Source organism: Bombus vancouverensis, chromosome 5 (genome assembly GCF_051014615.1).
Source record: "Bombus vancouverensis nearcticus chromosome 5, iyBomVanc1_principal, whole genome shotgun sequence".
Lineage (NCBI taxonomy): Eukaryota > Metazoa > Arthropoda > Insecta > Hymenoptera > Apidae > Bombus > Bombus vancouverensis.
In genome coordinates, this window is record NC_134915.1 from 4,438,420 (window position 1) to 4,567,594 (window position 129,175).

A 129,175-nucleotide genomic window follows, 5' to 3' on the forward strand; every position below is an offset into this window, starting at 1 on the left:
TGGAAAGGAGAGTGAGAGAGTGCGTTTCGTCCCGGGACTACCGGTGGACTCGTCAGTAAGGCTATGCCCGGTAGTCCCTGCCTTAGACGTAGAGGGAGTCTCGCTAGGTGCGGTATTTCTATCAATCGCTCGTATATTCAACCCGCTAGCGAGTTAGACAGACAGACTCGTTGTCGTCGTAGCCCTCTAGTGTTGGCGGTTGGTACCTGCGGATCGCCCGGGAGGTGTTGCGCCACGTTGATGCCTCGACCTGTCGGCGTCCTGTTGATACCAATCCGCCACACTAGTTTGTTTTTCTCTGTGAAATCAACGGATAGTAAGGTCAGTATGTTATTGAATATTATTATGCTTAATAAAAAAAAATTAAATAGTATTATAATACGTAAATGTATGTTCATGTATTCTATTTATTAAATGTCTTTTATTAAAGAAATATATGAATAATACGATATTATATTGTTAAATAACACCAATGTTTAATAGTTTAGTACTTTTATTTATCTTATAGAACCTTTTCTAATACGAAATATAATATAATAATATTAAAATATCTGTTTTACAATATGTGTTCCATAAGAACCATGTTTAAAGAAGTTCTAAATGCGGATAAAAAATTATTTCTATAATGATTACAGGAAAAGCCGAATTTCGTACTCACTTTGTATGTATTGCTTCGAACTAGTATTTTAGCTTCAGGTTTGTACTAATAGATGGGTCTTGTCCACAGTCGTATATAAAGGTCTGAAAACTCCGGTGGTGGTGATAAGGCTCTTAAATATCGGGTGTTGTGTTTTACAAATCGGCTACTATGGCGCCTGAATCTTTACTTTCTTATTCAATGAGGACGTTAAGGGAAGATTTATACAACTGTATAATTAATATAATTAATATAGTTATATAAATTACTCTTTCTATTTATGAGAGAATTCAGAAATATTTAGACTACAAATAGAACTTACAAGTTGATTTGCAATTTACGAATTTACAATTATCGGATATAAGATCAACTAAGGTGAATTAATATTTAAATATATAAGTATTTACTAGGTCGAGGATATACGGAAACCCCAGAACCAACTCTCAGGGAAGGACGCTTACCGATTGGGCAGCGGGTCTCGGGCTCCTGCTGGCAAACAGCGTGGCTCGGCGAGCACCTGCGTGGCGTGGAGAGGATCCTCCGTAGTCGACGTCACGTGGACTACCCCGGAGCTGTTCAGGCGAATCCACGACTGGAGAGTGGCCGAAGGGGTGGAAACCCCTCTATCCGACCACCTCTACACATACTGATGGAGGAGGCCGAAGACAACGCCCGGCGACGACAAGGAGAGAACCGTTGCCGCCCACCACCGAGATGGCGTCTCACGGAGAAGGACAAGGACATGCTACGGGCGGCGGCCATCGTTTCCGCCTGGAACTGGGACGCCCGACGGACAATCACGCAGGGAAGCGTCGACGAGGAGGCGGACGAGCTCCGAAGATACATGAGCGCGGCGTGCGACGCCTCGATGCCGCGCTCCGTTCCGGGGGGTAGACGCGAACGCGGAGAGTCCTGGTGGACTCCGGAGATCGCGGAAATGCGAGAGAGCTGCATTCGAGCCCGCAGAAAATTCCTGAGGGCTCGTCGTCGCAAGCTGACACGCGACGAAGAGGAGATCTCCAGCTGCTACGAGGCGTACAGAGAGTCGAGACGCACTCTCCAGCGGGAGATCAAGATCGCGAAAACTCGGTCCTCGACGGAGCTGATCGAAGCGAACATGGATCCGCTGTTGCTGGCCAACGTCATCGGGACCCTGTTCCCGCCGGAAGACGGGGACGCGAGGCAATCAGCGCCATTCTCGTCCTCCTCCGACGACGAGGAGGCGGTGACGACGACGACGACGGGATGGAGCGAGGAGCTGCGAGTCACCGAAGAGGAGCTCTTCGAAGCTACAAGGAGGATGGCATCCCGCGACGTGGCACCGGGAATCCCAGGCCGAGTTTGGATGGAGTCAATCGACATCATGGCTCCCCGCCTGCGACATCTGTTCACCAGATGCCTAGAGGAGGGCGTCTACCCCCGGTCATGGCGGACGGCGAGATTGGTCCTGTTGGGGAAAGAGGGTCGTCCGCCGAACTCGCCGTCCGCGTACAGGCTGATATGCCTGCTCGACGAGGTGGGCAAGTTATTCGAAAGGATTATCGCCGCCCGGCTGCAGGCCCATATGACGGAGAGGATGACCGGATGGCACGACAGCCAGTACGGATTTCGCCGAGGCCGCTCGACGGTGGACGCGGTGAGAAGGCTGAGGACCATGGCCGAAGACACGGTCTCCCGAGAAGGAGTGGCGTTGGCGGTATCTCTGAACGTCACGAACGCCTTCAACTCCGTCCCCTGGGCCAGGATCGTGGAGGCCCTGCGACACTTCGAGGTCCCGGCGTACCTCGTCGGGGTCATCCGGGCGTACCTGACCGACAGGTGGATCGTCTACACCGGGAAGAACGAAGAAGAGAGAAGACGGGTCGAGCGCGGCGTTCCGCAGGATTCGGTACAGGGACCCATACTATCGATCACGGCCTACGACTCCGTCCTCCGATGTTCTATGCCCCCGGGCGCAGGCATGGTGTGTTGCGCCGACGATACTCTGGTTCTGGCCGGGGGACAGTGGCGGCACGAGACGGTGAATCTTACGGAGGACGCTGTGGTACGCGCCATTCGGAGGCTCAGCCTGAGTGTCACAGGCCAAATCCGAGGCCCTTTGGTTCTTCGACCACCGCCGCAGAGGAACACCTCCTCCCGAAATATCCGCGACCATCAGCGAAGAAGAGGAGAAGAGAGAGGTGAGACGCCAAATGAAGTACCTGGGTCTCACTATCGACAGCAGATGGACGTTCGGACCACACTTCGAGCTCCTGGTCCCGAGGGTGACGGCCGCAGCCAACGCCTTGTGCGGCCTCCTAGCGAACATCGGCGAAGCAGGATCGGGAGTCCGCCGACTCTACGAGGGAGTGGTCCGGTCCCAAGTTCTGTACGGGGCTCTCGTTTGGGCCTAAAACCTGATGGCTAGTCGCCGCAGTCTCATCCTGCTGCGGAGGCTGCAGAGGACGACCGCCGTCCGCATAGCGAGAGGATACAGGACGACATCCTACGCGTCGGCGACCGTGCTGGCGGCGTCCCCCCCGTTCGAGCTGTAAGCCCTCGCGTTCCGACGGGTGTACGAACACCTGAGGGGCCCGAGCTCGGACGGACGTACGACGACGCCATCGTCCGCCAGCCAGTCGGCCCTAAACGTCCGGGAGGAGGCGAAGATGGAGATAAGGGAGCGATGGCGCTCTCAGCTGATCGAGGAAGACGCTGTGCGGCCACATCGGGCTGTTCGCGCCGTGCTTCTCAACTAGGAAGCCTGGAGAGATCGAGGCGGGGTGCCGCTGACCTTCAGGATGACGCAGGTGCTCACCGGTCACGGAGTTTTCGGCGAGTATCTACTCAGGATTCGGAGAGAGGTGACGTCCATCTGTCACCACTGCGAGGAAGAGGAGGACACGGCGCAACACACGCTGGAGTTTTGCCCAGCGTGGGCAGAACCGCGGCACGTCCTACGGCTAGACATCGGCGAGAGCTTAGCCCCCGAAGCGGTCGTCGAGGCCATGCTCAGAGGGCGCCAGAAGCTCGTCGCCGTCCGCTCCTACTGCGAGCAAGTGATGCTAGCGAAGGAGCGGGCGGAAAGAAATCGGGAACGAACGCGCGATCCGTCAAGGACGTCGCAGCATCAGAGGAACACCACACGTCACAGGGGCGCGGCGCCGCCGCCGCTGCCGCCGCCGCTGCCGCCGCCGCCGCCACCTTAGGAGCGTTACACACCAGGAACGCGGCGTTAGGGCGTGTGGTCCCCCCTAACGGCCCAACCAAGACTAAGACGCCTCCCTTCAAGAACGACAGGGAGATAGACGACAGGGGACACCCCGGTAGTAATTCGCAAGAGAGTCCGGGTGCACCTCTACCAAAGCGGTGGTCAGGACAGACCACCGTGGAGTTTTAGTCGGTAAGAGTCCGACACTACCCGCCAGCTGTGCTGACAGCGACGGGTGTCCATGAGGATTTCTCCACGTAAAAAAAAAAAAAGAAAAAAAAAGGTCGAGGATATACGGAACAGAGATTAGGACAAAAGATCGATTTGAAAGAACGGGAAGTGGCGAGGACGAGCAACCGAATAGGAAAAGCGGATCAATGTGAATGATATTAAGTTGACAAACATGTAAATATATGGATAGTGTAGAAATAAATAAATAAGTATAAATAGCTTTTAGAACATTTAACACGTCTCTCCTTTTACATCCTTAGGATAATAATACTCTCAATATCTTATTTCTACAGTAATAAGAAAAAAATTATATTAAAATAATGTAAATTATGGCAATTCGAAGTTATAAAAAAGTACTTTTATTTACTCCGAAATACAGAAAGAGATCGGATTCAAATAAGTATTATCCAATGTTTTATGTGTCTAAAAGTAATTAAGATCAGTTAAATTAAAAAAGAATGAAATAGGGTCAGAATATGTCTAACATGTATGATATGATTCTTTTATTTAAACAATATTTAACTTTTTCAGCAAAGTACAAGTGATTTTCATATATCTTCGCACCAACAAATATTTTTCCAAATAAAATACAATGTCTATGCGTCCTTGTGGTCATATCTTATATGTTTTATGTATATTGTTTCAATTAATCAATAATACTGTTACAAAGATTTTTTCTCAATATAAAAATGGAACATTTGCATTTTGAACATTGTTGAAAATTTAGGAAATACCATCAAGCATTGGAAGTTATAAAAATTTGTTAATAACTAGAAATGCATATTCTTCTACCATGTTTTTACTCGCTTGGACATGTCGAAAAGAAAAATTATAACACCATGAAAATATTAACATGATATGCATCGTTAAATTAATTTTCCATAACCTCATGAAAGTATATAATAATATTTACATATGTAAAATGATGTCATTAAATTTTATGTCAGTTCAAATATTTGATATAGCAATTTACATATTAAGTAATAATATGCGGAAATACATTAAAGATGATTTTATATTCATTACCTTCATAAGGAATATGAAAATCATTTAATGATCCACGTTAGGGTTATTCGTGGACTTTTCATGTCAATAAACACAATAAACAAAATACTGTAGTTTTAAATATACATAGTTGTATTTAAGTACATTACAGACATATGTATGTATATAGAAAAAATTTTTGTTTTGCAATCCAATAGTTTTATAAATCTTACAAGAAAACGAAAAACCCCAACGTAAATAAAAAATCATTTTACAAATGTTTTTTGGAATGTTTCAAGAGTAGCTTTCTCACCAAACGTTTAACGACAAAAATATCCAGACGAGTTATTATGAAAATGGTATTTGTCTGTCTTTGAACTTTAGAGCGTTACATTGTACAAAATATGTATGTAGTTATTGCCATGTACATTCGACTTGTTTTGAGAGTACAAATACACGACGACTATAAAATCCTTTGCTTCAATTTTCATTTAATATTGTTTCAATAATAATAACGCTACTAGATTGTAAATATTAATAATATTTATAATATAATATAATAATACAATAATAATAATAATATAACACTACTAATTTGTAAATTGTAGCATTAAATATTATCAAAAAATATCTATTGTTATTTTTCCTGTACTTTTCCTTTCGTGTTTACTGCAACATGTAATGATAATGCACAAAAGTATGAATTCCGATACAATGATCAGCTTTTAAACTTTCCCATCATTTTTCCTACTTCGTTATTGCAAAAAGTGTGTCACTTCACAACATTGCTCTTTGTTTGCATTCCGTCAAAAAATTGGCAGCATTTATAGGCTATATTTTCCCTCATTACAGTTTAATTAAATTTCATTGTCGCACCATATAATTTTCTTTAAAAAGAGAATTGTTTTAAAATTTCTATGTGGCGTACCAGACAGCCACATATTATAGTTCTCCTATCATCCAACCTTTCGTACGTATTATTTTTTATTATAACACTCTCGCTCACATTCACTCTTTCATACTTTCAAGAATCTTGATAACTATCCTTTTTATAGGAACCGCGCAATTACCTTATGTTGAAGGTATGCAATACAAAGAGACGCGCGATATTCCTACATTTGTATATATTATATTACTGATTATTAATATCTAGTATTTCAATATACGTATATCAATAAAGGCCACGAGTGTGTTCAATATAAAATTACTAAACAGTAGTTGAAATTCGTTCGTACTAAAATAGTATGTATAATTTTGCAAAGTTTATATGACGTGCTTACATGTCTATATTTATTGTGAAGACGGATATCGTTGATTTCGTGTTACATAAATTAAGCGGTCGCTTGTACATTACAAACCTATTTCAGGTTAATATTTAGAGATTACTTATAACTCACTAAAAAATAATGGTGACTCTTCCACACTGTTTTAAAATATTAATTCATCTACTCGGATTATATTCGTTACTGTAAATAGCAAAATGATACATCGGAATAAAACTGGAACCGATATGTATACATCAGTGTATAGCGACCGCTATTGACAAAAGTAATCTTAATTCATCAGCAAAAATAAGTGATGACGCAAATAAAAATACAATGTATTTCTCGGGCAAATCCTTATCAAGGACGGATAAAACGCAACATGATAAGAACCGCGACAAGAAAGTAATCAGTGAAAAGAAGTCACATATGTGGCGTTACGCTTAGTGACCGACAGTAATACTTGGAAAAAAAATACTGATGCGCCGGCACTCAAAATCTTGTGTATAATGCTTGGACAAAAAATAAAACAGTATTCACAAATTATGTAACACATTTTCTTGATATTTTAGCAAAAAGAGATATCGTTAGAAAAAAAACAACATTAGCTAATAATATAGCTAAAATAACAAAGTTAGTATGAATTAACGTTAAATATTTTATAGCTAAAACAGCAAGAAAATCTATACTTATTATGAAAAAATATATAAACATTTTGCTTTACGAAAAACTGCTTAACAGTGATCAACGTGGAAGCATACATGGAAGACGGCGCAAGTTGGTCGCTCGTCGCGTTCCTTGCCAATTGTGAGCTTTTTATTTTCTTTTGTCTTGAATTAACTGTACTCAGAGTATAGAATCGACTTTGAAAAATAGTAATACATATCATAAACTTTAGATCGCTAGAAATTGGGAGCGACTTATACCTCGAAACATCTCCAAAAAAATATTATAAAATAATATATTTGAAGTTTTACAAATTGTCTTTGTATAGATCAATCAGAGAACCTGTGTACGCTTCTCATATACATATGTAAAAGACGTGATTACTGAGTGTTCCATGTGTACACGATATTGAAAGAGAATTCAAAGGCAGGGTGAAATGGGCAGGCAAATAGGCAAATGCATATATAATTTACATGTTCTCAAATTGATCAACACGACGTTTAGTATTGCCTTTACGAATTTCACGAAGCGTTTTGTATTTATCGCGACCTTGTTTGACGTTTTCCCTATGGATTTTATCCATAACAGTTTCTTTTGACTCGTCGCGTGACTGTGCAAGATCTTGTTTCAATGCCTGAAATATATAATCATTATTCAAATAGGTCCACAAAAATTACTCGGGGTGCAAAAAATTTATATACAAGCAGAGATCACTACCTTAAGTTGATCATGAAGGCGTTCGTTTCTTTCTGCCAAGGTACGTCGCTCCTCAACAGGATCAATTATCGATTCATCAGTTGCAAGATCTTTAGTAACATCACCATGAGAAACTTCGTCTTCTCCTTCCTCTTCACCTTCTTCATTTTCTTCAACATGATGATGATGCGGTGTTGTACTAGCTTGATATGCTCGATCGGCTTCTTCCTGCCTTAATCTATAGATACAGGTGTAGAATAGAATAGAGTTGACTTTTTTCTCATATTTTAAATAGCGAACAGTTGTATAACAAAAATTACATACTTAGCAGCTTCAAATACTTCTTCTAGCCTCCTTGCTTCAGCATCCTTCGCCACTACCTCAGATTGTATACGTTGTATTTCTTCTTGCTTAGCTCGTATTTCTTGCTCAAGTTTAGCACGCTCAGCTGCTTCCATCTCATGTGAAAGTTCAAGTTTTTCCATCATAGCCGTAAGTTCCTTCATATAAAAATAAAACACATAGAGACATATATTGTAGGAAAATTATATTTTATACTAAACTACGTACTTTCTGACGATCCTCTAATTCCTCCTTCGCAGCTTGTAACTGTCTAAGATGTTCTTCTAAACGTCGGATCATTTCTTGAGCTTCGTTTAATTCAGCTTGCCGCCTGTCCATTTCTTCTGCCATATTTCGAAGTCGTTCTTCATATTCTTGTTGTTTTCTCTCAGCACGTTCTCTTGCAGCTATTTCTAACTGTAACTTTTCTCTCTGTTGTTGTTTTGCAATTTTCTCTTCCCTTGCTTGCGCCTTTAAATTATAAATGTTTAATTTGTGATTATAAACCCAATTCATTATCTATGAGATGATTAATTTTAAGATTCAGAAATAGCAAGGAAAATAAGCATTAAAAATGCATTATAAGCGAATACTTGCACAGAAACATACCTTCATTTGCTGTACATCAATTGTATCTGGTTTACGTCTACGCATGTAGAGTTCGTGATTGCCCATACACAGTGCTAAAATTCGTTTATTGATCTTAACCCTAGTTGCAAAAAAGACGAAATCGGGTGCCTTCTTATCAATTGGTTTAATTATAAATTTCTTCTCGTTAAATGAGATATTTCTTATCTCAGACCATGGAAAACCAATTTTTGGTGTCAATTTGTCATCTTTTTCGTAGATGTTCAAACCCAAAGCATCAACACCGAGCCACAGGTCTGTACCTTTTTTATTACGAATTTCGAAGTAATTCACTCCGTACATCTCCAAATCCTATACAACAAAGAAACGCATATATCCAATATATTGATCAAATATTAAATTAATAAGAAGAAACTATTAAATCATTACCTGCGCGATTTTTAGGTATTCCATCATAGCATCTTCACGTAACATGCCACGATGTTCTTGCCACCAATTAGTGATGGAACTTTCCCATTCCTCCTTGCTCATTTTATGTTGATCCACGACTCGTTGTGGTAACAAGCGGTCATTTATTAAAAAGCCAGCAGTATGTGTACCTTTTTGAAAATCTCCATGTTTCGCTTGGACTGCGTAAGACGCTAACAATACAGATGTTTCTGGAGGACAGTAGATTTCATCCGTCAGAATAGCGTTCTTTACCTAAATGTAGTCCACACAATATAATAATACATATATTAGGTTCAACTTTTCAATTTCAATTGTCATGTTGTCATGTATAAATAATGCAAATATATCATATTCATATTATGATCATATAGTATTCAGTATGGTTTTTCTAAACTCTGACCAATTTTCTGATTATTTTGTCGATTAAGATCTATTTATATATCATCATTGTTGGAAGATGGAATTTTCAATATCTTTCTTGTTTGAAAAATTCTATCTTTGTATCAGATCGATGTTTAGTACAATTAAAAATCTCATTTTCATTGCAATCTTTAGTCCGATTTAAAACATATATGATAGTAATAAGCGTAAGCAGTGAGAATTCATGATAATGATAGTGATAGTGATAAATTTTAGTCAACAAAAAAGTATGGTAACTAATCAGATTTACATAGAACTATGCTGAATGTGCCCATGTATAATGCATTATATGATACGATTGCGTTCGCTTTGATCTATTTCGTAGATTATCTGAATGATAATATGCACTTATGTACTCAACCTTGTTACATTGTAATACAATTCTACTTATAATACCGAACAGTTTGCCCTCTATAACTAAAACTTGAAAGTAGTACATACACACACACTCCTATGTATACATGCGACATACATAAGTACGCACATACATACAAAGCACATTTTGTATATTTACTTGTATAAAATTCGGTTTAAGTTCTATATTAATTAAGCACTTTTTTACTTCTTTTGACGAATACTACGTTCAGCCATACCTGAAGATAAAAGAGACGCAACGTGATATCTTGAATCAATTCCTCGGCAACGTCTTCGGGATAAAACTTGGCGCGAAATTTGAATTGCAGGGGAGTCTCTTTCTTGACTTCCTGGTTCATCACCTAAAACGTTCGTGAATCAATTAGGAACAAATATAAGAAAACATTTCCACAAGAAACATAAACGTAGAAAATTCGATAAATAAATAACAAACTGAAATCACCCCATCGTTTGAAAACGTGCAATGCAGTGTGTTTCTCATCGGTATACATGATGGAATATAGTGACGTTGCATGCGACATAAAGGATGATAAAAATCCTATGATTAGAATACGGATTTTTATGCTTTTATGGGAGACTTAAAGATATAAAAATGTGTAGAAAATACAATACATAACATGTAAAAATCCATAAAATAATATAAGGTCATTCTATAAGTAATATCGTGTTTATATATAATAAAAATTTTTAAAAATGTACAAATTTTATTATATTCATTAATAAATAATGTACATATATCTACTGTTTTCTCGAACTACGTCTGACATTTTTTAATTGCTCTTTGGGAAAATTTTATGATATCGACACAAAATATTTAGTAGCTGTCTCAAAGTTAAATTTATTTATTTTGCATTGACCCGACGAAATAGAATTCTTTCCAATCGAAAAGCACATATTTAAATTCGTTAACAGTTACAATTTTCTTTTATATTGGTAATTCAAAATGAAACATAAGAAACGACGTTACTTATGGAATGGAATAAATGTTTACCCAGGTCCTTCCCTTTTATTATATTTACGAAGATATGTGTTTACATAAATATCCATAGTCTACTTATGACATAATTATAATAGATGACGAAAACGGTAACGTAATAGCACGGCAAGTGGTTGATACTATCTTTTTATCGTATTACAGGTAAGCAGTGTGACTTGTGACAAAATAATACTCTCACTTTTGAGATCGATATATTTATTTATTATGATCCGCAATAGGTAACTCTTATCCGAAATACATATGTGTATTCTCTTGTTAATTTAAAGACCTTGTATGAAGAACATATGTGATATATGTGAAATTTCTTTTTTATTACTCGTTCAAAAATACAAACGCGATAGAGATTGTTGGAGATATTTCATTAATGGAGAATGGTCATAACGTTGGCGCTTTGATTGACACGATTATCTGTAGCCGGATAGGTATGTGAATATCTTATCTCAACATGTAAAAGAAAAATAAGAATTGTACAATGAAAGGCAATGAGTAACACATATGCTTCTCGAACTGCCAACTGACATTAAATATTAACAAAAACTAGAAAATGTACAACATTGTTCGCGTGAATTTCAGTTATTCGTCCTTAACTAATCATAGAATTCGTTATTCGTATTGTTCGATTCGTTACATTTTCTGGTTCTAAGTGTTAGGCTCTGTATAAGTATTATGTTTATTTATATTTTAACTAGGGCCCATTATTTTGATTAATGTGATTAATTAATGTGCGAACATCGTAATTGTTTTAAAAATACATTCTTACTGAATATTTGCGTTATTAAAAACAAGTGAAAGTATAAGTAACAAATTTACAAAAGATACGTCAGAATAAATACCTTTAACTTTGACAAGATTCCTCACAGACTTTCAAGGTAACAAATATCATTTAATCAAAGTGTCTCCGTTACGATTTATGCTACATATGTGCATTTCTTACAATGAGTACCATTCGATTATATGTAGGTAGAACGTTTATGAAACACAATAGCATGTCTGAATAAAATAAAACAAACGCTTTTACTTTAAATTGAAGGAATGATTTAAAAAGAAAACAAACAAAATACAACGACTTTTAATTATAAGAATAAGTAACTGATGCTGTTAAATAATATATTTGAATATTTGTAGCTCATAATACAAAATATTGCAGACTTATTATAATTATGTACTTCAATATCAACTAAAATGCGAAAGAAGAAAAGAAAAGGAAATGGATAATTGTATTTAAAATGAAAAACTTAAGCACAAATTGAAAATGAGACAATCCTGTTAAAAGCGTTGTTAATGAATGTCATTTAAAATCGTTAAGTAATATTATCCACATCTTTGTATTGCCGATGAAAATCAAGTTTGATTAAAATAATTATTGTAATACTTGACAAATTCACTTTGAAGTGGGATTTATCTGTCAATAATCAATAAGCACGAAGATACTCGTTATTTAAAGTAAAGTAATTTATTTAGTAAAGCGGAAACAGTTAGCTACAATTAAAGGAAGTAATGGAACAGGTAAATCTATACCAATATTGATATTATATTAATTTTTAATAAAAATGTACATTTTAATATCAACATTAAATTCATTGTATCTACAACTTATAAAAAGGGTTGCACGTTTTAATTAAAATTAAAAAATCCAATAAATAGATACAATGATGTTAGAATATTAAAACGATTCTCATTCAATATTGTTATTTGACGTCCGTAATTTTTACAAACAAATTTTACGACGACTATACAAACATTTTATAAAGGTAAAACATTGTCGCAAACTTTAAGATCCGTTATAGATGCGATAATGTACAATTATATCTGTGATATCTATAAATCCTTTAGATATTTATATTCTACAGATACATTGCTAGTATATCTTTTCTTTTTCATTTTTATACAGAAATATTTTACTTTTTTTCGGATACATTTGATATAAAAGATATATTTATTACTCTACGTTTCCATTAAAAGATCTGTCAAATAGTGGAATCATCCACTTGTATGTCTACTTTTAACGCAAAATGTAAAAAATTGCTTCTTTGAATTTCAAAAACCAAATAAATTGAAGCTGTATTTTTGGATTTAAACAATTTTAAAGATTTAAAAAAAGAGAATAAAAATTCATGAATGTTGCGTATCTATGAAAATTTGAGTAAACCTGACAAATAATTAGGAAATTATTGAAATCTTTAAGAATTATTATATTACTTGAAACAATATCTAGTACACGTATCATATTTATTATTACACATATTATATTCCGTACATAGTTTCGTTCGAATAGAATAGAATGCACTTTACCAGTCGATCGTTAATTTTGATCTGATCGAAACATTAAAATTGTTCTATTTCGAAACTCGCATTAGTATGTAAATGAGGAATAATTATAGGAGTTGGCAGTAAAGCGAGTAAACAGACACGGTCTCCAGTCATGCTCGACTCTCGTAACTGCTCGTAACACACGCTCGAGCGTTGGGAATGCGGAACCGCATCCGCTTGGGGCTTATGTTAGACAGTTCATATACGGAAGTGTCAATCGAATCTGTAGACACGGTCGCCTTGACCGCGGCTGACGTCGCAGTTCAATGCCGGTGTAACGCGACTTTTTTATTATTATTATTAATATTGCTGCGCGGTTGCATAATTTCACGGATAGGAACAAGGAACTGGCAAACAACAGGAGGAAGAAAAAGAAACAACATGATGGACATTGAGAAGTGCGTGGAAATTGCAGGTATAAGCGTGCAGCAAACTTTGAGAGGAATTATCGATGATAACATGTTGTTAATTCTTTAAATCAGTGATGGCCCCTGCTGTGCTGATAAGAAGTAAGTAGTGAAATTGGAAATAACGGTAAAATATAAAAATAGAAAACACGAATATTAGAGTTAATATAGAGGAAACTGTATTTCGTTATATATATTAATTAATGATTTCTTATTATTGTATGGTGCACTACTATAATGCTATAAGTGTTTAACGAAATTATACCAACTGTTATACTTTTATCTTTGCCATTAGTTATTTACTTTATCGACTAATAACTGAATAGAAAATTTCTTTTCATTCCTGGCTTCATTAGGTTGGTAAAAAAGAAACGAATTAAGCCTTTCCTTACGAGGTATGACTATGGAAAATTCAATCGAATTGAAATATAAATGTAATTTTGCAAGTTTTTATTCGTTTCTACATGTTGCTACATTTTCAAACGCTTTGAGAATTTTTCGAAACGTCTTGGAAAAATTTTGTTATGAAAGTAGTGTTGTTACAACTATGTTACAATAATCGAGATTTCTATATAATTCGATAATCCAAAAATTTCTTCATACTGTGATTAGTTTATAAATTAATAGGAAAAACACGCAAGTTGCAACGTTATTATGAATATCTCTTTATGAAAGTATAAATGGAACAATGATTATAGATGCGGATACCGATTAACTATTTATTTTCCACCAACCCGATAATTACGTCTACCGTAGTTAATCATTAAATGCATTTCCTTATAATATTGTGACACATCATTTACTTCTGCACAGCTTTACCGTTGCTCTTGAAACATATGATCATAGAGTTATGGCAGTATTATATCTAGAAACTATTTATTAAAATATTTAATACTGATTTCATAACACATATATGTATTTAAAAGATATTCCTTTCTCTGTGAGAGTCGCGTGTGTATTGTTAATTTAGTAAGAACAAAGTAAGGAAAATGTAATGTAAATGTTGTGTAACGTTATTAAAAAATATAAAGATATAGTAATACAATGCTCATATAAAAAACATACATATCAAATTATTGGAACATCAGAAATGTACGAAAATATTAGATACTCTAAAATCAGCAGTAAATGAAAAACTCTACTAATTAAACAAACAAACTAAATGAAAAGAAGAAAATGTCCACGATTTAAGAAATATAGTTCATCATGGTACTGTAAATAGTTCAATTTCAACTAATTTGATAAAATTGTAGATATCTAGATGGAGAGAAAAATGCAGTGAAGAAGCATCGAACAAATTCATAGAATCCCTTTCATAACTACAATTTTACGAAGCGAATTTAATAATGCAAATTGACTGAACTAAGATTGCAAATGAAATATTACATTAACGGAGTATTGGTATCCTTGATGAACTAAGGAAATAAAAACTAGCAGAAATTTAATTTAAAAAGAGTTTCCCAATACACTCGACTTCTTCGTAATGGCAATTTAAAACTTTATAGATAATGATTATCGTTAAAAATGCATTTATTAAACACCAATATTATCATAGTCATATATTTACTTAAGTTAGAAGAAAATTCTAATTAATACAATAAATATTAAATGACGATATTAGAAAAGACATATTTAAAAAATTCACTCAAAATTTATATACATGTATACATATGTGCTGATTGTACTCTTTGAAAGATTAAAATTTACATAGCACTGTAATTTTTTCAACTATTAATATGATATGAATTGCACAATAGTTTATTCTATGGAAAATATGTAGCTAAATATTTCTTTTTTATAAATCAATGTTATTAACTACATTCTCGCTGTATTCAATGAATTCATTAGCAAAATAATCGGAACATAACTCTGCATATGTCTATAATGTTTGCAACTCTTAAGAGATGGAAATATAAGACTACAAAAATATAAAAGTAACATAATAACTATCAATGATCGTAAAAGAAACAACCATTTTTCGTTTAAGAAGAAAAGAATTCAACTACACTGATAGTTTAGTTCTAGCGATTATAAAAGATCTATGGTAATATCCTTGCAATGTGTAATGTAATAATTTTTCATTTATTGTCACATTCAGAATAACAGACGATTACTAAAACTATTTAAACTTTTTAACATACAATGAATGTAGAGCGACAAGATTAAACATTATCGGGTCCTATATCTATACATACAAGATAACTATAGTAAATGTGCAAATCATTTTGAATTGCTATAATGAAAATAAATTAATTTTGATAAAGACAAAAAATGCATTTAAAGATTAACAAAGAGTGTTAATTATTTAATAAGACTTACTAATTATATTAATTATCCCTGTTGGAATTAAATAACATAGATAGAATAAATAATAAAACTGGGCGATAATTATAATCACTCAAGATAGTTTGTTCGAATGAAAAGTAAGAAGTACGTGTTAATTCTTAAGAAAATAAACGTTCGTCGAGTAATTTGCCACAGCAATTGTCAATTGGTAGGCCATGGTCATTTAGTTTCCGTTCGATGACACTAACAAACTCTCGAAGTGAATGCGTGATGGGAAAAGCAGCAAATTGCAGTGTTTAACCTGCATTAGTATATATACACATAAGGCGTTTCTTTAAGCGCCGAGATATCGATCCTCGATCAATTATTATCAACTGTTTCTATAAATTCATATGAATCTATGAAGTAAATGTATGTGCCTGCAATTGATCAATTTGTTTCAATCCGCGATTAATTTTGTTAGTTTACCGTTGAACAAGTCTCACATACATATCGATATCGATATGTATCTCTTAACAAGGAAAAATTTACTTTTTACTTTACTCGTCATACATATATAAACTCTGTAACGTACATCATACACAAACGCAGTCTTTTATACGCGAAAAATAGGAGCAATTAAATCTTACTCGGTTAAAATAATGCGAGTACAATTTGGCAAAGCAGAGTTTGCCTCGGGGAATAAAATAAATGGATTAAATAAGCAGGGATTGTTTGTCAATATCGAGCAATCTCCCGAAAACGTGTTACACTGGAAAATCTTTTCTCCATTCCAAAATGCTAAGACGTTAATGTTTTTATGTTATTGCGTAATGCGGAAGTTTGGTGAAACAGCAGGTTATCATTTAGTTCGAGGATTTTAATCTAGGCGCTGGGACAATTATCTTTCGGTTCGCGTCTACGGGTTTAGAAAACTTTAATTGCGGTCTTACGTGCCAGAATTTTCGAAGGCCACACGGAACCACCTGCAATTATTTGCCAATATTGTCAAATACTGCTCTTGTCTTGCGATTTCGCTGACGTCGAAAATGAAATCGATAAAGGACAGTTCGAGATTGTTTGATAATTAGAACGGAATAATAAGACATCGATTTAACTTACCGTTAGTCATCCTCAATTATTATAAATAAGATATTTCCTATAGTTGCTTAATAATGTTTCTTGCTCACGTAAAATTACATATCTCGTTAATTTCAATTTTACGATTCGAATGACCTTTAATTTCAGTTTTTACAGTTTCATTTGTAGAAACACAAAGAACAAAAAACTTTCACAAATTACAATTTTACCTTCGTCCTAAATCGATTCATTATCGACAAAGTAGGTATGTATTGTCATTAGAACAACTAAAAAATTACTAAATGTTTTTTATATATAATTAACATATCAAACTTTGTGAAAAGATGTTTGCACGAGGCGTCAGGGAAACCGTCATCATTAATCAAGATACTAACTTAATCCTAGAACTATAGAGTGGCTCACACAAGTATTGCAACATCCATAGAAACCTTTGTGTGTGTTTCTATAACTAACAATAAGTGTTCAGATACTTTGGACAGCCACGTGGTATTACAATTGTAAGTATGTTTCTCCTCTATTTAGTGTTCCAACATTATATTATTATTATTCGAATCATTTAAATGTAAATCCATAATTATCTCAATGTGAATTTATAATCGTTTCAATATAAATTCATAATCATTTCAATGTGAATTCAGAATCATTTAAATGTAAATTCATAATCGTTTAAATGTAAATTCATAATCGTTCAATCTTTAATTTGAAGCAAGCTGTACGCTAACTACGAAAAGTAACTGTATAACAATGTCGTTATAAATTGTTTCGATGTACGCGTATGCTTTCCAAAACATGCCTCTCCGATCTGAAGCGAAATATGCTATTGTACGATAGACGTTAGGAACGTGCTGCAAGGACATCGATAAATCACACTAGTCATGATTTAAAAACGTTATGCTGTAGTACCGTGAAATTATAACAAAAGTACGTGTAAATAACTAATTACTCCATGTCATTACAATATACGGTAAATGACAATACGTGAATGATGCTGCTCCTCTGCAGTCGTCCTATCGAGTATAAGTGTACAAACAAATTAGAAACAACGAACGTTGTAAAGCGTAAGGGTACCGATTAAAAGCAGGAAACCGACGTTCCACTAATGATTACACTGGTTAACAGCTGGAATCTATTCTAGGTCTAGTTCTAATTTTGGCGTACCTTGTTATGTCTCTAATCGAGGAATTTAAGCGATAAACGATATAAATGTCGAAAAATAAAGAAACTCCTGTTGCTCATTTCGGACAAAATAAAACATAATTTGGAATTTTATTCTTCAAATTCAAACAAGATTTATTACACCGCAACTGCTTGAAAAATAAAAAGCTCCTTGCAAATCTGAAGCATTCAATTCATTACATGAAAAACTAACTTTCATATTCGTACATATTAGTGATGGTTTATTATTTATCTCATAGCAAAGATCACACACCTATATTTTAATTCCGTTGAATTCCGTATTTAAAGATTCCCCGATATTAATAAAAAATTGCGTCACCCAAGTATGACGCTGTGAAACAATTTTATTATTTCACTACATAGTTAAACGCGAATCGCTTGAGGACTTATCACGACGATCACGAGTAAGTAACATTTATGATTGTTCGTGCATCGTATAAGTATAAATGTAAAACGAGTGATCTTGAACTTATAATTAACAGTGCCCTCGTACGAGTATAATTCGAAAACATAATGTGCAACATGATTTATCACGCTGATTAAACTCGTGGTAACTTACCCTAGACAAGAACGGAAGTAGTCCACTCTTCCAGTTGTTAGTATTGCGGTTGGCATGCGTTCAAAGAATGAAAATACGATAAAGTTTAAGTATACGAACAAGCTGATTGAATTATCGGTCACATGCTTGTCTTTAAAATTAATGTGTAACACATATCAACCTCGTCGCATAAGTAAATGAAACAATGGTTAAACGAGTAAATAGAAGATCATAGAAGAACACATTAATTTCAAAGATTGTCCGTGCGCTTGGAATCATCCCTGTGGAGGATAAAACACCAAAGCTGCCTGCTATATATATTTATTAACCACCTAATGCACATACCCGTGATATATATGTACATACATACAGCATCGTGAGTAATTACAGACTCAAACATATTTTCTGCATTATCTCTTCAATATTTTTAGGAAACCACTAATCATGCCTAGATATGTTAAGTGAAATTGTCTTTGTAAAAGGAAAATTCAACGCTAAAGGATATACTAGGAGATGGTACATGGCAAATTATTGCCTTTCGTAACTAAAATAGAAAAAGAAAAAACAATTTTTCAACGAGACAATGCACCTATTTATACAGCCGCCGCTATAAAAATTCGGTTTCAAGATTTCGGACTAGAATTATCATCTATGGCCAGTATTGAATTCTGATCTGAATACGATCGAGAACCTATGGAGAATTCCAGCGAGAAAAGTTTACGACTAGGACAAGCTACCTCTAGAAAATATCGTGGAACTTAAAAAAAGAATAAAATCTGCGTGGGCTGATATTCAAGGCGTTACTTTAAATAAGTTAAAGGATAGAGTACTTAATAGATTAATAGAAATAATAAAAAATAAACAAAGTCCACTAAATACCGAACGAAGACGTAACAAAATTAACATTAAGTTTATATTTCTTCTCAGCTAAAAACACAGTTTTAAGAGAAAATTTCATTTTTCCCAGACTCGAGAGGAGAAATTGTTTGTTTGTTGTATCTTCAATTTACGTTTTAACATGAAAAATCTAAAAATGGAATGGAGTTTATAATTATCCACGGCACTGTACATTACGGGCATATCTCGCAAATTTGCTCATTTTAACCACTCATCTTTAGGAATTTAGACTATGACATCTTATACTAAAATATACAGCCTACTATTTTAACAATTTCTAAAGTAATAAAACTTATCCTAAATCTCCAGTTTCATCGTGTGTTCTCTATTACTCGATATCAATTAACACCTATTAAGTAAACATTCATCACCTATTAGGTAAACGTGTAACTCTTTTTCAGAACGGAATTTCTTGTAATGGAAAAGTTTCATCATGCATTTTCCATTATTTTTACAGATCCGTACATGGAATATACATAATGCTATGTTATATATCTTATGAAGATATAAATTAAATATAAGTTAAACTAAAAGAGGCTTACGTTAAGGTTAAGGAATTATGCTGAGATTCTTTGATCTTGCCATCAAATGATCAGATTTCTAGGAAAAATAATACCTCAATTATTAATGTTTCGCAAACAAAATGTTGACGAAATTAATTCGTCAATAACCTGGAAGTGAAGAAAAACAGTTTAAATTTTAGACCGCTGTTGTGTAGCACAGAGCTACTAAGCTGATATACAAGGTGGTCTAAAAATCTACACAATCCTTCAGACACTTGCGACAGTCGAGAAAAAATGTTTCGAACAAATGTTTATCAGCTTTCGATCTACTACAAATGGCAATATTATGAATTACAAAAAAAATTTCACTTCGATGAAAAATCAGGTCACCTTTATATTTGTAAATGGGACAATGCATTTCTTTATACTCCGTTCGATGCATTTTTTAATTCTCTACAGGAAGGCATTGAGGTACTTGAGTTGAAAAATGATTATTTTTAAAAATATGTTAGCTTTAATGTCGTAAAATTTGTCGTATAAAAGAGCAGGAAAACAAGTACTACTTTATCTTTCGTTGACTTTTATACGATGAGTTTTAAAACATTAAAGCTAAAATATCTTGTAAACTAATCATTTTTCAACCCAAGTATCTTAATATTTTCTTGCAGGGAATTGAAGAATAATAGTATATAAAAAGATCTATTATTCCATTAAAAAAATAGAGTTCTGGACTTCTCATGAGAGCAAAATCTTTTTTAAGTCCTTAACATTGCAATTCGTAGTCGACCGAAAGCTGATTAACTTTTGTTCGAAACATCTTTTTGCCCCATTGTTATCGGAAGAGCCTGAAAGATCGTGAGGACTGATTTTTAGAGCACCCTGTATATATATACATCTTCTTAAAACTGTACTTGAAAATGTTTTAAGTCACTGCATAAATTTAGTAATGCGTTAGGCTTCAGTTTAGTTTAATTTCCATCAAAATAATAAATTGTTTACGTATATATTTCACATGGACGTTTCATTATATACCTACTTATTATTTATAATTATATTTACGCTTTTCATGTATCTAATTTTCTTCTGCAATTCTTCATTAAGTTGACTGGCCGTGGTGAGATATAACCTCTGACGCAAATTGAAAATAAGCAAAAAGCAGAATATGCGTATCGAACAAGAAAATGTATTACTATATATCACAGGTCAGTTTTTTATTTAGAATTAAATTTTTATATATATCAACCGATTTAGTGGCTTTAATAAATTTTCAATAATCAACGTTCCTGCCAAAAGAGTGCAAACAATGAAAACAATATTTAACGAACGAATGTTTCTATAACGATGAAAAAGACTGCTGTTTTGATGTAAGTCACGACATTAAGGAATGCTGATACGATACTTTAGGGCAGGGAAGAAGATTGAAACACAAGACATGTGCATAATCTCACGTTACAGATGAGGTATATCTATTATTAAATGTGTAATAAATTTTTCTTGAAGGCATAAGACGAAACACAGAAAATATTAAGAATAATGATACAACTATAAATATCATGTCTACATGTCTAATTCTTTCTGTGATACGACTAATTCGATACTTTGACTTTTCATTTTTCGTTTGTTTCCTTTCTTTTTTTTTTTTTTTTGGCGCAATTTCGCGTCTCGACATTGCCGTACATAAATAAAACTATGACCAGCAAGTTTTATCCTTATAATTCTATACCTTTCTAGTCTCTCCTACACTGATTTTCTTTGTTCAAATAACGTTAGAGATCAACAAGATTTCGAAAACTGTTTATTCTTATGGAATTAAATAAATGAGCAGCTTGCATAAATGTCTAAGTAGATATTCCCAGTGTAATGCAATTGCGAAATACGCGACATTTTTCCCGTTGATTCATACTCTGCTCGTTGTTACTATTTATAAGAGATGAGTCAATAACAGGAACACAAAGAAAGGATATTTTCACTGGGTAAAATGAATAAAAGTGATAAAGAAGCAACATTTTCGTGGGAAATTGTAATAATTATAATAAATACATTTTATGTACGTTTTTGAAAGAATCTAGTTCGAACCTCATGTCACATATTCTAGGATATATGTATTATCTATGCATGCCTATAAAAGTAGGCAAAAAAATATTTCTGATAGATTAAATGGGAAAGAAGTTAGATTAATCGCAGTCTGTGCAAGAATATACGTATGTAATAATAGAGTGATAATACAGAATAGTCGATATGTGGAAATTCTGGACTATCAAAAATGTCCTTCCAGTGCAGACCGGTCCCACAGTATAAGTAGCAGCAAAGAAGATAAAAAAAAAGATGTATCGAAGAAACGCGAATGAGGTTGGCTGCACAGTTGCGGATGGAACAATGTTTGCCAATCTAATGGAACCTGCATCGTGTTACGTAATGATCGACAGTAAGAGAACGCGCGCACCTGTGTAGCCTTTTTGATTCGTGGCCTGTTGCGGAGCACCGGATAAAGGATAAAGTTAATTTCCACGGAATTTTTCGTCAGCAATTTGCCAGCTCTTCGAACTTTTCAAGCCTCTTGAAAAGTTTCAATCATAACATCTAGTCGAAGATTTATCATTAAAAATGAGCAGGAAGTGTCCAAAGCATATGTCATTGCGTAATTTCGTTTAAATATTTCCAAATAAAGTATGAAGTGAAATATTACAACACATTAATATTATACATATTAATTTTAATATTAATTAATATCATACATATTGTCATGATACTGATTACAATCTGCAAATACAACGATATGATCAAAACACATATTCAGAATTATTAATTGGTAAGTATTATTTAGGAAGTAATTGTAAAAAATTACACGGAATTTGAGGATAAACATTATTCAAGATACGAATCTAAGAAGTCGGGTTTAAAGGATTTTTCTTTCACCAGGTGCAATTGTAAAGCATGGAAGAAATTGTTACGTAATCACTGCAGACATGTAAATTCATATTTTCGTGGATGTAGTTGAGAAATGAAACTTTGACTATTACTTCATCTATTAAATATTCTAGAGAATACTATGTTTTGGATATTTCATATATTTTTGCAATCTACAAATTTGCTACAGCTGTACGAAAATTTGCAATCAAATAATTACTATAGGAGTCCCATATACTACGCTTCTCATGAAACGAGTATTAATAGCAATCGATTAAAAATTCACCCGAGTATTCGATTCATGACAGATAAGTTCCCAAGCTACGACTCCAAGAATGACACATTTCCACATAAATTGCAGTCGTTTGACCCAAATGATATATACCCACTATAAATCCAAGATAAATGTTTGATTGGTGGCTTAATATTTTGTTTTTTGATTATGTCGTTTTCTGTTAGAACAAAGTCTTGTAAATTTTATTCCGTAGATTCGAAACACTAAGTGAAAATATCAAGTGTTACAATGGAACATGTCATCTGTGTTCATATATTATTGACTTTAATCTTTTATTTGTTATCTATTACAAAAAATGTTCTACTTATAAATACATTTCTATCTATTATGTATATACTGTGGTAATTTATTTAAAATACCTCCGTTACATAATCGCACAACGTAATATCGTAACCACGCTAAATGTTATTTAAAGGCATATTTTAGAACTATTTAAATATTTTCATCGAATTCTTATGAAAATGAAACTTGGTCTTTTGCGGGCGAAAGAAACTGAAATTTCGTTTTCAAAACAAATATACTTAAATATGCATTTTCTGATGATAATAATTTGTTATATTCTTTACTTTATTTTTCATATGTGAATATAAAAGCTTAAAAAAGATATAGAACATTTTATATATGTATGTATAAGATACAGATGATCTTGTGCGTGTAACTTAAATAATTTTTGCTTAAATATTAATCTTTTGAAAAACATTGACATATACATTTATTTATTTAGACTTATTTGCTAATTGTTTTAACTTATTTCAAAAGAAATAAATATTATTCCATGTAAATTTCTCAAATTAGATAAAATCCTCTCATGAATAGTTGACCTTAACACTAACCTTACCAGGCCTGGTCAAATGCACGGTTTTAAAATTTAATTTAAAATTGAACATTCATTGTTATTTCTTTTGTTCATCTAACTTTATATAAATTCTTATATTATTTGATTAATCAGTTTCTCAATTTTTATTAATATAAGAATAAATTATTTCTTTCTTTATCAACGTCCCACATCATGTGTTAATGAAGCATTTTAATTAAACTGCTAAAAAGAAGCCTGATATAATACAAACAGGTCACATAATTTATTTTTAGATCCGTTATATAATTTTTCAAAATATGATGCAATTAATCATTCTCTAGAAATAATTACAAGTACTATTATGAACTATTGTCTGTAAAATAGTTTAATATTATTGTGGAAATACATATATTCTACGATTATATATTGTGGCATATATATAGAAAAATTATTTACAACTTGTTTATTAAAACATATGTATGAATTTAACACAATATCTCTGAAAAATTGCAATACTCTTTTGTTTTTTCTTCAAAAATTAAAAAATGCATTGTGCTATACGACCAAAATCACAATATTTCTCGTTCATTTCTGTGTTTTAATACACAGCTTAAATCTATAATTTACAAAAGAGAAATAGAATGAAGATAATTAAGAATACAATGTACTGAAAGTGATCCTCACATAAGTACAGTTTTATTTTAAGAATATAGCTAATGATGCCTGTTGATAAAATAAGGCATTAACATCACTCATCCCATGAAATAATACGTGCAAAGTAATTCAAATAAGAATGCCGCATGCGACGCTCATGATTCATCGTATTCTTGTCTCATGCGCATAGTTCCTATATCAAGGGGTTAACGAGAATCAGAGAGAAAGCATAGTTTGTTGCCCGTACGATGGGCAAATCTGAATGGATGGTAACAAAATGCATAGACATCACGCGAATCAACTAACCTTCAGGCTTAACGCATACTAAGCAGGAATCAAATTTGTCTTTTATTAAATTTTTTTCGAGATCCAACGTCTAACTAGTAATTTATCGTAAGATCATTTAGCGTAATTGAATCTCCGTTAGAATCTCGGAAAATCTCAAACCATTTAAACGACTGAATCTATTAAAGCAATTTTGCTAATTTTTAAAAGTTAGAATGTAGCATTAAAACAGATAAAATAAACATGTACCTATGTATGTGTGTTATCAATTTCGATTTTTGAAGAAAAATTTGAATTTATCAATATCTCAATTATTTTTACCGATAGAAAAAATGGTTTCAAAACGAAACTAATTCTTCAGAAGAACGAACATTGTGATATGGTATGTATAATTGGTTCAAAATTTCTCGAGTTCTCGCGCTTATCGATATTTTTTTAAATGTCTTTACAAGTTATTTTTACTTTTATAAAAAAAAGCTATTAAGATATTTGTGTTTGAAAACAAATAGTTTAAAACGTATTTTAATCGTATATATTTAACACGTGCCACCGAATCAATTATGTGTATAACGTGGAACTTGTTGAATATAAGAATTGGAAATTTTTAGGTGGTTTTGTAGCTCTAAGATACGATGTATTTATTTGCTAGGTGACCTGATATTTCTGCATAATACTGTACATGTATGTACAAAAAGACAGACGAGATATTTGGTGCATAGATACAAAAGTGTTAACAAAGTTGAGGAAAATTACAGCATTTACGAAACGATTGTGCGTTGGTGGACAAGCTCTTGTTTGTCCAACAAATAACCGAGAGCAGTAGCACGCTTGGCAAGGCCAAGAAATGATAAAGATGACTAGTCTCTGGGATAAAGTGAACGAGTGGACGGTTTTCTTGTTTCCTTAAATGGTGTCGACGTAATGACTCATCCATCCAGCGTTATTTTCATGCAATTGACGTAACATACTCGCGGTTGGGCCGTTTTAACAAAACCAACAGCGCGCCTCGTTCGAGCACAATGCACGCATAACCTGTGTGCGCTCTGTCCTTCTCCTTTTTCACTTTTATCACGCCTATAAAACACTAGCTGATAAGCTGGCTAAGCTACTTTGCTAAAGAACAGTCGCCGATATCTCTTCGTTTTGTAGTACAGCTCTTTGCTTTACGGAACTCTTAAGGGCAACGTCATCGATATAACGTGTCGAAACGCATAGATAACTCAAACTCTCCTGACGGACTTGCGCTTCGCCCGATAACGATCTTGCCTTCTGTATGATATATTTACGCGAAGATGATTACATCGTAGATGGCGATCGAACCGTGGCTGACTCGAGCGTAAATAAATACACCGGCTCGCGCCGGTATTCGAACGCTTGTAGACATTGACTTTTATGAGTAGTATTACCTATGTACGTTATACTTACATGTTTGAAAATTTCATTGACACTGTCAATCATTATCTTGATTATGTTGGTCAGTTGTTCGAAGTAAATCTGAAGGAATCATCCGGTTTATCATGAACCACTCAAATATTAAAAACAAAAAAAATGAATGATGCGAAAAAATGCACGACATTCTGATGGACCTATTATGCTCTTGCGTATTTGACCTTGCAGTAACCTTGAAATCTTTTATGAAAAACAGAAGATTTTTAAATAGATAACTGCATTTTTTATTGCATATCCTTGTAGCTAACAGTCTGACGTTTTCCAAGCACTACCAACTCTTACTCTTGTCACCATCCTTATAACTAACTCATACTTGTAACTTTATGATTTGACTACACTTTAAACTTCTTAATAAACTAACTTTAAAATTCAGCCTGTTGTCGGCATTAGCGTTGCCCGATGTACACTACGGGGACGTATAAAGACGTTATTCGTGATGTTACTAAGTGCTAGTGTTGATCAAAATTTTACTCGAATAACAGTAAACGAATAAAAATAAAGAATCAAATGTTATTCATCACTGATGAATAAATATCCAATCGAACAAGTACTTATCTGAATAAGAAATTAATCGTGCAGGAATTTGCCTAAATAAAAATTTGATCGAATAATTTATTCAGATAGAATTATATATTATATACATATTAATATTAATATTTTATATTATATTATTATAATTATATTATTTTCGCTATATTAATTATATATTCTTATTATTATATTATACTTTATTTTAATATAATATTTATATGGTACATCAAGGGTAGATATGGTACTGAACGTGAGAAATATTTTCAGGCTACATTGTTGTAATATTTTATAGGTTTTTGTAACTAACTTTTTTCAAATGACAGATTAGAAAGTGTATCGTTCCTTGTAAATTATTATTTGATAAATTAATAGTGAGAATTGTACCGGTACCTGTATATACTTATACACAATTAAACAGAACAATTATTCGTATTATGCGAACAATTGTGCAATCATTAATCATAATAAATATAGAAAATAATTGTTACGAGTAACAAATAATTATTCCACTGATACGAATTTATTCCATTAATTATCTTGGATAAATATTTATTCGAAACAATTCGAATAATGCCCAACTCTACTACATATTCGTATGGCATTGTAGATGGACAAGCGCGCAATTTTCTAACGTTTCCGAAGCAGTCAGTACGAACAGATACTTTTAGGTAATACCTAAGTATTCCCTAAGGAATACACAAGTTTGTATTTTCTTGGAAATATTTGACTGTCAGCTACAAAAATATGTAATACAAAATGGAGGTCTCTATTTAAAAATTATAACGTTACCTTCGTAGCAGGTTTCAAGATCATCATAAGGTCAAACACACAAGATACATAGTATATCTCCGTGGATATCGTGCAATTTTTGTCTGAAACATTTTTTTTGTATCATTCATGTTTTTCGAGACATTTAAGCGGCCCGAGATAAACCGGACACACTCTATATAGAAGTAGAAATGACGAGATATGCATGTACATATTTAGTAAAAGTATATGTACATTTCCCAGAAATCATAAAAGCGTTGAAACATATTTTTAAAGTATTTGTATTTAGAAATTAGTGCACAAGATGAAGGCGAAGAAAGGCAAATTTTTTCAGTAAATATGTAGATTACTGCAACTGCGATAGAAGATGTAAAAGAGCAATTGAAGGTGCAAAAATCCAAGTCCACCTTTTACAAAAATTTGACTCCTTGAATATATTTCTATATACTGATCGATCGACGCAAGAATCGGACAAGTCCAATGCATTCATAACAATTTTTGGACTTACACAATGTGACCTTTGGAAAGAAGAATCAGCTATGTCCTGGACTTGTCCGGCTTTTGTTCTAATATATAGCGTTAATGATGGCATTAATGTAGCGTTAATCTGTCAGCCAGTGTTTCAAACGTTTAGTAAAAATATCCTGTTAATCGCGTGTCTTTTTTCTCGTCGATTCAAAACAAAATATTTCACTTCAAATTCTCAGCATTTTGGTCCAAAAACCTAACCTAAATCTAAATGTTGAGAAAGATAGGTACATTTTCCAAAAATGTACGAAGTACCATTTCTTATATCATTTGCCATACTAATGCCTCGCTAGGTCCGAAATATTAGTGTAATAGCTTCAACAAGTTGTACTTAATTCAGTTTCATTCAAATTTTTCACAACATTAAAAATCTGCACTTGCCCGATTTTTGTACCAAGGTCTTCAATTACGAATGTCGCTACCAGAATCGTTTCGTGTCAAGGAGACGCTAAAAAAAACGAAAGTACTCTTGTATCGCGTGTCCGTAGTCCAAGAATTATTATTTCCATAAGATCTCGAACAACATGAATAATCGTGAATGACGCATTGTTTCATTTAATAATAAATAGATACATATAATCCTGCATGTACCGAGAAAATCCATATGATACTTACTGAAAGATGAGATTTTATATCAACAGAAGATTGTAGCGTGATGTGCTCTGTTTCATTAACGGTGCTAATTCTCTCATTAAGCTGTTATTTCTGACAGATTGTGAGGACTTAATTATTAAGATATGTATCATTAACGGATTTGTAAATCAACCAACAGATGTTGAATTAACAAAAGGCTATTTCCAACAAGATGAAGTAATCACACGTGCGTATCTATAGTATAAGACACGCTTCTAATAATAGAAATTGACAATTTTCTTCGTCACTTAATTTTTTTCTTTCTTTTCTTTTTTTTTTTTTTTTTTTGTAGCTCGTAAATAGTTGTTCTTTCTGAAAACGAATCCTCATACGTAAAACCATTAGTCTGCACTTTTGATTTATTTTCTCATAAACAGTTATCTTCTTATCGGTTGTATCACCATCGCTGGAATACCTTGTAATCTCCCAAAATTGCACCGTTCACCACTGAAATTTTCTTCCAATTCTTTCACTATCCAATTCTTTAAGTTTACCGTAAAATTGATAATTTCTATCGTTATATAATAACCAGTTGCTTGAACGCTATAGACGATTATTTTTAATAATTTCTTTAAAAAAAACTTGTTTCGCAAGATACAAAGTCCACACATACGTAGATGTAAATATTCAGAAATAAATATTACGAATTAGAATACATAGTTAATGAACGAATGTTCAGAATCGATAACGAGAGACTCACTCTACAGTTCAGTCTCCCACTATATAAATAATTTTTTCAAGCATTAAACATTCAAAAATGTAAAATCTTCCAATACATAAATATAAAATAAAGTTGCGACTCTTTCAAAATTTGTTATTTCTTTTGGCAACGAATTGTTTCATTACTGTATGCCTATGGTTGTTGCTTGCTTGATGCATATGAAAATATTCTAATAAATAAATATAACATGAAGTTTTTTACTTTTTCCAAGTTTCTTAATTCTTCTAGCAACGACTAGTTTCATTACTGTCTACATATGGTCATTGTACATATGAAATGATGATTATTTAAACTTTCAATTTTACGAACCATATTAGATTAACCTTTATAATTTATTAATTTTTATTTATTTCACCTATTAAACTTTATACTATCGTCGATAAAATATCATAATAAAGGAAAGGCAAGTTTGCTATAAACTAGGTATATTCGATGTTAAAAAGATTTATAACGTAGATATGAAAATCTTATTAGCTATTATGAATAATCAAAATATTCGTTTAATTTTCTTGCATGACGAAACGTGTCATGAAAGCTGTTGAAAAAATAAATTTGTCGTTTGGAAGAAGTTAGAGAAAACCTGATTAAATGTCTGATACATAGATTATTAAAACACTGTAACAATTTCGTTTGATAAATCTAGGATAATAAAACTAGTTAAATTTATTTTGTTTGAAATACATGGTGTTCTTGAAGAAACTACCTGCTATTAAAGTTTCATTTAAAAAAGACATTTTGTATACACCAACCCAACAAATGTAATTTATTCCATTTCGAAATTACCTTCTCGCAATTTGTTGGACGTCTTTTTTAAGAGCAACTTACAAAAAGACGATAATCATCAATGCTTGTCTAATATAGCAAGGAGAACCAGTCTTCTTGTTTACATAACAGTTTCTTCCATTCATTTCTCGAATAACACAGTGTATCTTAACAGAATTGCACTACTTGTACGTACGAATTCCTTGTATCTTCACAGGCTGTTATTTTTTCTTTTAGATAAATACGAAGGCATGATGAATTCCTATACCAATTTTAACGTTACTCAGACGTTTCTATGAAGAAAACAGCGAAAAGTATCAACTTAAAAAATTGGTAAAATTCCTATATATGATAATTTATGCATAAAATTCTTCCAATCTATTTCTTTCTCCTGTATCAGAATGTGGTAATATTTCGAATCAAATCTTGTACAATATATATATATATATATATATATATATATATATATATATATATACACACACACACACACACATACACGCACAAGAAGGTGTTTAGCTAAGGAAGATGTTTTATTCTATTACCACTTTTCCTGTTTAAGATAGTTTTCAACTATTTCCAGACTGCAAATTTTTATGCAAATTTATATTTTCACAATTGAAGAAACATAGAACTTAATTAGAGATTCGTTGTATCTATTAAAAATTATAATCCTTATTGTATATGTATACCTGTACATGTATGCATATATTTTTTATATAAATTTTATTATGTAAATTGTGCATTACGTGCACTCACACGTACTTACATGTATATACTTCGTTTCTGTACAATTGTATTGTATCGTACAGCGTCTAGATTTCGTAAGATACGATGGTACATGCTGTTGTATTGGTTGGACTTGACAAGGGAACCGATACATGTCGATTTCGAACTTTGCACAAGTGTTCGTTAGACGTTTCTAGAAATATAGGCATAATTCGTTCGTGCCTGTTTTTTACTTCAAAGAAATCAACCCTTTTATTCAAACCAGACCACCTCTGTAAGTGCTTCTAAGTCGTAAATGACAAAAGATATCTAAAAATGATTGAAATAAACGTTATACCGTGTCTTGGCGCGAAAAATTTGTTGAAAAAAAATCATTTCTTCTACGAAACTTCGATGAATAAGTATGGTATAGTATTGTATGTATTATATTGTGTATCTATATGTATACGTAATATAAAATAAAATTTCACTGCAAGCGTCTGTATATTACAGCTAATCTCGAGAACTACTAAACGCATTTTTATGCAGTTCTCACCATTTATCGAATAAGGTTTAGGCGTGTGAAACGTTAACATATGACAAAGGAAGTAGAAATCTAAAATATGAGTCTGAGACCAGAGATGGCGTGAACTGTTACTTGTGAATCACGACTCGATCACGTTCGTCTGCAATCAAAGGGATTTTTTACAGCAATTTGTAATTTTTCTTGATCGCTTCTCATTGATAAAGGGCATAACTGTTCTTCGCACGAATCACGTAACTTGTATATTTTATATTAACGATATCAAGCGAATATTACGATTTTAAAATAGAGAGGAAGAATTAATGTTTTATTCTTTAAGACACTAATATAAAATGAAGAAAGGAAAATTGAATTACTTTTCGTTTTTAATACTGAATAAAGTAAATTTACGATATATAAAGAAAACTTAAGGCAATTTTAAATTAACGTTATATGCAGATATCTCTATGCAAGCTATATGCAAGTATTCTGTAAAAAATAATTCAATCAGGATCGAGAATTGCGATCACCCTGAGCAAATTCATTCGAGATAGAAAAAAACTTCATTCATCATGGTCGTGAATGAAGTTAGGTCACGACCATGATTCTGATTCTACGATCACTATGATATATCTCCCGTTAGTGATCTTACACGCCATCTCTAGTGGCAATCGTTTCACGGACTATAGAATGCCTAGCAACCCAACAGAAATTCAGAAAACTGTCAACTATGTTACTAGAAAAGATTATATAATATATAATGTTGCGGGAAAAACCTGAGTATGTAAGTACCAACTAGTATTTGTACATAAATCGTGTTTATTGTATAGTTTTATACATTAATATGTTGTATAGCATGCGTATAAATGGCGAATATTTGTTACATATTCAGGAGGCTAAACAGGTTAAACGAGATCAAGTGCTTGTAACCTCATAGCGGACCCAACAAAGATTAAACATATATATATATATATATATATATATATATATATAAATTTATTAAGTTTCATTCAATTTGTGCCTTCTTACATCCTTACATTTCGCATGAATGTATAAAAATTCGCAGTCTGATTATTTCCAACACTGTACTACTTTAAATAAATATCATTTTCTTCTTCAAATCTTCTTCCACAATAAAAATGCCTTAAAAAATGAAACAATTCTAGAGGCAGTTGAAGAAGAAAGTGGAAATTTGTGGTTTATGTTTTATATAGCTTTAACCGCAAGAAGTCTTTAACGGCGCAAGCTGTTTCCTTTCAATACTGTTTTTAGCTCTCCTCTTTTTTTTTCTTTTTCTTTAAGCAACAGAATCGAAAAAATATGCATATTCGATCAATACAAATCCCAGAAAAAAATATATTCTCCGTGTAACTTCTACATACATTTTCCAATTAGTTTGAAATTTTATCCATATAACCATGGCAGTCTTATTATAGCGCTAATGAAATTTCAAAATGCTTTCCAAAAACACACACGATATGTATGTATATGTATACAGCTACGTATAAAAGTCTTCTACATTTTCTAGCGAGCCACTATAGCTATAAACAGTCTGTCATCAAACAAATTTGAGAAGCGACGACCTATTTGCCTTTCCTACCGTTTCTCTCGATCCGTACCCCCCATTTCTACACCGACGAATCTCGGAACGTGAGAAAAGCAAGTCCCTCTTCCCGTGGCTTACCAGGTCATCTTCAAACTCGTCGTCGTCCGTGTCCGAGTCGGAGCGACCTCTCAGCTTTCGAACTTTCTTTTTCACCTCTTTCTTCACCACCCTCGTTATTGCATTTTCCGGCTGCGGGCAATCGTTCATGGGTTGTTAAAAAAAAAGTCTACCAAACAACCAAACTAACCGGACATCGACTAGCTGCCTCCATACTAGGATATCACCTAGCGGTTAAGATAAGTTAGCGATACATTCGTCGTTGGTCCTTTTAGTACCCGGTATACTACTTGCCAGAAATACACAGAGCAGATAGACCGGCTTCGTTTCTATATTTTATTACATTCATTTTATTGCAATGCACTAACGTTTCCGGCCGTAGATCTAGATTCGACCTTTCACTTATATTCCAAGCTTTGTACTGCAAAAATATTAAAGAAAGATATATTTTGAAGAACTTTCCTTGGGTATTATATCAATTTTATTGATAATGAAGAGAAATCAGATTTAGAGAACTTCGATATCGAACGAAAAATTCCATTGTATGGAATGCGTACAATATAAGAATAGCGTTGAGAATGTGTTCTCGACCATTTGCTCTTCTTTCACTTTTTACAGTTAGTTTCGCCGGATCTGTGAATCGAAAAATATAACTGCTTCGTTTAAGGAAAATCGTTATCTTTGATAACTGCAGGCTTCTGCTGATTGAAAAGTAATTGTTATGCTTGGAATTGGTTAAGAAGAAGTCTATAATTTTACTTTGAAAAATCGGTTTAAAAAAGCGAAAAGAAAATTGCAAGTTTGGTCGTAAATGTCATTTAAATTTTTAATTATAAGTAATTAATAAGAAACTATGTATGTATTTTGTAATTTATTAAATTATAAGATAATTATAATTCCAATAAGATATTTATAATTCTAGTGAAATGTTTTCAGCTGAAATTTTATATTTGTAATTACAAACGATAGGATTGCTTCAGTACTCTATGCTCTGTATTTATCGAGTATTTCTGGCATTTCTTATAAATTAAAATAGAGTATTGAGCCTTAGGAGGAACAAATTCAAACATAATATTGTTTGCGAGAGATATAATCTTTAACAATACTCTTTTTGGAATACCTAATTTAGAAAACAATGAATATCTAATTTAAAAACATTTCTCCAAACGTTACTTGGAAAAAAGCGTCACACCTAAAAGATAGGTCACGAGCTTTCTCTTATGATACTGAAAACTGATGCCTAGATTTCTCATTTTCATCGTTTATTGCACGAACTTAATTATCTAAGTACATCAGTAATATTCGATGTAGATTAAGGTACTATACCATAAAGTTGTTTAAAGAATGTATTAATTTACTTGATATTGAAATAATTAATAAAATGAACTTTTTTCTCTCAAATCACGAACTGCATTTAAACATGTGTTAAAAGTAACACTTTTCAGAAATACAATTCGAGTAATAAATTAAGAAGTACTCAATTGATTAGATTAGATAAGAGGGAGAGTATTCGTTCATTGCTTTTTTAAAAAGTGACTATAAGTAAGAAAAGTATTTCAGAATTGTAGATAAACATGAATCAACCCAAATATTGAAAGTTAAGTTTAAAGAAATTTTTAACGGAAAAAATATTCACTATATCCTCAAAAATGTATCAAAATCAGTATAGAAGTTCTTATTTGGAAACTTATATAATTAACATGCACGTACTGTATTTTTTTACTATATGAATAAATTTACAATTATTTAATAATGCAGACAACGAATTTAAAATGAGATATAAAAATATTAGTGACAAATTTATAATTTGTTAGTTGTAAGTAATTTGTTAGTTATAAATAAAAGCTGATTTCACAAAACATTATCTCTTTATCAAAGCCTATTATATCTTCTTACGTTCAACTGAACTTCAACAGCAATATCTATTAAACGTACAGTAGTTGCTGAAATTTTTTAACTTTGTTCTACAATATCTTTTTAAAATGCTTTCAAAATTCTTTGCAAAATCTATATTAATGATTTATATTTACATTCCTAATACGAAAATTCCAATTAATGATGCTACCCTACAATTTTACAAGACTGTTTGCAAAATTCCACATATTATATAATCCGATAATTTTAAAGATAAAAAAGGCAAGGCCGATCCTTTAGGTATGACACAAGTTTAGTTCGCCTCAATTTTATAAAGTGAAGAAGAAATTTTCAAACAATGAATTTTAGAATTTTTCTGCAAATAATTTTCAAGAAAATCAACTTAATTACAACAGAAATGAAGTGTAACAACAGAGTACCAATACTTATTTTTGTATCTGGATCTCCTAGATTCAATTTTTCATTAATTGACACTGATTCAAATGTAAAAATGTATCGCTTCTTTCATTTTCTACGTAATGAAAATAACAGGATAATACAATCTATTATATTATGATTTCTACGAAATTTGGCCTAAAATAGCAATGCAACTTCCACTCTATTTATTGTTTAGGCCAACATACATACTACGATAAAAATACTTGTTATTATCTGCAACTGCAGATAATATAATTACGTCATCTAATTTTCACATCTGTCCTGCAGAAATAAATAGAAGCTAAACATATATCTTTACAGAAACTTCTATCCTAATTAGAGATGCCTAAGTTCTAGTAATTATTTTTAATCTCTAATTAATCGTATTAATGGAAATGTAAATACATAATTACGTGTACTTTTAAAACATTATATGCTGAAGTAGCATGCTTTACAATTTGAATAAAGTTTATAAATTTGTGATTAAAATTGTAATTTCCTTCTAGTTGCACTACGAAATAATGTAATAATTTATTAACGTTTCTTTATCAAAACATAGATATGTAACCATTAGTATTTGAACTTTAACATAAATTTATCCTTCACATAACAATAGCACGAAAATGCCGTTTTTCTTCGAAAACTCAACACTTATGTAATTACATATAATTAATCATACTTAATTAAGTCTAAAATTAGAGAATATCTTTCAAATAAAAGATTTTAGAATATTTCGATAGAACAAATGATAAATGATAATTCCATATAAGTGAAACATGTTTCAAATGGATTGTTCAATCTCGATTGCTTCCTACAAGATCATTATCCGTTGAGTTAGTTAAGTTAAGTTTTCTATATGTAGTTAAATCGAATTTCACCTGGCGATCACAAGTCGTTTTGATTTCCACGAGTTTCTCATTTTCCCCATTGGAAAATATGTTCGTGCGTCTTATTCTAAGAATGAGAACATGGAAAGGGCAAAAAAGAAACGACGACCAGATGAGCCGCAGTCGCCTAAAATTGGTCACGTTTAGTCGGCTCGCAGAAATGTTGAAACCCGTGGAAGAAAAGACGACAAGAAGACAATAAAGGTACATATACGCGAACGCGACTGTGTCAAGGTGAAGGCGCGTCTACACCAACCGCTTGGTGAAAGCAAATGGAACATCCACTTGGTCGTAACTCGTAACTGTACTTGAAATCACGCGTCGGAAGTCCGTGATTCCGGGCTGAACTCCGTTTAAAAAAAAACCCAATCGAGAATATCATGGCAAGTATATTTTTGAAAGAAATTGATTTTGATTGAACGGAATTGTTTCTCGTGATTATTTAATTTCTCCTATATTTGTCGTGTCTGCCTGTTATATTTTCAAAGCTAATAGTTAAAACGTAAATCATCAAACATGCCAGATTAAAAAAAATTGTTTCCATCTCATACCTAAAAGAATCTGAATCAAGAATATCGTGTTAAGTACGATATCTTTAAAAGAAATGATCAAAATAATCATTTTTCATGGTTATCTTCCATGCATTTTTAAAATTATCTATAATAATAATTAAGACGTAAATGGTAAAAAATTAATGATTTATAATTTCGTACAAACAGCAACGATTAGAATTGGAAAAAATTATTTCTATTTATATTAACTTAACGAATAGGCGTAATATAAATTTAATTGCAAAAAGTAATTTTGCTGTTAAAATTATTACTATATTTTGCTACTATAGTTTTTTGAACAATTGTTCATGTATAGATGCAAGATTACAAATGCATTAGAAAAGTTATTCCGAAGATGTAAATTTTAGGCAAATGAATAATTAATTAATTGTGATATGATAAATATAAATTATTTTTTAGGAAGAATAAAATGCCGGTTGAATATAAGATAAGAATGGATGCTGTAACCTGTAACTGTGAGATAAGAATCGAGCGTAAAATTGAACGTGTGGTTGATCGTTGAACGTAACGAATCTACGAAAGTCGATGACATCAGCATTCGCCGTCACATCTCTCCCTAAGTTACCTTTTTTGTCAAAATGACACATGTAAATGCCTAAATTCAATCGACCAGTCATTCATTCCAGAATAAATAATTTAATTTTAACATTTACATAATAGTATAAGTACTTTTTCACTTTTAACTCCTAAAAATTGTTAAATAATTTTATAAAGCCGTTATATTGAATGATCAGTGATAAATTATATATTACATATTTTGCTTCACGTGTCTTACAAAAATTTATCTCGTGAAAGCAATTGTTCACTATTTCTAAATTATGATAGGTAATAGTATATTATCCATATACCACTAATGTATTTTATCTATAGAAAGTAGTAAATATGTAAGTACTTAATAAATAGTTTAATATTGAGTATTGATTAAATACAGAGCTTATTTCACACCGAAGCAACTACAGAAGCTTTTAGATATTTGCAGATACATGTAGCTCAATTTCATATACGAAAAAGAGCCATCATGTACGATTAAAGGAATTATATAGCGCAATAAACAACCAGTCATCCTACCTTTTTATACAATTTTATCCACGTCAGATCGCCCTTATTGTCGGTATACTGGAGTCCGAAAAACCACACCTCACGCAACCCGATCGTTTTCACAACTTGGTCAAAGAGTTGCTTCCCGGTAGTCGTCTGCTGGATCGCGAACTCCAGTTCAGCGTCCATTGTCGTCACCCTGACATTCATCTTTACATATAAAATAAGAAACAAGAATCAAAAATAAGAAATTCATTGAAGTAAATTGAGATGTCACCCGGTAGAGGGAAGGACGCCACTTCTAACCCTTTTCCTACATGTGTATATAATCTCAGATCCTTCTCTCAAAAAAGAAGAAATAATTTATGAACACATGAAATATTACAATTCTAACCTATATCCTTCTGCTTTTGAAAATATTACTAAAGAAAGAATTTGAAAGGGACAAAATAGCTTACAGATGAACGCTTACCATTTTAGCACCGGCAACCATGGCTGTGAACTGCGATGATACGAGAACGTAAACGCGAATTCAACTGAGATCCGTTAAAACGATCAAAATTGATAAGTGACTGAGTATTGTGGCACCGAACGTGAATAATCTCAACAATACAACACTGGAAATTTGTAGATGTATTGGTCAAGACGAATGAACACTCGATACCACAAGATTTAACCGTCTGTCTGTCGAACTATCGACTTATGCCGGTCTCAAAATCTTAAGTCTCAAGTCATACAATGGGCTACTATGCTATGGGGCAAGTGCAGCCGGCAGCGTCTTTCCCCCCACTCCTTCCCTTTATAAGCTATGCATTGTTGTCCTTCTCTTTCCGAAACATAGCCAGAGCTCGTAAGAGCAAGAAAGAAGAACGAATGTGATCACGTGAGGAACACGATGCGCATAGCCAGAGCCAATCAGCGTTTAGTTAAAATACCGGGTGTACAGAAGGAAGTAATTTTTCGAGAACGGTTTACGTTTACCGACATGATCGGTCTTCTTCAAAATGAAACGTTCTAAAATAATCGAAGCATCTTTTGTGTAATAGTTACTTATATCGTGTCCTAATCATTTGTTCTTGTAAAATAGTTTCATCGCCGTAACTCGTTAAACGATGATTTCTTTGTTCAAAAATACCATAATGGAAGCATACCGTCATCACAATTTGAAGGGTACGTATGAAACTTTTGTTTCTTTTTTTTATTCTCTAAAATTATTCAAGACTAATACGAAATATGTTAAGGAATGAAGATTAGAAACTTATTAAAACTTATTAAAATTATCAATAATATCAATAGGGATAACTTGATCAATCTATCATATAACTTAAAGCTTGTTACTACTGAACTTGTTAATTATTATAATAATACTGTTTCACCTAGAATACTACTATATTGTATGTAAGAAAAATGTGCTCATTATCATTAACGTTTAATAATGTCTTTTTATTGCTAGAGACTGTACAAGAGTATACTACACATTTTTACCAATATAAAATTTAAAGTGAAGCTAATTTTAAAGAATATACTTTTTTTATAAAATATACCTACCGTTTTCGGCATTTTGGTAGCTTCCTTTGGTCGTCTTCCCGTGTCAAACAATGAAAATATCAATCTGTAACAAAAATAAATTATAATTAATAAAACATTATATTATTAATAAATTCTGTAATATCTGTATACATTAAATACTATAATACACATAAAATGAAAAAATGGAAATAAAACTTCCTCCAAATATTACAAACTATCCAGAAATGTTATGTTTAACAAGAATTCGCGAATATTATTAACATTTTTTAAATATTACTTTCAATGAGTTAGTACTTTTTCAATAATACGTTGTAATATATTCCACAATCCTATAAAAAATGCGGAAAGGTATTTAAGAAATATTTAATAATGTTATAATACTAACTAACAATAATTAATGATAATAGAAAGAAGCAACATCATTGCTAATTAATATTATTGTGTAGTGACGGATCAACTTGAAATTACTGCAAGATCATTGTTAAAAAAACAGAAGTACATGTACATAGCGTGTTCATAATCGAGAACTGCATACAAGTCTCCATATTGGAAGAAGAGACAGGTTATAATGTAAATCCGCGTGACCGACATCCGTCCGCAATAAGGAGTAAGGAGTGCCTGCGCACTGTGTCTAGCATTCCCCTTTTATCTAGGACCACTACGTCCATTGAACTGTTGGTATCTTCTAACTTTTTGTCAATGGCGGTAAAAAAGCTCAGCGGGACGTATCCGTCCAACTTTTCACGTAGCATGGAGATAGAAAGTATCTATTAATAAAGTCTCCATTTCCGACTACATACTGCGTCCGAAGTCCAAAATACTCGTCGCAAAATCTCTATGTTTACGTGAATGGCTAAAGCATGTTTTTCACGGCGTAAATTTCAAATTTTTATTTCAATTTATGGTACGATCTCACGCAAAAACGCTCAAATATATACATGTTTTAAACCTGAAATGTACTAGAAGATAAAAACAAATATTTCAAATAACGTAAATACATACAGAAGGTGTTACACGTTAGAAATTTTCACATAATCGAAGGAATGTTATGATGAAAAAGGATTCATGTTTCGAAATCTCTTCCAAGGTCATTCATTGACGCCAGATACATACATGCTATTTCAACGGTAATTTACATATCGATTATATACCTTTATTATATAATAGTACACGTTTTGCTATAATTTACGTAAAATCGAATAATATATATATATATATATATATATATATATATGTTATTATAATGTACACGTTAAACTATTTCGGATATTTTAATTACCGAAATATTCAATAAAAGAAAAAGATAATTATGGAAAAAGACGAAAGACCTTCATTATGCATACACAGTAGGTATATAGTATATAGTATATAGCGTGAAATATTGTAAGCTAATTGCTGAGATTGACTAGAAATGCGTAGGATTAACAGAAATGTAAGCTTGTAATCTTGTCATCCTGTCTCTGTCGTCTCGTTTTGCTTTAAAGGAAAAGACGATTGCTAACCAGTTCACGAGAGACCGGGCATTTCACATTACATTTATAGTATCATTCGTGTCTAGATAGCTGTAACATTAAATTATCTCAACATTTTATTCTACATATATAACAATTAATTATCTATCTACATTTACAGAATCTTTTTTTCATGGATGTGTTTACTGCATGGCCCTTTGTACGAAAAAGATATTGGAATGTAGCATGTCACCTTCAATGACTAAAATTATGAAGCAAATATATTTATAAATCTATTATATGAATAGAACACATAAAATCAAAATGTCAATAGAAAAAAAGAATGTATTCTCATTAGAAATTTCTTAAGGATATTATGGTATTATGAGATGACATTATAACTTAAAGAAATAACCTGTATCTAGGTTAGTAATAGCAAGGTAGTTCTCAAGGAAAAAATAGGAACTAGGAAATAGGAAATTTGATAAAAACGTCTAACAATATTGAAACGAGTAATATTTCGAAGATAGTTAAAAAAATATTTGTTCTAAGATTTATACATATAAAATGTGTAACTGCTTAATACCGAGTTCCAATTCAATATGTACAACTTACATTATTGTAATTATAAGATATAAATTCTATGACACATGTGCCACACATTCACAGTAGGCCGGTGGCACTTGCACTTGCACTATATCCGTTAGAGAAAACGACAGGAAATTGTATGATCCACACCCAAAAATCCCGTCACGTTCGGACAATACTGACACCTCACTGATAATATGGCTGCCGCCTGCCCACCCGCTCGCACAATTTTCTTCGGGAGAAGGGATAAATCATGAACTACGTATATAAGATAGATGAGTCTACCATAGAATTGTAAAGTACGTTTAAAGATAGAGCCAACAAATATGTTCAATTTTTTTTTACTTATTTTCTTCTAAACTTCTTCATTATTGTTTCATATATGGTATTTATTTTTATTTCTATCTTTTATTCAATTGCTTATAATTGAATATATTGTAACTTTCAGCTTTACTTTCCAGCATTTTTGTTTTTATTAGAATTCACTATAATTTAGAGTACTATCAGAGAAGTGCTATGTGTAATCTGTAAAATTAGATTATAACGTTATATGTACGTATGTAAATGTTATAAAATACATAGTGTGCTGAAAAATTGTATAACAATTATCAGAACTTGTTGTATATCAGAATTGTATATCAGGCAAATATTTTTATATAAGTTTCGTTATTATTTTGTAGATCTCAAGTTTTGTTTTGGATCTGTATGTTTAATCTTGATATTATCAAGATTGTGATCTTATAGTAGTCAAAGTTCATAGCAAGGAAAGGTTTTTTACACTATAAGTAAATTGTAATCGCGACTGTAATATATGTACATACAGAAGATTTTGTCTTTTTTCTAATACCTATATTTAAGTACGCAAATACACTCTATTTAGGAGAAATGTAAGTAACGGTAAAATTACGATACGAATATGTATTTTACTATAAAAATAAATTCTTATCGACATATAAGTGAAATTTGCTGCGTTTCAGTTTCTTGTACATTCCTTCATTTTTAATTTGTTACTTCTTGACTCGTTAAATATTATCACATACTAAACTACTAAATTTCTTCCGTTTCTCTTAACCTAACTTGATAAAATTTTACTTATGACAGGACAAACAGGTATAATAAAAATTTGTTACATGACATTGTGTTCAGTGTAATAATATCTGCACAGTCATCCTTAACGTAAATTAAATTATTTTTAATTTCTTTAGCGATAGTAGGCTGAAATATTTGCTTGAATTTAATTTTACATATTATTCAATTTTTTCATGCTCTGTATTCTAAATTAGAAATTTAAATAACAATATAACTAGTCAGTGTATGACTCTTTCTATATCAAAACAATTTTATTATTAATAAATTGTATTTCAAAGTCTTAAATATAAGAGAATTATAAAGAATGTTATTTTTAGGCCATACCACAAGTTTTTCATAAATAGCATGTCCCATCCACACTTCTGATGCTTTCAGTATGAGAGAAATAGAAAAATATGGTTAGTTATTGATACATGTTTTCATTAAAAAATTATTATAAATATTAATTATTATTTTTACTATTTTAATATATAATACTATAAAAGTATGTACATATATATAAGCATGTATATTATTTATTTGAAATCTATCAAGTTAAGTTTTAGCCATTCCTTTCATGACTAACCCTTAAACTAATAATATATAACTAAACAAAATAAACCAAATCATAGCATATATTGTAAATAATTTCACTTTTTTTATATTAGGTATCATTTGACTAAATCATAATTGTAGATTTATTTAGTTTCAATTTACTTCTTGCTTGTATTTCATATATATAATTTCTAATGTATTATCATGGAGTTCTTAACAACCGTAGTATTAAGAAATTAGTTCAATAAAAGCACAATAACAATTGAATGACTCTACTATAATGTTATATTTGGTTGGCATGATCTTGAATTTTAAAAAGAACATGTGTAAATAATTAAGTGTCTAATTATTCATATTATAAAGAAATATATACAGACATTGAATAAATACAAGATTATTATATTATGTTATATATGTTATATATTATGATTATATTTTATGTTATTATTTGTGCAGGCAAATTGGAATAAAAAACGACGCATGGCCTGTGAGCCTGTTATAAAAGGGCAAAAATCTTTACTTAAAAAGGGAGATATGTTTTGTTGGGGTAATACTAGACACGGAGAATTAGGTTTAGGTGGTATAGAGGATGAAATTATTTTAGTTCCATGTCAAGTTGATTTTAAAAAAGCTTCAGAAATTCAGCAAAGTAAGTTCAACTATAATCACATGTTCATGCATACATGTATTTGTGTATATAGATTTTCATTTAATTGTTTATACCTTCAAAAAATTTCTTTCTGTAGTTGCTTGTGGTGAAAATTATACAGTGGTTATTACTCATGATGGTAAAATATATTCATGTGGAAATAATGACTATGGACAACTTGGTCATGAACAAGGAAGGAAAAGATTACGTAAGTATGTTAATAGATAACATAAATTAGTAAATTAGATTTATATGAGATTACATATCTAATTTTATATTTAGAATTAATACTTGGATTAGATGCATTTGTATTTAAAAAAGTAGCTTGTGGAGCATATCATACCATAGCAGTAAACGAATGGGGTCAATTGTTTAGTTGGGGATCTAATTCAGAAGGTCAACTAGGTAATGATATTTATTATTATAAACATTATATTTCAAAGTTTCCAATTACTATTCTTTTAAGAAATTACATTTTATCTTTATTATAGGTTTAAATTCCAAAAATTTTATGGAATGTTCACCACGTATGGTAAAGGCTCTAGGTACAAGTATTATAGTACAAGTAGCTTGTGGTATGAAACATGCTCTTGCATTAACAAATAATGGAGAATTATACAGCTGGGGTTCTAATAGTGAAGGGCAACTTGGTTTAGGTGTTGATATTAGATGTGAAATAAAACCTAAACTTATCAATACTTTAGCTGGTGTTCCTATTGCTTTTATTGCCTGTGGAGGATATCATAGCATAGCTATATCAAAATCAGGTATTATAATAAGGGTTACGAAATAAATTATTTTCATAACTAGAGAAATAACTAAATTTTTCTGTAGGAGCTATATTTGGATGGGGAAAAAATACATTTGGGCAGTTAGGGCTAAATGATACACAAAATAGAAATTTACCACATCAATTGCAAACATTACGAAATGCAAAAATATGTTATGCGGCTTGCGGAGAAGAATTTTCTGTATTTTTAACAGTTGTAAGTATTTTTATTTGTACATTAAATAGCTTTATCAATAATGTTATGTAAAACTTATATTAGGATGGTGGAGTATTTACATGTGGTGCGGGAATGTATGGTCAATTAGGACATGGGAGTAATAATAATGAAATTTTACCTCGTCAAGTTATGGAACTTATGGGTAGCACAGTTACACAGGTATATTACACAAAATATAGATTGATGCATCATTTGTTTATTAACGTGTGTTTATGCTATATTAAATATTTTATTTTGAGATCTCATGCGGCAAAAGACATACCTTGGCATTGGTACCATCACAAGGTAGAGTTTATGCATGGGGCTTGGGTGGTGCAGGCCAATTAGGTAACAATTCTACTCGAAGCATACCAACTCCACAAGTAGTACGTGGTCCATGGGTTGTACCAAATGGCTCTTCGATGATGGACCTTGATAAGCAATTCAGTTCTTGTACAGTTGGCTATGTCGTTAAACATATTTTCACTGGTGGAGATCATTGTTTTGCTACAGTAGTTACACAAAATGTAGATATTCTTTAATTATTATTCTTATTATGTACTCATACAACTTAATAATAGTATTTATGTTATTATATAAATATAAATATCATGTGTTTAATTGTTTTCAGGATAATATAAAACCAGACGACTGTAGAACATTGGAAAGCTCCTCTCAAATTCTTACGATAACTGAAGAACAATTAATGGCATGTCAACGAGTTCCACCATATTCATCTGTTGATCATGAACTTATGACGTGAGTAGAAAAGTTAGTACCTAAGGCTGTTATAGAAGTATATAATATAACGAATTTTTTACTGGTTATCTAAAAGAAATCTAAAAAAGTTAAAATTCATTTTTTTTCCAATTGACAATTCATCACATCTTGCTTCTTTTATAAACAATCAATAATGACATTCATACAATTTTGTGAATTAATATACTTATAGATATCTAGAAACGGTATTTAAAAGTCTATCCTGTGTAAATGGATCATTCTTATTTAAAAACGATGCTCGTTATGGATGTTCAAGTAAGCATCATGGAGTGGATCTTGATCAAGCAACTAAATTATTCGGAATTATTAGAGAATTGGATAACAGCACAATTCAAGAATTGGTATATAAAAAAAATAAATTTTACGAACCTTAGATATTATCATACATAAAATTACAATAAATGTATTATTCTTTCTTTAGATATTTACTTGCATATCAGACAGCTTGATTTCTTCCTTCGTTAACTTGCCACCTAAAATAATTTCTCCGGAATGTTTAAGAATCTATTTAATATTACCCCTGTATCATGGTTTCGTAAATCCACTTAATTGTAATTTATTACATAAGCCATTCTGCAAAGCTATTTTAGCATTACATCCAGAAGTTCTTGAAATTGTTAGAAATTGGTGGCTTGAAGCACCGCCTCATTATTTTGAGAGATTAGTTAGAGTTCATAAGTCAGTTGTTCTGCATTATGTAAAACAATCTAAACCAAATAAGGTAATACTCACGTATACTTATTTTATCATTTAAAGAAATATATAATATGCTTAAAATTTTATATATTTTGAATATTTTTATATAGGGTATATTATGGGATGTGACGTTGCAAGTTATATTAGATTCTTTATACTTGCTAAATAAATTGAACAATGAAGATTCTGAAGGCAATAAAGTACCTTATTCTACATTTCATTTGCCAGAATTAGTAGAGCTTATAGACATAAGGGCCGATTACATAAAGTGGATTTCAGAGAAAGAATCTTTTTCAGCACGTTATGTAATATAATGACTGTTTGATTTATTAAACTTTTTAAAAGCTATTAAAAATATAGTAATTAAATATTTACATTTTTAATTAAATTTTTTTCAGTATCAGAAGGTGTTTTGTAATTATCCATTCCTTCTTGACGCAAATGCTAAAATTATATTGCTTGAAACGGATCAAGCTATTCAGGTAAAGCATGAACTTGTATTATATCCATATAAGTACGTTTATATATTTTCTATACTATGTTTGTCATATTATATTATATTATGTTATGTTTGTACATATATGTATGTATACATATGTTATGTGCATAGATGCAATCAGCAATGAATGAAGCAGCAACCCGAGCTGTAATGAATCAAATATTTCTTGATCCATTTTCTGTAGACTCACGACATCATAATCAGTTTGTAATATTAAACGTTTCACGGGAAAATATAGTTGCTGATACTTTACGAGAATTGGGACACTATAACTCTAGTGACTTAAAAAAGCCTCTTCGAGTGAGTATTATAATTATACTTTAAATATTTTATTTATAAGAGATTAGCTGTCCACCCACAGGTTCGACCGCACAGCATTTGAATTTATGTTTATTACCTTTTTGTTTAAACACTCCTATTATATTTAAGAGTTGCATTTCGAAAATTGCTCAAACACTGTCTCTTTATTTTTAATGAGAAATTTATATGCGGAATTTCGTTTTTCGAACTTTAGTGGACATAGAAATACGGTTATCACGTAAAAAAAGTTTTTTCTCATTTTTACCCCTTCAATGTCGATATTTCCAAATATACTTTCATATACTTCGTCATAAAAGCAGTATACTGTCTAAATTTCACGTTTCTAGGTACAGTTGTTTGGGCTGGGTGTTGATGAGTAGATCAGTCACTTTTGTATTATATGTATAATACAAATTTATATATATATATATAGATAGATAATTGAAATGCATTATTTTATAAAGGTAAAATTTCACGGCGAGGAAGCAGAAGATGCAGGTGGAGTTAAAAAGGAGTTTTTTATGTTATTACTGAGAGAAATTCTAGATCCCAAATATGGCATGTTCAAACAATATGAAGAAACTAGAGTTATTTGGTTCAGTGAAGATTCATTTGAGGATGAAAAGATGTATTTTTTAATTGGAATCCTTTGTGGACTAGTTATTTATAATTTTATAATTATTGATTTACCATTTCCATTAGCTCTATATAAGAAATTGTTACGTGAACCAGTTGCCTTAAATGATATCAAAGATATGTCACCAGTTTTTGCCAAGTAAATTGCGCATTATATATATTTTTTGAACAGATATATTACTATACAATGCAAAATAGTATACAATGTTCAATAATCGTTTAGGAGTATGCAAAATATACTTGATTACGAAGAAGCAGATTTTGAAGAAGTCTTTGGTTTACACTTCGAAGTGGTCAGGGAAGTGTTTGGAGAAAAAAAGATATATGAACTTACACCAAATGGTAGTAAAGTTCCTGTTACATTGAAAAATAAGTATGCACATATCTTTTAAAAATCCCTTTTTGGCATTTTTATTTTAAACTTTGTATTTTAACAGAATTATTTTTACAGGAAACAATTTGTTGATTTATATGTAGATTATACATTAAACAAATCCGTGGAAAATCATTTTTATGCTTTTAATCAAGGTTTTCATAAAGTTTGTGGCGGTCGTGTATTGGAATTATTTCACAGTTATGAACTTATGGCCGTTGTAGTAGGAAATGAAGATTACGATTGGGAGGAATTAGAAAGGAATGCAAGTTATAAAGAAGGATATACAAAAGATGATCCTACGATTGCGCTATTTTGGCAAGTGTTTCGCGAACTTACATTAGAAGAAAAGAAAAAGTTTTTGTTATTTTTAACAGGAAGTGATAGAATACCTATACAAGGCATGAGAGCGATTAGGGTAAGTCGGTTAAAATTTATTCTGATAGTATTATAGCCTTTAGTGCAATCTATATTTTTCTATTTTACAATATTTTAATATCTTTTTATTTTAGATTACAATACAACCAATGAGTGATGAACGTTTACTACCCGTTGCTCATACATGTTTTAATTTACTTGATTTACCACGATATCAAACCCGAGAAAGGTTACGATATAAACTATTACAAGCAATTCAGCAAACCCATGGCTTTTCTTTAGTATAAATTTACTACTTTAATCATGCGATACGTGCATAATATTCTATCGGCTATAAATCTAAGTATTCAATTACATTAAAAAGTAAAAGCTACATCATTCTGTATTTTTTAGAGGCTATATATTTGAGTATCGAATAAGATATTTACATCATTGTTGTTCTATTTTTCTACAATTTATTTATCTATGTTGTCTAGTCGAATATTGAAAGAATTGTACATATAAAATTCAAATCATCAGTACAACATACAGTAATTCAGAGGGGAAATACAAAAATTGTATTATGCACGTTATTCTGATGAATCATTATTTACAATTTTAAACTTTAGTCTTATAATTTCATTAATGACTTATTTAAAAGAACAAAACTTGTACTTTTTAAATTACTACATTACGTTTGGATCCCAAAAGTAAGAAAACTCAGGGAAAATTATTAATAAATAAATCAAAGATAATGATTGTTAGTGTATTAATTTTTGAAGAACTACTACATATTATACGATTAAGTTATTTTAATACGTTAATTAGTTGACAAAAAATAAATCTGTACTTGGATAACTCAATGATCATTGACATTTATTTAAGTAATTTATTTGCTTCTTTTTTAATAAGAAGGTAATAAATAGAAATATGATTCATTCTAGAATTGGACATTATTCTATAAATCATATGAGACAATTTATACATAATGTTAATAAATAAACATATTTTGTATGATTATTCATAAAGAAAACTATTGCGTTATATTCAAATTGTATCGTGAAATAAATGTTTTTAAAAAGACAAAAGTTTAATAGTTAAATCTGTAAATATCTTTTATTTATACACATCAATATATTACATTATTAAAAAGTTTTGTTAATTAGTCAATAGACACATGGTCAATTTTTTTTAACTTTTTTGATATTCGATATTCGATATTAATGATTTATTCATAAAAATTTGTCGTATTTTATTCGATGTTTATTCGAACATAGATATTCGTTAGTCGTTGAAAAATCTGCATTAATTGACATTTTTCATTATGGTAGCAATATTCCATCGGAACACATATTTGAATTAATTGTGATTCTTTCACGAGATATACGTTGTTCCGTCAAAAAAATTAACTTTCACTTATATGTCGATGTTTATTTATATTTATTACGTAAAAAGGATATGTTTTTAAAGCTAAACTATTGTTTTAATTTTTACGCGCAAATGAGAGTCGAGGCGAGAAAAAGCAAGTGTTGCATCAGTCTCAATGTATACAAAAATATTTATGTTAAAATTCAAAATGCGAACAGGAAGCGTTTCAAGAACCTGGAAAAAGTAACTTGTGTATCTCGTGAAAGTACTAATTTGGACTAAGAACTGGAAGAGCGGAACACGCATTTTGTCATGCGTGTACAGTCCTAAGTCCTATATATATATATATATATTTCTTTATATATATATATATATATATATATTTCTTTATATATATATATATATATATATATATATATATATATATATAAAGAAATTTGAACCGAAATATATACGTTAATGTTCTTTCCGTTTGTAATTTAAAAATTTGTAGTATTTCAGGTTTTCAAATATTTGATCTCGAAATTGCGGTTTTTACAAATGTCGTGAAAAATCGAGCTCAGGATGATATTACGAGAAAAGTAAACATCTCTTGAATAAATTTGCTAATTATGATAAGAAGGGGTGAAGTATTGAGTGCCTGGCGGGGCTCGATAACCAGGATAGGTACTGTTCAAAGCGTGTTGAGCGAAAAATCCGCTATAGTCCTTGTGCACTCTGCGAGGTCTAACAGCAGGACCTTTCGCTAATTCCATCCTAGCTCTGTTTTCGGCTTCCGTTTGAGCTCTCACCGATGCTGGCGGCCACTTCAAGTCTCCTCTCATGTTTCCGCTTACTGGAGCCTTTGTCGCGGCAGGTTGTGCTTGGTAAACTGGCGCTGGTGCCTGAAATAATATTTCGTTATTTATAAATATCAGGATACAGCTTAGGCCACTAATGCTATAATTTCTAATCTAGGTTATATACGAGGCTACATACGTGGATTACATGATTTGCATGATATGTTTTTCAAGCTGAGACCAGCATTTAATATAGTCGATAATGATGCTTTTAACTTTTAATGTATCTAAAGTATAGTAAATAAACACATTTAAAATGTTCATGCGTGAGAACTGTTTGCGCTACCTCTTGTGGACATATCTCTACCAAAGAATGTGAGTCTTCTTTTAGATGAGGGCCTTCTCATAAACAATATTTTCAGTTTCACCATTAGGCGCTAGTAGGTAAAGACTGTAGTTGGAATTCACGTGTGAATATGTTATGTATAATTGACTATGCGAGTACGTATTCCGCAGATCAACGTCAGCTACTTTCAGAGTTTAACTCTGCGATTGGAGTTAAGTCTCTCATTGCAAAGCAAACTCTGATAGAAACTTGGGGACGTTTAAATTGTAACGATAAATCTGAGGAGATTATAGGTATTCTAGGAATAACGATTTTTTCGCCTGCACCACACCAATCAATAATAAAAGTGCAATCCAAAGTAAATAGTTGCCTCAATGACATAATCTCTTAAAATATTGACTTGTAGATGGGTATCATCACATAATTTTGGAGGATTAATGTCTCTAACATTGTCTAACATGTCTAATAACATTATCGGTGTACCTATTTTTAAAGTAAGTGCATGTAAAGGTAAACCTGGTAGGTTTATGGCATTAAGAAATTATACTGGGAAGTTAATCACATCTTACTCATTTAATATAGTAGAAAAGGATATTTAAATGAGTGAAATATCACAATACTTTTAATTTTACTTTAGAAGTGAATCTAAACCTAACCTCAATTTAGCAAAAACCCCAGATAATTTCGTTATTTTGAGATTCGCCTACCAGGGCTAAATCGGTAAACTTGTCAATGAAAACTTCTCTCCCGCTCGGCCTTAACTTTCAAGTTGGATTGGATTAGTGGCAGTCGCCCTGCGACGGCCAACCAGCATTTCACTACTTAATCACTTCAAAGAATAAATTCATTGGATGTCAGTAAGGTGAAACAGTGAAGTACTGGATTAATACTACTGTTAATACAACCCAGTTTTGCTTGTTGAGAAATTTTTTGGATTAGGGTTAGATTTAGTTCGAAAGTAAAATTAGAAGTACATACGTACAACTGTTTGTAACACTTTTTTTTGTGATATTTTGCTTATTTAGATAGCCCTTCTTAGCATACCAAAGCTTAAAAAGATCAGAGATATTGACCAAATTGCTCACTATTATTACAGACATATATGTCCATGAAAGCGATTCAAACTGGCCAAGGATCATTCCGTTTCATTTTTCGAAGTTAATGTAGCTTGTTTTTGGAACCGTATAAGTTGTTTATTTAAGATAAGGTGAATCTCTGGACAAATTAATAAAAAAGATTTCCCCTATAATCTAAAGATTGGAAGAGTTAAAGCCTTTACAGATTAATGTCTTTAAAACAAATGCAAATTTTTTTATCAAAAAGCAATTTTGATAATTTTCCCAAGATAATTTACACAGGATCATTACTATATTGAGAATTTCACGTACAATTAAATAACGTATTTACGATCTAAATAATTTTTCAAAATTGCGATTGAAAGAGATAGAAAAATTTGCGCACATAATTCATGTCTCTTGTACATACAAGATTCGAAATATTTGAAACATTTGTCAGATTTATTAGAACTATTTTTTCGCAAGTGAATTATAACGGAGGAACCGAAGATTGTAAACTTTCTAAACGATTCCTCGAAAATCGTGAGAGTAGTACATATTTCAGGATTGAACTCATGCCAGGCGTTCTGTATTATTTCATACTATTTTCGCAAATTATAGCGTTATAACTAGAATGTATCTAATATAAGGAATGTGCGTGGATGAAATACCCAATTTTATTTTGTTCTTTCTTTCTCTTTCTTTCGTTTCTTTCTTTATTTTATTTTATTTGCTTTCGTTATTCGAAATAAAAAATCTCTATTTCACATAAATAAATATATCTAAGTTTTAAATACCCATACGTATAAATATACCATACATGGTAACAAAATACATGGCAGACAAATTTTAAGATGACTACTTTTCTGATAGATTATCGCACTATATTATAGATGCTACATAACCAACAGTTCGAAGTTGTCCTTGCTATTACATATGCACTCACACTCTAGCTACGAACGACGACGAGACTTTGAAAACATGAACAATATGTACTTGAGAGGATGAATATGAAACGATTCCATGCTGTATTTACTGTGAACTTTAATTAATTAATTCAAACACAGCGGTGCTTCGAATTAATCGAACGATAATAAGTCTATTTAACTTGAGATACTAAATTTAAAATAACAATTTCTAAATTTAAATGAAAACCGTGGGTAAAGCAATCTACGCTCAGGAGATAGAAAAATGGTTACATTACTACGCAAGAAGAAAAAGATATTTGTAGAAATACAGCAAATATTATTGGAACATCTGAGACAGGTCATAAGCAGGCATAGTAGTTATAAAATTAGCAAAAAATGGATGCTATTACGATGAACCAAAAAACTACAGCAAAGATGAACCACTGCATCCACCGCTTATCCGAAAAGGATTATTTTCGAACCGCTACTGATTTTTAAAAAGAAGTCTACTCTACAAATGATCTGAATATTTTTATAAGAACCGTTCGGGGTTGTCTTCATGATTTCGGCCTCGGAGAAGTTTCGGACGAATCCAATACTCAGTCGTAAAAATCGGAAACTGGGAATTGCTTCTGCTCAGGCACATAAGCACTGGGCAGTATAAGTATGAACAATACACTTGGAAATGGTGTTATATTAGAGTAGAATTTAATAGCGGACAGTTGCGAACTATTGGTTATTCATTATTTATAGTATAGCGCCATAATTCATAAAAAGATAGACTTCTTAAACTTTCATCCACTACTGTACATATCCGTTATTATCGATATTATTACAATATTTTCTACTACTGGGAGAAGATCTCCTTAAGGGAATTTAAGGTTACCGTTGGTACACTGTAAAGCTCGAAGGCTGAGTAGTGTAATCTGATCTGAATTCAATCGTCCATGAAAAAATACAAATTATCCATGAGACAATGACGAAACTTTTTTATTTTTGATTTTTTCAAAATGAAATTGTTGCTAATGTATTTGTGAGATTTTTCTGATTAAAATGAGATCAAACATGGTATAGTTTTAGTCACATTTACAAGTATATTTAATGGACGGAAGAAAATAAGTTAATGTAACTAAATAGACAAATATGCTCCAAATCATTTCGTGTTTGGTCATGTTTTAATCAGAAAAACCTCTCGATCACATTGGTAAAAGTTTTATTCAATAAAGATTGAAAATGAAAAAATTCCGTTGTTGCATCAACATTGTCTAACCGATGTGTTTCTTTTCATCAAGTCGACTTTCGCACCTCTTTCTCTTTCACTCGCGCTGTCTCTTTCTAAGTTCAGCAAAATATCGTATGTGTTACATATAATCCATTCTTGTACACGACAACTGATCGCCGAGAAGGAGTCTCGACTAATACAATTTTCTGTTTATAATGGCAGTTTAAACGTACAAAATGTACGTATATACGAATGTACAAGGAGTTAATTGGAAATATCTTAATTAAAAGTATTACCTGTGAGATTGGAGGCTCCGGGCGAAGTGTGATTGTGGACGGTGGTGCTTCAAAAACGGCAGGAGCGTGAGTTTGTGCCAATCGTGGTGAACTATAATCTTGAGGATGCTGCTGTAATTAACAACACGATCAGATTAATCTTATAAATTCTATAATCGCGATGCAATAGATTTTTCAAGCGTATCGAGTATCCAAAGGAGATACATCTCGTATTATAACAGCCGTTGACTACACGCTTGTTTCCAGAACAGTGGAGGAAGGTACACATAAAACACTCGGAAATTACAGTAAGTTCCTTGTTATCGTACACGTCTTCTGCGAAGCGATCCACCTGTTGAACTTTTCACCTGTACATAGGTGTCGACTTTAAACAAAATTTTATAAATTTATACGTAATTAAGTTGACGAGAGAAATTAAGAATATTTTGAATTTTATTCTTCTTTCTCTAATTTTCTTTAAAAAGTATGCCACCTCTCATTTCTGTGATTGCTCAACTAGTTTTAATTTTGAATTTAAAATAATATCTAATCATTTATGGAGGCAAAAGCATTTTTCACAAATACCATTATTTCCACAATTTACAATCTTTCTATCTGTATTATCACCTATATTTATTGTTGAAAACGTTGAATATTATGATAACGCATCAATGGAAAATAAACAATTGCCCATTTTAAAGCAGGCGAAATCAGGCAAAATATGCTCGCAAAAAAATAGTAGTAAAAATGCTACAAAATGTGTAATCGGATGTAGCTTAAATATTATATCTAGATACTATAAAACAAGTGGAACACAGATCGTATCAATCGAAAATGCATATTACAGTTCTATACAGTTAAAACATTATACGAGAAGAAATAGAATATTTTCAGATTTTTATCATTTGCTCTTACTAAATCCAATAGTCCTTATTTCTGAAATCAAAACTAATTACTAACTGAACTCGTCACTTTCGACTTGCCCTTTCGCTTTCCAACAATAATTTCTTCGATAATTCCTACGATAAAATACAATTCTTCGCTCTTCAAATAATTCCAACGCACTGCTTGCACAATGTAACGGAAGCCGACACCTATGCTTTGACCACTTACCTGAGCACGATGATCTTGTTGCTGTTGCTGATTGTACCAATTCGGCTGTATCGGTTGTTGCGAGATGGGAGAAGTAGCCGGTGGTGTTACCGGTCGCCAACCCTTTGGCGCTGACTGAAGTTGAAAGTGTGACGGTTGTCGCAGTGTTCCACCAGGACTAACGGGCGACGGAGACGATGGAACGGCGCTTCGAGTCGACGAACGAGCGATCGTCGAAGGCGGCTGGGGTGATGAACCTGACGAGGGACTGCTCTGGTACGAGGCGAGATCACCGATTCCACGAGTCTTTCGGAGGGAAAATAAAAGGGAAAACAGAGGCTTTTGTAGGTATCGCCAATCTAGGCATCGAACGGTGAATTTGCTCGCCCGGCTCTAATCATCCTTTCGAATTGTTTCGAGCGCGTTACTGAGGCATGTTTCTTTGGAGAAATAGTCTCGGGATATCCGCCTCGATATCCATGATGGTGTAGTCAACCGCGTCGTCAAATGCATTTACATTTTGTATTAATACTATGGATATGATCTGCAGACGTAACGTGTATTACAGTCGTCGGGACACGTGCACAAAGTCGCAAATAAACTGACTACACTGAGATTTCCTATATAAACTTCTTTCACAAAATTTCCCACTTTATAAAACACTGAATATAACTCTTTATCCAATTCTTTCCAAAGTAAAGTATAACTTGGATTATAAATTTTAACTTATTGATTTATAAAATTAATTATTTGCTAATTTATAAAATAATGTATATCATCGATTTAGAGAAAAAGCTTTGAGGACAGCGACGATATGGATTTCGATATAAGAATTTTTTTAATTCGATTTCATTTTTGTAATTCGATATTTCGAATTACATATTAATGCTGCTACTGTAGGATTCTAAAGTATCTAAAACATTACAAGTATCGTTATAGTAACTCAAGTAATACAGAAGATCAAATATGTTGGTAATCCTCAATGAAATCGAACCTTGTAATTATAAGATACAATTATAAGATAAAACAATAAAATTGTAAAATTTTCATCGGAGATTTAACGTATTTCCATTTCCATAATGCATTTCACAGCCAAGTGTTAAAACAATACATAGCCTTTTTTTAACTTGAATAACAGTCGTAAGATTCTTTTTTAAATATCTATATTACGTTTGCAACTGGCTTTGCCGAGTCAACCAGCAAATTTGATAATGTGGATATCGTATGCGTACTGATAACACTCAATAATGTTTCCACTCCATTTCCTTATTTTTCGTTCCAGTATCTCGTATGGCTTCGTTCTCTTCAGTCTACTGACTCTTGCGACAGCACGCAGTAACAAACTTGGAATATATTCCAACCAACTGGCTAAAGATCTGTCATGAGACAAGGAAATGAAATTTCTGTTTTCTGTATCAGTATTTGTATCGCTTTTATCTATTTTGCCGCTTTTGCATTGGTTCTAAAATGGCACTAAAATTGATCTCGTATCGGTCGTTTGTTCTGTAATTGAAATATTATAATCCACTAAAAAAAGTTGATTATCGTGTCTTTTATTGCTTATTTTTATCATATGGCTGTTTAATGTCTGCAATAAAGATAAAAGTGTTATAGCTTTTTGAAACAACGAACTTTGGCGTATTTAAACTGTAGATTTGAAAGTTATATTTTACAAAACGATTGGATAACGAATCATATGTTCTTACGTTACAGGAAAATCTTCCTTGTGCCATCTAAGTGTATTGTGATTGGTTTGCTGTGTCCAAAATTCATACGCAAACGTTTAACATTTATAGGAAATCTCACCTTTAGCCTCGTCCAAATTAGTCAAGTTACTTGAATTCAGGGCATTTGAGTTGAAGCAATCTATTTTCAAAAGTAATTTCAAATACTTGGTGGAAAATAAAAAGAAGGTATGTAGTTATAATGTCAATTATCAATTATGATTATAAACATAGCAGAGAGATATTGTATACTATCGTGCATAAGTACATAGCTGGACCATTCTAAATCATACGTTTAACTAAAGTGTGATCGAGTGTAAAGTTGAAAAGAAGTAGATGTTACTTAGCAATTAACTTTTGAACCATTTGAAACATGAAAGTACTGTATATGTTCCAAGCGAAAATAAAATAACAGAAGTAATTCACACGAGTAAAATGTTTCAAATTACTTGAAATGAGGTGTTTTGAATAATGTTTCTTTAACCGTAGTAAGTGCACTTTACGTTAAGTGAACGAAAGTTTCACGCTGATGAAGAGATTTCAATTTATTCAAATTTACAGTGGCTACAAAATGTACCTTTTTCTCAAATCCTATATTTCATTCTCACAGTACGAAATTTTTATAGTCGTACGAAAGTGCCATTAACTAGATGACACGAAATTACTAGAATTAAATGTTACAATTATTTATTTATTTTTTTTAATTAATTAATGCATATACATATAGATGCAATAGATGTGTGGCAATAGTTTTCCTAGCCACTACAAGCTGTTTGAGTTTAGGTAACTTGACTAATCTGGGCGGAGGTTTACTGTGTAACAGCAAGCATGGAAGAAACAGTTCACATTCGTTAAGAAAAAGAGAGGAGAAACATAAAATGTGGAACCTTTGATGCACGCATAACAGATGCACGGGCAAGCAACGACGATGCGGGTAAAAAATGAGACAAAAATCACATGTATTTCGGGTAAAGATGCAGGAGTCTATCGTTTTCCGTTACGATAAATATCTAAGTCATTGCAGTTACAGAATCGTGTTCTAAAGTTGTAGATCGTAGAGTACGTACAAAGTTCTAGAACTATGGTTCGGTAGTATCACTAATTTATTCTATAGAAACACATTAGTCGCTGGTATCTAACGCTAGTTGCTCTATTCAGTGTCATTATTAAGCATACGTATAGTTTTGACAAGGTTCTTACAAATAGTGAAATTTACCTTCGCTTGTACGGGTCCTTGCTCCACGAAATCCAAATCCTGATCTTCTGGAGGTGGAGGCCAAGCTACGCGCTTAAGTCCTGCAAATAATTTAAATAACTTTTATTATGATACGAGTTGAAAAATGTATCTGTTATCTTTACCTATTTACATTAATTTATAAAAAATACATGTACATGTGGCGATTTGTTTATATTAATTACACAGTTGTACATTGTGGAATACTTGTAACAAGAAAACAGTGTATTTACATTTAGTTTACAATATGTGTAACTTATTTGTATTTAACGTGAAAAGTATCTTTACCAATCGAATGTCCTAAAAAGAAAAGGAGCAAGTGAAAAGTTTATGAAAATTCACTGTCAAATTTCTATTCAGCAAATGGACAAATACTAAACGCTACAGGAAAATCAATTTTCGATTTAGAACTTAAAGGAACGTTTATTAAAATTATTATATTGTTTATTGTTGTTCATATTCACTATATATATTCACTATAATCTGTTAACTATTTCTCAAGATTGGAATTTGTTATGCTCATTTACCAAATATATATATACTTTATATATATAGTTCATAAATGAATATATATGTATATAAATACCGAAATTTACGCTATATAATCATTAAGATCAGTATGTATTATATTTGTGTAAATAAGTTTAAATTAATTCTTTATTTGAGTTCGGATAGTAATGGCGAAATGCCTGATTCGAAATTGAAATATGTATTATAGAAGGCATTGTGTAATTGTAACCGACATATAAATGCATCATATTTACATCTAGGAAAAGCTATTGGGAAGTTGACAAAAGCTTATTTGTAATTTATACAAGGTGACTTGACCGAGAAGGCATGTGCACTGATGCATCATGTTGTGTGTTAACTAATTTTAAGCCATGACGTATGCAAATGTTCATGTATTTATAAAATACATGTTAACATCTTCAAAAATTTCATTCTACTTCTCAATATTCTTCAGAAATGTAGATATTTAAAATTTCATTTTACTATCCTGTTATACTAAAATTTCATTATTCTCCAGAAATTTAGATATTTGAAGCAAATAAAATGTACAAGCTTGTATAAGTTTGCCCAAGTTTTGTACAAATCATCGTCATTACTTGTCATCGTATCTCATACTTAACAAGTGTATCGACGCATTTGGCTGGGAACGTTGGATCAAATTTCATTCCCCGTGTTTAATAAAAAAGAAGCGTGGAAAAGAGTCGTTATTACGTCAATAAAACGGATTATTATTCACGTTGCTATACCGCAACGTGGTACTGGCCAAGTTTATATTTACGCGATTATTGCTGAAGAATTTTCACAATTTCGGCCCAGCCTTGCTGTATTTTTAGGTTCTTTGGTTTTGGAGCTTTGAATATTGGATATCAACGCGAGACCATGGATACAAAAATAATTTTGTAGAAATAGAAACGAATTTCTTACTAATTTACTCCGATATAAATCTAAATAATTTAAGACTTCAACAGGTGCTCGGCACGAAAAAAACACATTCAAGTTTCTATTTTGAAATTATTTTGTCAGTATTACTGTATTGGTAGATTGCTTATAAAATCGTTAAATATTTCTCGCGAAATAATTCCTATTGATTAAATGTTTGGATGTATTATTCCGATAGTGACACAATCTTCACTGAGATTTTATGAAAGAAAATCAACTATATACTCCTAAACTTATGTTAGTCAAAAATTTGTCTCGTTACTGGTCTTGACAGGTGTTCGCTATCGCATTTCAAATATATAAGATATCTGTTTATTTAATCACACTTGAAGCAACATTCCCTATATCCCATTAATTCGCAGAATCTTCGACTTTCCACGTAATTTTATGAAGCGAATACCGTCGTATACACGGTTTTAATACAGTTTCACAAAACACGCTTTTGTTAATAACAAACGCCAATTCTTTTCCTAAAAAAAAAAAAAAAAATATTCTGGAGTATAATTATTTATATGCACGTAATATATTATAAAATGTTATATTATAAAACGTAATTTCCTCGTATTCAATAGACACTCCACAAGTCACAGTTTACAACACGGTAAATTCCTGGCACAATAAAATCATGAAAATTGCATGTCACATACGAAACAGTATTACAAATCATACACACACGTCGGGTATACACACGTCAAACTTTCACTGGCAGCCGGCAATTTGAAATATTCTCCGTAAAACGTACCGTTGTTTCACACGTCTTTCTACAAAAAAGTTCACTCAGCTACAGGGAAGAAGTAGTAGAAGAAGAAGAAGGATACGACTTTGCCAAAACGGATACTCGCCAACAACTGACGCTACCTCCAAGTCACCTGTACCTTTCATTATTGTAGATCGTTTTAGTCACCGATTTTAGAGGATTCTTGGTAACTGGCCAGTAAGTGGGGGATTGATATTAACACGAATGAGAAGATGTTACGAATTCCAGAAGGATCACTGTTCAACAAATGACTCTTGCTTTTTCATTAACTTATTTTAATTAGAGACAAGATAGACATAGATAGAGATAGCTTTGAGGATAGTCCAAGTTAGCTTTGAGGATTTTAACATTTTATACAACGATTTAAATGGCAGCCAAGATTATCAGTAGCAAAGGAACTCTGACTTTTATTATAGGTAAAAATAATTATAACTTTATCAATACATTTTTGCAATAATGTCTAGATGTAATAATTTCCTACATAAATTGTTTTCGATGGTTGATGTACTTATTTTTCACCAAACAAGTATAATATAATGCATGTTTCTATTATCCTACAAAGGAAGAACGAACATTTATAATTACAAGCAATAGAAACTGTAGAAAATAACTGAATTGTAGGTAAGTAATAATGACACGATTATCTAATTACCAAAAAGCTACCAAATCAGCAAATTTCAAGCAACAAGATGATTATTTGCGGCTTGTGAAAAAAGCAGGTGACAAAGCCATATCAGAGGAAAGGAAGACCAATATTTGTAATCATACTTACTATCACTGCTCATGAAACAGACTATTTTTAATCAACGACGAACAACAAAAGCAAAGAGGCCAAAGATCACCAAGCAAGGATAACAAGCAGAACTTAACACTTAACTGCTATGATAAAATGGAAATGTATTAACTCTTTAGTGAAATTGTAACATATATCAATAAGGAATTAAAATTATAAAACTACACTTTAAACTACAATATATACATCTGTGTATGTATTATATAATTTGGGATTACTAAGATATTTGATTATTTGAGAAAAATGGTAGTATAAGCCAATTCACAATTTTTTTTGTATAAAATAATATTCTAATTTATTATATTATAAGAAGCTCACAAACTCATTATTCAACACTCATATTTCCAAAACATGAAAATATGTCATAGCAGAAAGTAAAATTATAACGTAATCGACTATGAAACTGAAAGGGTAACACTTTTAAGAATTGAAATACGTATGATTAAATTCAAATTCTCAGAATTTTGAATTACATAAGTACATCATTGTGATTTCCAGTCCGCCACGTAATGTCATGTATTACTTGAAAATATATTTATGACAATATTCATAATAAGATGTTTCTAGGTTTCTAGAATACTTGAGAATCTGTTAATAGCAGTTAAGGATTAAGAAAGGACCGATCAAAGTTTTGTCGTGCAAGTGACATTGTTAGTGTTCACCTCTCCGTAGATACGTTAAACTGGCTGAAAGTGATGTTAGTCTCCCTGGTTCATGATTAGCAGTTGCAGCATAAGATTCGCTTCTTGTTAGTCTTCTTCATTTGGGTTAATGCGCGACTTGGTGCTTCGGTGGCTGAAATCTTTCGATTAATTCCCTTTATACAATGCATATGTTATTTTTTCTATGTACATTGGTCAGAAGTCGTTTCTTAGAAATGAATTATATTAAATTACATTACATGTATGTATGTATGTAAACGTATAGATTGATACATTGAGAAAGCACATACAATTGTATGATTGTTAATTATTATGGTATCAGTTGACAAAATATTCAAGTTTGTCAACGAAAGAAGAAATATCTATTTGCATGTGCAGTTTGACATTTAGCCAGATACTTGAAACGAGGAGAATAACACTTCTATTTTATGTTGAACATAAAATCGTTCGTTACAGTGATGTGCAAATTCTGAGAAACTAATCGACGAATTTACAAAGTGATTAATGATACTATTTGCATTCTATTGAAAAACACTTGGGGAACTGAGTTTCTAATATACCGTACGCTTATGATTGTAACTATAAGCGATAACTATAAGCGATATTTTTAACAATTTGAAATCGTTTGTAAAATAAATTTAATATACAGAATGTCTCTGAAATCATAGTACAAGCAGTGGGATGGTGATTCTGCATGCAAAAATAAGTCGAAAAAGAAGAATGGAGGCGAATATAATGAGCCTTCGTTTTCGAGAGAAATTAGTTTGGAGATCAGTCAGCTGCCCGTGTGGTAATTATAAGTTTCGAGTTATCCGACTTTTCTTTCTGCTCGTATCGATGATAACTTAGACGGGCAGAGCTATGCATGGAGCGGTTGACGTTTTGAACACTTGTTACGTTAATAAAACGATTTTTAAAGAGTAATATCCTTATCCTTATTTATAAAATCATTTCCAGTACAGACACTGTGAAAATAAAATAACAGTAATGATAAGAAGCAAATTGTGACATTATTCATGTTCATAGATATCAACAGGAATGGAAAGACCTCGAAACTTACAATTGGTACACGGACGCCTGACGTATCTTCAAACTTATTTTTCTCAAAAACGAAGCCTTAAACGAAAAAATATTATCCTTCTTTTCCGACTTATTTTTGAAAGTGGAATCATCACCCGACTGCTTGTACCATGATTTCGGAGACACCCTGTATAAGTTACTTTATAACCTACTCTAACTTCGTCTCGAGAAAGTTCAATGTACTAAAAAATGGCAAATAATAGACGTTTTTCTAGAGTTAGAAGTAATAGAGGACGTTCTATACGAGATCATTTACATTTTACATGATCACGTGAGGTCATTTACCAGACTATGTACAATATACATACACGTACATATTATCTGCCATATTCTAGAGATAACGTTACATTGAAAAGACGCTGATTTAGTAGCAAGAAACGACTTCTCGGAAGGAAATAGGATAATCTTTATTTACTTACTGGGTTGACCACCTCGTTGCCTTGCTTCTTCCTCTTCAAGCATTCGTAGGACCGCACTGTTTTGTAAATTCGCTGGTTTGGCGAGTTGATTGAAATCGATCCTGAAAAATTCATTAAAGTTCATATTTATTATTCAAATTATCCACCAATAAATATCAGGTAAACTTTCTATTTATATTACATAGTAAAAATAACTTTAACAAGCGAAGTACAAATGGAACTGTCATAAAATATAGCTCTTTATATCTGAATAAGTGGAACATTGTATGCTCAAATTAGTAAGTTCATCTTTATTATTTACTATCGCAATTTGTGGATTCAATATTTAGTAAAAGTATATTTATTTTGAACTGTCCTATATAACGTTATCTAAGAAGGATATTGTTATTAAATTAATAAGAATATGTATATAAATTTCATCATACAGACAAAAGCGTAAAGAATCTAACACAATCTCTATTGATAACCTTTATTTTATTTTTTAATCTTCATTTGTCCCCCATTTTCGCGACTTAATGTGTTCCTCGTGTATCAGATTGACAGAATGTGAATGAAACAAGAAGATAAATAATTAATTTTGCTTTTTGTCGTTCACACGCACTTACACTATTTCTCCTTCAGAGGTATCAGATTTCATCCGCAGGTCAAAGGTACCGAAAGATTGTTCTATAAATGGCGGATAGTATAATCTTCTACCGGAAAAGTGTGTCGAATTGACAAGAGAGATGGGTCAGAGTTAAGTTAAGTTTAAATTTTCACCTGAAACTTTGACTAACGGCTGTACGATAAAATATAATATCCTCGACACTGAACATACATTATTGCCATACCTTCCCTTATTTGCGCTTTTGGCAAGCCTTGAATCTTTTCTTTATATTCTAATCTTCTTCCTAAAAATACTTAACTCTTCCTAAGTGAACGTACTTAGAACGCAGTACCCTTAAAGTATAATAAATTAGGACTTTTACGTTCGGCGCATTTTTTAATGAGTAAAGCCTTTAAGCAAATTCGGAAAAATTCCAAACGTTCCAAACGCCTCCAAACGTTCTAAATTAAAATAAAGTAAAGTAAAACTAAATTAAAGTAAAACACACGAAGTGTAGTGATAGTTATGTAGCGAAAAGGCTCACATTTACGTATTAAAGATTAAAAGAAACAAGCACACGATACAATTGAAGAAAAGAATCGAGATTAACCTTACGATATTTATAATTCTTTCTCACAGTTAATTCGACCAATTCCTTCAAACCGAACCAAACTTATCCTTCCTATTTGTTTCGACACAATTATATGACAAAGAATAGACGCAGCTAGAATCACCTGCTTTGGGCGAGCATGTTGATCACAAGGAAAGGGTTGACGATACAGAAGACAAGTCGTAAGTCGCACGAGAAAACCGGTGGTGTACCATGCACACCGAGGCCACCAAACGCGAAACTAAGTCAAGTACGACAGCGTTCGCGAACTTTGCGCAACGGTTATAGGATTCGAGAGGGGTTTATTTCTAACTCGGTGTGATTCGGTCTTCTGAAAATAACGGTCGACTCGCCAATGACGGCGAGAAGGCTGATTCATCGACTTGCAACCGGTCAGCAGCCACAAGTTGACGGGAGGATCGATATGAATCCGTCAAACGACACACGTGAACCAGGTGCAGTCTATCTTGATCGACGCAAGGTGGTCGCGGTGCCAATGAATCCTCTGTCTTCTCATCTTCTCAACGTGTTTAACTATTCATCTTTCGAGACACTTCCGGATTCTGACGTGCGCCACGAAATTGCCAATTTTAATTAGAATCGGTTGGTTAAACGTTAAATGCACAAATTGTTGGCTGGCTTTTTATATAATACAGATTGACGTTTCGATTAATCAGTTTTTATATATTGTTCATTATTTATTTGTTATAATTACTTTGCTAAATTAGTTTGCTAGTTTACACTATGGGACCATTTTAAACTTGAACAAATTCTTGGAATTCTAGAAATTCTACAGATTGCATAAATCGAAACAAAAATTTCGACGAAAATAATGTGCCGAAGAAGAAGAAATTAAATAAAAATGGTAACGACATATTGTGCACATATTATGAAAAGTTGTAAAGATAAAGAAAGGATGAACTAATTATAGATTTTTATCGAGGTAACGTGTGATTTTCTATTTCAGCGATCTAAGTGACTCGGTGAGGGAAGAATTATTTTTGTCGATATTGTTCAACGCGTTTCTTTCCATTACTGCATGTTTATAGCATTGTGAATCAGCAGTACAATTATTTTTTAGTATTTGGAGAATTTACAACGAATAAAATAAAGTTTTTACTCGTAAAATAACTCGGAAAATATGTAAAATGTGCCATGAAAACGGAAGTATCTACACTTTCGTATTACATAATATTTAGTTAAGACGAATTATATATTATAAGTAAGATAATTAAATAAATTGTGTACTACTTTATAAGTGTATTATGTAGTGTGTGAGAAAATATACTATTGAAGTGTATGGTTGTATAGTTGTTTCTGAGAAATGTATATTATGGATTATACATACTGAAATTGAAATTGGATTGCTTTTTCTCTCTATTAATAGTTATATAACCAAAACCACGTAAATTACTTTTTGGCATGTGTAACGTAGAACAGAGAACAGAAGATATTTTCAAAAGTTACACCGCATATCGGATTTCGACACAAATGATAAGTGGTGGCACAATTTGTATTGTTAAACTTATCAACCTTGAATATAGAAAAATCGACTTACCCAACTGCACCATTAGCTAGAACTTGAGTTTGCCTATCCAAAGTTTCCTGTATTGCTTGAGGTGAATACAAATTGATAGGAGAGTTGAATTGTTTGTTCACGAACATTGCCCTCTGCGCAGACATGCTTGTGCTTTTGCGCAATCACCTTTTAATTCTGAAAAATAACAAAAAGACAAAAGTTACGTAAAAAGTTATATAAAACTAAAATTTGAAGAGAAAGTAGATATTTATATCTACTGTTATCGTTATTTTCATTTGATTATGAATTTTGCTAATAAGAAATAACTCACGTGTAATAATTTTATAGATTTTCTATAGTTGATATAATATTAAATATTTAAGTTTTAACAATTTTGTGTGCCTCGAAAATATTTTAAACATTTGTAATGTTGTATTATATGTATATAGACTACAGAGTATATATATATATGCACATATATATAAAGAGAGCATACCATGTATCTATATATGTATAGTCAGTCACAAAAATATTCCTACACTCTAAAACAGAATAACTTTTTAAAAATAGGACCAAACAGCTTGAAATTTTTGGAGAGGTTACAGAAATTAGTTCACTAGATGATGTGTAAAAGAAATGTTGAGGAAATTGAAATTGGTAGGAATAACAATGAAGACAGTAAAGGTCTCCTTATACAAATGTTGTAATAAAAATTTAAACAACACATTTTGAATATTTATATCAGTCATATACATGTTGAAAATTTTATCGAAATTAGTTAACACTGGTATAAGCTACGAATGGTTAAAAATGGTAAAAATCGCAGTTTTTCGGAACTTTCAGCTTATTACTGTGATAAATTTAGCTTGTTTTTGCATCGACGAATTTCGATACAATTCTCAATATGAATAACTAACATAAATTTACAAAATGTACTTTTGAAATTTTCACTGTAGATTCACAAAAAAGTTATACAAGGCGACCTTTTCTACTTTCGTCGCCATTCTTCCAATTTCAATCTTCTCAACATTTCTTTTACACATCATCTAGTGGACTAATTTTTCTAGCCTCTCAAAAAAACTCAAATCGTTTAGTTTAATTTTAAAAAAAGTTCTTCTGTTATAAAGGGTGTACCAATACTTTGTAACTTACCGTATGTACATAAAAGTGAAAATATTTATATAATATATATATATATATATATATACACATATACACACATATATATATATATATATATATATATATATTCTGTAAAGGGTTCTATATCGGTAAACATATCCGTATCAAATTTGACATGAACAATATACATATCCGGTAACTATTAGTACCTCATCCACCTCACCGATTTCAATGATTTTTAGATATGTTGCGGAAATCAACATTTTGAACAACTTTTGTCTGTACATATAACCGCCGCTCGGCCTTAGTTTCCGAAATATTCGCAAAAAATTGTCGGTATCACTATATATATTACAGCATACGCGTTAGCATTGGTTGACGGCCCCTTCACAGCAACTGATACCTAACCAAAACCTATATACAAAAGCTATAAACAAAGGATAAGAATTAGATTTAGGTTGGGCGTTACATTATTCGGCCGTCATGAAGCAGCATTATTAAGCGCGTACGCTGTGACGGACGAACAATTGAAGATTTTTTGTAGACAACAATGTAAATGCAAAAATACAAACATGTTGCTTTTTATCGTATATATAATGTGTTACATGCCAATGGGAACATTATACTACAGATTTTAAAAGCAACTTCCATTTGTAAATAATTGGATGTAAATAAAGATTGTAAATAAAGGTGATGCCACTGGTATGTTCAACATCGCCTCTGTATGAAACGATATAAGTTAAACAATAGACATGCTAGAACACATGGACACTAAATATCACCAATTTTATAATTAATACAATAATATTTATATTATATTTATATTATATTAATTTATATTGTAATAATTATTTTTCAGTTCTTACGCGGAACATTATAAAATATACTTTTATAATAAAAATAAAAAGATCTTGAAAAAATATATTTTTTTCTATACAAATTATTTAGGGACAAATAGGATTCAGTATATTGAAATTTAAATGAATGATACATTCATTTTTCTCTATAACTAAAGAGTAGAACATAGAGGCTTTTTTACACATTCTTCTACTGATGAATTTCGATTACATTAGTGCAAAGAAAAAGAAAATTTTTAATTTGAACTATTTTACACAAGATCCTACAATAGTCAAAACAAATTAAATTTTGAAAATAATCTTTAGTCAGAGGAGCTTCTTCTCGCATCTAAAAAATCTGATGTTTGGTACTTACAATGTTGTCTACAAAAAGTTGCCTATAGGTAAACTCCACTATATTGGTACTGACAGTTCTTTGTGAATATCTCTGAAAGTAAGCTCGACCGCAGGTTACATGTATAAGAAAAAGATGTTCAGAATCATGCCTCTGGCAATATATTAAAAAATCATCGAAATTCGTGTTGTGGATGAAATGTTAATATTATTGAATATTCTTCGGTAGCCTAGAAAAGATGTTGGGGAAATGAATGTGTAAAGTGAGTGTTAAACAAGTGAGAATTTGAAGAAAAATATGAATATTAAAAAAATAATTTTACGAAGATTTAACTTCTCAAAGAGAGATTCAACTGTACAACCCCAAAGTTCAAAATATTTATCCTCTCAAAGGTCCGAGCGACGCATAGATGCTCACCTTAACACATAGCTAGGAAAATATATTTATTGGAAAGAAAATAATAAAAAAAAGAAGAATAAGATACACGTAAAATATATCATAGCCGTTTCTTGTAATATTTAGGCCATATTTAATCAGTTTGAATATATTCCAAAGAATTAATATTTGACGTGGTATTGTAACAATAATTACAAATTATTCTTTAATTTGTGCTACAATTATTCGTTTACCTATTTCAGTCTGCCTTGTTAAAAGTACAGAAATATAACACAAAGCCCGTTTCTTTGAATAACGCTACACGACTTGTAAAATGCGCAAATATTGACCTTCATAAAGAAATGTGCACGTAACTATTTGTAAGTAAAAATAGGAATAATTAACATCTATGATATGGCTACTAGTCACGCTATCTATTTACCTTAAAATTGTCGCTCGAACGATATTCACGAATCTGCGTATTACAGTATCCTTCGTAAATTGCTTACATATGTGGGTCAAATTAGGCAGAATGCGCGGGTCATTTGTATAATTATCGTTTGGCAAACCAACACGAGATTTCGATTAAATCATTCTGTTAATCGAACATTAATTTAACATCTGTGGCTAATTTAGTAAATTCAACGAATCTCTCGCGCAGTTTGCCGTTGTTGTTGGCCGAAATTATGTCAGTAATTAATTACGTGCCTACTGATCTCGATTCAACGATACATTACCCTGGATTGGCACGCGAATAATTAGAAGAATGAAATCGAATAGACCATAGATCTCGTAACATAAATATCAGTAGCCAACGATGATTCATCGTCGAACTGAACGCATATTGTAACCAAGTATTATACAAACAACTTCGCAACAAAGTAGGTCGCACGCAGCACGATGATTCGGGATCGTTCGCTGAGTGTTTGGATATTCGATATCCAAACCAGAGGTGATCGTTGTTGGAAAATTCATGCCAAGAAATATACAGGGGTGTATCGTCATCGTGCGGAAAGAGAGACAGTCAGAACCGCGAAATTTGAGCAAGTGGTAGTCATTGGACATCTTCGTCTTCTGACTCGCTATGTTATAGCACTGATTTCCTCCGCAATTCGCCACGTATACTTCGAGTTCACTGGCATATGTATATGACTTTTAGAAATAGAAACGTCTTGTTTATCGTGTACACAACCACTTGTGAGGGATGTAATAGCAGCTACCCTGATGCGTGGTTAATATTTATAATAGTTATTTTGTTATAGCAGAAACAGTAATATCTTTAAAATTCGTTACTTTTTCACAATGTTTAATATATATTCACACATATATTTCATATGTATTTGTGATTCCTCGATAACAGCATTGTACAATATCCATTTTAATTTTTACATTTAAATATCCATTAAATTTGCCATAATTTCACATTGAAATATTTAATGGCGGAGGAATTATTTTCAAATCTTACTTATATACTGGTTCCGTCTTTAAAGTAAAAATTACTTGAAAAAAATGAAAGACAAAAGATACATTTAAATTAAAATGAAAAATTATTTTGCCCTTTGTATTGCATTCATTCTAGAAGTTGAAGTATTGGATTGCCCTTACGATTAAAGTAAAATTTATCATCCTATAAAAATTTTCATATTTCTAGTTATTGTACATGTGTATAATTTCTCATTTATAAAACCTCTCAAATGCAATAATTATTTTGAAAACTTTAAGTTGTGTTATCACAATCTAATATGATAATAAATGGAATAATAAGTGGAAGAAAATAAGTGGAATACGAATGAAGAATCAATAACTAGTGTAACTAGTAGTGAAAATGAAAAGAACAAGTTTGAAATGTATTATACAATACAATACACACACGTACGCATGCATGCATGCATGCACGCATATACGTAAAATAACGAAAAAACCCGATTACATAATAATAAAAAAATATTAATCTACTTCCAAACGTATTTAATATATTTTTTTATTAAAGAAGAAAGAAAAGAATATAATTTGTGCGTCCAAGTTACACAAAAAGGAATAGAACATAACTTAAACCACCTGTATTAGGATAAAATCTTGGACGGTTCGACCTAACATTTAGAAATGAAATAAATAGGTAAATTTCAGTAATACACAAAAGCCGATGACTCGAATCTGTCAGAATGGAAGAACCTCGTATTCTATTAGTTGAATCTTCATGTCAGTTTGGAACTCGGTTATACCTATATCGTCGCTAATGACCGGAAACTCGGACGAAAACAGCGAAGAATTAAGAAACGAAGAGCAAAGAGCAAAATAAACACGAGCAAAGCTCACGTTTATCTTACGAAAGTTTCAAATTCTCTTCGACGCGTCACTAGTGAGCAGCCACCGGTAGTCTACCGTAGTTATTTTTGCTACGAAATTCCTCCGAATATATCTGCATCGTCCGCAAAATCTCTACATCTCCCTCTTTCCACTTCGTGACCCGGAGCATCCAATGGTACTTCTTGTATTAGATTACAGCGGAATTGGGGATTCGATAGCCGCTACCGGATACCGGAAAGCCGGCCAAGCCTTTCGAAAGATTCGGCGACAATTAGTCTCGAAAATCTGTAACGAACGCTGTTTTTCGAGACACGTACAATCCACACTACGTTCCCTTTACATAACTGATATCTATTCCAAGCTCGTTCGTTGGTATTTAGACGATGCTTGTATTGCAGCCTGCTGGTGAAGATTCGATTTCGATCGTCACGTCGCGTCGGGCAGTAACAAATCGTGCCAGTTTTCCAAAAAACCTTGCAGATATGTATCTATCTATGTAGTTTCACGTCTAAAAATGTTTGATCGTGTACTTTTTTTATATATATGTGTATAAGTATATAGATACTTCCCAGTATCTTACGTAGCCTGGCAATGTGACCAAAAATGTTCGAAACAAACTGGGACTTTGCCCTTGTTTTCTAAACAACCGTGTGACTTGTGTAGTTACTTATATGTTCGTGTTATCTATTTTAGCGCTAACTGTAAAACAATGTCCTGCCTGTAAAAACTTTTGGCTACGTTTTCATGTTGCAACGAACTTTTTCAAATCTCAAACAGTATTCTTCAAAATTCGAAACAATGAAATTGACAAACACTGAAATTTCATTTTCAAATAAAATACATACTTGAACTCTGATTCTTTTGTTTAGACTTTAAACGAATGAAAGTAATAGCAATGTAATGATTATGTCTCTTAGAAGAAATTGTGAGTAAGTACATATCGTAAATAAAGTACATACGTGAATTCTGGTTGTTTTATTTAGATCTCGGAAGAACGAAAGCGATAGCAATGAAAAGGTTATATTTCCTAGAGGCAATTGTAAGTAGGTACATATTTCGAGATTTAATATTGATAAAGGAGCAGACAAAACGTTTCTCGGTTCTGAGTCTACCGTCTAATACGGATAACATCGCTAATGTCGTAGTCGATAATAATCATTTGGAACGAATGTTACCAACGACCGCTTGAAAAATCAATTACTATATACAATATATTCGATATATACAATATATTCAGTTGATATATACAATATATAACAGTTGATATATACAATATATTCGATCGATTTCGTAATCACATGTTATCGACGTCGACTACTGACGATTTTTCCTTTTATAGCAAATCTGAAGCTCTGTTAAGGTACATGGCATTCTCAAGGAAATAAAGCACAAGGCGGAAGCAAAACAAATTTTTGTTCATTCGCCATGTAGTATAGAGAAAAAGATAGCAAAACGTAGATAAGTTAATGGCGCAGGCGGAATATGTTTCTTATCGTTTCACGTTTCAAGCAAATATTTGAATATTTCTTAAATTGTACGATAAACGAATCGTCCGATAATAAAATAAACGGGAGTTTTCTGGTGTTTTTATGATAAACGTGAAAAGTTATTACGAAAAATAAAATAAATAAAATAGAATACTTTATTCTTTCAGTGAAACAGATAAAATATACGATATAATTTTATCCTAGTACGAATATCGTTTGTAATTTATACGCTCCTCAATGTCAGATAATATTGCTTAGCGTAAAATATGCGGGCACGTGAATTCTCATTCGTTCCCGTCATCGCCGAAAATTTTCAGATAGTAACACATATCATACGTTATTTTGTAAGTTGTAAATTGTAATAAACCTTGACGCGTGTATGTTATGACAAGTTCGTACGTCGAAACGCGATAAACTTCAAACCTATACCACGTGTATTTCTTTCTCTATAAAGTACCACGTACTATTATTAAAAAATTGATTGAAATCAAAACTGAAGAGAAAATTAATCAAAATTAAAAACTCCTCGGTTTTCTATACTGCTTCAACACGATCCGTTCGTAGGTACGTATTTCGATTTTTCGAAGAATCCAGGATAAACTTTTGCTTCTCTGTTTCGCTCGTGAAATAAATCATCTCCTGGGTCACGAAATTTCTGAGTTTACAGGACGAAAATGCGAAGCGTGACAATCACAGCGACGAGCACCTACCTTCGCGTTCGAACGCAAGGCACGCGGGTTTCTTGGGTGGCGAAACACACTGGACTCGGAAAAGCGAAAGCATCAGAGAACCAGCGAGAACCACCCCCTACCTCTCGGAAGAGCCGTCGAATCGTTCTCCTTTCCTCTTTTGACTTGTTAGTTATTTTCGACCCCCGTTCTCCACCAATCTCTTAACATTCAACACCGACAACGCTCCTGGCAAACGTAGGAAACTGTTTTGCGTTTCCTGAAATTCTCTTTTTTCGAAATTGTTGACCATTCTCCAACAGACTTTGTTACTTACTGTTGCAATCAAACGCATGGATAAGGACGATCTTCTTTTGAAATGGCGCACGTGTATCTCCTGATAATATTTTCTTCGTGTAATTTGTTTAATATATTCGGTGTTATATGATTTGTTTCTTGTTCCTTTTAGTGAACGGGCATGTAAAAATTGATATCTTCTGCCTGAAATATACCATATGAAATACAGACGTATGCTTACAATAGAAATTTCATATTTATATCACAGAGAAAACGGAAGCTTATTTTTAGATATCTACACACTTCCTCGCTGGTATTTTTAGGAAAGCTCTGTAAAGTATAGCGGATAAGAGATTTTTTGCGTACTTGTAAAAAATTCGTGAAAATCTTAGCTTTTCTGACGAAAAATATCTCGATTAGATTATAACTAAATTATAAAATTTAACTCTATACTCTAGAATTAAATTATAAAATTATTTCAGAGATCACATTCTATGATTAGTATCGATTGGTATGCAACTTTGCAATTTTAGTTAATTGTATTTAATTTTACAAAATATCATATGAATACAAAACTCGAAATTTTCTATTTGACAACACCAATGCAATACTATAAAAAATAATTTATTTATTTTTTATGAAATTTCCTTTTTCTAAAGAATCTAAAGATTTTATAAGAGAACAGCAATTTAACTATTTATATGATCTTACAGGTATACTGATGTAATATCTTGCTTGATAAGTAGCAAGTAATTCCTCAAGTAAATCATTAATAAATATGTAAAATTTTATATATTAATCATGTTCAGTATGTTTCAAATGTTTAAACAATTTTGCAAACAATTTTACAGAAAAATTTGTAAATATGTGTAAAATATAATATCTAAATGTTCACATTATGTACGACATTTAATTTTTTACCAAGAGAGTCAGATAACTAAAATATCCATAACTAAAATACAATAATACTGTTATATGCGTTAAAAGCGGTAACACAGAAATTGCGTCATACTTCATGTATAACAATGATAATTTTCCATGTTAAAAGCGTTTCATTCTATTATTCGCAATAATGCAAAAAAGAAAAAAAGAATCAAACGTACCTGTTGTTACACATACCTCTGAACGGTCGATACTTCACCAAAGCTTGTCTGAATAAAGTCGATTACAAAGCCCGTTTCTTCGGTCAGTATTACGACATAATAAGAATTACTAAATATGTTTATCCTTCTCTTCATCATCGCAATCAATAACAACGAATAAACTGCTACAATTATCAACAGTCCGATACAAAAAAAGGAACATGGAATAATTTCCTATAGACTTATATACAAAGGAATTCGAATATGCCACAGTGTGATAGCGAATGAAAGATCATTTCCCGCCGTTGGGAAGAATGGAAAATCAATAATAGTTACCGGCCTTACCGACTTTGCGATGATGAAGACCCTGAACGGTACAGCTTCTCTTTCATACTTAACCATCTTTCTCTTTCAGGCGCGTAGAAAGTTCACCACTGCATTCTCCATGTTGCTAAACTACAGCGCCGCACGTCCGCCATTGGTTAACCGTCGCTGCCGCCGCCACCGCCACCGCCGCCATTATAGATTCCGTTGTGTGTGACTGAGTCTCATTCTCCAGGGCTTTCCAGGGAAATTTCTGTTTCTCCTCGACGTTCAGCGTGGAATAAACACGGGACGAACGCGCACAAGAGCTTGCAGAACGTCAAAATGAAAACATACAGTAGAAAAAAGGGTGATAGCCCGAGCAACGTAATCATTCATGTGAACGAGCTGTGCCGACTGTGCTTGGCAAAGGAGGAGGAGATGGTGTCGATTTACGACGACGAAACTATCCCATTATCTCTACGAATAATGGCTTGCGTTAATCTAGAGGTGAGTTGGAAGACTTGGCACAACGAGTATAAAATAGACTCAAGTTAGAGGAGTGTCGATTGCTTTTCTTTCGTGCGTATATCGAAAGCTTATCGAAAAATAGGAATCTAGTTTATCTCTCTGCGTGAGATTCTCTCTGTCTCTATCTCTCTCTCTTTTACCCCACTCTTCGATTCTGCTTCGTATTTGTGAGAGTATCACCCACACATTCGTCGCAATATACAGAGAATACTTCGTTCCTAAATCTAATGTAACGCTCGACACACTGCGCAAAGCAACTACCGGCTTTACCGAGTTATCGACTTTGCGTTCACGATACGTTGACGCCACCTTCTCTTTCATTACAGGAATCTAGACAAGGCATATCATTGCATTACAGATCGTTTACCCTACGAATTTATAGAAATCTGCAATGTTATAGCCAATGCCATTAGCGTTCTCAGTTTTCACTTTATATCTGGAGAATCATGAACCTTCTACCTTTTTCCTCCCAGTTCTTTATATCTTGAACAGCGATGAATTTAAATAAGTTAAAATACCCGATATATTTTCACAATATCGTAAACATTTCTTTTCGCTCCATTATAACAAGATTTCCACGTATCTACTATTTTATTTTGGCATCTCAAATATTTGATATTTCTTTATTGTTAGGTTAAAGTAGCTTCCGAAATTCGTACACAATATAATTTTAACGACATCAAAATGTTTGTTAACCTATTTTTGTATTTCTGAAGAAATATAAAATGTAAATACGTCAAAAATATAAGTATTATACAGTAATGTTATTCACATTCGCGTTATTATTTTATATAGAGTAATGAGTAATAAAAATCTCAACTGCATTATAATTCAGTTCTTATAATTTTATATATAAAGAATTGAGTAATTGATTAATGAATTGATTAATGTTTGTTATATTGTAGGTATATGAAGAAGATGGTCTTCCAAACATGATTTGTTATCCGTGCAAATATCAATTAGAAAAGTCCTACCAGTTTAAGAAAAAATGTGAAGCTGCTGATGCTAAACTTCGTAAGCACATGAAATTGATTCAACAATTAACTGGTCAAGGCGAAGAAGGAGAAAATCAGGATAGTAACAGGGAAGAACTAAAGGATTCTTCCAGTGGAAAATCAAAACAAGTTAAACAGCTTTTAGCTGATTTAGTATCAAGTAAAGGTGACAGTGGACAAACAGATGGAGATCCAATTGAAGTAACGGAAGAAGAACTTGTTGGTGGTTACATCCTAGGTACTAGGATTACATATCAAATTTACATATTAAAAAACATTTGTTATTAGGATTTAATTCTTATATGATTCTGTTTTAAAGTTTATTAAAATATTTTACTTTATCAAATATAGGTATGAATTCAGAAAACTTAGAGATGGAAGAAACAATGTCGGAAGATCCAGAAAATATTACATTAGTACCTGCGGAGGAACGTACTGCAAAAGCACGTTGCACAATACGTACAACACGTATTAAGCAAGAACAGGAATCTGAAGATGAAGCGGAAGAAGTACAAAGAGCAATTGCAAATGCTGACCACAAAAATGTTTATATGATGGAAGTTACGAGTAACAGTTCAGGTCAAGGAGAATCCTTAAAATTACAACCTATCGGAGATACCATGGGTAAATAGTACATATGATTTCCCAACATGTAATGTTAGTATTTATACAAATTTCTAAGATATTTTGTTTCGTGTAGTTGAAACTAGTGAAGAGTTAAAAGTGTTTCAATGCGATAAATGTCCAAAAGCATTTACCCGAAGAATAATGTTGAAAAGTCATCAGTCTGTTCACTCTACACAAAGAGGTTTTACATGCCAAGCTTGTGAAAAATGGTTCCCTACTAGATCAGCTTTGGTCAGACACGAACGTACTCATACAGGTAATGAAAAAAATTATTAAGAGATTAAATAAAAATGAACATCCAATTTTTAACTTTCAAAGTTATATTTTATATATTTCATATAGGTGAAAAACCGTTTGGTTGTAACATTTGTCATCGTGCCTTCGCACAGAAAGAAATTTTACTTCGACATCTCATGACTCATTCTGGTCAAAAACCATTCCAATGCCAACATTGTGACAAGAGCTTTACTCAACGAGAAGCGTTGAAGGTACATATGAGAAGACATCAAAAGTTGGATCCAAATGATATACAGTTACACCATTGCCAACTTTGTCCTAAAGCCTTTTGTCATGCATCTGGACTTAGCAGACATTTAGTTACACATACTGGCAGAACATACAAGTGTGTAGAATGTGAAAAATCTTTCACTGATAAAAGTTCGTTGTTAAGGCACAGTCGTATCCATGCACCCAAAAAAATAATAACAAATTAAATTTCCCCTACGAATTGCATATCCTATTGTTTACAAAATCGGTCGCCATTAAATTAAAAAAACATTTCTGTAGAATTTTTTTTAATCATGTATGATAATAGCTTTCTTATTTCTTACTGTTAGTACAATATATTAAGTATATTGTAACTGATACTTAGCACTAATTCATTTAATAATTCCAACTATATTTCTATCTAGTTATGTTAAAACTATTTGATTGGAGTATATTGAATGATTCATTAATAGTATCGCTTACATGTTATTTTTAAATACATTAAATGCAAAATTGCAACATATTTTTATTTTATTAAATATGCAATGGAACTTATACATCTTTCGATCTGATATACACTACACATTGTTATAATATTTCAATAAGTTATATTTTATTAAAATGTAGATCAGTATTCTAGCAAAACATTTTTTTTATAAAAAATTTGTTCCTTATACATATTTTCATGACATTTATATTGTATACAATTCTATGTATTTCTATGTATATAACTTTAATTATAAGAATATAATTAAATATCTTACGTCTTTCCATATTGTTTTGATCATTCCCAATTAAATTTGTAAAATAATAAAAATTGTACATAATATACATTACAATAAAAATATAAAATTAATAATTATATATATTACTAAATACAATACGCATATATATATATATATATATATATGTCGGATGAGCACAGAGATTAAGATTGTGGGCGTCAAATGAATCTTCACGGGAATTAGCCATTGATGCAGTACAACACAGGTGTAGTTTATTACAATAATGGGATTGTTAGAGTTCTGACAATTAATCACGGTGAATAGGCACTTGCGACGCTAGTAACAATGGCCTCAGACGCGATACGAATCCACGGTCCACGGGATGACGAACGCCAACGTAATATACGGTAATTCTCGCAATGATTCTCTCGGTAGTTGAATCAGCAAATGTATATATGTATATATTATTTGTTGATAAATATATTCAACATATACTATATATTAAGCATATACATACATTATGGATAACTAATTAAATTTATGAGAGAATTAATTAATTAATTTTATGAGAGAAAGAGAGAGAGAGTTTGCTTTGCTTACATAATTAATTGTTCAAAAACATATTTTTAGCATCTGTATCTTAGTCTTTAAAAAACAAATATATTCTAGTGAACAAATTTTACTTCTTTAACTTTTCCTTATATTTTAGAATATAATAACATGAATATTGTATTATGTTATCTATATAATATATTATAATTTATTTGTTATAGAATTTTTCCACATATTATGTTTATAAAATGCACATATAATGCCACATAGAATGCTCATAAAATGCTCAATTTATGACAAAAACACAAATTACTCTTTTTTAATATTCAATACTTTGTCATTTATGCAAAACTATTCATCTACAAGATCTATTATAATAAATTATTACATATCTGTAATTCCTAAATGAGATTATAATTTGTCATGAAAAGTTTATCTGCTTTTTAGACAGAGTGTATTGAAATGTTAGTTATAACAATAGTTAGCTAATAATTAATACAGTATATTAGTAAGGATTTATCCAAGTTCTATTTTTATACAATTTCCAAATATGTAGCATCGTATAATACATATGTAATAAAATGAAGAATATATATTATGTAAATTACTATATTTGTAATGAATTTTGCTATAACTACGCTATGTATTAATACATTTTTAATTCTTTAAATATTGCAAAATCATACATAACTTTTTATATATTGGAGAATAGTAATATGCGAGCTACATCTAAAAGATAAAAATTTCGTTTTATATTTTTTATGTTATCATCGAAAAAGACAAATATTGGTGAAAATGTAGAAGTTATTTATTAATTTTTCTGATTACAATTACTTGCAATTTGCTGCGAAATAGAGCTCTAATTTAAGAATCTTTGACTAAACATAGTTTTACGTGTACTTATTAAATTATAGAATATCATTATGAGGAAGTGCAAAGAGAATTGTTAACCTGTAAATTGTTTATAACAAAAAATGAATGACAGCATTTAGCATTTTATTAAAAAATCTTTTTTATTATGATTTGCATATAATGATCTTGTGTATCTTTACACTGCCAATACCATTACACGATAGATCGTTACATCAATCTAATGGAACGAATTTACTAAATTTCATTTACATTTTTGTTGATTTAAAATACAATAGTGTTACAGATCTTCACACTACAACTTGGAAAAATCGTATAATTTTCGAGCTCCGCTACGCAACCTGTACTAGACCTCCATAAAATAAGGTCTAACATTTGATTTTGCATCATTTGCTATACAGTTGCAAGATCGATAATATTTATTATAATTATCTATTCAAACGAAGCAAAGAGGGAAAATGCATGTATGTATATATATAAATATATAAGAGATAGTAGTATCGCAATTACCTAAGTTCAAACGAAATTGAAAAATTTGTAGTGCTTTAATTAAGATTTAAATAAATGCGATATTATTAACTCCTCGTCAATATTATATTGAATTATGTCATGAAAGTTTTAAACAATATGAAAAGAAACTTCGTTTATAATTGGTCACTTTAATTGCTTCGTTTCCCCACTTTGCTAAAAGTTAATGTACATAGTTATTACCATTTTATATTTGCACTCGAACGATAAATAATTCTAATGAACAAACGTACATGAAAGCATAGTTACTATTAACAAGACTTGCTAGAATAGATGAACACAAGGTATTAAAATGTTACGTTAGTATTTTAAAAGCAAATTGGTCTTTCATGTACATTTATACACAGGACTAAAACATTGCTAAAAATTTGAGATATTTTTATCTCAAATGTTTGTTTACAGGCACGCCCTGGCCTGATGTTGCCAATTTATACATTTTCCAAATACAGAATGTTTATCATTCCAAGTATTATTGTTCTTTTACCATTTTAACTTCCAACACACTGCTTACAAGCCATGGTAATGAGTTGTATCATTGGTAAATAAACAATCTCACGTGACTGTTACAAGTACACGTGTAAGTAACAGACTCATACAGGCTTAGTTCACCTTTCCCTTTGCCGATAGTTTCATTATATCTAATGTTTGATAAACATCAACTCAGTTTGCGAATAGTAAGAAAAAAAAAATTGCTCTTGCCTATATGCTGGATCAAAAAAATTTGTACTATATCGCATAATACCAAGAACTCCATGATGTGGAAAAATCTAATGTTATTTTTCCGGCTAGTACTAAATTGGCAAAAGGAATTGATGGACTTGGCGAAGTAATGCGGAGGTCGGAAAATCTCGGAAAACATTTACGAGATATATGATTATTGAGAACGACTTGATAGACGTTTTACAATAAGAAACGTCAAACTGATTTAGGGTCTATGCTCTCATCAATCGAGAATTAGAGTTTTTGGTTGTTCCCAAGTGAATCCTTCTCGGCCAAAATGTCCATAAGTACTAGTTTGCTGATAAATGGGGTTACGAAGATTCAGCTCCCTAAGAAATGATTATAATACTATTTATACAACATTCTTGGTTATTTATATTCAAAATATAGTATAAGGTACAAATATTACTTACTTAACGATTTTCCCAGGTCGTAAATCGAAATTTTTATTGACTATACCTAGAAGTTCGTGTTGAGATAATTTAGAAGTACCATAATCAAAAACTGTGATTGAAAGAGGTTCTGCTACTCCAATAGCGTAAGAAACCTAAAAATTCATTGTGAACATGTATGTTTTCATCAAAAAGTAAAATGTAGTAAAGAAAAGAATGTTATTTTAATGAATGTTATAATAATAGAGAATAATAATAATCTGTACCTGTACAAGGCATCGTCTGCAAAGACCAGCTTTTACTAAAGATTTAGCAACCCATCTTGCTGCATAAGCGGCAGATCTATCAACTTTTGTGAAATCTTTACCAGAAAATGCACCACCACCATGAGCCCCCCAGCCACCATATGTATCGACTATTATTTTGCGACCAGTTAGACCAGCATCACTCTACAAATAAACAGAGAAGTATAAATATTATTAAAAGCATTTCACGGAAAGTTGATTTAAATTTAATATAAAAAATTTGTATTTTACCTGTGGGCCACCAATAATAAACAATCCGCAAGGATTAACATGGAAGATCGTTCTATCATCTAGATACCTTGCTGGAATAACTTCTTTGATAACCTTCTCCATGACTGCTTTGCGTAATTCTTCTAAGCCAATTTTTTCACTATGTTGTAATGATACCACCACTGTGTGAACTCTTATAGGTACGCAGGCACCACGATCCATTACATACTCGCAAGTGACCTATTGTATAATATTAACAGGAAAAAATGTTATCAGAAAAAAAGATTGTATTTGAGAATATTAATATATCATTTACAAATTATTCTCAGTAATGTTTTTTAACATCATGGCATTCAAGAGTAGCAAATACTATGTGACATCATTGAATAATATTAAATAAACTTTAATGTTAATATAAATCATTTTAACAAATACTTTCAAATTTTACCACATTTGAAGGAGACAATTGTGTAATTTATTAATTAAAGTCATACCTGTGTTTTTGAATCTGGTCTTGCCCACCATAATTCACCACTTCGTCTTAATTCTGCTATTTTTTGGTTTAACTTGTGTGCTAATACAACAGTTAGGGGCATACATTCATCAGTTTCATCCGTTGCATATCCAAACATCAGACCCTAGGAGAAGAATTTAAGTTATTTCAGCTAAAATTTATAAGGTATGGAGTTGAAGCAGGAGAAAGATTTATTGTGCTTTTAATTAACTTGCAATATTATGTAAATTTGTAATACAGGAGATTAAGCATTAATAAAATAATAAAGTGCACACAACATACAGTTAAAAATTATGTGTTAATTTACACTCAGAATTTGTAGGAATTGTAATCTATGATGTATTGAAAATTTTTAAAAATAATATGTGAGGGAGGTGTCATACAGAGCAGAATTACCAAGATATTGAGTCAACTATATTCACTAATTTGTTTAGTAGCTTTTGTTATATTCTTGTTTATAACACATTTTAATGATAACACGAACTTATGGAGATAATAGCTCTAAACTTGACCAAAATAATTAAATACAGATGTAAGACTAGGTTTTGAATAATTGGTCATATATTTCATATTTATTGCAGAATAAAAATGTGGAACTGTAGTATGCAGAAACAAATTTAGATACAGTTATATATAACATAATGCAAATGTTAATGAATATTTCTAACAAAGAAACAATTATAAATAACACTTGAAAATTGTTTGTTATAACAATTGATGAAAGGATAAAAATTGCATTAAAACTAGCAGAAGATACAAAGAATAAAAAAGAAAATAGAAAGGAAAATTAGATATGGGAGTAAGCTTTAATGGTTTAGACGCCTTAGATGGTAGAGACGCCTTCACCAATACTATAATAATATTAATAAGAAACTAATATTTTATGTAACACTATTCTACACACAGGGTGGGAAGAAAGAGGAAAAAAATAAGCTACAGAATACCATTACCAAAACTAAATATGTGCCTACGATAATAATAAGGTAAACAAAACGAGAGTAAGAAAAGAGTAACTAAATATGCATATATTGTTCAGAAAGCTAAGAGGAAGTAACTACGTTGGCATTAGATAAGACAGAAAGAAGAACAGAAAATTCAAACGAACAGATCAGAATGCTAATTGACCTGATCTCCTGCGCCGACTTCTTCATCACTACGGTTTTCATGAACTCCTGCTGCAATATTTGGTGATTGGGCGTCAAGCGCCAGCAGAACACTGCAAAGCTTGAAGTCAAAACCTGTAGAAATTATACGAATGAGATATAAATGTTTGCTACTATGAATATCAATACTCTCATTACACCGATTCGTCACTGTTTTGTATCCCAGTTTACTCTGCTGTTTCAAGATAATAAATTTCCTTGCTTTAAAAAAAGTTAAAAATAAATTTATTCTGACCTATTTAAGTTTAATACCATATACAATTTTTTTCTTTAACCGATATATTGTGTAATTCCAAAACCTAACTAAAATACATAAAATGTATGAAATAGTGTTAATGAAATAGAACATTGTTACATATTTCATAGTGACAATTATTATGATTTTTATGCAGTGATGAATTTCTCTAACCTAGAATCCCTATAATATACAAGTAGAATTTATTTATATATAAATCTTCCAGATAAAATAAATTCTTGTATTATAAAACATGTAATTCCTGTATCTGAATAAACACAGTACTTGTTTGCATACACAGATTCACACATTCACGCATAACACGAGGAAAGTGTATGTTATAAAAACTACAGAATGTATCATAAGAAAGAGGGGAGAGGGTAAAGCAAAAAAAGGAGAATGTTATTGAATTATATGGCTGCTCTGCGGCACGGGCTGAGAATGGGTTATGTACCTGATCACCTGCACCCACGTCCTTCTCTTCCCTGTCCACATGAACACCATCAGCAATATTTGGAGATTGTTGTTCGATCGCCACCAAAAGGTTCAACGTACGCCAATCGAATCCTGCCACGATCATGATATGCTTACGTTACATATTCATAAGTGTTCTTTTACTTATTTTTTCCAAAAAAATAATGAGCAGGATATTGGTCATCCAATCGATCGAGTCATGGAATTTTCTCTAACACTTTTCTAACGTGTATGTAGCGTAAGGCACATCTCTTTGTTATAAAAAAATATATATTTATTTAAATTATGCAAATTCATTTTTTAATAATTTAGTAAGTAAAGACAGTAGGTATAATAAAAATTATATTTAGTGTCGGAAGCTTTCGTGCCATGATTCGACCGTGTATTTATAAAATCTGATTCTGGAGAACCAAATGAGGCGAATTTTGTGAGGGATAAGATAATAAAGATATCATTCCGGCCACAGGGCATGTGTACATAGAAGATGGAAATCTTTTATGTTAGCAAGGAAAACTTCAAATGTTTTAGATGTACAGATAAAATAAATTTAATAAAATTTTAGGGAAATGAAAGGGTTTAACAAACATACATCACTGAAAGGAAGAAACACGAAGAACAAATAAGAATATTTGTTACCTTTTGAAGAATCATCATATCCAATGTGCTTAACAGTATCCCGAACAATTTTTTGATAGTCTACCACAGCTTTTGATGTAATTTCTCCACATAACAGTATCATTCCTGTTTTTGTCACAGTCTCTGAATAATCGAAAAATAACATATAAAAATAAGAATTACAAATGAACATAAACATTTGATGACTGTTAAATAACAGTTTAAACTATAGACATTGTATCAAGTACTAGATCCCTTCAGAGTTCTATGGTTCAAAATTAACTCAAGGTCATACCAACTAGCTTATAAATAGAGGTTATGACACCACTGATTCAATTTATTTGAAAAATTAGGATCATTTTTAGAAAACTCACCACAAGCCACTTTTGCATCAGGATCTTGTTTTAAATGTGCATCTAAAATTGCATCACTTATTTGATCACACATTTTATCTAAAAAAAAACAGAGAAAAAAATTAAGCAAACTATAACTATAGAATAGAAGTGATTTTAAATTTATATCTAGCTAACTTTCTCTCGAATTATTGGTATATGTAATTTCTATATAGATGTATGAATTTTGAAACAAATAGATACATATTTCTAGAAACAATTGCATAACCAGAAAATGGAATATATGCTAATTGATTTAAACTTGTTCCGTACATATTTGTAAAATTTTGTTAAGATGTTTGGTCGAACCAATATTGCAAGCCTGGTTTTGTAATAAATCAAGCGGAAGTAATATTTAATTACTTTTTGAATGAAAATTCAGATTTTTACTTTAGAATACATAAAATAATATATAGTTGAAGGACTACAATAATCCAATCAAGACTCATGACTAAAAGAAAATATGTATTAACTACGTTCAGCGCTTGCACGTGTGAAACGATACCCGAGATAACTCGATATAAAAGAATTAATCGAATTCTGTATATAATTCATAAGTGAATTTAGAAAGCTGTTTAACATATGATTAGAGGAGAAAAAGAATGAAGAATTTAAACGTAAGGGGAGAAATGTGGAAGATATTGAAGATGATAGTGGATTGTGATATTCAGGAGCACATGGCGACGCCGATGTTCTTGCTTCTGCTCTGATAGCAATTGGAAAAATGTGCTCCCGATCTGCTGTTTAAACGCATTGATATTCTGTATTTGGTAGGCATAAAAAAGAGAATCGAAGAAACAAATAAATCGCAACGTAACATCATCCTCGCATTTCGAAGCTTTTAAGGAAAGTAAGAAAGCGCGAAGAAAGGGTAGAATCGCGGCGTGCGCACACGGTATATACATATGTAAGTATGTGTGGTTCGTTCATCGAGTTTCATGGCGGCACACGCGGCTCATCGACATGGAACTCGAGACGAACTAGCACGATGTCGTCCAAAATATACAAGAGTCATGAAACGAACGCATACTTTTTAGGCTACCTACCTGGATGGCCTTCGCCAACGGATTCTGAAGTAAAAAGGAAACTGGTATCCTGTTGTAGCTCGGGCGGCGTGTGCCCGTTAGCGTATCCATTCATGTGATGAGCGGTCTCCGGCATTTTCTTTCTTTTCGTGATCGTGGATACAGCCTTTGGTTTCTTTCGTCTACGCTCAAATGCTTCGGCCACGTGTTGTAACTCTGTTGACACGTTCAGTTTGCCTGACGTCCTTAATAGTTGAAGAAAGCGAGGAATTTCGGTCTTAAGTTCAATCTATACCCTACTTTGGTTTCGCACGAGCCAACCCTACACCAGCACAGTACACAACGTAACAGCCAGGCGAACGCGGAGCAAATGCACTATGGTACAGTGTAGAAGTAGAAAGTGAAAGAGACTTCCCACCCTCTGGTAGCCGTTATTTATAACTTCGGTACCTTCGTCACTTCGTTCGGCTAATCTCGAGTCACGTGACACTCGATCATCCAGGAGATGAAATCGGCGCGGAATTCGATTAGATTCGCCTGAAACGTTACTTTCACCGTTCCCGATTCGATGTCTTATCCACGTATTTAATACTTCTGCAAAAAAAAGTATCACGTTCTGCGATAAAATTGTTAATAAATTTGTTTATATTTGCCGACTACTAATAACACTTATATATAACAAAGTTAAAAACACGAAATGCAAGCGTTTCTCTCAATATTAGAAAAAAAAGCAACTCTACTTCAGAAATTATTTAAAAATTATTGTTCCTTATCAATACAGTACAGTATCATAGAGTTTCGTAGATACATTCATGTGCTACATTCTTAAATCGTTATCCTTCTTTTCGTTCGTCAATTTATCTCTTTTTTGTGTGTAATCTTACTATGAATATAATAGGTCGTGGCAACAACGAGAGCTCGAAACTTGTTACATCAAACGAAACTGATATAACGAAATTTTCCCGATTTTTATAATCACACATCAATGGTCTTGCCACTGATAGTATACTTGTGTAAATTCGTAATCTCCCATACGGATTATTATATTAATCAAGTGAAAAGTATTCGTCACCTTGTTAATATAACGTTTCGAGTCTTCGGAAAATCGGTGATATGCGATTCGTTCGAATGGAAAACTTTCAAAGTATAACGGGATAATTGTATATTGAACTTTGAGCTATGAGTTGAGGTCGACTTGAATTATTATCAAGCTGCAGTAAATACGCTTTGTGTGTTTCCTTCGAAAGAACAGAATTTATACTGAGTAGATGTTACGTATCAGCTAGAGTTTTATATATCGTAGAATCTCCCTCCATGATTGGGAAATGCTCGAGTGGGGTTTAAGCATTCACATGGTAATACATGTCGCAGAATATAAGTGTATAGGTTAATTGTGCAAGTCGTCAAAGAAACTGTAGGATAAAATAACAAACCGATAAGAAATTTTATATTGTTAATTCTGCTAATACACATTTCAACAAAACGAGAGCTTTGCGCATAATTAAGGAGAGCGGGTAGTAAAAACGAAAAAAAGTAGTTCACAAGAAACGATCAGTGAAAAATGACCGATCATGTATCTGGGTTGATCGTTCTTGAAGCTTGTCTTGTCAATAAAGTGCAATAGAAGACGAAGACGAGTGTATTTTATGTATTCCAATGTAGGTATATTTCTACAATTTTTCGATAATTTCACCAACTTGATTTAATAATCTCATAAGAGAGTTTTTCTTAGAAAGTAATAGTAAGATAGTGTCTGAAATAATTTAATATTGAAAATGTACAAGCGTGGAAAGAATGATAAATAAATTTTGTGTATTATAGGTTATAATTACATCATATCACTTTTACGTAATTCTGAATCTCCTTTTGTATCAAATTGCCTTGTATATAATTAATCTTCGGTTTAAAAAGTATAGTAAAGCCAAAGCGAATTAGTTTATGTTCATAAAATTAATTAAAATTTAATAAATGTAAATAAAATTTTCTTCTGCTTCTCAAAAGAACTTGATTTTGCTTTTTCATTAACAAATGAATAAATATTTTATAATAATAATTTAGATCCTTTCTATGGTATTAGATTTAATCGTTTTCCTAAATATATATTTACATTATATTATATTATATTACATTGTATTATATATTACTACCTTTTATATATTATTGCTTGTAAAACTTATTTTATCAGCCCTTGTATATTGAGTTTCAAGAAATTTATTATTCGAAATAATTCTTCTTTAAATTGAAGATCAAATTAGGTCTTGGAATAAAATAATCTGGGATTTAGGTACGCGTCATTTCATAATGGTAGATTATTTTCTCAAAACAATTAAGCTGGAAGCTATATATGTAGTGAGATCGTAAGCTTATGCGGTTGAAGACCGAACATATACGTAAGTTGTGGCATGTTAGGGGAGATAAGGAGCTCGAGCTTTGTTCAGGGCCGTACCGTATCAACTTAGAACTGCATCTTTCTTTAAAGTAGGTACGTCGGCGCGGCACAGCGGTAAATAATTTTCTGGCAACCCTGGTCACGGGGTGCGCACGGCCCTGAGTGCGGCTAGATCAATCGATATAACCGTTTAATGCTTTAATTGATTTCCTCATTTCATACACATATCGCTTTCAGCTACGATACTTTTGTTCCTTCTACCTGAATCGGTTATCGTTTGATAGAATAAAAGGAAAAAATATGTACTATAGTTTCATGTTATTGTATTATATATATAATTATTACATACTACCTACGTACATACCCAGTGTGACTATGGTTTTTAATACTCATTCGTTGGATTAACACAATATTAAAATGAATAAATGTTTTGCAACCAAAACAGTTCCTACACATCACGTTTTTACATCCTATCTTCATATCTTTAGGATAAAATCTATTACAATATAAAACATATGTATCTATTTATATATATAATTACTACTTATCAAGTATCGGATACCTATCAAGTTTTTATTAATTCATTATTGTTACGTCGCGTAACACGCTACCTGGCCGAGGCCACACACCGCGGGCAATGTGGCAACCAGATGTCTTCGGATACTGGCAGCGTATCCTCCATAGTTTCAAGTACCTTCCATAAATCTCATAGATTTCCTAGGAAAGGTCCTTCAAACAAAACAAACATCTGGTTCGGAAGAATTTCCAAAGACTATTGTCTACCACGGCTTAACTAAGGAAAGTTGGTTTTTCGCACGTACGCTGCAACTGTCCTCCCACTAACCACTTTCTCTCGAGGGCGGTTAAGACCCTTCGTTTAACCAATTAGAAACGAAGCCTATTCCCTCACTTTCCTAAATAACATCGGCACCAACAAATCCGATGGTCCCGTGCGCTAGACACACCCATCCTTAGCTTTTCTCCGACACATCATCGTCTCCCAGTACAGTACTGATTTTACATCCTTCGAACGGTCAACATCCTTCGAGCGGGTATACACACCCGCAGATCAGTCACTCATTCATCTCGTACATACGCACCAGTGTAACTGCCTTCGTTATAAGTTGTGGAATAAACGGTGAAATATAACTTACTACTGTGTCATATTCATTCAACCACCTCTGTTATCTTAATCGAAACAGGGGAACGACTACTTCGCGGCGTCGATTCACCGAATCGTAGCGAGAATTTACGCCTCTCGCTGACGCGTTTTCCTCGCGACCGCGTCTCTCCGCGAACGGTCGTAACAATTATACTAAACTCTCTATTAAAATTTAGAATGATTAAAGATATCTATAATTTCTATAGTCATAATTTTTTCAAAAAGTTGTACATATCTAGTATTAACTTAGTAATTATGAATTGACTGCATGTTTTCTTAATTTTATGCAAATTAAACTATCAATGTAAAGCAATAAACAGTGTTCTATTAAAAATATATTATTTACAAATACATATAACATATTTTCAGTATAATTTACGTTTGTAATACAGTTACTTCACCAAATAGATATAATTCACTAAGTAGCAGATGTTTATTCAATTCAACTTCTTTTTATCTGAATTCTACGTGTCTCTATTGTGATTCAATATGTACGCATATGTAACTACAATGAGTAAATGTTTTTCACTTGTGATTTTTCTTTAGGTAAGGAACGTGTGTGTAATTTCATTCTGTGCGTGCGCAACGATTCTTTTTAGTCAAAAACGTGGTTATGTGTAATCATTTCAGAGCGAGAACCAAGAACACGTTCGAAATCGTAGAGCAGCCTGATACAATGTCACTGACACAGCTGAATGCGAGATACGCATAAATTGCGAGTAAGCATTCTTTTTGCAATTATCTCTTCTATTTTACGATTAAAGCGGTAATTAAATCAAGTCATTTTTGAAATTTAACACCTGTGTTGTAACTTTCTCCTATGAAAACGGTTCTTCATTTGTCGCTTGTATTTGTATTGCAATACTTTATTGTAATTTTTTACTTTATAGCAAGGCGAATTTTTCATCTAAGTTTCATCTCTAATATCTTATTCTAGGGATCAAAATTTTATTTCGTAAAGCACAACAAAAATCCTCAACCACATCCTCAAACATTTCAATTTTGCAACTTATAAAAAAGCCTTGTAATTAAAATTTCGTTTCATTTTAAATAAGCGCTATAAAACAGTTGTGTTATTAAGATTTTTTTGAATTTATTATTTTTACGATCTTTTTCATTTTAATTATATTAGGAAAATTTTGTCAAAAAGTTTCATAGCTGTTGCAAATATTGCAGATAAGTTATATTCTCAATTAAATAAATCGACTTAGGTAATCGTATTTCTTGTACAATTAATTTATTTGATTTTATTAGATCGTTTAAACATAATCTTTATTGTAGCTATTACAATTAACATATCTGAGAGAATATTTACTAATATTGTAGTATTGAGGAAAAACCGTTGGGGAAATTTCGATGAACTACAGGTAGAAAACAATAAAAGTGCTGACAAGCCTGGAAGGATGGGAAATCCTGATGGGCCATATGCTAACTAGTGGGCGGTATGCTAAGTAACTAGTCACTAGTCACTAGTCACTAGTTAATAATCAATAGTCACTAGTCAATAGTTACTAGTCAATAGTCAATAATCAATAGTCAATAGTCAATAGTTGTAGTTAGAGTTACGACTAAGTTGTGACTAGTTGCAGTTGCGAGGAAGCTGCGAGTAGTTGTGGGTCAATCGTTATTCATGAGTTATGAATTGTTAGTTGTAAGTTGTAAGTTGTAAGTTGTAAGTTGTAAGTTGATTTGTGAACTAAGAATTTAGTTGTCTTTAGTTATATCACATTACTACATTAAATTCTAATTAAATAGTTATAGTTCTCTGTTTCAATCGCAATAAATAAATCTATATAATAAATAAAGACCACTATAGTCCTGATATCTATAATATTTTCAACGTATTTTTAATATGCTACTTTTGTTGAAAATTTAATATTATCCTCAGTTTACGATACGGACACATTTACTATCTTTTGGGAAGTAGGAGTTTTTCAGATTGCACATTATAAAGTTTGCAATTTGGACTACGTCGACAAATTAATTAGCATCTTAAGCGCTTGAGGGGTCCACTCAACAGCAAGCGACATGTCATAAACTTCGATACCAGATGAGATAGACCACCGCCAATGGAACATTACGCTATGCACCCTTGATCAGGTACGCACAAGACGCATCACGTGTGAGACGCCTACGAGTACAAGCATATTCAACACACTTTCGCTTACGCTTCTTACTCTTACGTTTATACTAAATACTTTAAATAAACATACAAATCACAAGCATACTAGAAAAACAGTTGCAACTTGACTGATCGTCAAGTTGAGAGGTCGTAAAAACTTCATTTCACTCTTATGAGAATTTAATACATCGAACCGGATAACATTAATTTTGACGTAAATTACTAATTTTAGAAACTACGAAGGTAATTATTCGTTTACTTTCTTTTGTTGTTTTTTTTTTTTTTACTAAGGAAGTATTCATTTCTCATACTTGATGTAATTCAAAATTTGTATATAGTTATTTACTCTGATTGGAAACATGTTATTTAAAATACGAAACGAAATAGTGTATATTGTAAGATAACGTGTATGATTCAGTAGCTGATTTTACTTTGAAAAGTTTACATAACATGGGATAAACAAATTTGTAAAAACACTAATTATAAGGTAGCACATACTTGTTACCAGCGAAATTAATTGCAATCTGAATTGTAATGGCACGAAATGAAAGTATACTTATTATTTCTTTAACGATAATTTATTTTGGAAAAATATTTAACAAGGTAGTTATCTGCAATTCAGTGTTGCAATATTGATAATCAAGAGAAGTTAAAATTATTCTCTAACTTCAAGTTACATATCAAAGTGAAAAATTACAAAAGCATACACTAGTTCAAGATAAAGGAATCAAAATGGGTGTATTAATTATTATCTTCTACTAAAATAAAAAGGCTTAATCGACAAAGGAACGATACTGAAATGATTACTTAAGATTTAAATAATTAATTGCGAAGGAGTTTAAAATTGAAGTTAATTCATTTGTTCCTTAGGTCATTTACGACCAAATCGTATTTTTCTATTAGAAAATCTTTTAAATTTGAGAAAAATAAGAAATAATACTAAAGATGTCTCACAGTTTTTAAATGTTAAAACTCCTTTTCCAGTTGTAACGAAAGCAATGTCGAGGTATTGAAAAATAAAAATTACTGTAGGGTTAAATTTTTTAATCTATAGATTAACAACTCATTTTAGGATTTTACTATTTTACTAGAACTATGATAATTCTTCCACAGAAACTGTTCACGTGCTTATCTATGACTATGCTTATATATACGTTTTGAAATACATACATTTATGTATATAGGTAAATGTTGTGTAATCACTTCAAAGTACGTAATGATAATTCGTTATCTACTTGTGTCCACTTTTTTATTTCTTTCTCCATTTAAGAACATTTCTAAACATTCGATTAGTCATCAAAGGATGTTAAGATTATCTTGAAGGACGAATTAACAAAGATAAGGATACGGATTAGTAACTTATCTTAGTTCACTCGTATACTCAATGATAACTAACATTAACTGGCAGAAAAAGAAAGAGATGGTATCCCATTGGGGGTAGCCATCCACATGCTATATTGCTATATCACTAAGCTATAATATTTTACCAAATGTCCTACTGGACAAATTGTAAAATGTAAATAAATAAATAATAAAAAAAAAGAAAAAGAAATATAAAATTATATGAAGTTATTATAATTATGTATACTTAGGTAACTATTAAAATTCACTTCTCTTTTTAAACCGAGTATTTCTTCTCTTAAAATACTCGTCGTGAAGCGTGTAAAAAATGAACCTGATATTTTATAAATAACGTTAGCAAAAACTTATCTTTATCTTTGTATCTTTTTTCCTTTTAATATAATAATATCGGTCGTTTACGTTGATTGTATGGTTCACCGAGTGTGAATTAAGCACGTGCTTTTCTGACGCAATTTTTATATCGCATGAATGATATTTATGAGGCAATGAATCGTTACAAAAATAACCAATTTAAACAATTCTCATAGGTATGCTTTAATGTTTAATTATCAGTTTTTAGTATAATCGTTAATGCGCGCATTTTCATGTACAATACTTTTAGGAAATATACAGGTGCAAAAATATACTTGATATTAGAAATATAATATGCATTATACGAATAGTACTAAATAGGTGAAGCAAGGCTCTGTTTTTTTATTCCTTTAATTGTATTTATAAAAATATAAATCGCCGTAATTCGTAAAAATGCATAAACATCAGTAGTTTACTAATCATCATAGGCATGCAAAAATATTGTTCACATATCGTAAGTATTGCTCACTCTGTTACGATTCATCACGATATTGTTAACTTTATTTTCTCACATTATATTTCATGTATATGTTGCGTCACATTATTTATTATTTATGGTTATTAATGGTAGAATGTAGAGTTTTGACGAAGATTAAAAAATCGTACATTCGCATGTTTTGTAACTACAAGTATTAGTAAAAAGTGTGTAAACAAGATATGGAAACGTAATATCTATCTGTTGTTGTCAGTTGTACGTTTACTAGGAATTTAAAATAGGAAGAAAGTCATAATTTTATTCAGAGAATTTGGATAAATGTAAATTCATTGCTGCTTCTCGATAAAGACAATTACGTATATTTATCCTTATGATCCAAGTTAATATCTATGTAAATCTATATTTTAAATTACTTATATTGTCCCTTTATTTACAAATTAATATTTTCAAGGGTAATTGACGATACTAACTGTTCGCCGAATGGATTTATTCTCATATTTCTCTCTGTAATCCGCCGTTCGCAAGGTGGATGGGCGCGTAGCCCTATAAAAAAAGACAAACCTGTTTGCTAAATACTTGTCTAAAGTATTCAAACCCCATTACTCCAAAGCTGCCGCAGACGTTACTGAATACCTGCACACTCCCTTCCAAATGTCCCCTCCTATTGAACCCTTCACTTCTGCAGAGATTATAGAATCAATCAGTCGCCTAAATCCCAAGAAAGCAACAGGGCACGACCTAATAGGCAATAAAGCAATCAAGGAACTTCCCATAAAAGGGATTGCACTCATCACATCGATTTTTAACGCTATCCTAAGGCCTGGAAAATCTCACTAATTACCCTCATCCCTAAACCCGGTAAATCGATATATGAAACTAGCTCCTATCGCCCAATCAGTCTTTTACCTATCCAGTCTAAACTATTCGAGAAGATGCTCACGAATCGACTCCTTTCACTCCTAGAAGACTTGAAAACACTCCCAGATCACCAATTCGGCTTTCGAAAACAACATTCAACAGTAGAGCAAATCCATCGCATAACCAACATGATCAGTCAAACCCTTGAAAAGAAAAAATATTGCTCAGCGGTATTCCTAGACGTCTAAAAGGCATTCGACAAAGTATGGCATGAAGGGCTACTATACAAGATTAAAAAGATCCTACCTCACCCCTACTACTCCATCCTAAAATCTTACCTAACCAATAGACAATTCATGGTCAAATGCCTAGACGCCACTTCCGCAACATTCCCAATAGAAGCCGGCATACCCCAAGGTAGTGTCCTCGGACCCCTACTGTACTCCATCTACACTGCCGACTTACCTGTATCAAACGAGATAACAATAGCAACATTTGCTGACGACACAGCGCTATTAGCTACCCACGCAGACTCGGTAATTGCCTCATCCACTCTCCAGCGATGTCTCGACTCCATGGAAAAGTGGTTTCATAAATGGGGCTTCAAAATTAACGAAAAAAATTCTCACATGTAACCTTCACGCTCCGAAAACAAACCTGCCCCCAGGTCACCATTAACAACACAATAATTCCTAGTAAGGACTCAGTCAGATACCTGAGCATGACCCTGGACAGGAGGCTAACTTGGAAAAATCACATCACAGACAAAACAAAGCAACTCAAGGACAAACTCAAGAAATTCTATTGGCTCACTGGCCGACGCTCCAACCTAAGCACACAGAACAAAATTAGCCTCTACAAGACCGTAATAAAACCTGTCTGGACCTACGGAATCCAACTATGGGGAACAGCAAGTAACTCCAACATTGAAATACTTCAACGCTTCCAATCGAAAACGCTAAGATCCCTAATTGATGCACCTTGGTATGTAACCTATGAAACAATACACCGCGACCTCAAGATACCCACAGTCAAAGAGGAAATAGCAAAATATAGCGACAGATATAGCAAAAGAATCAACAAACACTGAAACCCCTTAATCACTGGGCTACTTGATACGACGGACCAGATTCGCAGGCTGAAGAGGCACTACCCGCTAGACCTAAACGCTAGATTCAATTAGTTATTTAAATTAAGTAATATTCACTTATTTGTAACACTTACTTATAAATTATACTTATCTATAATAAGTACTAACTTATTATAAATAATTAGCGATGTTACTGAGCCACGCCAGAAAAATTACTGAAAATTCTCAACGCGAGAATTGATTGTGTTACGACCGTTCGCGGAGAGACGCGGTCGCGAGGAAAACGCGTCAGCGAGAGGCGTAAATTCTCGCTACGATTCGGTGAATCGACGCCGCGAAGTAGTCGTTCCCCTGTTTCGGTTAAGATAACAGAGGTGGTTAAATGAATATGACACAGTAGTAAGTTATATTTCACCGTTTATTCCAACAACTTATAATGAAGGCAGTTACGCTGGTGCGTATGTACGAGATGAGTGAGTGACTGATCTGCGGGTGTGTATACCCGGTGGAAGGATGTTGTCCGTTCGAAGGGTGTAAAATCAGTACTGTCTTGGGAGACGATGCTGTCTCGGAGGAAAGCTAAGGATGGGTGTGTCTAGCGCACAGGACCATCGGATATGTTGGTGCCGATGTTATTTAGGAGATTGAGGGAATAGGCTTCGTTTTTAATTGGTTAAACGAAGGGTCTTAACCGCCCTCGAGAGAAAGTGGTTAGTGGGAGGAAAGTTGCAGCGTACGTGAGAAAAACTAACTTTCCCTTTTCAAGCCGTGGTAGACAATAGTCTCTAGAAATTCTTTGGAAACAGACGTTTGTTTGGTTTGAAGGACCTTTTCTAGGAAATCTATGAGATTTATGGAAGGTACTTGAAACTATGGAGGATACGCTGCGAGTATCCGAAGACATCTGGTTGCCATATTGCCCGCGGTGTGTGGCCTCGGCTAGGTAGAGTGTTACGCGACGTAACAGATTGTAATTTTAATAAATAATAAAAGAAAAAAAATATTTCTCTCTTTAAGAAAGCTTTGGCTTTAAATTCCAAAGATAAGAAACTTAATTGAATTATCTCATTATAATTATTGTTTAATTTCCACTGTTTTACGGTGTAGATAGTTGGCTACTTTAATATTGAGAAATATTTGTTTGATTACTTACTATATTTAGACTTAAACGAATTAAAAAATAAAATATGATAGTGTTTTCTTAGCCTGCGGATCTGGTCCGACGTATTAAGTGATTTAGTAATTAGGGGGTTTCGATGTTTGTTAACTCTTTTGATAAATCTATTACTACATTTTGTTATTTCTTCTTTGACTGTGGGTATCTTGAGGTCGCGATGTATTGCTTCGCTGGTAATATACCAGGGTGCATCTATTAGGGATCTTAGTGTTTTCGATTGGAAGCGTTGAAGTATTTTAATGTTGGAATTACTTGCTGTACCACATAGTTGGATTTCATACGTCCAGACAGATTTTATCACGGTCTTATAGAGGGTAATTTTGTTCTGCATGCTTAGGTTGGAACGTCGGCCAATGAGCCAGTAGAATTTTTTAAGTTTAGCCTTGAGTTGCTTCGATTTGTCTGTGATGTGTTGTTTCCATGTTAATCTCCTGTCCAGAGTCATGCTCAGGTATATGACCGTATCCTTGTTAGGAATTGTTATGTTGTTAATGGTCATGGTTGAGGGCAGGTTAAATACATTTTGATAAAATATTACAATTCTAGATATTTCTTATTTTGAAATTTATTTTCCACGGAATATATAAAAAAACATATATTATACGAATCATATATGTATGCACATGCGAAATGTATATATATGTATGTATCTATATCTATACGAAACTGTGGACTGTAGTACATTACTACGTAAAAATACTCTAACATAATGATTTTATGTGATTTCATCATTCTTGAAACTCTGTGACAAATCCATGAAATATTCTCCTTAGTGAAATAAAATAATAATGGTAATAATCTTATTTCTCATGTAATGCAATGTGATTCATCCGTTACGTTATGTATAATGATGCAATCAACGTGGTTTGAGCGGTCATTCATTTAAACTGATTTAAAACGGTTGTAGTAATTTTATATTAACTAATATATCCGATCATAACATTATTATTAAAACACTATTGTATTATTTGCAAGAATGACACTTGAGGGAAATGAATAAATTTATACACTTGTCAGTTAATTCCAGAAATAATTTCAAAGCTTATTTTTACTGATACACTTATAAATATGTATGTACATATCGTAAAAGGGAGAAATATCTGTCTAAATTCATCATTGTTATACTTTTTTTCTATTTATACACTAATAGATGCGTTAATTAAAAACACATCAATACTTAGTCATTCAACGTCACCGGTATCATGACGCTATCGACTGACAATAAAATTATGTCAAGTCACGATTGAGATTACAACCGTTTGTGATATTATTACTCATGTTCACTTCAATGTTGCCATATACCCCGATCTCAAATTCTGTTCAGTATTTCTTATGAAACTATCATTTTTTTTTAGTGTTGAGATTAGTTACACGAAAAGAAAAGGAATATTTTATGTTGTTAATTTTAAGAGTGATAGTAAGATATTTCTGTTTTATATGTTTGATATATAATAATTATGCAATATTGATACTTGAAGTAATAATAGTGATAATGGTGATTGAAATTTTATTGTGCAATTCTAGTATGCGAATAATGACAAATGCTAGCGATTGCAAGAATTGCATCTAACTATAATTTATTATTTTACATTCATAAAAATTGCAAATTTTTGTTATGCAAAATAATATGTAATGTTTTACTGTGTGTGCGTGTAACTTTTTTTTTTTAAATGAAATTAATCATGTATTTGTGAAAAATTGAAGGTGCTCGTCATAATAATCATAAACTAGTTTCGAAAAATAATCTGTTATTATTATTATTATCATTAATATCATCTTATAAGAGTCAAATATAAAATAAATGAAAAAATAAATATATAAAATTTACAAATCTTCACTACAACACAACTATCACTAAATTCGATTTTGAAGAAGCAGATTATTCCATAAAACAAACTATTAGGAAAGAAATTTAATTTTTGAAAATGTGCACTTCACGTATGTGTATGCATTACATTAATTTTACATTACACTATGCATTATAATATTTAAGAAGTATGAAAGATTATTTCCAATGTTTTAGAAACAATTTATATGATTCTTTTACATTTTACTTTACCTTACTTTCTACCTTATACATTTCATTGAACATTTTTTATCGGAATTTTTTTATTGAAATTTGAAATTTTCACTAGCAATTATCCTCGCAAATTTGCTTATTCATCCATTCATTAAACTCAATTATTGCATTATATTCGTTTTTTGTATCGAGGGTTATGCCTATTACATTTATCTTGTGTATGTACCAGCTTGTTAAATTTTTTTACTATCTTAGTTTATTCTTTAAAGCTAAATCTTGCTCCCCTACTTATCTAATAATAAGTATGTACATTGATCTATATCTTATTGTTGGTTTATCACATAAGTTAGTATACAAGGTGAATCACCTAAGAATTTAAGTTGAAATTTTAATCCCATCGGTAAACATTTCAAGTAAAAGTTGAAGGGTTTTAAAGGGCGTGTGTTTTAATGTCGTTATTTTTTCTGTACAACATTTCTGTACAACATTTTTCAAATGAAATCATATATCTTTTTAGTACAACTACAGGAAAACTAATTATATCAAAACATGGCCCCCTTGAAGCCATTCAACATTTATCTGAAACCTTTTCCGATACAATTAATAGTATCAAAGATATTTCAGCTTAAACTCTTAGGTGACTCAGCCTATATATCAATCTTTTGTGCTTCTCTATTCCTCCATGCAGAAAGCGCTCAACTTCATGCTTCCCTTTATGAAGCTTGTCAGTTCCCATATTTGTTTTTCAGTTGTGTTGTCGTCACTATTTCCAATCATTCCTTATTTCTCAGTGTGGTTGGTCCGGATTCTGTATATACTGTGCAGTCGCTTAGTATGTGTTTTCCATTTACCACGTTCTATTTCTCCGATGTCGCATAGTTGACACGGTTGATTTTCTTTTATTTTACATTTCGTTCCTTGTCCTATCGTTGTTGTTCAACTTAACTTGCCAACTAATTTCACCTGTGTAGTAATTCCTTCTGTCGACTGGGGTGTACTTAAGATTAAGTAGTTTCTTGCTTTCATTATTGTTACGCTCGTAATTCTTCCGTACGTCCCGCTGTAGTGGAGTTTGTTGTTTTGTTTTGTCCTCTTCTTATAGATCTTTCTATATGATGAGTATATATAGTGCATTGGCATTTCCATATCCGATTTGCTGTAGTTTACATCGCAGTTGGGTGTTTCAGTTTCTCTTTTCGTGCTTTTTGTCCCATTATTTCAGTTTTTGGCAACATTTGTCTCTGTTATATTTGATTATTCTTACATTATATAAAATAGAAATTAACGCTGATTATTTAATCGCTCATTCACAAATTATATTTTGATCTTTTAGTGCAAATGATGATGTTTTCTTTGCTCATTTTTCGACTGTTAGGCATTCCTGCTATTGTTCTTATAAATTACGAAAATAATACGAAAAATTGTAAATATAATTTTTAGCCATTTGAATGTCTAAAAAAAACTTAGATAAGTTTATCTAAGTTTAGCATTCTTAAATGGTAACTTCCTCTTCAATTTTTGATGACTTAAATGTTCCATTAACTGATAAATATTCATGATTAATAACATGGATATGATAATTATTTGATTTCGAAGAGAAATTTGTTTCTTCGGTTTTTTAAAAAATAGTGTGTCTCTGACGGGAATTTGTTACTTTAGATCTAAATGGATCCGTTTTCGGTATGTTTCTGAGTTTTCTAATAATTTGTAAATTGCTTTAAAGCTCCGAAGCAGAATACTTCATGTTCTTTCATATTATAATCGTTTGCCTGTAATACAATCCTTTCCACAGTTCATATCAAAATTTTCGAAAAATATAATAATGAAATTTATGATATAATATATAATAATAACGATATAAACACAATATTATTTATGTTTAATAATACTCTGAGTATCAATTGTCAATTTAAAGATTTAGTTTTTAATCGAATTCGTAATGGTAACCGCAGTATTTTTATATTTTCAAATGGAAATCCAATTTCCGATAAATTACGGGATTTAAAACGACCGTAGTAAGCTAATGCATGTACTACGGAGAGAAAGTTATGGTATTTCATTCTACGCAAGGTGAGCTACTAGTATAAAGCGTGGTAAGATGTTTTCTTCGAAAAGGCTTACTTTTCTTTCTTTTTTTATTTTAATTAAATGGATTGGATTAATCCTTTTAGTACCGAACAATGATATATCATTGCATTATTCTATTTTACTTCTTCTTATTGTTTTATTCTTACTATTTCTATTGCGAGAGAACTTTATCTCAAAATTGAATCTCTCTGCAGAAGCTCTGTGGGAGATATTCCACAAATTATCGAGACTGTGTATACGCCGGTGTCATAGGACAAAAATTCGGCTTCGGAGATTTGGTTGAAACCGTAATCACAGATTTTAGATAACACTGTTTAAAACAGAATATCTCCTTATGTTTCATAAAATAATCTTGCCTCGATAAGGTGAGAGTAAAATTTTTGGTGGGCCTGTGAATAGATCATGTACAATTTGTAATCTGTGCAATATTAGGATTATACTGTGTATGCATTAGTAACTATCAATGCTGAGTAAATTATTTGTATGAATAATAATAATAAGTAAATATTACACATTTTCAATAGCTGGATAGCTATAAATGCTTATAATAGTATTAGAATGTTATTTCTTGTTTCGGAGCAAGTAATCTTCCTGACGCTTACTGCGCATCATGGGATTGTCATTTAGTTTTGTGTCTTGATATTAGAGATTTTGTTATAAATAATTGAGAATACATTATTTATGCTTTGTATTGTTCTACATCAAATTATGACCAAACGATGATTCTCCTTATTTGCAAATACTGTTTATAAAAGAAAACTGATTTTTCCATTTTTCCTAATGGTTTTGAATAAGTATTATTACTATGATCTTCAACAAATATTGAAATACAATTGGTATTAATTTATTCTTCCTTTATTTCGTAATACGTTCCTTTTTGATTTTTGTAAATATCATTCTTACTTTTTTTTATGATTTTTTCTCAATCCTTGCCAAATTATATCAAATTGGTTTGGTATTCTCCGTTCAGGTACAATTATTTCGGTCGACACTAGAAGGGTTAATCATTCAGGTGGAACAAATTTCAGATGGACAAATTTCACATCAGGTTTTTGTGACTTGAATGTCAGTTACATGATTTGATAATACCATATTTATTTGAAATATCTTCTTGTTTATTCCATATTGTTAAAAAACTATTTTCTATTTTCTTGAAAGGAAAGAGATGAGACGTTGAAATATGGTGAAAATAAACATATCGTTGAGTAAGAACTATTTCATTATATGTTCATAACGGAATGGAATATACAATATTGCATGCGAATATCTCTTTTGTCCTTTTAAAATTTATGCAATTAATAAATATTCATTTTTCTTACAAATGCATAACAAGTAATTAAATATTCGTCTCATTTACACGTGTATGTAGCAACATAAAGGGGAAAAACTGAGCATATGGAATTTTTAAGTAAATAATGTTTTATTGTACGTTTGTACGTTTACATATTAACGCTAGGTTACCATCATTATTTCTGTTAATAAAAATGTTTTCCATCTGTTTAATTTAGCTCAATACTATACGTACATATAGGGATTCTTCGAAATCATGGTACAAGCGGTCGATTCGTAGTTCTACATGCAAAAATTAATCGAAACAAAAAAATTATAATTTTTCTTTAAGGCTTCGTTTTCAAGAAAAATGAGTTTTAAGATGCGTCAGGTGACCGTGTATTAATTGTCAGTTTCGAGATATCCGACCTCTTTATCTGCTTGTGCTGATAATAATTTAATTAGAGCTATATATGCAGCATCGTGGTCAATATTTTGAATAATTTTTACGTTAATAAAACGATTTTTAAAAAGAGAAACTCTCACCTTTATTTATGTAACCATTGTCAGTGCGGCGGCCGCGGAAATAAGATAACAGTAATATAGTGGAAAGCAAACGTGAAATTATCTATGTTTATAAATATAAACAGAAGCAGAAAAAGAAGTCGGATATCTTGAAACTTACAACTAATACACGTGTAGTAGGCGGATCTTCGAAGAACCAAGCCTTAAACGAAAGAATGTTATTCTTTCTTTTCTACTTACATTTGCATGTAGAATGACAACCCGACTGCTTGTATCATGATTTCGGAGACACGCTGTATGTACATACATATATAATCACACAGATATCCTACCACAGATATAAAGCGCATTTTTTTTTATCAACATCTTTTGATGAGCGTTTAAAGGTATAAAAACGAAATTTATTTTTGTCTTTTAATGTTTTCTCTGATTTTCGTCTGCATATCTACAAATAATTTTGGCAGTGAGTATTTCTTTATAATTCTAATAATTTCATATTTTAATATTTATTCATTTATAGTTCTACTAAACTATTAGAAATCTCATTAAATTACTATGATTCTCGTAAATTGTTAGATCTGATAAGAACTATTTGATCATTGACAGTTAGCTATCGATTAAGAATTGGGATACTTAGCATTAGTTCGCTTCAAAAATGTCTATTTCAATGGGTGAGAATGTATTTCATATGCAGATATTTGGCCAACAGACCATTTCCTCGATGAGATTTGTATGATGTCTCAAAATACTATACATTTTGTCAAGTATCGAGTATTTTGTTAGTAAAATATATTTTTTATGTATTCTCGTGGAAATTTAACGGGAACAATATAAAAAAGATCGTTTTTATTCATTGAGAACTAAATGTGTACATGTTAACATAAGATAGCCGTATCTTACTTTAAAATTTGAACGATACCAAACGCTTTGTTGAATGGCTTGCTGACTTCTCAACTAGATCGATATACTACTTACTGTACCCAATATTGTGAATGGCGCTCTGTTCTTTGCGTATTTTTGAATGGCACTTTGCCATTGAGAATGGTAGTTCTTAGAAATATATATACGTAGTATTATTTTTTTGTACTTTATAATATTTATCATATTTATTGTACTGTTACATTGTAATTCATAGTAACTGCATGACTTAATACGATTTGATTAAGGATAAAAAAGAAAATAATAATATGCATAATAATTATGACACTAAAATGATATATTTTAATGCATTATGTTGCCTTGATGTTTTCTCGAAATATTATTATGTTAAATAAAACTAATCTTTGATATTTGAGGAAATTTCCTTAAAAAAATTCAATAGAAATTAATCTTTTAGTTATTGTTTGTAGAATCATATTTTAATTTTTAGCAACAATTAGAATAGAATATAGGCGTGTTTTTAAAAAATACAAGAATATTTTAATGAACATCTATTTTAACACATTATCTAGTAGCATTTTTTGTTGTTGTGCAATAAAATAAAATACTAAAAATTATATGTGTAGATAGATTACTTACAATTAGTATACAGATAGATTAAGAAATAAATAAATTGTGATAGAAAATAAAATATTTTATATTTTATAAAAATATTAATGAACGAGAAATGACTTACAAAAAGTATAAATTTATTGTCACTAATTAAAGCTATTATAATTTTTATAAACCTAATATATGAATTCAAAATAATGTCGATAAGTACTTGCTTCGTAAACTTGAATTGATATTTCTTTACGAACGAATATTTTGTGCATGTTCTAAATTTGTTACATAATACATTCACATCGTGATAACGCAGAATAAAATACTTGAGCATTTTGGAATGCACGATGAAATTGTACAAATACGAAAGAATTATGAACAACCAAAATGTTTGAAGTTTAGAAGCATAACATCTGATTGTGCACGTTTTAAGCTGTTATACTGCAAGAGATTTGTATTTTACGATATTGACAATACAAGTAGTTTTATCACTTTGCTATCACGATCAGAATAAACATTGTTACGTTTCATGTCATGTAGAAGAAAGGAATTGTTTTAACAAGTTGTATAATAACTTTGTCTTACTAATTACAATTTCTATAGGTATATAGTTTTGTTTTCATTGAATTGGTCATTAAATAATATTTAATTCGAATTATCTTATTTGCCAAAAAGAAATTGTTATATATTGTTATATATGTTTGATGAGACAATTTGTTCGAAATACCAAGAATTAATACAAAATTGAAGGGTTTATGTTTATATGAAAGTCAAGAATGTATTTTAAGCAATCTCAGAATACAAAATTACTGGTACGTGAAACAGATTGATGTGCGTAATGAGTTAAAGACCTTGTTCATTCAAAACGTTAACCTTCTTCTTAGAAATACGAGTACAGCCAGCATGGATAGGATAGAGTGCTATAATTTTGAATTGCAATTGCGAAAAATTCCTCTGTTTTTTATATATATTTTTGCTTTTACCATAAATTCTAATAAAATGTTGTTTAGTTCTGGACACAAGACAAATTGTGTATAAATCATCATTTATAAAATTGAATGCTATCATCTAAGTAGCAAAAATAAATTACACAATTCTGTATAAGCTTCTATTCTTTATATGTTCATCAAAAATTTGCAGATGTTATTTTCATCGTCACACGATTCATATTATATGAACATACAAAATCAAACCTAAACAGATTGTTTCACTTGCTAGACTTATTATAACGAATACGAAATTTCTGATATTTTGTATATTTTTGTATGTTATACGCAGTTGAAGAATTTTCATGCTTAAAAATTGCCCATGAATACACGAATACAAGCAGTCTATCAATCATTTAAAGTATTGCTCAACAATGCTGCTCAACCATACGTTCAATTCGCATGCGCTCGTAATTCGTATTTTATTGTCAGTTTACATAATTGGGAATTTATCGGCTGAAGTGAACTGATTGTTTCGAGTTTATCATCAATGTGTGTGATTGCTTTTTTTACAATGTTAACAAGACTTGGCATGTAATCTTAACCGTGGAAACAAAATATAAACTAATAAATCGGTTAAAAAATGATGACATTTTAACTGCATTTGTCAATATGGAGAAATAGGTCAAGGCATTGTAATACGTTATCATTTCACTATCTTTTTATTCTTACGTTTTAATTATGATTACACGAAGAACCACCAATTATTACTATCAGTAAGAAGACATTAATTGGAAATAAATAAGAGTTTAGGGCGCAAGTGTCTATAAGAAATATCGTTTCTTATTTATGTATTTCGAATTTCTAAGATACAATCAAACGCTAATTCCGTGAAATTTTCAGTTAACAATTAAGAAGAGTGCAAACGAAACTGACAAAGTATAGATGGTAAATGATCAATACTAATGACTCAGGAAAGAATTTTATTTTTATTGTGACAATCATCAGTTGCACATATCGAAAACATTGCATAACACATTTAACATTTAACATGTTACAGTTTGAACTTAGTTAAACTAGTTAAATTAGAAATTATTTATTGTTAGTACCGATAGACTTTTATTTATTTCGATCACTGTAAAATGCTATAAGACATTAAAATGTTAATAGTCTTTGAAAATATAGTTTCAGAAAAAAGTAGTTAGTATATTATTCATTAACGAGTACGATGAAGTATGTACATGTTGGAATTTTCAAGGTTACATGCATATGTCGACATGGTATTATTTATGGAATAACGTAATTCATAATGATAGAATTTACAATTACTAACTAACTGTTGTTTTCTTGGTAGAAGTGTTAGACGATGTGATAAGAAATATCTATAAAATATTAGAATACAAAGCATCAAATTATTATTCAGGGTCTTCTTGAGATTAGGAATTATACAAGCATATTGGCAAATAGAATGGAAAGGAAACTATACAACTAATATATGTATTTAAGTAATTACGAATTTTCAACTTATATTCAAATATTTATGTCAATTAATTATTTGCACGATTTCTAGAATGAATGTTTAGTTATTAATTAGAATGAATTTTCTGACTGTAAAATTTAAAAGCTTCACGCAATAAAACTTTATTATTATTAATTAAATTGCAAACTGCAATGCCCATAAAATACTATTTTAGGTTTTACGTGGAGAGTGTCATTCTTACGCGATTATACAAGACTTTTCGCAATATGTATTTTGTAAGTGCTCTTGTAAAATGTAATTAAATGAGAAAGATATGAGTTAATCAGCAAAATGTCTATAAGTTGTTATTATATACTATTTGAAAGTATATAATAAATAATTTCGTATTATTAACCGCAAAAATATGTAAATGAATGAAGATTATATAAAAAATTTTTACGTAAAACTGTAAAATTTCTGACTCTCTTAGCCAATAAAATATACCATTATAAATAAAATTCTTGATAAATTTCATATATGCAAAATAATTCAATGGATAGTTATGAATATATTATATGTTATATTGCATCATGTTGCATTGTATTGCGTTGTATTGTATTGCAACGAGCAAATTTTTTTTTTTTTTATTTATTTGTTGAAATTACAATCAATTCTCGCGTTGAGAATTTTCAGTAATTTTTCTGGCGTGGCGCAGTGACATGGCTGTTTATTTACAATAAGTTAATACTTATTATAGATAGGTATAATTTATAAGTATTATAAGTAAGTGCAAATGCTTAATTTGGATAATTAAATGAATCTAACGTTTAGGTCTAGCGGGTAGTGCCTCTTCAGCCTGCGAATCTGGTCCGTCGTATCGAGTAGTCCAGTGATTAGGGGGTTTCGGTGTTTGTTGATTCTTTTGCTATATCTGTCGCTATATTTTGCTATTTCCTCTTTGACGGTGGGTATCTTGACGTCGCGGTGTATTGTTTCATTGGTTACATACCAAGGTGCGTCAATTAGGGATCTTAGCGTTTTCGATTGAAAGCGTTGGAGTATTTCAATGTTGGAGTTACTTGCTGTTCCCCATAGTTGGATTCCGTAGGTCCAGACAGGTTTTATTACGGTCTTGTAGAGGGTAATTTTATTCTGTATGTTTAGTTTGGAGCGTCGGCCCGTGAGCCAATAGAGTTTTTTTAGTTTGTCCTTTAGTTGCTTCGTTTTATCTGAGATGTGTGTCTTCCACGTTAGTCTCCTGTCCAGGGTCATGCCCAGGTATCGGACTGTGTCCCTGCTAGGAATTGTTGCATTGTTGATGGTGACCTGGGGGCAGGTTTGTTTTCGGAGCGTGAAGGTTACATGTGAGGATTTCTTTTCGTTGACTTTGAAGCCCCATTTGTGAAACCACTTTTCCATGGAGTCGAGACTTCGCTGGAGAGTGGATGAGGCTATTACCGGGTCTGCGTGGGTAGCTAATAGCGCTGTGTCGTCTGCAAATGTCGCTATTGTTATATCGTTTGATATGGGTAGGTCGGCAGTGTAGATGGAGTACAGTAGGGGTCCGAGGACACTACCTTGGGGTATGCCGGCTTCTATTGGGAATGTTGCGGAAGTGGCGTCTAGGCATTTGACCATGAATTGTCTATTGGTTAGGTAAGATTTTAGGATGGAGTAGTAGGGGTGAGGTAGGATCTTTTTAATCTTGTATAGTAGCCCTTCATACCATACTTTGTAGAATGCCTGTTGGATGTCTAGGAAAACCGCTGAGCAATATTTTTTCTTTTCGAGTGTTTGGCTGATCGTATGAGTTAAGCGGTGGATTTGCTCTACTGTAGAATGATGTTTTCGGAAGCCGAATTGGTGATCTGGGAGTGTTTTCAAGTTCTCTAGGATTGGAAGGAATCGGTTCGTGAGCATCTTCTCGAATAGTTTGGACAGGGTAGGTAAAAGACTGATTGGGCGATAGGAGCAGGTTTCGTATATCGGTTTACCGGGTTTAGGGATGAGGGTAATCAATGAGATTTTCCAGGCCTTAGGATAGTGTTCCAGGCGAAGGATAGCATTAAAAATCGATGTGATGAGTGCTATCCCTTTTGTGGGAAGTTCCTTGATTGCTTTATTGCTTATTAGGTCGTGTCCTGCTGCTTTCTTGGGGTTTAGGCGACTGATTGTTTCTATAGTCTCTGCAGAGGAGAAGGGTTCGATAGGAGGGGACATTTGGAAGGGGGTGTGCAGGTATTCAGTAACGTCCGCGGCGGCTTTGGGGGAATGGGGTTTGAATACTTTTGACAAGTGTTTAGCAAACAGGTCGGCTTTTTCTGTAGGGCTTCGCGCCCATCCACCTTGCGGACGGCGGATAGGTGGGATTATTTGTGGGGGGCGTGTGAGTTTCCTGGAGGCCTTCCATAGTGAGTAGTTGGCGTCGGCTGTGGGGAATAAGCTGGCGAGGTATTTATGGAAGCAGTCGTTTTTATAGTTTTTTAAGGTTCTGGATAGCTTTCTAGTTGCGTTGTTAAGTTTGCGTTTGTCCTCCAGTGTTCTATGGGTCTGCCATACTCTTCTTAGTCTACGTTTTTCTGCTATTTTTTTTAGTATGTATTGGGGATATTCTTGTTTGCTGTTAGATGGCTTTGTCGGTGTGGAGAGGCGGATTGCGTTTATTATGCTCGTGTTTAAGTATTCCGTGGCTGCTTCGATATCTTCCTTTGTTTTTAGTGGGGTGAAGGCTGAGGTTGAGTGTGTAAAGACTTCTCTGAACAGCTGCCAGTTGGTGTGTTGGTTGTGAATGGAGCCATTAGGTGTATTCTCGATGATTGTTGAACTGACTGTTGCTATCACGGGAGAATGATCAGAGGAGAGATCAGCCGAGGAGTTGATCTGGACGTGTCTTGATGGGATATTTTTAGTTATGAAGAAGTCGAGAAGGTCGGGTATTTTGTTGGTGTCAGTGGGCCAGTATGTGGGTTCGTATGTGGTGAGGTAGTTGAGGTTGTTGTTTATTATGCTGTTTAAGAGGTTTTTGCCTCTTGCTGTAACCAGTCTGCTGCCCCATTGTATGTGCTTGGCGTTATAGTCTCCTCCAACTATGAATCTATTGCCCAGGGTGTCCAGGAAGTTATCAAAGTCTTCTTTGGCGATGGAGTGTCTGGGAGGGCAGTATACTGCTGAGGTGGTGATTGAGCCATGACAGTCTTCTATTGCTACGTTTGTTGCTTGGAGGTAGTCTTTCTGGAATGATGGAAGTTCGTAGTGCTTAATACTTGCTTTGATTATTATTCCGGTGCCACCGTGGGCCTTTCCGCTGGGGTGTTGGGTATGGTAGAATTTGTAACCATTTATTTTCAGGTAGCTCTTGTCGGTGAAGTGGGTTTCCGATACGAGCATTACGTCGATTTGCTGGTGTTTTAAGAAGAGTTCTAGTTCAAGTTTGTGTTGCGCTAGACCGTTGGCGTTCCAGAGTGCTATGCGCCTTGGTTTTATTTTGAGTCGGGGCGTGCTAATTTTTCCACGATGAGTGTTAGTAGCGATAGCAAGTGATTTATTTGCTCTGATTGTTTCTCTATTAGCTTTTCAAGCCTTGAGGAGTTGTCTGTGTTAGGTGGGTTGGGAACACTGTTTTGGGGAAGGTTCCTTTGGCTGTTCGGGTTATTTTGGATGCCTTGTACTGCTTGGGCATAGGAGGTTGAGGTGGAGATGAATTTGGTAGGACTGGGTGTTTGGTTGGTTGAGGGGGTTGGGGTAGTCGTGAATTTCGGCGGGCTGGGTGTTTGGTTGGATATCTCTTTTGCTCTGAGCTTAGGGTACCTGTTCGTGTATAGTGTTTTATATGCTGGGCAGCCTTTGTAGTTGGCAGGGTGGTCCCCTTGGCAGTGGATGCATTTCGCTGGGGTTTCCGGTGATTTGGCGCACTGGTCAGTGGAGTGAGTGCCTGCGCATTTAACGTAGCGGAAAGTGTGGTTGCAGTATTTCTGCGTATGACCGTACCTTTGGCACCTTTTGCATTGCACTATTTCTTTTTTCACGAGCGGTGGTTCGATCTTTACTATCGCGTTCATTAGGCGACTGATGTTGTAGATTTCCTTATTGTTCGGCTTTTGTTTAATGTCTAGGAAGAATAAGGATAACGGGTCTTTCGAGACTCTATGCCTTATATTACTTACGTTGATGACTTCGTGGCCGAGTTTTGAGAGTTCGTATTTGAGCTCGTCTATGTCTGCTGAGTGGTGTATGTTTCGTAGGACCACCCGGAAAGGCCTTTCTTGTTTGAGTTGGTAGGTGTGGAAGTTGGCGTTCAGGGTCCTGAGTGTCTTGGTGAGTTTTCTGTAAGCTTCTGGGTTCGTCGGCAGTATTTTTACTTTGTTGTTGCTTATCTTAAGGTTATATTCCTCCTTGCTGATATCTATCTCTAGGGACTTGGTCATTGTCTGTATGTCAATGACGTTGTTCACAAATATTGGTGGGGGAGGGGGGATTCTCTGTGAGTGTTGGTTTGGTGGCGGTTCTACGATTTCCATGGCGTCGTTTGAGGATTCCAATACGGCGAATCTGTTGTGTGTGTTTATTTGCGTTGTTGTTTCTATTTTCCTTTCCTTTGTAGTATTGGCGTCGTTAGTGCGGAGAGTTCTGCTACACTTCTGCCACGGGGGGGGGGTAGCACGGGGTAGCTGCGAGACTGCTGCGGAGAGCCTGGTCGCGGTTGCTGGGCCATCATCGAGCTAGTTAATTCGGAATGAACAACTAGTCGTGAGGCTGTGAGGCTAGTATTCGGGTTGGGGTTAGGTGCGTGGGATTTTCTTCTCCCTAAAAGGTAAGGGACACTTAGCTGTGTTCTCTTTCGACGGTTGGGCGACACGTGTTGTTTTCGGACTACGCTGGGCACTAGAGACACGTCTGCACACTTCGGCACTCCACAGCGAACTGCAACGAGCAAATGAAATACAAAATTTAAATAAACAGTTATTTTAAATATAAGCTAACGGTATTTCAAATATATTTCTTCTATATGACACAAAATAAATATAAAAATTTGTGATAGTAATTACAAAAATTCTTATAAGTATGTGGGTGATGTGGAAAAATAAAATGAAATTTTGAATAGAAGGTCAATCTAAATGTTAAGTTCTAATGACATTAGAATTTTAAATAAAACTTGGTTGTAACTACTGGAGTCCTTAAACTTTCATATTCCTACTTTACACTTGTTTCAACAAGCGCTAGTCGTACAATGTTTAAGAACAGTTCTTTAACATAAAATTGAAACGAAAATGCATGAGTGTTAATAATATTTGTGAAACTTAAGAGATTCTTTAACAACAGAAAAACATGCTTGAGTTATAAAAAGAAGCTAAAGAATGCAGCATGATCAAAACACTATATTGTTTTCTTCAATAGAGTAAATTAACCGATTAACGAGTCGTCATTGACGACTCGTCAAACAAATCGTACACTGTATAACGTACGTATACTGTACATTGTATGATGCTGCACGAAAATATTTGAATACCAACCGTAAAATATTTTTATGTGTATACTGTACGTGTCAGATAAATTCCGAAATTTGATCAATACTGTAATAAAATACGATTATCGCGATTACATCGGTCAAATTTGAAACCAATATAAGAATTTATACACATGGAAGTTATAAGATATTTTAACCCTTCAAATGCAGGTGCATTTTGACAAATTGTTTCTTTGCAGCGCAAAAAAATGACAAAGCAAAATACAGCACTATTACCAATAAAATACATGCCAATAATTTCATTTTGAATTCAATTTTCTTATTTTGAGATATAAGCTTCTACGAACTTTCACACATAAATACATACGCTAGCTAACACATGTATGTAGTATCGGGGAGAAGGGCCCAAGAAACGTCGAGCTAACTACAGACAATGTCGCGAGAGCCGAGGCGCTGTCGGCTCCATCAATGCATTACCGGGTCCTTCAGGTAAATAGGTAAATAGCCGAAAAGACCTACGTGACCCTGGCTACGAGCGTCTGTAGAACACGTGTGCGGTGGGCCCAGCAATAGACAATAGAGTGCTACAACGGCCAGAGAGTCAGTCGAGAAGCAGAGTGCGAGTTGAGCGGACACGGAGTGTGAGTCGGCGTGCGAAGATATCGTAGTCTGTCCTTTTGTTATCGAATATCACTCATTAAAATACCTTAAACTTTAAACTCTACCAGCAATCACTTGTCCTTACTCTAAGAATCCACAAGTTACTACATGTATTATATATTATATTATTATATTTATTCTATCTATGCTTTTCGGCTTCGGATGACTTCCGGTTACATCCTCATTTTATGTCTTTACCTACATTCTATCTGAGAGTTCTACAAACTAATTGTCTTATACAGTCGAAGTTCAGTAACTTGAACCTCAAGGAAAGAACTAAAATCTTCAAGTTATAGAGGTTTCGACTCATCACAATTTCCGAGTAAAAGAAGTTTAATGAACAAAAATTTGATATTTTGTACGAAGGCATAATTACATTCATCTTTTCAGAAAATGTTGCTATTTTAAGCTTCATTTTAGAACTTATTTTACTCAACGTACATAAATGTAAAAGTTATAGGCGTGAGAAATGATGGCAATTACGCGTTAGAGTGAAGTAAAAAGGTTAGTTTGCATGTATATGCACATGATCGAAGGACAAAGAAGTAGAGATACAGCTTGTGTCATTTGAGACAACCATGACAATTAAGAGAAAGGAGACAATATCGAATGATTCGTTTTCCACATGTTGTGACTAAAGGTAGCGTACAAAATCACTGGCAATGATTTAACAGAATGATCACAAAATCACGATCACGTTCAGCTTCATTCACGGCTGCGATTGTGATTCTTTTATTTTGACTGAATTTGCTCACTGTGATCGTAGTTCTCGATCTTGATTGAATTATTTCTTATAAAATTCTTTAATATATCTTGCATAAAAATATCTTTATATAATGTTAATTTGAAATTATGTTTTCTTCATATAACTTAAATTTACTTTATTCAATATTAAAAGCGAAAAGTATTTCAACTTTCTGTTCTTTATCTCATAGCAGTTTCTTAAAAAGTAAAATGTTAATGCTTCCTCTCGATTTCAAAATCGTAATATTTTTAATATAAAAATATATCATTAATATAAAATATATAGGTTATGGGATGCTTGAGAAGAACAGTTATGCTCTCTACCAATCAGTGGCGAGCACGAAAAATCACAAATCACTCTGAAAAATCATCATGATTGAAAATGAACGTGATGAAGTCATTCGTGATTAACAAGTAGCAGTTCGCGCCATCTCTACTTGTGATACACAGCGTAATTATAAGTACATTTCGAGTTGCAGAAGCAGTGGCAATAGAAGTTCGACTTATAAAGATCTGGCTATTCTAAATTCGAGTTACAGAAGTGAAATAATGCATCTGGATATATGGCAAATTATTCGAGTTAAAATAAGTTTCATTTCTACTTCTAGAGACCTTGCAGCGGGAATGAACAAATTTTTAGTCTTATAGAGGTTTTCGAGTTATAGAGATTTGAGTTATCGAAGTTCGATTATATTAGGTTACTCTACTAAACATTAAGTTACCATATAATTATCCTTCTCTTACTCCAACTGCCTTACCTACTAGTCGCTCTCTCTCTGACTCTTTCTTCCTTCTTCTCCTTTTCACACATGATCATTTCCATTTCCTCTTGCCTTGTGCTCACATAATCCAGAAAATCCTTGATATTCCTTCCTTACATGCCTTGATATTTCCGCATCTTCCTAATAGCTACGCTATCGTTTCTTCCTCTCTCATAAATTCCACACATCTTGTCTTCCATCTCTCTTCAGCGCTGTTCATTTCCATATCTAAATCTGACCAATAGATACCTGTCTTTTTTTCCCTTCTTTCTATCAGATAACGTGGTAACGGCTCAGAATCTAACATACAAGTAAAAATATTTATTTTGTAAAAAAAGGATAGGTGTAGCAGAAACATTTGTGAAATTATAATTATTCGCATAGTAAAATAATCATAAAACAAAATGATCAATGAGTGATTCTCGTACCTAAAATTACATTCGACGAAAATCTTATGTCGTCCATTGACGACAGTCGTGTGTTTCACGAAAGTTCAACATTTTACTGATATAATATGATAACACACATAAAGGCCGCAGGAAAAGAATATCACATCGTTATAGTTTTCATTTTTTATAAGGAAGCAGTTTTCATATTCATTATATTGTCAATTATTTTCAATTTAGCGTTACCCAAATTACCTGTTTATTTGATTTTAGAGTTAAACACGTATTTTCCACGTATATTTCTTTACAATTCTAAAAGTATTTTAAATAATTTGTCATAATATTCAAATATTGAATTATGAAGATTTTATTTGTCTTAAGAGTCAAACTTTTGGCTTCTATAATACTTCATTAACTACGTTTTTTGACCCAACGAGTTCTTTCTAGTTTTAGTTACTTTGTATTCAAATATTTCTGTTAATTAAACGTACAGTGGCATTAGGAAAAAAAATCAAGAAGTGTACCTATTTATCAGGTTCTTTTTCTTCTGATAACTATCATTAGCGATCATCGAGTAATACATTCATAAAGATGCTCCGTAAGTACTAAAATACTTTCGCGAGTCTCTGTATATACAATATACTCTCATTGCCAGCTATATGTCTATATTGGCTATCATTTAATGAATTTAACATATTCGCGTTCGCTTAAATTTGAAGAATGTAATCCCTCCAACAAAAACAGGGAAACTGATGCGCTATCATTCATATTATTTACGTTTAGCAGGAAGTTAGAGTATTCACGCGCAAAGACGGTAACAGAGCTGACCCGAATCAGAAGTTCAGTGACCCTTGACACTGACTCGTGTAAGTATATGACACTGAGAATATCGTGAACACCGAGAGGATAATAGAAACGGCGAGAGAAGGAGAATGACAGAGAAAGGAAAGAGTGGTTCGCCTTAACCTTGACCCTGCAACCCTTCGGTCCCGTCACTCCTCGCCTCGTCCACAAGAGATATACGTAAACTCCGTCTCTTTCCTCACTTTTCCTTCTTTCCTCTAACATCTTTGCTACTTCTCTCTGCCTCTTTCTTCCTTTCTTTCATTGCTGCTTCTGCTTTCTTATTGTCGTGTATCAATCAGTCACTCTTTATATATGTATTTTAATGTCTTCTATACGGAAAAAGCCGACTATGCGATCGATGCTCAACGAGAGGCCAGCTGCTCGAAATAGATGAGGAGCCTCCTAAATATTAAAGGAGTCTTTACCCTGGTTTAGCTTGTCCTCTGTATTCGTCGAGCAAGGGACAAAGGGCTGTCCACCATCCACCAATATTGATTTTCCCTCATCGCTTTTTTGTGTCTTCGTTAGATACCCTTTCTTTCCTCCGCTCTTTTGTTTTAACTCGTTTCACATTTGTAAACACTCGGGAGATGAGAAGGTGTTTGTTTATTCGACAGTTCCTGCTTTTTCTCCCCATTTTAATCGATTCCGGCTTTTAACGTTTCGAAAAAATCATTTAAATTTCATATTACTTATGTCGAATAATGCAGAACTACTAATTTTACTGGCTTTCCTTTGTACAATATTATTTTGACTACTATATTGAATTTTCTTGTAGTTAGTAAAAAGTTACAAGTTCCTATTAGGATTAGAGTTAAGGTTAGAGTTAGGTTTCTTGAATAATTCTACAATGCGAACATATTGGTAGATATGTTATCTTCTTCTCTGTAATTAGGATACTTCGTATTATTTCTCATAATTATCTCTGATATCCAAATTGGGAAACAAGTAAAATTACACTTTTTTTCCACGAAACTTATCGAAAAGTGTGTTTTTCAGGAATGAAGGTTTCTTCAAGAGTTAGTATTTAATATTTCTCTTTCACATTTACTTTTAAAAAATAAGCTTTCATATGTGTTAGTCGATTAAAAGGAATGAACAGAGAAAGGTATGTAATATATTTTTATTTCCGCAATGTTAATAGCGAATTAAATACTTAAAATATTTTAAGCCGAATCAAATGTTTATTAAGTTTTAATTTTCTTACATTCGGTGAAGATAAAATCACTGTAAGATTCTTTACTTGCAATTAGTACGTATGAAGAATATTTTCTATTAGTCCTGATCTTCTAATGTACGCATGAATGTCTACACAAGCATATAATGACGAAACATTCACGTAACATTGATATGTTTAATTTCAATTTTGAACATTGAGAAAGTTGCGAAATGAATGATCTTGCAGTTTATGTCTTTTAGAATCGTGGGTTATCGAACGATAAACAGTACGCCGAATCATACGATGTCTCAATTGCGAAGTACATTAAATCTTTATATATAATTCTACGTAATCGTGTAAATATTTCATCAGCTATATTTTTACATAATCGTAATATTAACAATAAGCGTTACACGTGTTTTCGGCGTATCCTTTTCCTCCTATTTTCTTGTTACTTTTAGTATGTTGATAAGATTCATCGATACATTTAGTCACGGTAAAAGTATTTCTGACGTCATGTATAGTAATATAATAGAACGTCGATTATTTGAGATAATATGGACCGGGTGTACCTCGGGTGATCGAAAACTCAGATAATATGGAAAGATCTATTAGTGTTCAGAAATCCATAATAAAATCATAGAAAACATTTTGATAATTTAATGTTGTAATTGTATTAAATTATTCCAAAAGTTTCTTTCGTTTTATAAGGAAATAACAGATACATAACATTTCTTGTTTTATATTATTTTATTGAATTATGTATGATCCATATTGTTATAAAAGGAAAGAACCTTTTTGACAACTTGATATTTAAGTTTAATTAATTATTTAATCGGTTGAAAGTTTGATCAACTGCTTTCACAATATTTGACTGTTTACACTTTCGTACTCTTCGTGTTAAAATTTTGAAAAAAATAAAGTCATAGTAAAGCTCAAAGCTTCGGATAACATAGATCATAAAAGAACTTTGGTTAAACGGAAATCAGAAAACCAAGACTCCACTTTATATATTTTCCACTGGACAACGAATGCTTTGGCTTTGCAGCTATCGCAATCTTGCGGTTGAAACGACAAACCGTTTCTTGTAAACCTTTCGAACGTAGACGGTAAGTAGAAAACTGTGCTTGTAAAAACGAAGCGTGTATGCAGAATAACATAAGCACAGATATTAGACAATATGTAATACAAGTAGAAAAGTAATATTAATAAATATAAAAATGAACTAAATATATTGTATGTATTTTATTATTTTCATTTTATATTTTTACATTGTTAACTGGCACAAAGAATATGTATTTAATAATTTGTATCAAATTTTATTGAATAGAGCTATATCATTTTATGTACCTTGTACATTTAGAATAACTGTAATTATAACTGTGGTTGAATAATAATTGTAAAATAATGTATATATTAGGTGTATGAAAAATGATTTAATATATATGAAAATTAATTTTATTTTAAAAAATTGTTAAATCATTTGTACGCTGTACATACAACGTGCTGAGTTAGTAGGCTGTTAGTAGGTAGTTTGAATCTTCTTTGTAATTAGTGAATTGAAAAGAAATTAGTTTTTTCATGGGTTATCTTGGCATTTTAAAAACGCTTTGTGTATTATTTTATCGTTTCGTATAGAAAATTATACGAAATTATATTTGTTACTTTTAATATGCGCATATATATATGTAAATAGGTATACGGAAATATATATATATATGTCGGAGCGGATATTAGAATTAGGGTTAGGGGCGTGAAACGAATCTTCGTTTGGGTTACACGTTGTCGTTATGCAATAGAGAAGACATCGACTAGTGCAAATACGATTATTATAGAGTCGGACAAGTAACCGTGGTAGTTAGGCACTCGAGAAACTAATGACAATGATCCTAGGTTCAATAACGAATCCGCGGTCGACGGGATGATAGATGAACGTACTCACAAAATCTAAGTCGGATGCGTGATATTCACTGGTCGTAAAGGGTTACTCCTTTCATCATTGAGATCGCGAACGAGAATGCCTTTCCCGTCCCGATGATGCCACAGAGGAAAACTATAATGGGGTGTGTCTAAGGATACGAGATCATCGGATTCGTCGAGAAAAGCCTTCGTTCGGAAAGTAAGGGAAATTGACGTTGCTGCTAATTGGTCAATCTCCATATCGGTGGTTAGAAAAAGATGCTAGCCGCCCTCGAGGGAAAGTTGCTAGTGGGAGACCGCGCTCGTTGAAAAATATGTCTCCCCTATCTTCCCGTAGTTGGGACAAAGACTGTTTGTCTGTTTGAAGGACTTTAGTTAACTAAACCTTAAGATTTATAACGGGCCCTCGGGCTAGCCGAACATGTACTGCGGAGACGCATCGACATCTGGCAATCATCTTACTCGAAGAATAGGGTCTGCGTGTGGCGAGCCACGGGACAGAAACCGTTGGAATGTTTACTGTCGCGTGTCGCCACGAATATTTCCTTTAAGGAGAACTATAGAATTACTCCATACCTTTGCTAGGCAAAGCGTTCATCCCGTGACCGCGGCTACGTTCGGCGACTGACTGTCGCCTCGAGCCCAAGCTCATTATCACAACTCTCGAACAATTACAATCGGATTGAATAACTACAATTGTTCAATTACAGACTCCGGTGTTCTTTCATCTCCGACATATATATATAGTGAGAACTGAAGTTTTATGTATTAAGAAAATGAAAAAAAGGAACTAACTCCAACGAAACAGAAACAGATTATCATAATAAAGGTAGCTATTAAACACATTGAAAGAATAGTTCTGAAAAATATAAATTGTATTTAAAAAGTAAACCGTTTAACATTATTGTGAAAGTTTAGAAATTTAATGTTGACCGATTTTTTCTGCGCAACTGCTTTCTTGACATAATATGCAATTGTAATCACATCTCACATGATAAAACTTTTATGACATGCCATCTTTTCTGTATTTGTTATAAACAAACATTGTTTATAACAAATACATTTATTATAAATATATTTTTCGCAATTATAAAAACGAATATGTACATAATATATTCAATGTATTCTACATCTTCCTCGAAAAATTTACCTTTTACAATAATTTCATCCTTTTCTTCCCTTCTTTTCTTCTTCCTCTGTTTACCTATTATTCTTATAATTTCATAATGTTTAAAATGCTTCTTAGAAATGTAAATCTTTTAATTTTAGTTTAATCTTTTAATTTAATTTTTTAATTTGCACTGTTCTGTATTTTATTTATTCGATGTAATTAGATATATTAAGATTAAAAAAACGTTGTTTATTCACTTTTGTACTTTTTCATGGCTTTAATTGTCTTTGTTATTCTAATTTTTTATAATTTGCGTTTTCGTCGTTGCAATAGTTTCCTTTTGCATTAATAGTTCTATTATCTTCAATGTTGCACTCATAATCTTGAATTGCAGAATTTAGATTTATTAATTCGTTATGCATTCTATAAATTGGTTCTCATCGTTATTCCTAGAATAATCAGATTTAAAATTGGTCATTAGTCAATATTATTATCCGAGATATCATCGTATCATGTTATTACGAAATGTTTTGAATCAAAGTATCCGTAATGTAATACAAATAGTAATAGGAAGTATCTCCAACGTAATACATCCTTGACCAAATGCAAGATGTATGTTTTCTGTTTCTTCGGCCACGTTTGCGTTACTAATGGTTCAAAAATTGCATTTCTGCATATCGCACTTTCAGAAAAATAAAACGTAATTGATTTAAGAAAGTAAGGAAAGTGAAAGTTATAATAGACTGCAAAATAGATAAGAAATAGAACGATATAAAAGGAAAATGATTATCTAAATTAATGTATATCTTGATCTTAAAATGATTTAAACGAAAACTCATTGAAATCTGATATTTATTATGCAATAATCTAATACTTTTATACAATTCTTTATTTGGAGCCAGTTCGTATTTTTTTTAAATTTCGTTACTTCAACGATACAATAAAGCAATATTATGTCATATTTTATGTAGGCAGAGACTTTTGATGGTCATTATGAGTATAGCATGCTTGTATTTGGAGTTAACGCCTTCTTTATTTTGAATTGTATTGTCTGAATTTTACCTGGATATGTCTGTTATCTCGTTACTTATTGTTAACGTCAAATAATATTAATTATTATAATCTTAAATGTTGTATTATACTATATCTTAGTACATATTAGATAATACAGTATTTTCTCCACAACTGATCGCCACTATGTTTCCCATAATTGATCGGTTGTCATCCCCAAAGGGATTACGCTAAGTAGCGTAATCTGATACAAATTGAATCGTCCATGAAAAAATACTAATTGTCTATGAGACAATAATGAAACTTTTTTATTTCTGAATTTTTTTTAATTAAAATTTTACTATCGTATTTATGAGATTTTTCTGGTTAAAATGAGACCAAACACGATGTAGTTTAAATCACATTTACACGTATATATAATAGACGAAAGAAAATAAGTTAATATCACTAAATAAGCAAATATGTTTCAAATTATATCGCGTTTGGTCCTTGTTCTAATCAGAAAACCCCCCAGGATTACATTGGTAGAAGTTTCATTCGATAAGGGTAGAAAATAAAAAAGTTCCGTTGTTGCATTAACATCGTCCAACTGATGTGTTTCTTTTCATCCAGTCGACTCTCGGAATCCTTTCTCTTTCACTCGCGCTGTCTTTCTCTAAATTCGGTAAAATGTATCCATTACATACAATCGAGTCCTGTACACGATATGTAATCTTCTAGAAGACCCTAAAGTTGGAAATTTTGACATTTGATTCAATGCATTTATATGGAACCGTTTTCACTGGTAGGCTAAACTGGTCCAATCGCTTAAGAAATTGATTCTGTACATCAATGAAGCTAAGTTCAAGTGCCTCGAAGACCCATTTAGCTCGAGCTAGCATGAAATTGCCTCGTGAGCAATTTTTTCAAGACCTCACGAAGGCCCACCAGTAGACTTCTCCCTTTTCACATCTCCAGTAGTTTATCACTTACCATGTACTACGAACACCGTGAGCTCGAGTGTCTCTGAATTATTTATACCTCGGCATCCTGCAAGTATAACTATAGCATTCGCGACTTTCAGAAGCACGGTCGCGGCAGGTCTAAGGTCTAATATGAATACATTCGAATCTCGGTAATTCGAATCTCAAGGGAAGAGCTGAAATCTTCGATTTACAAAGGTTTCGACTTATTAAAATCTCCGGGTAAAAGACGTTTAACAAAGGAAAATTCAACATATAGAAGTTTCATACGAACGCACAATTACATTCACCTTTTCAGAAAGTATTAGTATTTCAAGCTTCCTCCTAGAACTCATTTTATTCGACCCACATACATGCGAAAGTTAAAGACGCAGGAGATGATAGTAATTATGTGTTTGAATTTTGTTTGGTCTTATCCTGATAAATTATGATATCTGGTAAGAAAATAATGTGTCCAAAATTTGAGATTGATTAGGCATCGGGAACCCATGCCATAAATATGGTCTGTTTTTTGAAAAGAGTTACTGAATATTTTCTAATAAAAAAGTACGTTTTGGACTTTATGTATTATTATCAAAAATATATATTGTACAAAATCTTTGTATTTTATTTATAAAATTAGTATATGACAACGTCTGAGCCACTAACGCAGTTACGAGAGTTGTACTTTCTTACAGCTACGATATTTTTTATTTACAAAAATTGTATTACTTGATATTTCCTTTTAATTATGTACGTCATTATTAACTAAAATTTTAATTATTTATATAGTTATGACAAAAGTATTATTACACTTTGTTATAGGTATTTAATAGATAACGAAAAATAAATATGGAAGAAGAACTTAACACTACATATTTGTTAGTAAATATCTTTGATCAAGCTTGATTTACTTGCATATTCGTAGAACATAATGTTTATTTTCTTCCTCTTCGGTTGATAAATTACTATACTCTGATATTAATTTTAAGTTCTGTTGTACAGTAAAATTAATAATTTTTTATTTTTGCACTATTTACAACCCTGCTTTATATGTTTCATCCCTCTTCCAGACCGACTGTTTAACATTTTTTTTATAGCGCTCTCTGCAAAATTTTCGTACCAAGTACGCTTGGCCTTCTTTCTTCTGCATTTCGTGTCACACAGTTAGAAGTGTGCACGTACCTTACTATTATATATATGTCGGATCAAGGTTGGAATTTTGGGTGTTCGATGAACCTTTACTCAAATTTACCATCGCGGATATAGCCGATGTTTACCGGTACAAATGTGAGTACTACAAGAGGCTACAAGTAATAGCGGCGATAGGATGGTCGAGATGCCGATGACAACGAATTCACGGTCCACGGGATGACGAATGCCAACGTAATACACGATTCGGATAACTCTCTCGATAACTCAATCAGCAATTCGTCCAACGACTAACTAACTAACTAACTAACTAACTAACTAACTAACTAACTAACTAACTAACTAACTAACTAACTAACTAACTAACTAACTAACTAACTAACTAACTAACTAACTAACTAACTAACTAACTAACTAACTAACTAACTAACTAACTAACTAACTAACTAACTAACTAACTAACTAACTAACTAACTAACTAACTAACTAACTAACTAACTAACTAACTAACTAACTAACTAACTAACTAACTAACTAACTAACTAACTAACTAACTAACTAACTAACTAACTAACTAACTAACTAACTAACTAACTAACTAACTAACTAACTAACTAACTAACTAACTAACTAACTAACTAACTAACTAACTAACTAACTAACTAACTAACTAACTAACTAACTAACTAACTAACTAACTAACTAACTAACTAACTAACTAACTAACTAACTAACTAACTAACTAACTAACTAACTAACTAACTAACTAACTAACTAACTAACTAACTAACTAACTAACTAACTAACTAACTAACTAACTAACTAACTAACTAACTAACTAACTAACTAACTAACTAACTAACTAACTAACTAACTAACTAACTAACTAACTAACTAACTAACTAACTAACTAACTAACTAACTAACTAACTAACTAACTAACTAACTAACTAACTAACTAACTAACTAACTAACTAACTAACTAACTAACTAACTAACTAACTAACTAACTAACTAACTAACTAACTAACTAACTAACTAACTAACTAACTAACTAACTAACTAACTAACTAACTAACTAACTAACTGTCGTTGTCGTGAACATCAGGTTCCAATGTCCTTTTATTTCCGACATATAGAATAAGCAAATACTGTTTACTCTTCTATACGTTTCAACAATATGTTTTGGACGTTTCGGTTACGACGAAATAACGAAAGCGAATGGTTTGTTGAAATAAACGAAGCCTTGCTATAATATGTCGACATCACCTGTTACCAAAGCGCTACGGTGGTCACCTGTGACCACCAATAAGATAAACAGTCCATTGGGAAGAATGTTATCTTACATCATCAATTTATTATTATTTTGCCATTATATGCTTTGAACAATAAAAATACTCCCGTGGCGTCCTGAACGAAACATGTGATTTCGGCGTGGCAGTCAAAGTGTTAACTGAATAAAAAATTTCTGGCTCTCTTCTAAAATTAAATTCTCGATGGCGATTTTCACATAATTTTCTATATCTTTTAAAATAAATTTTTTGGAAGAAACTTCTATTTTATAATTTTTAAAATTTTCAATCGTACGCTTTTTGTATCCAAAATTAAGCTTGTATCAGAAAAAAGGGAAGTTGCATAATATGCACGTAGTCGAAGAGTAAAGAAGTAATGACTTGTTTCGTCTTATGTTTCCCGTCGTATGTTATTTGAGATAATCGAACAATTGGAAGAAAGGAGCTACATAGCGTAGCTATAGCACGCTTTAAGTTGCAGAGGCAGCAGCGATAGTTTAACTTATGGAGGTAAACTTCGACCTGTAGAGATCTGGCTATACTAAACTCGATTTACAGAGCCAAAATAATGTATCTAGATGTGTGGCAAGTAATTCGACCTAAAGTAAGTTTTAGTTTGACTTTTAAAGGTTTTCGCAGCGGAGCGGGGGGAATAAGCAAAATTGTAGTTTAATAGGGGTCTTTGAGTTATTGAGCTTGGAATTATCGAGTCTTGACTGTAATATGGTACCAAACATACTTTTCTGTAAAACTCGAAAACTCAGGTCGAGCACCTGTTATATTTGTAGGAAAAAGGTTGCTTGGAAGGATAGCCTTGGCTTAGGCTATTTTTAATTTCCGTCCCAACGGACCGCGACTAGAAGGGGGGATAGCGCTAGGGGCAATGGCCCCCCCCTAACACCAAATTCAACAGTCAGGGAATTGTTAGAACTGGCTCGAACAGAAGATAATTCATAAGAGGTTCCTGAAGCACTCCTGTCATACGCGTAGGATGATCATCGTGGAGTTTTAGTCGGTAAGAGTCCGACACTACTCTGCTGTTACCGATTATTAGCAGCAGCAGAGTGTCCATGAGGATTTCTCCACGTGAAAAAAAAAAAGAAAGGCTATTTTTAATTTAACCATACCAAATCCTGGACAAGTTATAGAGGACAAATGTATTTATAGCACAAAGCAAAAGTTATATATCTACATACAAAATACAGGTTTAGTAGATTTATGTCAGTTATATTAGTTATATATACGACGTTTTTATGTTGAAAATTTCATTGAAATCAGCTAATGTTACTAGGTATAAACAGTTAAAAATAGTGAAAATGGCAGCTTTTCCTGAGGTTGGGTCTATGATTATAATAAATCGAAAGATTTTTATACATTGAAATATAGTTAGAATCTAATATACGATTTTTGTTCTTTGAAAATACAAAACATTATTCTGGTATACAATGTCGGGAATAATTATAGGTCCAAATACATTTTCTTTATTATTTTTTCAATATTTCCCAGAATCCACTGATCATGCCTGGATATTTAAACGAAATTTTGTAAAGGTAAAAGGTAAATTGAACGCTGTAGGATATCAAGAGATGTTACGTGGTGAATTATTGCCTCTCATAACTGAAATAGAAGACGAAAAGGCACCTTCTCAATAAGACAATGCTCCTATTCACACAGTCACTACTACGAAAAGATGGTTTCAAGATTTCGGGATAGAATTATTACTGTAACCAGTATTCAGTCCTGGTTAGATCCTAGCAAGGAAGGTATACAATCAGGAAAAGCCACCTATAGAATCGCTGAACTCAAAAAGGAATAGAATAAAAACACTTTAAATAAGTTAGAGGATAGTGTACCTAATTGATTAATAGAAGTAATAAAAAATAAAGAAAGATTTGCTAAATATTGAACGAAGACGTAACAAACTTAACATTGAGTTTGTATTTTTTCACAGCCAGAAACACAATTTTAAGAAAAAATTTAATTTTTTCCAAACTTGATAAGAAGAAAATTTGTGCTTGTTGCATTTTCAGTTTTGTTTTCTATTATAATATGAAATTATATATATATGTCGGAGATGAAAGGAAAGCCGAAGCCCTTCCTTGGAAATTTTGGGAACATCCTCTAGTACCTTGGCCTAGATTTTATTATAGTTGTAATTGTTTAAGATTTGTAATAAGCGAGATTGGGTTCGAGGTGACAATCGGTCGCTGAACGTAGCCACGGTCACGGGATGGATGTTTTATCTAACGGAGGTCTGGAGTGGTTGTATGTGTTTTCCGAGAAGTGTGGTTGTGGCGGCATGCGGCCTCGAGAGCGGGCCGAGCCACGTGTGATGTTGCCTCGGAGGTGCCGATGCAATGGGACATACATTGTATTTAGTAATCAAAACTCCAGGCGGAAACTGCCTAGCAACGGCGTTTGGAACTTCCTCGATGCTTCCAACGAGTGTGCCTAGCAACGGCGTTTGGAACCTTCTCGATGCTTCCAAACGGGTATAGAAACAAAATGCAATCGTACAGGGAGAAAAATCTCCACGAGGCTGGCATTCTTGCGATTGCCCTGGAGAGTGATACATCGAGCGTTTTCGAGGATCGCATTTGCGTCTAAGTTAGTTTCGCTTAGTAAGGAGTTATCCCGGTGACCGTGGATTCGTTTGAACTCAAACATTGCTAATAGTATTATTTAATTTAATTATTCGTAGATCGTATTATTCATTAGGCTTAGTGTTTGTTAGACTTATTATTAGTTGTACTTATTATTTGTTAAGCTTAGTGATAGACCTGTATATACGTGTAAATAAAATCTCGGCTTTGTGAAACGATGGCTAGTCCACATGAAGAGTCGTCGCGCGCCCAAAATTCGAATCCTGATCCGACATATATATATAATTATATATATTATATATATATATATATTAATATAATTTTGAATATATCTATGTAGTATCGTGGACGAAAGGCCTGGGAAATATCGGACGAACTATGAACAGTGTCGCGAGAGCCGGGGCGCCGTCGGGCCCATCAATGTGTCATCGGTCTTTTCAAGTGCATAGTTTCGTGGAAAAGACCTACGTGACCCTGGCCACGAGCGTCTGCAGAACACGTGTGCGGTGGGCCTAGGAAAAGGGCAATGGAATGCGACAACAGTGAGTCGAAAAGCAGAGTGCGAGTCGAGAAACAGTGTGCGAGTTAAGAAGCAGAGTGCGAGCGGAGAAGCCGAGTGCGAGTTGAGCGGAGACGGAGGTTGCGAGTGGCGTTGCCGAGAGAGTGTGGATTGCGCTGTGTTCTGTACGTTTGGTATGAATAGTTCAAGTTAAGCCACAATCGTCTTATCTGTCTGATTAACAACTCTATTGTCCACGTTTTGTAAACATATTACATCACGATATTACATATTTTTGGGGGCTCAGCCGGGATTGGACAAGACAGAAAACGAAACGGTTTAACAGAGCTATTCGAGCTAGTTGTGAATTTACCGGTACGCGGTGCGGTAAAAGACGATATCGTTGACTGTTTAAGTTTGTGTTGTGTGAAAAATGGCCAACGTCGGGGACGAACGATTGTCGGGTGAAGAGGGTTCGACGCTGGAGGAGCTGAGGAATAAGCTCGCGCGAATGAACCTCCCTATATCGGGTGCGAGGTCAGTGCTGATTGCAAGGCTGAATCGGGCGTGTAGGGCTGGACAATCGTATCGTAAGGGATCGACGGGCGGTGAAGAGCTAACCGGTCAACGAGATTTAGAAAATGTACAGAGAGCTAAGCGTGATTGCAACGAAGATGAGGATGTTGAGAAAATGAATACGAAGGAGTTGAAGGAGCGCCTCGCTAGTTTGGGTTTAAAAACGACGGGAAGAAAAGTAGAATTACGCGCACGGCTACGAGCGGCCATGGATGGTAACGACATATCGTCGGAAGAAGAAAGCGACGACGAAAGTGAGGATGAAGATGACAAGAAAAACGCAAGAGGATACAAGAGAGATACGCGAAGGGTGCATCAGGACCGTGACGAATGTTGTCGAAGGGCATGTGTTGGTTCGACGCTGAGTTTTAGAGACGTCGAAGATGCATTAGAGTCGTTTAGTGGCAACAGAGGTGAAAATGTCGAACGATGGTTCGAGTCGTTCGAGGAAGTCGCTGATACGTGCATGTGGTCGGATGGGCAGAAGGCAGTCTACGCAAGGAAGCTGCTGAAGGGATCAGCGAAAATATTTGCGAGCTTCGAGTGTCATGCCAGGACTTGGCATGAGTTGAAGAGGGGGCTAGTGAAAGAATTTTCGAGGAAAGTCAACAGTAGGCAAGTTCATCAGAAACTTGAAGAAACAAAAAAGGAGAGTGATGAAGCATGTTTGGCGTACATGTACCGTATGCTCGAGATAGCCAGCCATGTGGACATGGAGGAGGAAGCAAAGGTGGAATACATAGTGGATGG

At 32.6% G+C, this 129,175-nt stretch overlaps 5 protein-coding genes and 3 long non-coding RNA genes across 21 annotated transcripts; 5 read left to right on the forward strand and 3 right to left on the reverse strand.

The window, feature by feature from the left end:
* Positions 1-4,546: 4,546 nt before the first annotated feature.
* On the reverse strand, positions 4,547-41,819 carry Moe (moesin). Of its 3 annotated transcripts, XM_076618407.1 has the most exons (10): positions 41,644-41,819; positions 39,596-39,659; positions 38,078-38,257; positions 10,060-10,182; positions 9,026-9,298; positions 8,618-8,947; positions 8,237-8,479; positions 7,991-8,166; positions 7,688-7,904; positions 4,547-7,604 (listed from the first exon to the last, which is right to left on the reverse strand). In XM_076618407.1, the coding sequence occupies exons 2-10, from the start codon at positions 39,605-39,607 to the stop codon at positions 7,440-7,442; spliced, it is 1,719 nt and encodes a 572-aa protein (XP_076474522.1). In that variant the 5' UTR covers positions 39,608-39,659; positions 41,644-41,819; the 3' UTR covers positions 4,547-7,439. The 3 variants fall into 3 exon arrangements, with proteins under 3 accessions (XP_076474522.1, XP_033195995.1, XP_033195999.1); XM_033340104.2 differs by lacking the exons at positions 39,596-39,659; positions 41,644-41,819 and adding an exon at positions 38,520-38,658; XM_033340108.2 differs by lacking the exons at positions 38,078-38,257; positions 39,596-39,659; positions 41,644-41,819 and adding an exon at positions 18,657-18,793.
* Positions 13,249-33,819, forward strand: LOC117159912 (uncharacterized). 3 transcript variants are annotated; one of them, XR_013058331.1, is made up of 4 exons: positions 13,249-13,657; positions 17,078-17,165; positions 17,245-22,844; positions 22,955-23,571. It is a non-coding gene; the product is annotated as an uncharacterized LOC117159912 (long non-coding RNA). The 3 variants fall into 3 exon arrangements; XR_004464666.2 differs by having other exon boundaries at positions 17,245-23,571; XR_013058330.1 differs by lacking the exons at positions 17,078-17,165; positions 17,245-22,844; positions 22,955-23,571 and adding exons at positions 30,602-30,697; positions 33,124-33,819 and having other exon boundaries at positions 13,260-13,657.
* A 477-nt stretch (positions 41,820-42,296) lies between the features above and the next one.
* Herc4 (HECT and RLD domain containing E3 ubiquitin ligase 4) lies at positions 42,297-50,297 on the forward strand. Its single transcript, XM_033340100.2, has 19 exons — positions 42,297-42,503; positions 43,023-43,103; positions 43,696-43,888; positions 43,986-44,096; positions 44,171-44,293; positions 44,380-44,655; positions 44,723-44,874; positions 44,938-45,054; positions 45,135-45,401; positions 45,506-45,633; positions 45,827-45,995; positions 46,076-46,375; positions 46,461-46,655; positions 46,749-46,832; positions 46,961-47,149; positions 47,614-47,924; positions 48,009-48,158; positions 48,237-48,576; positions 48,671-50,297. Exons 2-19 carry the CDS (start codon positions 43,101-43,103, stop codon positions 48,821-48,823), a joined length of 3,261 nt encoding a protein of 1,086 aa, XP_033195991.1. The 5' UTR covers positions 42,297-42,503; positions 43,023-43,100; the 3' UTR covers positions 48,824-50,297.
* LOC117159908 (uncharacterized) lies at positions 49,605-75,023 on the reverse strand. Of its 8 annotated transcripts, XM_076618411.1 has the most exons (8): positions 74,944-75,023; positions 73,881-74,044; positions 66,433-66,588; positions 63,679-63,779; positions 58,501-58,580; positions 55,582-55,866; positions 54,490-54,600; positions 49,605-50,767 (listed from the first exon to the last, which is right to left on the reverse strand). In XM_076618411.1, exons 3-8 carry the CDS (start codon positions 66,555-66,557, stop codon positions 50,489-50,491), a joined length of 981 nt encoding a protein of 326 aa, XP_076474526.1. In that variant the 5' UTR covers positions 66,558-66,588; positions 73,881-74,044; positions 74,944-75,023; the 3' UTR covers positions 49,605-50,488. The 8 variants fall into 8 exon arrangements, with proteins under 8 accessions (XP_076474526.1, XP_076474525.1, XP_076474527.1 ...); XM_076618410.1 differs by lacking the exons at positions 73,881-74,044; positions 74,944-75,023 and adding an exon at positions 73,687-73,792; XM_076618412.1 differs by lacking the exons at positions 73,881-74,044; positions 74,944-75,023 and adding an exon at positions 73,586-73,740 and having other exon boundaries at positions 54,490-54,597.
* LOC143302660 (uncharacterized) lies at positions 60,510-61,748 on the forward strand. The gene is made up of 3 exons (XR_013058334.1): positions 60,510-61,140; positions 61,252-61,345; positions 61,441-61,748. It is a non-coding gene; the product is annotated as an uncharacterized LOC143302660 (long non-coding RNA).
* On the forward strand, positions 65,203-66,438 carry LOC143302658 (uncharacterized). Its single transcript, XR_013058332.1, has 3 exons — positions 65,203-65,477; positions 65,660-65,739; positions 65,842-66,438. It is a non-coding gene; the product is annotated as an uncharacterized LOC143302658 (long non-coding RNA).
* A 379-nt stretch (positions 75,024-75,402) lies between the features above and the next one.
* On the forward strand, positions 75,403-78,637 carry LOC117159907 (uncharacterized). Of its 2 annotated transcripts, none has more exons than XM_033340113.2 (5): positions 75,403-75,735; positions 76,662-76,989; positions 77,103-77,375; positions 77,452-77,634; positions 77,721-78,637. In XM_033340113.2, the coding sequence occupies exons 1-5, from the start codon at positions 75,571-75,573 to the stop codon at positions 78,089-78,091; spliced, it is 1,320 nt and encodes a 439-aa protein (XP_033196004.1). In that variant the 5' UTR covers positions 75,403-75,570; the 3' UTR covers positions 78,092-78,637. The 2 variants fall into 2 exon arrangements, with proteins under 2 accessions (XP_033196004.1, XP_076474523.1); XM_076618408.1 differs by lacking the exon at positions 75,403-75,735 and adding an exon at positions 76,230-76,483.
* A 1,498-nt stretch (positions 78,638-80,135) lies between these two features.
* On the reverse strand, positions 80,136-87,833 carry Sam-S (S-adenosylmethionine Synthetase). Of its 2 annotated transcripts, none has more exons than XM_033340058.2 (10): positions 87,657-87,833; positions 86,606-87,178; positions 85,542-85,619; positions 85,189-85,311; positions 84,533-84,645; positions 82,661-82,804; positions 82,188-82,406; positions 81,918-82,100; positions 81,673-81,806; positions 80,136-81,588 (listed from the first exon to the last, which is right to left on the reverse strand). In XM_033340058.2, exons 2-10 carry the CDS (start codon positions 86,718-86,720, stop codon positions 81,483-81,485), a joined length of 1,215 nt encoding a protein of 404 aa, XP_033195949.1. In that variant the 5' UTR covers positions 86,721-87,178; positions 87,657-87,833; the 3' UTR covers positions 80,136-81,482. The 2 variants fall into 2 exon arrangements, with proteins under 2 accessions (XP_033195949.1, XP_033195947.1); XM_033340056.2 differs by lacking the exon at positions 84,533-84,645 and adding an exon at positions 83,806-83,918 and having other exon boundaries at positions 87,657-87,832.
* Between the last annotated feature and the right edge of the window lie 41,342 nt (positions 87,834-129,175).

Excerpts from the sequence above, each read along its gene's own strand:
- Herc4 (XM_033340100.2), top strand. Across the intron at positions 44,097-44,170 it reads ACAAGGAAGGAAAAGATTAC|AATTAATACTTGGATTAGAT; the intron begins GTAAGTATGTTA and ends TTTTATATTTAG. Across the intron at positions 45,634-45,826 it reads GTTGATCATGAACTTATGAC|ATATCTAGAAACGGTATTTA; the intron begins GTGAGTAGAAAA and ends ATATACTTATAG.
- LOC117159907 (XM_033340113.2), top strand. The coding sequence starts at position 75,571 with ATGAAAACATACAGTAGAAAAAAGGGTGATAGCCCGAGCAACGTAATC. Across the intron at positions 75,736-76,661 it reads TGGCTTGCGTTAATCTAGAG|GTATATGAAGAAGATGGTCT; the intron begins GTGAGTTGGAAG and ends GTTATATTGTAG. Across the intron at positions 77,635-77,720 it reads ACACGAACGTACTCATACAG|GTGAAAAACCGTTTGGTTGT; the intron begins GTAATGAAAAAA and ends TATTTCATATAG.
- Sam-S (XM_033340058.2), bottom strand. The coding sequence starts at position 86,720 with ATGCCGGAGACCGCTCATCACATGAATGGATACGCTAACGGGCACACG. Across the intron at positions 82,407-82,660 it reads GACCAGATTCAAAAACACAG|GTCACTTGCGAGTATGTAAT; the intron begins GTATGACTTTAA and ends ATTATACAATAG. Across the intron at positions 82,101-82,187 it reads TTATTATTGGTGGCCCACAG|AGTGATGCTGGTCTAACTGG; the intron begins GTAAAATACAAA and ends GTTTATTTGTAG.
- LOC117159908 (XM_076618411.1), bottom strand. The coding sequence starts at position 66,557 with ATGTCTGCGCAGAGGGCAATGTTCGTGAACAAACAATTCAACTCTCCT. Across the intron at positions 63,780-66,432 it reads CTAGCTAATGGTGCAGTTGG|GATCGATTTCAATCAACTCG; the intron begins GTAAGTCGATTT and ends TGAATTTTTCAG. Across the intron at positions 58,581-63,678 it reads GCAACGAGGTGGTCAACCCA|GACTTAAGCGCGTAGCTTGG; the intron begins GTAAGTAAATAA and ends AATTATTTGCAG.
- Moe (XM_033340104.2), bottom strand. The coding sequence starts at position 38,540 with ATGGTTGCCGGTGCTAAAATG. Across the intron at positions 8,167-8,236 it reads AATTAGAGGATCGTCAGAAA|GAACTTACGGCTATGATGGA; the intron begins GTACGTAGTTTA and ends TTTTATATGAAG. Across the intron at positions 7,905-7,990 it reads GAAGTATTTGAAGCTGCTAA|ATTAAGGCAGGAAGAAGCCG; the intron begins GTATGTAATTTT and ends CTGTATCTATAG.